At 37.0% G+C, this 144,179-nt stretch overlaps 1 non-coding gene across 1 annotated transcript; it reads right to left on the bottom strand.

Annotated features, from left to right (window-relative positions):
• Window positions 1-119,783: 119,783 nt before the first annotated feature.
• LOC137774309 (small nucleolar RNA SNORA70) lies at window positions 119,784-119,915 on the bottom strand. The gene has a single exon (XR_011075836.1). It is a non-coding gene; the product is annotated as a small nucleolar RNA SNORA70 (small nucleolar RNA).
• Between the last annotated feature and the right edge of the window lie 24,264 nt (window positions 119,916-144,179).

The following is a 144,179-nucleotide window of genomic DNA, read 5'->3' as shown; positions in this document are numbered from 1 at the left end:
TTTAGAAACCCTGACATAATCTTCATTTCTGTCCCACTAATATGTCTCTTCTTTACTCATTAAACACTCCCCTCTCCGTGAGTTGGTGTCCCTCACTCTTCACTACCTGTCACCACCCACATTCCCTCCTGTCTTAAGTATGCACCTCCTGCTCCTCTTTCACCTGCCTTCCCTCTGAGCCTTCCGTTATTCATTTGTCATTTTTAATCAAGGCTCCTCTTAATCGTCTTACCTCTTCTGAATCTTCCTCACAATTTTCACTCTATTCTTTTTCCTCTCAATTATTTGCTTCACTATTTAAATATTCCCTAATGTACCTGTTTATAAGAACTTAGGCAACTTTACAAGTTAACCACTAAAATTCTACTGATATAACTCAGTAGAATTATGGGTATTATACATAGAAATTTTCTGTTAAGCCTTTCAGAGTCCCTTTAACATTCTATGGAAATTATGCCATATAACTAGATAGATCAAGAGATCGATAGACAGAAAGGAGAGAGACAGAGAGAGGCCACATGTCTTCCTAAAGTCACACCATGATTTTAGGCAGTTCTCACTGCCCAATTCCACAAAGGATCTGGTTTGAAACTCAGAGCCTCACAACGGTTGCAGAAATGACACAACGATTGAGAACAAACATTTTTTTCCTATGGCTTCCCTTTATTGAACCACGAAAACTGAGTGTTCACCCTGGCTTCAATGGCAAACAGAAAACCAGAATCCCGCACAACTTGTAAGACTCAGAAATGTATTATAAAATCAAATTTGCTATTCCACTTCTGAGAAGATATAGTAGAAATACTTTTTATATTCCTCCTGCTAGGCACAAGCACAAACTCTGGGCATTATATATAAAACAAATGTAAGAAACTCTGAAAGTTGGAGAGAAGGCAGACTGGCTACAGAACTTAGGACCCAAGTGGGAAAAAAATGATGAATAAAACTAACAAACCTTTAGTAAGACTGAGAAAGAAAAAAAAGAGAGAGAGAGAAGACACAGATTACCAATCACCATGCAAAGTGAGGTTTATTCCAGGGATGTAAAGTTGGTTTAATATTTGAAAATCAATCAATTTAACCCAGCATATTAAAAGGATAAAAAAAAAATGTATATGATCAATCAATACAGGAAAAAGTATCTGATAAAATTCAGCATCCATTCGTGATAAGAACTCTCAAAAAAACTGAAACAGAGAGAAATTTCCTCAACTAATTAAAGATCATTTTTTAAAAACCTAATGGCAACAATATTCTTAATAAAGGAAGGCTGAATGCCTTCCCTCTCCCCCAAACTTGGAATAAGGCAAGGTTGTCCACTCTCAACATTCTTATTCAACAGTGCTGGAAGCTCTAACCAATGCAAGAGGGCAAGAAAAGGAAATAAGAAGAATAGAAATTGGAAAGGAAAAAGTAAAACTAACCCTATCTGCAGATGACATAATTGCCTAGATAGAAAAATCCCAAAGAGTCTACAAAAAAATCCTTTTAGAATCAGTAAGTTCAGCAAGATTACAAGATATGTAAGACACACATACAAAAACATATGTATTTCCATATACTAGCAATGAATACATGGACACAGAAATTAAAAATACAATACTATTTACAATTATTTTAAAAATTAAATACTTAGGAGTAAATCTAACAAAACATGTACAAGACTTATATGTTAAAAATTAAACAACATCGTTGAAAGAAATTAAGGTCTAAATAAACAGAAAGACATACCATATTCATGCATTAGAAGACCCAAAATAGAAAAGATGTCAATTCTCCCCAAATTGACATACAGATTTAATGCACTTTCTATCAAAATAAGATTTTTGTAGATATTGAGAAAATTATTTAAAAGTTGTATGGAAAGGAAGAGAAGCTAGAACAGCTAAAATAATTCTGAAAAAGAAGACTAAAGTGGGAGAAATCAGTCTACCCAACTTAAAGGTTTATTATATAATAGCTATAGTGATTGAAACACTATGTGTACTGTCAGAGGGATAGACACTTAGATCAGTGGAACAGAACAGAGAACCCAGAAGTACATCCACACGAATATTTTTGTGTACAACTTATTTTTGACAAAGACACAAAATCAATTCAAGGGAGGAAAGAAAACTTCCCTTGAGAAAACAAGTGATGCTGTAGCAATTAGATATCCATAAACAAACAACAGAAAAAATTGGACCTCAAACTAAGTCTTATACCTCATGCAAAAATTAATTCTAAATGGATAACAAACTTAAATATAAGGTGTAAACCTCTAAAATTTTTAGAAAAAAACTGCAGGATAAAAATCCTTGGGATCTAGGGCTAAGTAAAGAGTTCTTAGACTCTTGACAGCAAAGACATAATCCATAAGAGGAAAAATTAATAAATTGAAGTTTATTAAAATAAATTTTTTTCTCTGTGAAAGACTCTGTTAAGAGAATGAAAAGACAAGTTATGGATTGGAAGAAAATATTTGCAAACCATACATTTGACAAAGAACTGGTATCTAGAGTACAGAAAGTCTCAGAACTCAATAGCAAAAGACAAAAACAAAAACAAAACAAAAAAAAACCAACATGCAATCCAATTAAAACACCGGCAAAAATCATGAAGTGACCTTTCTCTGAAGAAGATATGCAGATGGCAAATAAGCATATGAAAAGATTTTCAAGATAACCATAAGGGAATGCAAATTAAAACTACAATTTAATACCACTACATACTATCAAAATGGCTAAAAAAAAAAAAAAACAGTAACATCAAATGCTAGCAAGGATATGGAGAACATATCCATTGCTAGCAATATCATACATTGTTGGTGGAATGTAAAATAGTAACATCACTCTGGAAACAGTTTGGCAGTTTTTTACAAAACTAAACAGGTAACTCGGCAGTTATACTCCTGAGCATTTATCCTAGAGAAATGAAGACTTATGTTCACACAAAATCCTGTACATGAATGTTTATAGAAACTTTTTTTTTTAAACATCTTTATTGGAGTATAATTGCTTTACAATGGTGTGTTAGTTTCTGCTTTATAACAAAGTGAATCAGTTATACATATACATATGTCCCCATATCTCTTCCCTCTTGCGTCTCCCTCCCTCCCACCCTCCCTATCCCACCCCTCTAGGTGGTCACAAAGCACCAAGCTGATCTCCCTGTGCTATGCGGCTGCTTCCCACTAGCTATCTATTTTACGTTTGGTAGTGTATATATGTCCATGCCACTCTCTCACTTTGACACAGCTTACCCTTCCCCCTCCCCATATCCTCAAGTCCATTCTCTAGTAGGTCTGTGTCTTTATTCCCGTCTTGCCCCTAGGTTCTTCATGACCTTTTTTTTTTCTTAGATTCCATATATATGTGTTAGCATTCGGTATTTGTTTTTCTCTTTCTGACTTACTTCACTCTGTATGACAGACTCTAGGTCCATCCACCTTACTACAAATAACTCAGTTTCGTTTCTTTTTATGGCTGAGTAATATTCCATTGTATATATGCGCCACATCTTCTTTATCCATTCATCTGTTGATGAACACTTAGGTTGCTTTCATGTCCCGGCTATTGTAAATAAGGTAGAAACTTTATTCTTAATAGCCAAAAACTGGAAACAACAAAGATGTCCTTCAATGGATAAACTGTTAAACTATGGTACACCTATACCATGGAATAATATTTAACAATAAAAAACTATTAGTACATGTAATAACTTGGATTAATCTCCAGAGAATTATGTTGAGTGAAAAAAAGTCAATCCCCAAACATTACATATTATATGATTCTTGAACCATATATAATATTTATAACATTTAATATTATTATTATTTAAATATTAAATATTTAGTATTGTTAATATTTAAATATTTAATATTTGAACCATATATAACATTTTTGAAATTTAAAAAATTACAGAAAAGGAGAACAGATTAGTGGTTGCCAGTGGTTAAGGAGGGGTTAGGGATGGGAAGGAAGTAGATGTGGTTATTATAAAAGGGCAGCATGAGGGATACTTGCAGTGATGGAAATGTTCTGCAATACTGACCTTGATACAATCTTGATTGTATCAAGGTCAATACCCCAGTTGTGATATTATAATATAGTTTTGCTGGATGTGTTCTATTAGGAATCATGGGATAAAGGGTACATGAGATTTCTTTGTATTATTTCTTACAACTGCATGTGAATCTACAATTATCTCAAAAAATTCAATGAAGAAATAAAATTTGTATAACTAAAACAAAATAGTTTCTATTCAAAAGAATAAAAATTTCATGAACTAAGTATAAAAAACTCATATTGCTTCAGATACAGGAGTTCACTTCATTTAAGCCTTCCCCAAATAATTCAAATGTTCAATAACAAAAGTACCAACCTAGAGAAAATGTGCATTTCGGCAGAAAGTCAGGCTCTCGCCATTTCAGTGGTTTGATGGGGAAAAAAATTAACAGGCCTTATGATTTGAAAACGTTTTGAATACTTCTCAAAAACAAAGAGCTGTTTCCTGATGCCCAAACTGAGCAATTCTATAGTGTTTTGTTTGTTTTGTTTCTCCTGAGAAAGGTATGCAGTCTTACCTAGAACAGCAGGTCAATTAAAAGGACCTTAAAACGATGCTTTCCTCTTTTTAGTAACTTTGTGAAATGAAATTTAAAAAATATCTGCAAATCTATTTTTTAATTATTATTTAGAGAGATAGTCCTATTTGATAATGCTTTATGCTTGGATAAAAGACTTCTCAAAGCTACAGAACGCGATGCTATTATGTAACTGTCCCAAAACACCTCTATCATTTTGTTCTTCATTATCTGTTGTTTTTTTCCCTTTTAACACCTCAGTGAGAAACATTTATCTGGGCCATTTGCTTGCTCATATGGAGATTTTAGGAAGAGGGAAAAAGCCAACAATCTAAGTAAATTCAGCATCATATCTTCAATCCCTGAACACCATCTTCTTTAGAAAACTTATTAGCTTATTATTTTTCATGAAAGCTGAAAGCACATTATGGAGCTCTAGTCTGTCAAGCATTTCCACCACATTTGGACTTAGTAGGCCTAAGAGTTACCATAGTTACTAATTAACTCTGTCCTGAATGCATTAGACCCCATAGCAGAGATTGTTACATTATGTAAAAATGCTTTTGCTCTAAATAAATTAAGAGAATATGCTAGATGAATTAAATCTTACTGCAAATAAAATCAACTCACCTCTTATTAAACTATTGAAGTTTTTTAATCTAATAAGCCTCAGAATTTGCAGTATTTTTACCTTTGACTAGCTCAGTCTAAAATATAGCTAAAATGTTGTCTCTCTCCTTCATTTTTGTTTTTAAAATATAATATATTGTTATCCTTATAAACATAATCTGTATTCTTCTGGATCCAAGGTCATGTTCATAGTAAATTTTAATGCCTTGTACTATTAAAATAAGATTTAAATGTAAGTATTTTCCAAGTTATTTTATTGTAACAATTTTTAAAAGTGTATGCAAACCATTACAATGGTACAGTTTTTCCTAGAAAGCAATGTATAGTTTCTAACTATATATGAGACAGTAGGAAAGAATCAATAAAGCTTGTCTTTTTTCTAGTTTCCACACAATATTTTGAATTCTCACATCAATTTATTTGAAATTTAAAAAATTAACTTGTTTTTGAATTCCGTATTTTATATCTATAGACATTTTAAATGCTTATATTTATAGTATAAAAAGTTATTAAAATAAAAATAGAAAAAATTTAAATATACTTAAGCCTTATGATAGTTACACCAATTTAACAGAAGAAAACAATCCTAAATGTCAACAAATAACAAATAACCTGTTTATGAGGAAATTAATTTTACAATGATTTTCATCCATTTGTTATCCATTTAAATTTGGTTAATAAATTATCCAAATAATCATATACTTTTGTAACACTGATGTAATATAAATTAAAAACAAGAATAAATTAATGTTTTCAGTATCTAATATACATCTTGTAAAATAAATTCTACATCCATCTCTGAGGAGTGTAAAGTTCACATGATAATATTGGGACAAACAACAAGAAGAAGTGTTTAACAGAAAAAAACACCTGTGGAGCTCTTCACCTGAATATCTTACAGTGGAAGATGTCAAAGCACCTCAAATCCATATAACCACACCATTATCTTTCCCATTAAACCTGTTACTCTTGTGGTGTTTCCTTATTAATTTATGGACCCTCACCTACCCATTTAAGCCAGAATTTAGAAATGATTTCTTCTATCTAACCACCCTATCTCACACATATAACATACATCCAGTGGGTCACAAATGCCTTAAAGGTTTTCTTCTGTCACTTTCTCTCCATTTCCTGTTCCCATTGTCTTTTTTTTAAAAGATTTTTTTTTGATATGGACCATTTTTAAAGTCTTTATTGAATTTGTTACAATATTGCTTCTGTTTTATGTTTTGTTTTCTTGGCCGAGAGGTATGTGGGATCTTAGCTCCCCAACACAGGGATAGAACCCGCACCCCCTGCATTGGAAGGTGAAGTCTTAACCACTGGACCACCAGGGAAGTCCCCCCCATTGTCTTGATTCAGGTTTTAGTCTCTCTCTCTCAAATAGAATAGTCTCCTAACTGTTCTCCCCACCACCAAATTTGTCCTTTACAAATTCATTCTCCATATTACTCTCCAGTCTCCTTCTAAACTGAAAAAAATATACATATCATATTACTTCTCTGCTAAGATCCTTCTATTCATTGGTGCATTTATTAAATCAATACTTACTGAGACCTATAATACTCTACACCTATAGATGCTGAGTATATAATGAGTATGACACTAGTGTATGTCCTTATAATCCTCAGGCACATTTACAGAGTCCCTCTGTGTTCCCACAAAGCCTCCCTCTGTGCAGCCTCATAAAAGTGAAGAATAGCCAAAAGGAATTCCTTTCCAAAGCCCTGGGTAATTCCAACGCCTGGTGATCTGGGGGAAACCTTAGAAGAAACTCTGATCTACAAGACAAAGACTAAAAACCTTATGATGAAACAAATGGCCTTTTATTCTCTAGTACTGGTCTCTATTGCATCCCTTTCCACTGCCCTCCCTTTACCTAAGAGTCTACATACTCTGATACATACCCCCCAAATTCCATGATTTCTCCAGACCCTACTTTTTTCACATGCCATTTGTTTGCTCAGCCTCAGCACCTTACTCCTTACGTGCCCAGAGATTTCCCTTTCCCTTTCAAGACTCAGCTCAAATGTCATCTCTCTAGGGAAGACTTCCTTGATCAGTTGCCTATCCCCCAAACTCCTTCTGTACTCTCATGTCTTACATATAAAACTGACTTTTCAAATACATAACAGAATTCAGAATTACTGAAGCTATGGGGAGACAGGTACCCTCATGCACTGCTGGTGGGAGTATAAATTGGCATGATCTCACTGGAAGGCAATTTGGAAGTGTCTCATGAAAATGCACATGCTAGTTGATTTCTTTTCCTCTTTCTCTTGAATGCTCCCTCTCTAACTGAAAATATGACCAGTGAGAAGACAAAGATATAAGTAGATAAGTGTTATTTCAGTCTCACTAATAATATTAAAATTGGAAATAACCCAAATAGTCAACTATACAGGAATGCTTGAATAAAATATGATAAAGTGGAAAAAAACAAGCCAATCAAAGAATGCTTAATTGCCTGGGGAAAATATCATTATCATTAAGGAAGTAAATCAGATTTTTCTCCACAGAGCCATTAACCCTGCAAGCAACCCATGAAAGTCAGGTATTGTTGGCATAAGCATTTTTAATTCCTAAGAGAACCATCAGCCTAGAAAACATAACCAAAAATGTAGATTTTGTTTCACTAATAAATAAATAATAAATAAATAAATAAATAAATAATAAATAATAAAAGAATAACTGGTAACATCAGTAATCCTGATGATCAAACACCAGATGGTAGCCTCTTATCGGAGACAGACAAATAATAACAAAACAGCATGCCGCATGTCCTCCAGACCATCTTAAACAAAGCGGAACTAGCGACCACAAGGAAAGAGGCTATGATCAGAGCAGCATCCATTTCTAACATTTCACACGTAGTTCATCTTCATCCACACTTTCTGCTAACAAAGCCATACCATCCATGTTATATGTGATGATGATTGGCAAATTCTGTCTATTCTACTGATCCACCGATTATACACATTTCCTCTAAGTATCACTGTATTTGTAGCTGGGAAATACATAATCATGACGATAAAATGTATTGAGTGCTTATTATGTACTAGCTAACTGCAGACTGTGCACACAGTACTATGTGATGTGCTAAGAGTTCTACATGTATTATCCCATTTAGTCTCAAAAGAACCAGTGATATTAATACAATTACAATCCCCATCTTACAGAGGAGGAAAGTGGCGATTGCAGTGGTGAAGTTACTTGCACAAAATCAAACCCAAGGCTCTCTTATTCCCTTCCATTTGCTCTTAAACCCTGCATTCTGCTTAATTGTATTTGTTAGTCAGGGACTAGTCAGTAACAGATAATTCTATAGTCACAGAGGAGTGGCAAAGAACAAATCCTGCAATCTCGACATCATACAACTCTTGTATCAGACACAGTTAGCAACAGGAAACAATATTGAGCCCAGACAAAGAGACTTGAATGAAGAGATTGTTTGCAGAGGTGTTGGCAAGGTTAATGGAGAGAGAAAGGAGGTAGGTTGATGTTCACAGAGATTAGCAACAAAGGGAAACCAAGGCCAAAAGAAGATGGGAAGAAAACAGTATTAGTGGAGCCAATGAAAATGAAAACCACAGAGGAGTTGTACTGTATAATAAGGTCAAGGCACTAGAGCAAGGTATGAGAAGGGACAAAACACCCTGACACCTCCCCTTCCTTTTTCCAATATTTGCCAGTGCTTCCCATTGGCAGACCCAACTGAGAGCCACTCAGCAAGAGAGCTCAGATGATACAGTCTTTAGAAGCCAAGGAACACAGCACAGACAGTAGAGGATGAATCCAGGGAGCCACACCAACACACTTGTTATAAAGGATCTGGAGACCATGCTGAGACTGACGTCAAGGTTAAAATTCTGAAACTAACCTGATAAATAAGCAAAAGCAGTTATCACTTTTCAGTTTGTGGCCTTTAAAAATTACCATACCCTACTGCCCTACACAATTTCTGCCCCCTTAGGTATGCCCTTATGTTTGCCAAATGCCACAGGTTAGCATTATTTCAGAAAAATCAAAAATCTGCTTACAGCAGAAGGAATCTTCCTCCCTTGAAACTGTCACCCTATAGTCATTGGGCTGTGTTCTTCCTGATACTGGCTGTGCATTGGTTCCACATTTCCCTATGGAACTCACCCATTTTTCATGTTTCAGAATCCCCAAAAATCTAGCTCTATAAAAATATGTGGGATATAGTGATGCAATCATAGCAGAAACATGAAGGCTATGAGGAAATAAAAAGTTGTACAAGGAGGTGTGGGTTGGTAGAAGCTAAGAGGGAGGATTTATGTTATAAGCAGACTAAAGAAAGTGATGCTTATCAATTGTGACTTGATCGAGTGTGAATCCCTTGATACTCTAGAGACAAAGACAAACCAAATGAGAATGACAAAAGAATGTTCTAGGAATTGGTCCACCAAGATTCAAGTCAATTAATATTAAAATAGTGCTCCCATTTTCAAAAGATTTAAAACTAGTTCAAATCGGTATTTAGTTTTTGCTTAGTAGTTCTAACATTTTAAGTTAAAAGAAGCAATAAATCAGTCCCTGGGACAGGTATTCAATTAAGCAGTGTATTTCTAGAATATCCTCAACAGCAATAGATTAAGAAAAAATAATGTCACCTTATTTGATCATATCAGGCTATTCTTTTTTAATCTTGGGAATGGCCCAAAGTTAGTTTTCATTGGTAAACTGAGAAACACAGTGCATGAAGCAACAAAGCTGGGAAAATAAACAAAGCAAAGCAAATTGCTATTTGCAATATTACTTACTTCATTAGGCGAACACCTTTCGGGAAACACTAAGAACCATGCATTGAAGTTACACATGCCAACTAGGATATTTTCTATGATCCATTAGGTTTCCTGCAATAGAAAAATTAATTATGTTGCCATTTCATAATTGTCTCCTGAAACATTTATGCAGGTGTCAAGGATGCATTTCACACAATTCAGCGCGCCCCATGATGCCTTTAACGAAAACATTTAAAATGTGGTGTATAAGTGAAGAATTTCTGTGGATTGAAATGCATAATAGAAGTGAAAGTGGCAACTTTTGAGAAACAAAACATTAAATATACTTGGGGGACTTAGAGCTTTTCCAAGGATGTATTTGTTGTTGCTTTTTTTTCCCTCTGGATTTAGATTTGCCCTAAGATGCTGAGAACTTTTCTGATAGATCTTTGAGAGAAAATTTGAAGACTAATGTGCCAATGTTCTCTTCTACTCTGAGGTCCTATAGAAAATCCACAGCAGTATAATTTGTTACCCCCACAATACATATCCATAGTTATTTTTTATAAACTCCCTCCAAGTAGAAAACATCCATTTTTAATTTCCAAATTATTATTCACAATCCAATGTCTTTCCTTTTGGATTTGTTTCTCTTGATACAAATCCCTATGTAGTTTCCCAAGTCAAGATGGTAAAGGAAAACACTTTATAGGAATTTGTTAACTCCCCTGTAACAACTAATTTTGAAATGTAGTATCATTTTTAGCTGCAATTATTCTAGCATATATGATTGAGAATCACCAGAAAAATGTCCCCTGGTTCCATTGTTACACCCTTCTCAGATCTTCTTTGTATTAACAAATTTGGAGTCTGAAACTTCCATTAAAAATGCATATTTTCAATCTCATGTTATTTTAGAAGGGCTTAAAATAGTATGTCAGGTATAGTGTTTAATGTTTTATGAAGCATCTATTGCCTTACAGGATCCTTCCAGCAACTTTATGGGACAGAAAGGACAGGTGGTATGATCTCATTCCGCAGTTGAAGAACTGAAGCTTAGTGATGTTAATGACTTGTCCATTTATTCAACCAAGTTGTGGAGGAGAGGACAGGAGACACAACATGGGGCACCTAACTCTTTGCTCCTTGATCATATTGATACCACGTGGCTTCCTAGCAGGATGGAGCTCAATTTAGAGGAGTAGACGGCTCCAATCACCCCGGTCTCCTTAAAGCATGGAGAAACTCAGTAGTCAAACTATACCTCTCTAATGCCCTACATGGTGGTCACCTCGATCTCCTAGGCCAAGATAATAAGGAACCCTTTGGGGGACTGTACTTCCCAGGTGCTCAGAAAGCCATGGAGTCTGCTACCAGTTAATTCCTTTTCTTTTTAAATCCACTGTTTTTTATTGTAGACTCTAAATTAGGACTCTAGGTTTTATGTCTGGCTGGGCCACTGACTTGCTATCTTATCCTGAGAAATGAACTTGACCTCTCTGCTTAACTAGCTGCAAAATGACTATAATAAGGGTCATCTCTCAGGAGTGGTGTGCAAATTCTTTTATTATAATTGCTATATTCCATCATGCAGAGGAAAATGCTATGCCAATTACAGATTAGGACTAGGTTAGATGCCAGTAAATCTTAAGCAGGAGAGTAAAGATATTTATCAAGAATGACTTTCTTAAAAAGATGTATAGCATCAAATATTTACAGCATTAGAAAATGCATTTCAAGGACTGTCATCAGTACGATAGCCTTTTCTCTGGAAATGTTAACACCTAACAATGACGGAAAAAATTCAAAGTTGTTTCTGAGCCTACTGATTTCATTCAAAAACAAAAACAAAATGCAAAACTGCAAAGCAATCTAGGGGAAAAAAAAAAGCAGTAGGCAAGATTTCAAAGGATATTCCAATTGCCCAAATCAATGCTTCCTGCTCAGCTTGGCTAACCATGTGGGTTGGTCATTATCATCTCTTCTTATTATCCTCTCCCCACCAACCAGTTATCTACCAGATGAAACAATCTCTATTATACATCAAGTAAAAGCATTTGGATGCCCTGTGCTTTGTTTAATTCTAGGCGGGCAGAGTTATGAAGAAACAATTTAGTATGTGGGGATAAAGTTCATTTCCAATGGGTTATAAAGGTATTGCAGAGCCTTTGCCAATATTAGAGTGTGGATAATTTTGCTGCAGACCATAGGGAATGATTTATGAATGATGCCTGCAGAAAAGACCAGGGCTGGCCTCCCAATTAATCAAATTCTAAAGCACCTTAACAAAGAATGCCGTTCTGGTCACTGGAAGCTCATTAGTCGAAGATGACCCCCTAGTCTTAAAAGAAACCATGTAATGAAAATAATCTATCAGCTAGGAGATGATGAGTACTATCTCTCAATGAGACAAATCCAGTGGTATGTTTAATATAAATAAATAAAGTCTACCCTAAATTTGTATAATTTGTGGAGGAACTTTAATATATGTTTATAAAATAAGAAATGACCTCCCCTAAAGAAACACTAAAACTAAATAATCAGTTTCCTAGTGACTCTCCATGTCATTACCCAATCTAAGAAGCATTTATCCTTACCTTTTGCTATAAAAATTAATTTCACTGTGTGGAGACAATATAGACAGTCTTTTTGGTTTACTGTGTATACCATAAACAAAACCCAATCCAGAGTGCTGATTGGTTAACAGGGTGCTATAATTCATCAATGAAGGTGGCAGAGGCGGTGTTACAAAGAAAGCTGGCAAAAGAGCTACTCACATAGATAACACAGCAATCATGAACTGTAGCACCCACAGCTCATGTGGTTTAACCCTGAACATTTTAACACATACCCACTTTCTTCTTTTGACCTCCAACACAATAAATTGATACATCACCATCATTGTCTCAAATAACTCAAAGAACATCCATGGAGAGCACTGGGTCTCTCTGTGGCCATTACTAAATGGCATCCAAGCCCAGAGGAGATGATCTCCAAAGTTCTTTTTATCAGAGGGAGAAGGTCTGGTACAAATCACCTAAATGAGAAAAAGCTCCAAGGGAAAACAGGAGGGCTGTGAAGTGCAACGAAGTACTGAACAGCAAAGTGAGCATTCGTGAAGACCAACACTATGGCAGACTTCAGGAATTCTGCAGTGAACATCCCCCCCATCCTCCGATACACTTTCTCTTTAACAATGATGTCAGATAAACGAAAACCCTCACTATTCATTCCACAGTGAGTGCCCTTGTGAGTAGAGCAACTAAAAGCAGCTTTGGAAAACTGTGAAATGAATTGAATCTCAAACTGTTCCTGGGCAATAATCATATTTTGTGCTACGTTCTGTTGTAATTAAACAATTCCCCACCAGTGTCACACTGAGCTAATATGCTCTTTTACCAATAGGCTGCTAAAGGCTTATATTAAATATCCAGTAATGAGATAGCTTTGCCCTATTACCATCAGAGTTATTTTTAATATGTCAGATAAGATGAACCTATTATGAAAATATTTCATCTTTGAATCCTTCCAGAAAAATTCATAGTACGTCCAAATATATTATCCCAAGTTCTTCCCACATTCCTTTAGGAAGGATGGGTGGGATTATTGCCATTCCAATTTACATCAAGGTAAAAGGGGGGTCTGGGCTGTTTGGGACTGATCCAACTGTTTTGGCAGTATTGCCTGGTCAGTTCAATGAAGCAAGCAGTTGAACTGTCATGTCGGCCAAATCAAATCTATGTGACGACTGTTAGTAAATCAGTTCTTGGTCCTGGTAAAGACATATAGGGATGTGTTATCATCATTTGTGAGGAGTATTGCAAGAAATTTGTTACTTACAAGAATTAAAATATAAAAGATATAAAATATAAAATGATTTTCTTTTTTCATTAATTAGGGCAGATTCAGATTCTCTTTAACACTGACCCTGTCACTCACTGAATATCTGATGTCTCCCCTTGAGGGAAAAGGGTGGCATTACAGCTGGAATAATAGGAATTTATACAGTATACATACTGAATTATCAACAGCTACTTTCAAATGTGTGAAGGCTAGGGGAAAAAAGTGAAAACTCATGAATTTCAACTAAATTATTAGGCTGTATTTTGTCTTCTTACATGACTAAAGCAACCAGGTGTTCATTTGAAAAACCCCAGACTCTATCACAATTCTTACAGGCTTTGCCACAAGGCAACGTAAAATCCCAGCAGTAGCTGATGATTTGCCCAAGGTCACAGAATGTCAACATGGTGGACCCCAAGTAAAGGAAGACTTTTCTAACAGTGACATGCTCTAAACTAAAGTAGAATGTGCTGTTTAGTAGCTCAGAATCTGGAGTCAAATTTCCTGGTCTTAAATCCCATCACTACCTCTTACTAGCTCTATAACTTTAGGCATGTTACTTAGCCTCTCTGTGCCTCAGTTTCCACATCTGTAAACTGGGCATTATAAGATAATGTTTGTTTCACAGGGTTTTATGGACATTAATCCAGTCAGTATTTGTTAAGTGTTATGCAGTGTCTAGACCATAGTATACACTCAATAAAGCTCAATAAATTCAAGTCATCACTATTATTCCCTAATCTAGTTAGTCACCAGAATCACCAAGGACCTTTGGAAACTTTCTTCCTGCCCCACTCACATTTACTGAATCAGTACATCAGGTGTAACTTAAGAAATCTGTTTAATAAAAGCTCTCTAGTGATCTCCTGATCAACTGAGCTTTAACACTATTTTAGCACTAACAAATCCTAATAATCACCTCAAATGGTTACAAACTTCTCAGAAACAATCCATTTGTTCAAAACTAATTGCTTTCATATGCATTACTTCACTCATTTGCATTTATTTATATGCATATATGTCTGTCCACAACCTCTAATTTATATTAATTATTCACCATGATGGTTTATTATAATTATTTCCATTTTGCTATAAGAAATTATGTTAAATGAACAGACAATATATCTTACTGAAACTTAAGTACAGTTGATGATAACAGACCTAAATTTTCATCTCCCCACTTATGGGATGTTGATTTACTAATGTTCATTATTATCTCTATGATTTGCCTGCCTTCTTGCTAATGAGATTGCGTCCTTCCCTCTAAATGGTAACTGCTAGCTCATTTAACTATATATAGTGTATATATTTTAAATGTGGAAAATTTCATCATCAATGATGTATTCAATAATAGGTCAACTTAGAGAGATATATAAAGAAACGCAGAGAAGTGATCTCCTTATTAAAAATTGGGCTTTAAGATACCAAATCAAGTAACAGGCAATGTTCTCCCTCAACGTAGGACTTTTTGTTACCCACAGGCCCCAGCTATATTTGCACCACGAATTGCTTTCTAAAAGTAGTAACACAGAAGACAAACATTATTCATTTGGACCTAAAATCTATCAGGGACTTTCAGGGATTTAGATGCTGTAGCCTGCAGCAGACAAGATAAGAAATACTTCAATAAAGATGCACTCAAAGGACTGTTTCCCCTTTTACTAGGAGAAAGGATTATACGAAATAGTATCTAAAGTTATCTGAGAACATTCTTTTAATATGCACAGACACATACAGACGATGACCTCTTTTTTTTTTACAAACACTGTAATTAGAGATCTTATCAGAATAGTTACTCCTTTCTGCACATTTTGATGGAAAGAGAATAAGTTTAGTATGAGAGACACCTTCTCCCAATCCCTAGGTCCTTCATGACCCCCCAAGTGACCTCCTGAAAGGTGATTAATCTCTCCTAACTTGAGCTTTTTCACATGCAAAACAGGGAATTATTGCAAGGATTAAATTTGATAATATGAAATTGACTGATTCCTTACCTAATGCAGAGTAGGTATTCAGTAAATACAAGAGTTTTAACATTTTTCTTCTCTCTATTAATATTAACCGTACTTGAGTGTTGGTTGTTACTGCATGTGTATAGCCTGTTCTTCCATTTCAGAAGAGAAAATTGCATCCTTTTTCAATACCTATTGTATTCTGTAATCAGTCCTCAACTAAAATTTTCAAGTTACAGTGTTTATACTACATAAACATGAAATGATCTGAGAGGGCTTATAATTTCTACTGAGCCCAGAGCTCACCCAAAACTTCAAGATTTATTTACTTTTAATCATTAAGACTATTTCTGTTTGAAAATAAAAAGACAAGAAGGGACCCCAGAGAAGGGGAGGAGATGAGAAGTGAGGAAAGGAGGAAGGAGAAGAGAACGGGAGAGGGATTGGTAGAAGGTAAAGAGCAGAGAAAGATAAAAGATGGACCGATATATAGTAAAAAATATTTACATCATCTTTTAGACAAAAAATGGCACATTCAACATTACTGTAGATAAATTCTCTTTTTATATACTAGTTACCAAGCTCTGAAACTAAATGAATATTAACTTCATTTGTTCATCCAAAAAAAATTAGACAATGCATTAGGGTAAGAATTTAGGTTATGGAAACACACAGAGAGACAAATATATGTATATATAAGCTGTACATTGGGAAAAGACCAAACAATATCTAGAAATAAAATGACAATAGAACATACAATGGCAAATGTCTCACTGTGGTTACTTAGTATATAGAAATTTAAAATCATGAACTTATTGTAGAGAGAAAGAATTGAGCTAGAAAATCACTTAATACAGAACCTGGACCCAAATGTAATGCCAAATAACTACATGAATTTAAGCAAGTCATTTAAATTTTCTGGCATTTGATCTATAATTGTAAAATGGGATGATAAAAATACCTCTCCCACCTATAGTGCATTGTATTTAAAAAAAAAGTGAATGAGTATCTCACTACGTTGTTTTGAAATCAACGAATATCAATATTTATTGTAAATTGCTATCAAATATCACATATGTGACATTTCACATGTGATCACTATCAATAACATATATATCCCTTTACAATGGAAATAAATAAAAATTAAACAAATGATGAGCCATTCACGTTCCTACGTACAAAGATTTAATATTGTAAAAATATTATTTTTCAAATGATAAACTGTAATATGATTATCTTTCAATGAAAAATTTTAACATAAGTTCCATAGTTCATATGGAATGATAAATAGGTGAAAGAAACCAGCTATTATTTTTAAAGAAAAGAATACTTAAAATTTATTATGAAACTAGAGTATGAAACTTTATTATAAATACAAACAAGCCAGTTCAGTAGTGACTATCTAAAACTGACCCTCACCACACATGCTCCAAAAAAACCTTACAGATCAACTAGAGGAAGAAGGATCCCAGATCTTCAGCATGACTAAAAAATAGAGAACATCATAAATAAATGATGAACATCATAAACAAACTCATAAATGCCTGTGAGCAGAAAAATAAACAGGAATTATCAGAATATCTATGTTCTGAGACCCCATTCAAACCTTGCAGAGAGCAGGAAGGAATCTAGAGAAACTGTGAAGAGCTATGAGGGGAACAGAAAACATAAGATGAAGCTAAAATCACCCTCAGAAGGAGGAAGTTCATCCTAGGTCTAAAAATACTGAAAAAAAGTCCCAGTAGATCAGCACACTGACTTCAAGGAAGGGACTTAAAAGTGTGCAGGACTCAAGCAGGCAACCTTAAAAAGCAATGTTTCTGGGATTGAAAAGGATAAAAAAGAAGTACTTTTAGGAATCTAGGTGATGAAGGGGAAAAAAGAAAAAGGGGGAAATGTATGAAGCAGGAAAAAAAAGGAACCATAAAATAGGATGAACAATTCTCCCCTCTCCTCCCAAAAAGCACAATCCACTGAAAACACAGAACTTTTTGCCAAACTGAGAAGAGGACAATCTTGAACTACAAGCCCATCCACATATGCAGAAATGTAAGAAAGCATCATTCACTAAACAATGCTGCTAGAAGAGGAAAATGAAAAATCAGGATCAAAACATCACACCTGATAAAAATTTCTCCCAAAAGAACCAACCATGTAGAAAACTGAAATGCAACTCTTCAAGTTAATTATATAAAGTATAAGCATTCTATGATAAAATGAAAACATGTTGCATCAGAAATACAAAAACAAAGACCAAAACAGACAAAAAACTGGGAGAAATGAAATTAGAGCTAATTGAATTCAGGAAAAAATAGGGATGAAAGTGGCACTTTTAATCAAAGGGAAGTATATGGCTATACAATAAATGGCACTGAGATTAATGACTATACATTTAAAACCAAATATGGTTATATCTCTACCTCACTTCTTATACTGAATAAATCCCAGATGGATTATTACTTTAAGTATTTGTAAATATATATTAAAAGGAAAGTTGTAGAAGTTACTTTCTAACTATAAATCCAAATTAAAAGTTTGATACATCTATGCAAAAATGAAAATGTTTACCTAAAAAGCCATAAATGGAATCAAAAGGTAAATTATAAACCAGAAAGATGTTTTGCAAAACATGTATCAGTGTTCCTTTGTATATATATCATTGTGTTGAGAGACCCATAGCTGGTGTATTAAATTAAGAGTATGCAGATTCCTGACCTGTTAAATGAGGAGGCACAAGCCACTCCCATGGGGTTGCAAGGTAGCTGCCTCAGCATCCGAGCTCCCACTTTGGGAAGTGAAAACCCCCCAAGGTCTGGGGTTTACCGGTCCGGAGGTGGGTAATGGATGGTAAACTGAAGAAGGTGATTGAGTTACATTCTTAAACATGAAGAAGAATTAGCTTATCAGAAGTTTATGTACCAATTAGTTCAAATGTCTTTGAGCAAAATGCTTTCATATGGTAGTTACAAAAGGGAATGATGGAGAAGTAGGCAGGGTCATATATATTGTTATTGTTAAAGTGCTTAAACTTTTTCCTCAAGACATATGGAGCTACTAAAAGATTCATAAGCAGTGGTAATATCACATAAATATTTTAGGAAATAAAATCACGCAATATAATATAGAAGATAAATTATCAGGTTGGGGGCATGCAGCAGACTAGAACAGAGAGCTATAAAGAGTCAATGGTAATAATGCAAGTAAGGAATGATGAGGGGCAGAATTAAGTCAACAGTGTTAAAACACAGCATCCTTAGTGATTGTACTGCTGGTTCACATTAATTAAAACTATCATTTAATCCACAAATATTTGGGTCAGTATGAGGATGCATCAAAATATATCTTCTATTTTCATATTGTTAATTAAAAAAAGAAAAGGTAGAATTTTGTCCATGTAGCAGAAAACAGAGGGCTTTATGCAACCAGCCTAGAAAAAAACATGGTATGTGGCTCTCCCTAGTCCTCCATACCACCTCCTTTTGTAATGAATTAATTATTTTGTACAGAAGCAAATTCAGTGCTGCTTGCTGATACCATCAGTTCAAGTAAAAGAAACCAATAATATACGTTTAGCAACACCAACTGTACTTAGAAACAGAAATGGAAATTACTTGTTGTAAAGTTTACATTATAACAGCCCGACCTCAAATTGCATATACATTTTTAAATGAAAATCTTAACACGATTTGATTAACCCTTCTTAAGTTAACCCTTAGATTCTTTTTGCCAATGTTCACAATAGACATTTATTACATTGTATAAACCATACACTTAAAACAGGTAATGGAAAAGAAGAAAAATTAACTTGTCTGTTTTACAAACAAAGTTGGAAGATAAACAGCAGTGGCAGCTACACAATTTTTTGAGAAACACTGTAAACATATCTTCCAAGATGTACTTTCAATTATTTGCTGTTAGGCATTCTGTCATAAATATTTGAAACATCTTCTATTTCCTAGAATAACAATCAGTGTCTATATTTATATTGCCCTCCTTTAAGTAAGCTTAATCTAATAAATCAAGAAATGATTTGCCCACACCTGACTCTATTCAACCCATAACTACATGTGGCACACAGAATAACCTTAGAATTTCCTGTTTTCCTATTCCTTTATTCTCAGACATTGTCAACTGTTCCAAATCTGCTCCCAAAACTCCACCAAATCACCTGTTTATCCAGCAAAGTAAGTTTATTAAACCTGCTGCAGTAAGAGAGAACACCTTTACTCAATAATGTCTCAGAAAGCTCTTGTCAGGAGAAGATTTTTACAGGATTTTTAGATCCGGACTCATTATTTAAGGCAGGTCTTTCAATGTGGGACCTGGCTCTATCTGGGATTGGGATAAACTTATGATGCAATATTTTAGGATTGGTGGACACAGTGAGGTTAGGGTCTTGATGTGTAAATAGTTGTTTGTTAAGTGAGTTATTTGCCCAGGTGAGCAATCTAGTGTCCTGTGCATGGGCTGTTTACCCAGATAAGAAAAGTATTTACTCAGATAAGTTGGTTTTCAGGTAGTTCCCAAAACACATAGTAAATATATTTATTGGTTTCATCCTTTTCTTCCTGGGCAAGAATTTCTTGTAGCACATTCTAAAGTCATGTTGACACTGGAGGCCTCAGTTGTCATAAATATCATGGGCACATTTCTGGAGTTCTTTTTTAGAGGAAAGAGGCGGGTGGCAAACTTCTCGTAGCTCTTAGGACCTAGGGACACAGAGAAGAATTGGCCTTGCTTCCTCCCGGGTCAACTCCATTTGTCACATTCCACATTTCATGCCTCAAACATAACAATTAGATATTATAAGGCTCAGAATGTCAAAAGTTATCTAAATGCATAAAAGTAACTCAGGATTTCCCATCTCCCCAGAATGCCACTGTCTCCATTTTGCCTAACAAAAGTCTACTTACGAATCAAATCCCTCACTCTTAAAACCCTTGTTTTAATTACCTTTTCCTCATTAACGTACCTTTACATATCTTCCACTGAATCTTTACATGTCATTATAATTGTCTGTATCTCTCTATCACTAGACTTTGAACTCCTCAAGGCAGAATTGTGTCTTTTTCATCATTAATTCCCCAGAACCTAACACAACAGTAAATGTCAAATAAATGTTTCTTGACAATAAATGAATGAATGCTGTTCACAGATGGATGGATGGGTAGATGGGTGGATGGATGGACAGATGGACAGATGGTTGGATGGGTTTATGTAGAATTTGTAGAAATAGGTTTTTTTTACTTCTTGGAGGCGCAGAGGTGAGATGTGGTTTCCAGAACTTTATGGCTGATTATACATATAGGTTTTTTTTATAACCTTCTTTTCATTCAACAAATATTTATTAAACACATTCAACAGGCCAAGAACTATGCTAGGTGCTAGTTTTAAAAAGGTAGGCAAGGCCAGGGGTATGTCTGTTGTATTGGAGAAAATGTTTTCTCACTGTAGCTACTTGCCCCACATGACCACTACCAAAACTATCCACACCACCACAACCACCACCACTACAACCATCACCACCATTATATCACAACCACCACAGCATCCACCACCACAACTAGTTAGCTTAAACAGCATCAGTCATTGAGACAAGGACGTTCTCCTAAGATTTCTTTGACCCAGGAAATATTGCCTAAAGCAGTGTTTCTCACACTTGAACATGCAAATGAATCTGATGCATTACTCAGTGTTAAAACTTGAGATTCTTCATTTTCAACCAGCATTCATATGATGCTGCCGATCCAGGAGTCACATTTCAAGTAGGAAAGATTCAGAGTATAGTCCAGAGCCTCAGATCTATTTCAGAGGCCACCATCCTAGAGCAGACCAAAAACTTCAGGAGAGTATAATCATGAATAGGGACAGAACTGGGGAGGAAGGTACGAAGTATAAAATTCAGACTCCTGAGAAAACAAACAAGATTTCTTTTATTGAAAAACCCTATTGCTCAGCCTCTAGTGTGAGATCATCAGGTCATGTAACATGTCCTATTTAGTCACAGTTTCCAGGGATTAGGACATGGACATCTGGGGGGCCATTATTCTGCCTACTCCAATTTACCCTTTGGTTTTCAAGATTCATAAGCAAAATGCATTCACCTTATCCCAGCATCCCCAAAGTCTCAATCTGTTACACAATCAATATAACTACATTAGGTTGTGATAAATGCCTCCTTTATTTTAATTGACATTTAGTTTAAAGTAGCTACTTTCCTCTCTAAAGCAACCAAAAATCAGACTGCTGACTGATGGAAGAGGAGACAGAATGGAAGAGGAGAACAATTTTTTTAGATTTTGAACTTAGGCTTTTTAAAGGATCATGGACTACCACCATCTCTGGATCTCTCCACAATATTGAGATATTTTATTAAGAGTGTTTTCCTCTTAAATTCAAGAGTACGTGGCATCCTGGCAGGTCCTGAGCACCTTCACTCTTACAGAGGGATCAATATGAGTCCTTTTAAACCTGTAGGAGCCATACCAGTTAAAAAACCTGAAATTACCGAATCATCCCCTTCAATAAACACTTCAAAATTCAAAGAAGATAAGCCACTGTCCCTCCGATGTTTAGCTGATTATAATTTTCAGCTAATATTTTAACTTTAGATCAAATTTTGTTGTTAAATTGTGTGTGTGTTGCTTATATTTCCCTCTCCTTTCTTCTTTTAATCTCCTTTTTCCCTCCAATTTCACATCACAGGATCTCTACTTATCTTGTTTTTTAGTTCTAAATCTCCATGGCTCTGTCTCATATTCATTTAATGGCTGTCATATAAACTTTTTGTCAGTAAATAAGCCTACATTTATACTTGGATCTGAGCTAATGACATTTCCAGTCTAGTTATATTAAGAAAAAACACTGGCAAAGGCAGGAATGAAGTTGAGTATAATTTTTCTTTAGAACATATTGGCAGACCGTAAGTTTTTTTAACTTGCCTACAATTACAAATATGCTTGCTACACGTGTGCCATACAAAACTTATCTAGGTTGTTCCAATTTTTTTAAAAAAGATGTATAAAATCCCAAATGAGAAAGATTTATAGCAGCACTGCTAAGTGTCCAAACACATCCAGAAATTAGCATTATAAAATAGCTTACACTTCCTAAAGCATTTTTGCAGCTTACAAAATGGTGAGCACAATTGCAATCTGGCATTAGTTCCCTCTGGACGTGTCAGATGTGCAACTGTTAGCTTTTTCTTTAGTGGGACTCTTTTCTCCCTAGAGTTCCTCCTTGCTGGAGACTCCTGAAAAAAGCACCCCTGAATACTTTGGTGATTCTTCCCATCCAGTGGTTGCTTAAAATCAACTTAGTTACCAGGTTTGGGTGGTCAACCCCAGACCTTTTGTGTTAGGCTAGCTTTTTCCTCTTCAGGTAATCCCCTTGGAAAGGATTCCTTTTAAAATTATCCCAGGCAGTTCCCATTTGGAAGTGCTTTAAACCCATGGGAAAATTCACACACCCCTAACACCATTATCAGTAGAAGCACAGTTCTCTTTTCTTTGCTCTGCTGCTTCAAGCCCAAACTCCAGGAGAAACATATCCAGTCCTCCAAATAGTCCCCTTGAAACTCCTCTCACTTGCATTGGTTAAGAAAATGCTACTTGTTCTGGACGGCGGAATATGAGTGAAAATGTTTGCCTTTTGCATTTCTAGACCTTAAACTATCTTCCACACTCCTTCATAGTCTCTCCTCCCTTTCACCCCTGAATACACAGGCCACATGTTATAGGAGACAGAACTACATGATGGAAGAATCCTGGCTTCCTAAGTCATCCCTTGGAGAGGAATCACCCAGGATAACCAGTCCATTATGAACATGCATGTTAGACTCTATATGGGTGAAACGTACAATTTTAGTATTTGTTAACGAGCAGGTAATCTACCCAAACTAATATAGACCTATACCCAGAAGTAGAAAGATGCTGTAAGAAAAACCTGAGACTCGTGGCTTTCGTTTATTAGGCACTCAGAAGGGAGGGCAAGACTACTGATATAAGGGATATAAAAGTGATCATTTAAGTTATGCAGTGACAAAAAAGTTGGTAAAAAATGTTGCTTAAGATACCTTAAAAGGCACACTATGTGCCTACTGAGCTTGCACCTCTAGGTCAAGAAGATGTACCAAAGAAAATTATAAGGGTTTACTGATTGGTATTGGTTGTTTATAGCAAATATTTCATGAAAAGGGTAATAAGCCCTATAAAACAAATGGGTTCTTTGAAAGGAGAAAGGAAAAACAGTCAAGAAATTTAAATCTTTGCATCATTGAAAAATCTAATTTTAGGGCTCAAACAACAAGGGATGGAATTTTAAAAAGCTTTGAGTGAAAAGGTCTCAGACTTTTTAGTAGAACAGAATGATTCAACCTACCGGTAAACCTCAGATTAAGAGTATGATCTTCCCGGGCGTTATTTTATTTTATTTTATTTTTTAACATCTTTATTGGAGTATAATTGCTTTACAATGGTGTGTTAGTTTCTGCTTTATAACAAAGTGAATCAGCTATACATATACATATATCCCCATATCTCCTCCCTCTTGCATCTCCCTCCCACCCTCTCTATCCCACCCCTCTAGGTGGTCACAGAGCACCGAGCTGATCTCCCTGTGCTATATAGCTGCTTCCCAATAGCTATCGATTTTACATTTGGTAGTATATATATGTCAATGCCATTCTCACACTCCACCCCAGCTTGCCCTTACCCCTCCCTATGTTCTCAAGTCCATTCTCTGCATCTGCGTCTTTACTCCTGTCCTGCCAGTAGGTTCTTCAGAACCGTTTTTTTTTTTTTATTCCATATATATGTGTTAGCATACGGTATTTGTTTTTCTCTTTCTGACCTACTTCACTCTGTATGTCAGACTCTAGGTCCATCCACCTCACTCCAAATAACTCAATTTCATTCCTTTTTATGGCTGAGTAATGCTCCATTGTATATATGTGCCACATATTCTTTATCCATTCATCTGTCGATGGACACTTAGCTTGCTAGCATGTCCTGGCTATTGTAAATGGAGCTGCAATGAACATTGTGGTATATGACTCATTTTGAATTATGGTTTTCTCAGGGTATATGCCCAGTAGTGGGATTGCTGGGTCGCATGGTACTTCCTTTTTTAGTTTTTTAAGGAACGTCCATACTGTTCTCCATAGTGGCTGTATCAATTTACATTCCCACCAACCGTGCAAGAGGGCTCCCTTTTCTCCAGACCCTCTCCAGCATTTACTGTTTGTAGATTTTTTGATGCTGTGACATAGATTTTTTGACGATGGCCATTCTGACTGGTGTGAGGTGATACCTCATTGTAGTTTTGATGTGTATTTCTCTAATGATTAGTGATGCTGAGCATACTTTCATGTGTTTGTTGGCAATCTATATATCTTCCTTGGAGAAATGTCCACTTAGGTCTTTAGCCCATTTTTGGATTGGGTTGTTTGTTTTTTTGATATTGAGCTGCATGAGCTGCCTGTAAATTCTGGAGATTAATCCTTTTTCAGATGCTTCATTTACAAATATTTTCTCTCATTCTGAGGGTTGTCTTTTCGTTTTGTTTATGGTTTCATTTGCTGTGCAAAAGCTTTTAAATTTCATTAGGTCCCATTTGTTTATTCTTGCTTTATTTCCATTTCTCTAGGAGGTGGGTCAAAAAGGATCTTGCTGTGATTTATGTCATACAGTGTTCTGCTTATGTTTTCCTCTAAGAGTTTTAGAGTGTCTGGCCTTACATTTAGGTCTTTAATCCATTTTGAGTTTATTTTTGTGTATGCTATAAGGAGTGTTCTAATTTCATTCTTTTACATGTAGCTGTCCAGTTTTCCCAGCACCACTTATTGAAGAGGCTGTCTTTTCTCCATTGTATATTCTTGCCTCCTTTATCAAAAATATGGTGACCATATGTGTGTGGCTTTATCTCTGGGCTTTCTATCCTGTTCCATTGATCTATATTTCTGTTTTTGTGCCAGTACCATACTGTCTTGATTACTGTAGCTTTGTAGTATAGTCTGAAGTCAGAGAGCCTGATTCCTCCAGCTCCGTTTTTCTTTCTCAAGATTGCTTTGGCTATTCGGTGTCTTTTGTGTTTCCATACAAATTGTGAAATTTTTTGTTCTACTTCTGTGAAAAACGCCATTGGTAGTTTGATAGGGATTGCACTGAATCTGTAGATTGCTTTGGATAGTAGAGTCATTTTCACAATGTTGATTCTTCCAATCCAAGAACATGGTATATCTCTCCAGCTGTTTGTATCATCTTTAATTTCTTTCATCAGTGTCTTATAGTTTTCTGCATATAGGTCTTTTGTCTCCTTAGGTAGGTTTATTCCTAGGTATTTTATTCTTTTTGTTGCAATGTTAAAAGGGACTGTTTCCTTAATTTCTCTTTCAGGTTTTTCATCATTAGTGTATAGGAATGCAAGAGATTTCTGTGCATTAATTTTGTATCCTGCTACTTTACCAAATTCATTGATTAGCTCTAGTAGTTCTCTGGTACCATCTTTAGGATTCTCTAGGTATAGTATCATTTCATCTGCAAACAGGGACAGTTTTACTTCTTCTTTTCCAATTTGTATTCCTTTTATTTCTTTTTCTTCTCTGATTGCTGTGGCTAGGACTTCCATATCTATGTTGAATTATAGTGGCGAAGAGTGGACATCCTTGTCTTGTTCCTGATCTTAGAGGAAATGCTTTCAGTTTTTCACCATTGAGAATGATGTTTGCTGTGGGTTTGTCATATATGCCCTTTATTATGTTGAGGTAGATTCCCTCTATGCCCACTTTCTAGAGAGATTTTATCATAAATGGGTGTTGAATTTTGTCAAAAGCTTTTTGTGCATCTATTGAGATGATCGTATGGTTTTTATTCTTCAATTTGTTAATACGGTGTATCACATTGATTGATTTGTGTATATTGAAGAATCCTTGCATCCCTGGGATAAATCCCACTTGGTCATGGTGTATGATCCTTTTAATGTGTTGCTGGATTCTGTTTGCTTGTATTTTGTTGAGGATTTTTGCATCTATATTCATCAGTGATATTGGTCTGTAATTTTCTTTTTTTGTAGTATCTTTGTCTGGTTTTGGTATCAGGGTGATGGTGGCCTCATACAATGAGTTTGGGAGTGTTCCTTCCTCTGCGATTTTTTGGAAGAGTTTGAGAAGGATGGGTATTAGCTCTTCTCTAAATGTTTGATACAATTCACTTGTGCAGCCATCTGGTCCTGGGCTTTTGTCTGTTGGAAGATTTTTAATCACAGTCTCAATTTCAGTGCTTGTGATTGGCTCAGTCTCTGAAGGTTTTGCTTTTCTAAGAATTTTTCCATTTCTTCCAGGTTGTCCATTTTATTGGCATACGGTTGCTTGTTGTAATCGCTCATGATCCTTTGGACTTCTGCAGTGTCAATTGTTACTTCTCCTTTTTCATTTCTAATTCTATTGATTTGAGTCTTCTCCCTGTTTTTCTTGATGAGTCTGGCTAATGGTTTATCAATTTTGTTTATCTTCTCAAAGAACCAGCTTTTAGTTTTATTGATCTTTGCTAGTTTCCTTCATTTCTTTTCCATTTCATTCTTTTTTTAAAATTTATTTATTTTATTTATTTATTTTTGGCTGCGTTGGGTCTTTGTTAGTGCGCACGGCCTTTCTCTAGTTGCAGTGAGCAAGGGGTACTCTTTATTGTGATGCGCGGCCTTCTCATTGCAGTGGCTTCTCTTGTTGCAGAGCATGGGCTGTAGGCGCATGGGCTTCAGTAGTTGTGGCTCACAGGCTATAGAGCGCAGGCTCAGTAGTTATGGTGCACAGGATTAGCTGCTCTGTGGCACGTGGGATCATCCTGGACCAGGGCTCGAACCCGTGTCCCCTGCATTGGCAGGCAGATTCTTAACCACTGTGCCACCAGGGAAGCCCTTTTTCATTTATTTCTGATTTGATCTTTATGATTTCTTTCCTTCTGCTAACTTTGGGTTTTTTCGTTCTTTCTCTAATTGCTTTAGGTGTAAGGTTAGGTTGTTTATTTGAGATGTTTCTTGTTTCTTGAGGTAGCATTGTATTGCTATAAACCTCTTGGAACGGCTTTTGCTGCATCCCATAGATTTTGGGTCATCGTGTTTCCATTGTCATTTGTTTCTAGGTATTTTTTGATTTCCTCTTTGATTTCTTCAGTGATCTCTTGGTTATTAAGTAGTGTATTGTCTAGCCTCCATGTGTTTGTATTTTTTACAGATTTTTTCCTGTAGTTGATATCTAGTCTCATAGCGTTGCGGTCAGAAAACATACTTGATACGATTTCAATTTTCTTAAATTTACCAAGGCTTGATTTGTGACCCAAGATATGATCTATCCTGGAGAATGATCCACGAGCACTTGAGACGAAAGTGTATTCTGTTGTTTTTGGATGGAATGTCCTATAAATACCAATTAAGTCCATCTTGTTTAATGCATCATTTAAAGCTTGTGTTTCCTTATTTATTTTCATTTTGGATGATCTGTCCATTGGTGAAAGTGGGGTGTTGAAGTCCCCTGCTATGATTGTGTTACTGTTGATTTCCCCTTTTATGGCTGTTAGCATTTGCCTTATGTATTGAGGTGGTCCTATGCTGGGTGCATAAATATTTACAATTGTTATATCTTCTTCTTGGATTAATCCCTTGATCATTATGTAGTGTCCTTCTTTGTCTCTTGTAATGGTCTTTATTTTAAAGTCTATTTTGTCTGATATGAGAATTGCTACTCCAGCTTTCTTTTGATTTCCATTTGCATGGAATATCTTTTTCCATCCCCTCACTCTCAGTCTGTATGTGTCTCTAGGTCTCAAGTGGGTTTCTTGTAGACAGCATATATACGGGTCTTGATTTTGTATACATTCAGCCAGTCTATGTCTTTTGTTGGGAGCATTTAATCGACTTACATTTAAGGTAGTTATCAATATGTATGTTCCTATTACCATTTTCTTAACTGTTTTGGGTTTGTTATTGTAGGTCTTTTCCTTCTCTTGTGTTTCCTGTCTAGAGAAGTTCCTTTAGCATTTCTTGTAAAGTTGGTTTAGTGGTGCTGAATTCTCTTAGCTTTTGCTTGTCTGTAAAGGTTTTCATTTCTCCGTCGAATCTGAATGAGATCCTTGCTGTGTAGAATAATCTTGGTTGTAGGTTTTTCCCTTTCATCACTTTAAATATGTCCTGCCACACCCTTCTGGCTTGCAGAGTTTCTCCTGAAAGATCAGCTGTTAACATTATGGGGATTCCCTTGTATGTTACTTGTTGCTTTTCCCTTGCTGCTTTTAATATTTTTTCTATTTAATTTTTGATAGTTTGAGTAATATGTGTCTTGGCGTGTTTCTCCTTGGATTTATCCTGTATGGGAGTCTGCGCTTCCTGGACTTGATTAACTATTTCCTTCCCCATATTATGGAAGTTTTCAACTATAATCTCTTTAAATATTTTCTCAGTCCCTTTCTTTTTCTCTTCTTCATCTGGGACCCTTGTAATTCAAATGTTGGTGCGTTTAACATTGTCCCAGACGTCTCTGAGACTGTCCTCAATTCTGTTCATTATTTTTCTTTATTCTGCTCTGCAGTAGTTATTTCCACTATTTTATCTTCCAGGTCACTTATCCGTTCTTCTGCCTCAGTTATTCTGCTATTCATTTCCTCTAGAGAATTTTTAATTTCATTTATTGTGTTGTTCATCATTGTTTGTTTGCTCTTTAGTTCTTCTAGGTCCTTGTTAAACGTTTCTTGAATTTCTCTATTCTATTTCCAAGATTTTGGTTCACCTTTACTATCTTTACTCTGAATTCTTTTTCAGGTAGACCACCTACTTCCTCTTCATTTGTTTGGTCTGGTGGGTTTTTACCTTGCTCCTTCACCTGCTGTGTGTTTCTCTGTATTTTCATTTTGCTTAACTTACTGCCACACGTTATTTTACATAGCCTCAAAGTAGCTGCCATTTAGTTGAGAAAGCAACACGAGGAAAAGACAACAAGGAAATCAAGTAGGTTTGCAAACTGTGTCTTTGAAAGAACTTTGAGTGTAGTTATCAGCACATGTAACTGGCTACTTATAAAGAGATCAGAACCAAGTATGTTTTTGAGGAAATTACATTGCCAAGGATACCACATGCTTAGATTTTTAAAAGCTTTTGATTGTTTAAACTTCAGACAACTTCAGCCCTCCAAGGTTTCTCTACCAGCAAGCAGGCAGCAAGAGTGATGCAATACCTAGATAGGTCATACACTCCAACCCCTAAGAAGAATGATAGATGGGCAAGAACAAAGCAAAGGGTAGAGTTAGGGGCTGCAAAGCACAATGAACAAAACAATTCCTCTTAGAGAGTGGTAGCGGAGTCTAATTAAAAGAATTTCCCACCCCCAAATGAGAGGACCTTCATAAGAGCTACCCAGTAGCATTTCAGTATTGCTAAGATCACTGACAGTTACGCGTCTCATTCTTCACCTTCCAAATTAGTGTGTTCATTGGAGTTATTCTGTCCCTACTCCATCCTTATATAGTGAAGATTGAGGATAATGTGACCTGTAATTTTAGTTCTGAGGTCACACCATAAGCACCTACATCCAGATCTAAAGGAGGAGGCTACATGCCACTCAAGAATCCTGGACTTCATTCCTGATGCAGGAAGTGGATGGGATGATGGGATATGGGGTTGTCTTCCTTGGGAAGTGAGTGTGCTCCATGGTGGCAGAAACAGCAAAGCCAAGAATTAGTGAACATATGAACATATTTTGACAAATTTGAGGCTGCATGATCACCAAAATATTTCATTCTCCTTCCAAATAAATAGCCAACATGTCCCAGAATCCACTGTAGTTAGATGGGCTATGCACATTATTGAGTTCTGGCCGATAAAATGTGGGTGAAAGAGATGCAAGCCACTTCTAGGCTGGGCCCTTAAAAAGTCAGTTATAATCTTCTTTCTCTTTCAGAAAGACCTTTGAGGTCATGTGCTAACTATGATGGAACTATGAGCATGGAGTCATCCTGGACCCCTGGCTTGAGAGAGAGCATCTGATTAGACACATCTGCATTGAATTCTTGTGTGAGTGAAAAATAAACTTTCTTATATCAACCCACTGAGATGTGGGGTTTGTCAAAGCAGATTAATACAATGGCTTGAAATAAAAGAGAAAACCTATTTGCCCCAACCATGATGAAGAAGAAGAAGAAACACAGCAGTGCTTTTCAAAGAAATCCTCTCTTTCAACCCCGTTCTTCTGACTACAGCTTGGATTTTAAAAAAGAGGAGAAAATAGTTTCTTGCTATGGAGAGGAGAAGGGAAATGCAGCACTCAAGTAAGTCTGTCCAATTTAATTCTCTTATCTTGACCTCTTAAGTCAACTTTATGTAAAAGACCTTAAAGATTATATATGTTGGAAGTGGATGACTGGCTAACGTTGTCAGAGTCTGTTTTTATAATTTCGTAGCATGTCTTGAATAGGTAGTCCTTACTTTAGGATGTGGAAGTATGTGGCACGTATTGTTATTATTTGTTAAACTCTTAGATGTGTGTGTATGTGTGTGTGTGTGTAAATTACTTAGGATTTTCTGTTTACAGGATCTAATCTAGAATGTGTTATGCTCTAGCTAGAATTTCCAGTATAATTTTTCATAGGACTGGTGAAAGTGGACGTCTTTGTCTTATACCCAATCTTCTGGGCATTCAGTCATTCGCCACTAAGTATGATGTTAGCTGTCTGAGTTTTTTAGTGCAATTTATAAGATTGAGAATATTCTCTTCTATAACTAGTTTTTCACATATTGCTAGATTTGATTTACTAATATTTTGTTGAGACTTCTTGGGTCTGTGTTCACAAGGAACATTGGTCTGTTCGGTCTGTAGCTTTCTTTTACTGTACTATCTTTGTCTAGTTTGAATAGTAGGATGACACTAGCCTCATAATAAAACAAGTTGAGGACAGTGACCGCCTCTTCTACTTTTTCAAAGAGATAATGTAAAATTGGTGTTATTTCCTCTTGAAATGATAGAATTCACCAATAAAACCACTTGTCCATGAAGGTTTCTTTTTCAGAAGTTTTAAAACTATGAACAATTACTGTAATAGTTATAAAACTATACAGTTTATCTACTTTATCCAGGAAGAGTTTTGGTAGTTTAGTATATTACATCAAAGTTTTTGAATTTATATAGGTAGCGTTACTCATCATACTCCAATATTTCTCCCTTTAATATCTTTGGTGTCTATAATGATATCCTCTCATTCCCGCTTTTGGTAATTTGTGTCTTCTCTCAGTTTCTCTGTGTCAGCATTCCTAGAGGTTAATCAATTTTATTGATCTTTTCAAAGAACCAATTTTTCCTTTCGTTGAAATTCTCTCTTGTTTTTAGTTTTCAATTTCATTTATTTCTACTCCTACTTTTATTATTTCCTTCCTTCTGCTTGGGTTTATTTTGCATTTCTTTTTACTTTTTTTTTGATGGAGGCATAAATTATTTATTTTAGGCTTTTCTTTTCTCTAATATAAATATTTATTACTACACATTTCCCTCTGCACACTCTTTTAGCTGCATCCCACATACTTTGGTAAGTTTTATTTTTATTTTTGATCAGTTCAAAATATTTTCTGATTCCCCTTAAGACTTCCTCCTTGACTTCAGGATTATTTTAAGGTTTGTTAATTTCCAAGTGTTTGGAGATTTTCCTGTTATTCTGTTATTAATTTCTAGTTTAATTCCTTTATTGTCTGAAAGCAAATTTTCATTTCAGTTCTTTTAAATTTATGAGGGTTTCTTTTGTGACCCAGGATATTGGTGAATTCCACCTGCACTTGAAAGAATGTTGTTGTTGAGTGACGTGTTCTGTATATTTCAATTAGCTCAAACTGGTTGATGGTGTTGTTCAGTTCTCTCATATCATTCCTGATTTTCTGTCTATTAGGTCTATCTGCTACTTTGAGAGTAGTAAAGTACCAAAACATGATTAAGGATTTGCCCATTTCTCCTTCCAGTGCTGTCAGTCTTTGCTTCATGTATTTTTACTCTATGTTGTTAGATGTATACACATTTAGGATTATGTCTTCTTGATGAAGAAGGATTATGTCTTCTTGATGAAGAAGGATTATGTCTTCTTGATATGTTGCTACCATTTTGTTGTTTGTTTTTTGCTTGTTTCCTCTGCTTTTCATTGTTTTTCTTACATCCTATTGAGTTATTGGAACATTTATCGTAATCCATTTTAATTTAACTATTGTAATTTTAACTATATCTCTGTGCATACTTTTGTTTAGTGGTCCCTCTGGGATGATTTTTTTTTTTAAATAAACTTAGAATCAGTAGTTTAACACTTCATATGAAATGTAGAGACATTACCATTATATATATATATCCTTTTATTCTCCATCTTCTGCTATAGTTATGTTATAGATCACATCTACATATATTCAAAAACCAATCAACCCATGCTTTCAATTTTGCTTTCAGTAATCATATGTATTTTAAAGAACTTAAAAGAAGAAGAATCTATTATATTAACCTAAATATGTGTCATTTCTATTGTTCTTTCTTCATTCCTGATGTTCCAAGTTTCTTTCTGGTATCACAACCCTTCCATCTGAATCTTACTTAGCAATTCTTTAAAGTAGGTCAGCAGGCAACAAACTCTATTAGTTTCTCTTCATCTGAGAATGTCTTTATTTCCTCTCAATCCCTAAAGGATATTTTCACTGAACATAAAATTCTAGGTTAACTGTTCTTTTCTTTCAGCCTTTTAAAAAACTTCTGCAACACTTTCTCTGGCTTCCATGGTTTCCAATAAGAAGTCTGTAATCATTTAAATTGCTGTTCATGCTTACAGATAATGTATCATTATTTCCTCCGGCTGCTTTCAACATTTTTTATTATCTTTGGTTTTTAGAAGTTTGGTTATAATGTGGCTGGGTACGGATTTTTGTAGATTACCCTGATTGGGGTTTATTCAGTTTCTTGAACCTGTAGATGTATGTCTTTCTTCAAATTTGGAATTTTTTCAGCCATTATTTCTTTAAATATATTTTTTCCAGCAATAAAATCTTTCTCCTTTCCTTCTGGGATTCCAATCTCATGAATGTTATACCTGTTGTTATTTTCCCACAGGACCCTGTTGTTCAGATTAGATCATTTTATTGATCTATCTTCAAGGTCACTGACATCTTTCTTTGTCATTTCCATTCTGCTATTGAGCATATCTAATGAGTTTTTATTTGTTATTGTATTTTTTTCAGTTCTAAAATTTTCATTTAATTCTTCTTTGTATTTCTTTGCTAAGCCTTTCTATTCTTTTCAGGTGTTTCAAGAGTGTTTGTTGAAGCATTTATAAAATAGTTACTTTAAAGTCTTTATCAGATAACTTTAACCTCTGTGTTATTTTAGTGTTGATTGTTTTAGACTTTCCTGGTTATACATAAACTGACTATTTTCAATTCATGTTTTTGAGATTCTTCAATTTTGTTGAGCACAACAGTAGTTAATTCTTTTGGGTTTTTTTTTCTTTTCTTTGCTAAGCACCTTTCCTGGCCACCCTCCCATCCCAGGACATCTTATTGCATTACCTTACTTAATGTTCTTTATTACTTGTATCACTAACTGAAATCATCCACTTACTTTTAAATTTTCAAATAGAATTGATTATTCAGAACAGTGTTAGACTTACAGAAAAAAAAAAAAAAGAGAAGATAGTACAGAGAGTTCCCATATACCCATTTTATTGATCAGTGTCTTCCATTGTGTGACTATAACATTATTTGGTAACCCATTCTCCTGATGACCAATATTTGATACCTCATTCCTTTTTATTGCTGATTGTATTCCACTGTATAAATGTACCACAGTTTGTTTTTCCTTTTACATATTGAAGGATATCCTGGTTGCTACAGTTTTTAACAATTATGAATAAAGTTACTATAAACATTCATGTGAAGATTTTTGTGTGGCTATACATTGTCTTGACTGTTCTACATCTTTTTCCTTTTTATATCCACTTTAGAATCAATTTGTTGACATTCACAAAATAGCCTGCCTGGATTTCGTTTAGGATTATATTGAATCAATAAATCAAGTTGGGAATCACTGTCATCTTTACAGTATTGATTCATCCAATCAATAAAGACAATATATCTTTCCATTTATTTAGATCTTTTTGGTTTCTTTCGTTAGTGTCTTGTAGTTTTCTGCAAACAAATCCTATAGGTATTATGTTAAATTTATACCTAAGTATTTCATTTTTTTAGGTATTATTTTAAATAGTATTTTTTATTCAAATATTTTAGTGCTAGAATATTGAAAAGCAATCGACACTTGTATATAGACCTTGTATTCTATGACCTTCCTATAATTATTAGTTCTAGAAGTTTTTAAAAAGATTCTTTGAGATTTTTCTATATAGACAATCAGACATCATGTGCAGATAAAGATGGTTTATTTCCTTATCTTGTTTCTTCCCTTCCAATCTATATTTTACTTCTTTTTCCCCTTCCTCTACCCTTCCTCCTCCTCCTCCTCCTCTTCTTCTTCTTTTCTTTTTTCTTTTTTGTCTTGCTACTCCATCTATGACTTCCAGTACGATGTTGAATGGGAGTAGGGAGACAAAACATACTTGCTTTCTTCCCAATCTTAGGCAGAAAACATTGAATCTATAATCTGTATCAATTTGAGGAAGTGCCCTGCTATTCCTAGTTTGCTAAGATTTTTTTTATCATGAATGTGTTGCATTTTGTCAAATTTTCTGTGTTAACTGAAATGATCATATGACTTTTCTTCTTTAGCCTGTTCATTTGGTGGAGTACACTGATTTTCAAACGTTGATCCAGCCCAGCCATACATACCTGAAATAAATCCCACTTAGTAGCAGCATATAATTCTTTCAATACATTATTGGATATGATTTGCTAATATTTTGCTCAGGATTTTAATGTCCATGTTCATTAGATCTATTTGTTTTTAGTTTCTCTTTCTCATAATATTTTTATCTGGTTTTGGTATTAGAAGAATGCTGGTTTCATGGAAGGAATTGGGAGGTTTTCCTTCTGTTTCTATTTTTTGGATGAGATTATGGAGAACTGGTATTACTTCTTCCTTAAATGTTTGGCAAAATTCATCAGTGATACCATCTGGGCCTTGAGATTTCCTTTTTGGAAATTTAGTAATTATTGATTAAATTTCTTTAATTGATGTAGGGCTATTTAGGTTATCTCTTCCTCCTTTTGTAAGTATTGGCAGTTTGACACTCTCAAGGAATCTGTCTATTTAATCTAAGTTATCAAATTTCTGGGCATAAAGTTGTTTATATTATTTCTTTATTACCCTTTTAATGTCCATGGGATCAGTAGTGATGACTCTCTTTCATTTCTGATGTTTCTAATGTCTATTCTACTTTTTCTTGATTAGTCTGGCTAGAGGATTATCAATTTTTCTGATCTTTTTAAAGAGTCAATTTTGGTTTTGTAGATTTTTTTCTATTATTTTTCTGTTTTCAATTTCATTTATTTCTGCTCTATTATTTATTTTTCATCTGCTTGAGTTAGGCTTGACTTGCTTTTATCTCTCTAGTTTCCTAGTAGGTTACTGACTTTAGATCTTTCTGCTTTTCTAATATACGCATTTAACGCTATAAAATTCTAAGCATTGATTTCACTGCATCCCACAATTTTTGATAAGTTAGATTTTTATTTTCATTTAGTTCACAATATTTTTACATTCTTCTTGAGATTTCTTCTTTGACTCATGGCTTATTTAGCATATGTTGTTTAGTGTCCAAACATGCCTGCCTCTAACATTCTCAAAAGATGTTATCCTTTATCAGAATATAATTCCTCCTTTAAATAAAAGATCAATCTTTCTTTAATGGCCCTGGATATTCCTTATATCGTTCTACCTGCCTCAGTGGCCTTGATACATTCTCTTTTTATCTAATATTTCTGAATGTCTGCAACTCAAAATTCTTTAATCCCCAGGAACCCTTAAGAGACCTTTAAATCAACCTTATTCACCTAATTTCTCAAGAGGTTCTCCATTTTTCAAGTTCATAAGTAACTGAATTCGTATAGCTATTCACCAAACTAACTTTAAGAAGTAGATTACTAAGGTTTCAAAGACTAAATTCCATGCTCCTACCCAGCCCAACTCCCAGAGCAGACTGTAAGACATGGCACTCTGGTCCAGCATATTTCCCCAAGGAATGTAAGATATTTTACAGGTACCCACAGCACCAGAGTTTAGTCCAGAGTATGTTAGATGAGGACAGAGAATGTCAGATGAGGCAGTTCTAATTCTGTTGTTTGTAGAGGGCACCCAGCTATGGCAAAGCAGAGAAGTGAGCGTGGTAGGTTTGTTCTATGGCCAAGACTTGCAATAAACAGATCTAACAAACCTTGTAGCCTCTTTCACTCAGAAGACAAGGAATGATTCATGAGCTAATTTTAGGTTGTGCATATTCCTTTTTGTCTTTCACATTATTAAAAACAATGTACCCTTCTGCAGAGAACAGTACACACTGTCATTTAAGCCCTGTTCCTCTTTCAACGCAGTGGAAGGCTAGTGGATATGGCTTTTCAGGACACTACGTACAAAACTATCAGCTTACAAATGACAAATGAATAGAACAAAGATAAAGACTGAATAAAAGGAGAACCTCTTCAACCAAGAGATTCTGAGATAAAGATTACTATTCCAGAATTTTAATGAATTGGTTTCATCACTGACCCCTGGAAAATGTCAAATTCCACATTTATATGGAAATGTAGGACACACTGAGGCTTGTTAGCAGCAGTTTATCACACTGAGACTGCTGTGTTATTCTGCTTGTTCTCTCTTCCTCCCTCCCTCTCTCTTTGTCTATTTATCTATCTCTCTGTCTATCTATCTATCTATACACATACACACACATACAACCTTTTCCCCTCAGATCTCACTATTTTCTCTGAAGCCTGGCAAATGACAACGGAGTTGAAAAATGTGACCAAGCTGGGCTTTAGAAGAGGCCCTACGCTAAATTAACACAAATATGAACCAGCCAAAGACCCACAGTGAGATATAAATTTGGACACAAGATTTACCATTTACTTTTAAGTGCACCCAGTAAGAACACTTCAATGAGTCCTTCAAGCAGTTATCAAACAGGACCCTGAAATAAGTTAAGCTATCCACTGCCTGTTTTCAAATATCCATTGGAGCCTTATTGTATAAAAATACAAATATTAATAATAATACCAATGTTATTAATAATACAAGCAGAAATTGTCCCAATAGCCAGCTCCTAGGTGCTGGTCAGCTAGCAGTGGCTCACCACACTAATTTTCTCTCTCTGTTTAGACACCTATCTCTTTCTCTAAGTTTTCTTTTTATATCTTGCTTTTCTTCCCCATTCTTTGAAGGCTTCTTAATGAAGATTTTACAAGTGTAATAAGGATGTTATGAAGAGGCAGGATGTTTAAAATGAAAGTTTTAAAGCCTTTTTCCATATGCCTGGGCATTTGCATTTAATCCAGACAAAAATCAGCAGTAGTAATAGCTACATGTAAAAGCAGGGGATCTTTCACTGTCATTTTGCCTTTTAGGGGCTTTTAAGATTCCACGTTGCTAAGGCAATCTCCATCACAATGGCATCACAATGGCAGAAGAAGTTGTAACCAGAGCTTGGTCAGTCTAAACAGTGTATTGTAACCCCAGGTGACATTCTCTATCAGCTGAGGAGTGAAAGAAACCAAAGAGTAAGGTAACACCCCCTTGGCATCTTGGGGACACTGTACAGGCCCTTGAGATAAAGTGCCAAGTGAGATAAACGTGGGTGACTCAGAGACCTCCAAGTGAGATGTGGGCAAAGCTATAAAGCAGCCCACCCAGGTCCATTAACATTAAGATCATTAAGAAAACATTATGGTTGAAGAATAAAAATACACTATCCCCAGCCTAGCTTCACCAGCTGCCACGCTCCCAGGGACAGACATTGTGGCTTGTAAGTGGCCATTCAAATTATTTAAGGGAATTCAGGTCTCCACTTGTTAACAGGAACGTCACTTTAAGAGATATCTGGCAAGAAACAGATCCAGAATTTAAAACAACAGCGACGATAAAAAAAAAACCTATAGGCACCAAAAGGCAATATCCCCCAATCTTGTTCTTGAAATGTTAATCTCAGAATAGCGGAATGGAAAGCCTTTTCAAATTTATCGATCATTTATTTTATGTTCCAATAAAGCTGAAGCATGGAGAACAGAAGTGATTTGCCCAAGGATATAAGGCCAAACCAAGCTTAGAATCTAAGTCTCCTAACTTGAAGGCCAAGTATTTTCATATTTGATGATGAACCATATTTGAAGAATCAGCACGCTGATTCTTCTGGGTTAGAAATAAAAGTATCTTCTGCATGCCTAGAGCCCATGCTCTGCAACAAGAGAAGCCACTGCAAAGAGAAGCCCGCGCACTGCAACGAAGAGTAGCCCCCACTCGCCGCAACTAGAGAAAGCCCGCGCGCAGCAGCAAAGACCCAACTCAACCAAAAAAAAAAAAAAAGTATCTTGACCTCATGCCCACCTACAGACAATCTGGGGATATTTCAGGGACAGGGAAGGACATTACTTCCCCAACAGTATAAATTTTCTCCCTCATATATCTAAAATCTCCAGGACACTGGGATTCAAAGTTATTAAGGGTCATATGGTAACTTCTGGTGGTGGGAAAGGCCCACCATACAAATAATGGCAATACCAAATTTGTATTGCACCCTCCCACTATCCATTCCCAACTGTACAGAAGGTATAGAAAGACTTCTGATATAATGGCGTTTTTAATCACTTTCCAGATCGCATAGCTCCCTTTGGACTCCCGAACAACAAAACCTTCAAAACATTTTTAAAATGCATCAAAGCAACTGTATTCACCACTGTAATTCACCTGAGATTTCCACAAGAGTAGTCTATATGTACTAGATCATTAAACTGCCTATCTTCTCAGGGACTGTACAGGTCCACACATGTCCAATGCCTTCCTCTGTGCTCATACACAAACCTTTCCCAGTCCTCTTATTACTGCAACAATCTAGAGTCTATAATACTCACAGAGCATCACAGCTCAAATGTGTCATAATATGTCTATGAGACATTACCGTGAGCCCAGGAGCCTAGTTATATGCCTCTCAATCTCGTCTCCATGCTCTTTGTATATATTTCAATAGTATATCCCACTATATAACTCCTGCAGTTAATTTCAGCATTTAGAAATAATTTTTTGTTATCATTGGTTCTTTCTTACCTTCTTATTAGTCCAGATCTCTTCTGCTTTGCACTGAGGCTTTGCCTTACTTACATGACCCTTCTCTTCCCCATAAACCAACCCCAAACAAAAGGGGCAATTGTTGGTCTCCTAATGAATCTCTGTATGCCCCGAAGTCGTTAAGTGACTCTGGTTTGGGAAAAACATAAAAATAAAACAAACAAACAAAAAAGACCTTGGGTTTCAGACTAAAAAAGGGAGGAAAAAGAGCTTAGAGAGAAGGAAAACATTGAGAGTGGGAATACTTTGACAATGAAAAGCTGTAGTGTAAACGCTGACAGTTGGTTTCTCTTTTTTGTATTGCAAGTGCTTGACTACAGAGGCATCCACTTAAAGCCTACTGTCTTGAATAAACACGTTGCCAGCCACAGAGCAGATAAAAGCCCGGCCAACCCCTTCCACTCCCACCCCTGGGCTCTTTTGTTTTAGAGATGTTGGTTGATTTCTAAAACTGACCATTTGGGCCACTTGTTTTTTCTCTTCCCACTCTTATGTTTTAAATTCACCAATAAAGAGTGAGACCGTGAAACCTAGGACCCCACCCACTACCCCAGTGAAAGCAAACCCCAGGCCCATGTGCACTCTCTCTTTCTATCCTTGTGTAATGTGTGCCATGTAATTTCCAGGACCTGCAATACACATATATTTTCAACGGTTTCCTGATGGTTATTGCTGAGGGTATCTTGCAATCATAATAAGAAACACAAGGGCCAGTGCAGTGACCACACTGGTTACCAACAGGCTGAGACCAGCATAAAACAAAAGCACAACCAAAGTAGCTCAAATCAAGAGAAACTGATAGCAGATTTCTCAGGAAGCTAAGAAATCATGAACAAAGAATTAGTGGCCTTACAGACTTAAACACAAATATCTAGACTGAGAGATCTCCCAGGAATATACAAACTGAGTTATCTTTCAAATGTAAAAGGCCAACATTCATCTCTGCTCCTGTACCTCTTAGCTACCTACTCATGTAGGTTTCTCACCTGTTTAAATATAATTTATATCTTGATCCAGCCTTACTGGGTCAGAGAATGGGGAAGTTATGACCTACTAGAAAATGGGGCTTAGGAAGGTTATGTGCAAGACACGTTACTGACCTCCACCTACAAAAGGGAGAGCTTAAATCTCTAGAGAATGGAAGAGAAATTAGCTGTCAGGTGGTGCCAAGTTGATCACGTAAACAAAGGCAAAACAAATCTTCTGTTGTCATTGTAGATGTTGGCCAAGCTCATAGCCAAGGCAATGAAGTGGGCAGCCCATTCCAATGAAAAGCTTTATAATATATCCAAACAAAAGGACTGTCTCTACTAATGTCACTGGTTACTAAGAGGCTATGAGTCGGGTTTTTTTAAAATCTTGCTGGAGTGTGAAATGCTGACATATTTTTTAATGTTGATATCTTTACTGCTAAGAGTGCTGTACCCTGCCTGCCATTTGCTGGCTATTTTGAGCCCTACTGAATTAATGGACATTATGCAACAAAGGAGCAGAAAGAGAACATAGAAATTTTCACTATTTCCCCTAGAAGTTTGGTGCAGGAAATCACCATATTACTAAAAGGGAGGGTGGTCATTAGAAAGATGAGATAGGAGATATATAATACCACAAAATAGTTCAAGGCAAAGATAAAAATACCTGAATTTTTTCTAATAATTTCTAAAATCATAATTTGTATACAAAGAGACATAACATCCCCCAAAAGGTATTTTCAGATCTTAAAACCCAAGGGAAAAAAATTTCTCTTTAAACTAAGCCAGCCCTGAAAATGAACACTCAGCCAAAATCTAGGACCCTGGAATCATGACGTTTCTAAAACAAATGCATTGGGGGCAGGGGTAGCAGATCTATTTTAAATACTGTTTTCTGTTTCAATATAAAAAAATTAAATAATTTTCACTGTTGTATGTTTTCCTCTAATTCTCACCCATTGGCACACAAATATTTAATAGTTGTATAGGCCTATTTTTATTTATGCTTTTCCCCCATATTTATTATCAGACATTATTCCACACCCCTGCATTGCTTCCATGAGTACTGTTTTAATGGTACTACAAAATTTCATCATATTGCTATGTCATAATTTATACAACCAGTCTAGAAATGAGGTATCTTTGAGTTTTGAATGGTTATTCAACTCTTGGAAAGAGTAAAAATTGGGGTTCGTTTTAGAAATTTTTCAGCATGGACATAGGGTTGGCAGAGGGGAGGAGGTTTTCTTGGAGGTCGGGGCAAACTTCAGTGAACAATCTATTCTAACAGATCTTAGGGAAGTCCCAGAACTGCAAAGAGTTTGTGTTCCATCTGTGTTTCTATATCTCAGCTTTTCTTAGGGTTGCTGATGTGTGTGGCTCAAATCATTTGTAAGTTTCATTGCGTGTAACCTATTACTAATATTAAAGTCTGAAATTTTGAGAAATCCTTTTTTTTTTTAACTAAATAAGAATAGATTTAAGATTGTCCTAAAACAAGACCTTGAAAACTACATTCCAGTGAGCAGTTTGAATTGGAAAGAAAGGAAGGGTACACTCAGAAAAGTACTGCGCATCTCAATGTCATATCACACATAACACACAACAACAAAGATTTTTAGGGAATGGACAGCACTACCCTAGATTTTTGCCCTAGTGTTGAACTGACTGATGTCTCCTGGGATTGCTGGTTTCCAAGTAAAAGCAGGAGCATCTTTTCCTATGCAAAGCTCTAGAAATTTACTAGGAAATGGTCTGGCTGCCACGATAAAGGACAATGCTGTAAGCATAGAGTGCCTCCAAGTATTCCTCAGAATCTTCATTATTTTCAGTCTAGGAAAAAGAAATTGGAAAGGAGGGTTGGAGATACCATTATAACAAAGGTTCTTTCTGACACTGGCCAGATACATCTCTCTTTCTAATGGCTGTTTGTAGGGGGAAAAAAGCATAAGCATAAGAAAACATTAAAACATAGAAGTGGTTTCCAAACTTGGCGATGCACTGGAATCATTTGGAGAGGCTTCCCCCCCCCCCCCCCCCCCCCCCCCGCCACTGCCTGGATCCCAAAAACAGAGATTCTTAACTGGTCAGACCTGGGCATTCAGATGTTTAGGAGCTCCACAGTGATGCTAATGTGAAGCAAAGTTTGAAAACCACTGAGATACTGGACCCGGGAAGTTAGTAGAAGCATTAACAGGACCAGCTTGCTGACCGCTAATGATTAAGATACTTTCTGCCCTTGAGAACTGTGATCAAACTAATGCTTCTAAATCTGAAGTACGTAACTAAAGCTCATAGAAAACAGAGAAGTACAAAGTTCAACAGCACCTTTTTTGGTGAAGTATCCAAAGGGAGGACTCTGTTTTAGAAAGATTCAGCCCTAAAACTGATGACTTGAGACACCAAAAGGTAATTTTTAATTTAAGTTTCTCCAAATTTTTTCCTTTGATTTTGTAGGGGAGGAAAAAATTATTTTTCCCTCCACCCTCCTAGGTTCTCCAGCTAGGACCCTATAAATTACACTGATGAAAGACAGCTTAACAAGAGAAAAACTACAGAAGTTTTTCTGTAGTTTTAACATAGGCATCACACTCACACATGGGAGAACTCAATGCTGTGCTCAAAGGGGTGTTTAGAACTAGGGCATCTTAACAAAATAACAGTAAATTTTTGAGAGAAGTGACGAGATAAAGGAAAAGGACTTTGAACTTCCAGGGGGCAAATTGTGGGAAGGCAAATGTATAGGGAAAGTAATGGTAGATAAGGGCTAACTAGCAAGGTTTGTTATGTAGATTCCTCTGGTGCTGTACGTGGGCTGATAAGCATCTAGACTTATCTCTGGTGATTAACTTCTGTCCTTCCTGGTAGAGAGGGGTGAGAGGGATACCTTCACAAATTTGTGTCCTGCTTTTAGGCATATAGGGAGGGGGCAGAGAGCTTTTCTTCTATCTACTTCTCAAATACCTTTGGCTCAAATAATCCTTATGCCAAGTGGCATATTTTGGGGTGGCAGATTCTGCTACTCTTAAATTTTTTACCTCTCATTGCTCCTAAATAGAACAAAATCTATGGCTATGTTTTTATTTTTTGCTCTGAATTCCAATAGAGTATATAGCAATGAAATAAGGCCCTAGCTTTAAAGATCATAATGAAGTATCTGTTAAGAAAAAACAAACAAACAAACAAACGCAAATCTTGAAAATAAGGCAAAGGGAGCATTTTATGTTCTTTTAATGTGATACAGGAGCATGAACTAACAGATCTACCCACTGATTCTTTAACTATATCAGGGGATATAGCAGTGTTTGACTTGCCATTTATTATTTATTAGAGCCAATATTCTATGAAGTTACATACTAAGTTATAGATTTTTGTCTGATGGAAATACAAATTATTTATTTCCAGTAGGAAAAAATAAACTCAAAGGTTATGGTTTTCTCTTCCTGTAAGACATTAACCAGTTTAGGCCCCAACTTCGTAAGTTTATCTCAGTATAATTTCCCTGAGGGAATCACTAATACTTTTCTTCTATTTATCTTTTGAATCAGGCTTATCATACTGGTTTCCTTGAAAATGAATTAAATAAATCTTTGACATGTTTACTCTATATTTGTATGAAAGTCAGGATTTAAATATTTCAAAAATTATACTTTGACAGTTAGTGGCATTTTTCTTTAAGTTCTCATCTATCCCTACAACTTTTGCAATTCTGTGTAACTATCAGCCTTACATGAGCCATAGTTGCATAGGGAGTTAAAATACGACAGACAACAGAAAGTTGAAAATGTAACAAAAAATAAATAAAATACTGTACTTCCAGCCACTCTAACATGTGTCCCACTCAGATGTACAGAAATGTTATTTTCTTACTGAACTCAACTTGCTCACAAGCCTCCAGTCCCTCTCAGTAGCTGAAAACACTTCATCTTGCCACTTCAAGTTAACTAAGTATCTTTCCGTTGAAAACAATCTTTGGGGAAATTATTCGGTCTGTTTAGGATTTAAACTCAGCCAACTCAAACTTCAATCACCTTAACAAGGTCATTCTCAAGTCTCAAGCAACTTCCCTTTCCCATTCTCTGAGTTGGTGTGAGATGAAGGAAAAACTTATACCAGGGATGCAAGGAAGGCATTTCTAGTCCAAATCTGTCCTCCGAGACCTTGATGGACTCAGTTCACCACAGATATAAATAGTCCCACCAAAGGGTTTGACCAAATCTCATTATGAGAGATTTGAGGCCTTGACCTCAACTCTTGTGGCTGATATCCTAAATTTTAAGACTTTCAACTAATAAGTTGAAAATCAAATGTAAAAATTGAAAGTAAAGGAGATAATGTGTTGTCATGATGTAGTGATGACATGGGATGTGGTGTTGCCATGATGTACTGGGGAATTGTGTTTCCCAAAAAGATATGTCCACACCCTAATCCCTTAAGCCTGTGTATATGACCTTACTTGGAAAAAGAGTTTTTGCAAGTTTCATTAAATTAAGGTTCTCAAGATGTGGTGATCATTCAGAATTTGGGGTGGACCCTAAATCCAATGGCAGATGTCCTTACAGGAGAAAAGCAGAAGGAGATTTGAGGCACAGAGACAAAGGGAGAGTCCTTCTGAAGACAGAGGCAGAGATTGGAGTCAGGCTGCCACAAAAAAAAACAACACTTGGAGTTACCAGAAGCTGGAAGGAATCTTCCCTAGATCCTTCTGCCCCCTCCCTATATCCTTCACACAAGGAGTATGGCCCTGCTGATACTTTGATTCAGATTTCTGATCTCCAGAACTATGAGAGAATAAATTTCTGCTGTTTTAAGCCACCATATTTGTGGTACTTTGTAATGGCAGACCTAGGAAACTAATATACATGGCATGGTTTTATTTTGTTTCATTTTGATTAGAAGAGCGTGTTGGGAGTGCTATAAGCAGACAGGGAAAAGAATCCTGCAGAAGGCAGTAAATTCCAGAGCTGCTTGCATCACTTTGAACTTGATGCATAAAGAAAGGAGACATGTGCCTCCAGAAGACTGCCCTCTTAATCATATACAGAGAACATCTGAAGGACCATTCAAGCAACCGTGTGGCTGACAGGGTCTTGGTGTTCCAGCCAGGTGTCAGGCCTGAGCCTCTGAGGTGAGAGAGCCAAGTTCAGGACATTGGACCACCAGGCTCCTAGCCCCACATAATATTAATCTGCGAGAGCTCTCCCAGAGATCTCCATCTCAACGCTAAGACCCAGCTCCACTCAATGACCAGCAAGCTCCAGTGCTGGACACGCCATGCCAAACAACTGGCAAGACAAGAACACAACCCCTCCCATTAGCAGAGAGGCTGCTTAAAATCATAATAAAGTCACAGACACCCCAAAACACACCACTGGACGTGGTCTTACCCACCAGAAAGCAAGATCCAACCTCATCCACCAGAACACAGGCATCAGTCTCCTACACCAGGAAGCTTACACAACCCACTGAACCTTACCCACTGGGGGCAGACACCAAAAACGACAGGAACTACAAACCTGCAGCCTGCGAAAAGGAGATCTCAAACACAGTAAGTTAAGCAAAATGAGAAGACAGAGAAATACGCAGCAGATGAAAGAGCAAGGTAAAAACCCACCAGACCAAAAAGATGAAGAGGAAATAGGCAGTCTACCTGAAAAAGAATTCAGAGTAATGATAGTAAAGATGATCCAAAATCTTGGAAAGAGAATGGAGAAAATACAAGAAACGTTTAACAAGGACCTCGAAGAACTAAAAAGCAAACAAACAATGATGAACACCACAATAAATGAAATTTAAAATTCTCTAGAAGGAATCAATAGCAGAATAACTGAGGCAGAAGAACAGATAAGTGACCTGGAAGACAAAATAGGAGAAATAAATACCGCAGAGCAGAAGAAAGAAAAAAGAATGAAAAGAATTGAGGACAGTCTCAAGAGACCTCTGGGACAACATTAAACGCACCAACATTCGACTTACAGGGGTCCCAGAAGAAGAGAAAAAGAAAGAGACTGAGAAAATATTTGAAAAGATTATAGTTGAAAACTTTCCTAATATGGGAAAAGAAATAGTCAATCAAGTCCAGGTAGCGCAGAGTCCCATACAGGATAAATCCAAGGAGAAACACGCCAAGACACATATTAATCAAACTATCAAAAATTAAATAGAGAGAAAAAGTATTAAAAGCAGCAAGGGAAAATCAACAAATAACATACAAGGGAATCCCCATAAGGTTAACAGCTGATCTTTCAGCAGAAACTCTGCAAGCCAGAAGGGAGTGGCAAGACATATTTAAAGTGATGAAAGGGAAAAACCTACAACCAAGATTACTCTACCCAGCAAGGATCTCATTCAGAGTCAACAGAGAAACTAAAACCTTTACAGACAAGCAAAAGCTGAGAGGATTCAGCACCACCAAACCAGCTTTACAACAAATGCTAAAGGGACTTCTCTAGGGAGGAAACACAACAGAAGGAAAAGACCTACCATAACAAACCCAAAACACTTAAGAAAAAGGTAAGAGGAACATACATATCGATATCTACCTTAAAGGTAAATGGATTAAATGCTCCCACCAAAAGACATAGACTGGCTGAATGGATACAAAACAAGACCCATAGATATGCTGTCTACAAGAGACCCACTTCAGACCTAGGGACACATACAGACTGAAAGTGAGGAGATGTAAAAAGATATTCCATGCAAATGGATATCAAAAGAAAGCTGGAGTAGCAATTCTCATATCAGACAAAATAGACTTTAAATAAAGACTATTACAAGAGACAAAGAAGGACACTACATAATGATCAAGGGATCAATCCAAGAAGAAGATATAACGATTGTAAATATTTATGCACCCAACATAGGAGCACCTCAATACATAAGGCAAATGCTAACAGCCATAAAAGGGGAAATCGACAATAACACAATAATAGTAGGGGATGTTAACACCCACTTTCACCAAAGGACAGATCAACCAAAATGAAAATAAGTAAGGAAACACAAGCTTTAAATGATACATTAAACAAGATGGACTTAATTGATATTTATAGGACATTCCATCCCAAAACAAAAGAGTACACTTTCTTCACAAGTGCTCATGGAACATTCTACAGGATAGATCATAACTTGGGTCACAAATCAAGCCGTGGTAAATTTAAGAAAATTGAAATTGTATCAAGTATCTTTTCTAACCATAACACTATGAGACTAGATATCAATTACAGGAAAAAAACTGTAAAAAATACAAACACATGGAAGCTAAACAATACACTACTAAATAACCAAGACATCACTGAAGAAATCAAAGAGGAAATCAAAAAATACCTAGAAACAAATGACAATGGAAACACGATGACCCAAAACCTATGGGATGCAGCAAAGGCAGTTGTAAGAGGGAAGTTTATAGCACTACAATGCTGCCTCAAGAAACAAGAAAAATCTCAAGTAAACAACCTAACCTTACATCTAAAGCAATTAGAGGAAGAAAAACAAAAAGAACCCAAAGTTAGCAGAAGGAAAGAAATCATAAAGATCAGATCAGAAATAAATTAAAAAGAAATGAAGGAAATGATAGCAAAGATCAATAAAACTATAAGCTGGTTCTTTGAGAAGATAGGCAAAATAGAAAAACCATTAGCCAGACTCATAAAGAAAAAAAGGGAGAAGACTCCAATCAACAGAATTAGAAATGAAAAAGAACTAACAACTGACACTGCAGAAACACAAAGGATCATGAGGGATTACTACAAGCAACCATATGCCAATAAAATAGACTAACCTGGAAGAAATGGACAAATTCTTAGAAAAGCACAAACTTCCGAGACTGAACTAGGAAGAAATAGAAAATATAAACAGACCAATCACAAGCACTGAAATTGAAACTGTGATTAAAAATCTTCCAACAAACAAAAGCCCAGGAGCTGATGGCTTCACAGGCGAACTCTATCAAACATTTAGAGAAGAGACAACATCTATCCTTCTCAAACTCTTCCAAAACATAGCAGAAGGAGGAACACTCCCAAACTCATTCTACGAGGCCACCATCACCCTGATATCAAAATCAGACAAAGATGTCACAGAAAAAGAAAACTACAGGCCAATATCACTGATGAACACAGATGCAAAAATCCTCACAAAATACTAGCAAACAGAATCCAACAGCACATTAACAGGATCATACACCATGATCAAGTGGGGTTTATCCCAGGAATGCAAGGATTCTTCAATATACAGAAATCAATCAATGTGATACACCATATTAACAAATTGAAGAATAAAAAACATATGGTCATCTCAATAGATGAAGAAAAAGCTTTCGACAAAATTCAACACCCATTTATGATAAAAGCTCTCCAGAAAGTAGGCATAGAAGGAACTTACCTCAACATGATAAAGGCCATATATGACAAACCCACAGCCAACATCTTTCTCAATGGTGAATAACTGAAACCATTTCCACTAAGATCAGGAACAAGACAAGGCTGCCCACTCTCACCACTATTATTCAACATAGTTGTGGAAGTTTTAGCCACAGCAATCGGAGAAGAAAAAGAAATAAAAGGAATCCAAATCGGAAAAGAAGAAGTAAAACTGTCACTGTTTGTAGCTGACATGATATTATACATAGAGAATCCTAAAGAGGATACCAGAAAACTACTAGAGCTAATCAATGAATTTGGCAAAGTAGCAGAATACAAAATTAATGCACAGAAATCTCTTGCATTCCTATACACTAATGATGAAAAACATGAAAGAGAAATTATGGAAACACTCCCATTTACCACTGCAACAAAAAGAATAAAATACCTGGGAATAAATCTACCTAAGGAGACAAAAGACCTGTATGCAGAAAACTATAAGACACTGATGAAAGAAATTAAATATGACACAAACAGATGGAGAGATATACCATATTCTTGGATTGGAAGAATCAACATTGTGAAAATGACTATACTACCCAAAGCAATCTACAGATTCAATGCAATCCCTATCAAACTACCAATGGCATTTTTCACAGAACTAGAACAAAATATTTCACAATTTGTATGGAAACACAAAAGACCCCGAATAGCCAAAGCAATCTTGAGAAAGAAAAACGGAGCTGGAGGAATCAGGTTCCTGGACTTCAGACTATACTACAAAGCTACAGTAATCAAGACAGTATAGTACTGGCACAAAAACAGAAATATAGATAAATGGAAAAGGATAGAAAGCCCAGAGTTAAACCCACGCACATATGGTCACCTTATCTTTGATAAAGGAGGCAAGAATATACAGTGGAGAAAAGACAGCCTCTTCAATAAGTGGTGCTGGGAAAACTGGACAGCTACATGTAAAAGAATGAAATTAGAACACTCCCTAACACCATACACAAAAATAAACTCAAAATGGATTAAAGACCTAAATGTAAGGCCAGACACTACCAAACTCTTAGAGGAAAACATAGGAAGAACACTCTATGACAAATCACAGCAAAATCCTTTTTGACCCACCTCCTAGAGAAATGGATATAAAAGCAAAAATAAACAAATGGGACCTAATGAAACTTAAAAGCTTTTGCACAGCAAACAAAACCATAAAAAAGACGAAAAGACAACCCTCAGAATGGGAGAAAATAGTTGCAAACGAAGCAACTGACAAAGGATTAATCTTCAAAATATACAAGCAGCTCATGCAGCTCAATATCTAAAAAACAAACAACCCAATCCAAAAATGGGCAGAAGACCTAAATAGACATTTCTCCAAAGAAGATATACAGATTGCCAACAAACACATGAAAGGATGCTCAACATCACTAATCATTAGAGAAATGCAAATCAAAAGTACAATGAGGTATCACCTCATACCAGTCAGAATGGCCATCATCAAAAAATCTACAACCAATAAATGCTGGAGAGGGTGTGGAGAAAAGGGAACCCTCTTGCACTGTTGGTTGGGAATGTAAATTGATACAGCCACTATGGAGAACAGTATGGAGTCCTTAAAAAGCTAAAAATAGAACTACCATACGACCCAGCAATCCCACTAGTGGGCATATACCCTGAGAAAACCATACTTCAAAAAGAGTCATGTACCACAATGTTCATTGCAGCTCTATTTACAAGAGCCAGGACATGGAAGCAACCTAAGTGTCCATTGACAGATGAATGGATACAGAAGATGTGGCACATATATACAATGGAATATTACTCAGCCAGAAAGAGAAACAAAATTGAGTTATTTGTAGTGAGGTGGATGGACCTAGAGTCTGTCATACAGAGTGAAGTAGGTCAGAAAGAGAAAAACAAATACCGTATGCTATCAAAAAATCAAATAAAAAAAAAAAAAACAGGGTTCTGAAGAACCTACTGGCAGGACAGGAATAAAGACGCAGATGCAGAGAATGGACTTGAGGACATGGGGAGGGGTAAGGGTAAGCTGGGATGAAGTGCGAGAATGGCATTGACATATATACACTACCAAATGTAAAATCGATAGCTAGTGGGAAGGAGCTATATAGCACAGGGAGATCAGCTTGTTGCTTTGTGACCACCTAGAGGGGTGGGATAGGGAGGGTGGGAGGGAGGTGCAAGACGGAGGGGATATGGGGATATATGTATACATATAGCTGATTCACTTTGTTATACAGCAGAAACTAACACACCATTGTAAAGCAATTATATTCCAATAAAGATGTTAAAAAATATATATCAGTCATCAAATGAAAGGACAACCACAGATTGGATTGAGAAAAATTCGCGAGTTATACATCTCATAAGGGATTTATGTCTGGAACATGAAAAAAAAACAAAACTTTTGTGTCTCAATAATAAGACAAACAACGCACTTAATACATGAACACAATACTTGAATAGACTTTTCACTAGAGAAGATATATGAAGGGCTAATAAGTACATGAAGAGATGCTCCACATCATTAGTCATTAGGGATATGCAAATTAAAACCACAAGAGATATCACTTCCTATGCAGTCGAATGGCTATAATAAAATGGAGAGAAATGCAAGTGTTGGGGAGAACGTGGAGAAACTGGAACTCACACATTGCTGGTAGAGATGTAAACTGGTGCAACTGCTTCAGAACACAGGTTTTCAATTTCTTAAAAAACTACCATATATCCCAGCAATTCCACACCTATGTATCTACCCAAGAAAAATGAAAATATGTACACAAGAGGACTTTTAAATGAATGTTCATAGCATTTTTATAACACAAAAGCCCCAACCTACATTCAAATATGCATCAATTTATGAGTACATAAACAAAATGTCGTCTATCTATATACTGGAATACTCTTCAGTTTTAAAAATAATTGAAGTACTTACATATGTGACAACATGGATGAACCTCAAAAATACTATGCTAAGTGGAAGAAACAAAAGATTACATATTGTATAATTCTCCATATATGAAACATCCAGAAGAGGCAAGTCTACGGAGATATAAAGCAGATCAATGGTTGCCTGGAGCTCAGATTGGGAGTAGGAATTGACTATAAACAGGCAATGGGAGTGGCGAGGAGGGGGTCCATGGGGACTTACTGGGGTGATGAAAATGTTTTAAAACAAGATTGTGGTAATTTTTGAACATCTCACATTAAACATAAGCAAGACTTTTTGGTGGGGAAAATTCATGATTTAAACCAAAATAAGATTTGAGCATGAAGACTGAAAAGCATATTTCAAAGAGCAAATTTTATTTGAAGCCAGTTACAGCAACAAAAAGTGAAACATAACTGTATGATGGCAGTGGTATCGGATGTCAAGAAGCAATATTCAAAGGAAATCAACAGAGCATGGATAATGGAAACAGAAAATTCTCCATCCTCTTATTCCAGTGGTCAGCAAAGCCTAGCACATTTGCCCTCACGATATTTCTGGTCTTAAGGACTTTCTTCTCGTAGGCTGGTTTATGCAAAAGCAAGTGAAGGATGGCCCCTAGCCAGACCACAGGAGGGTGATGTAGACTCTGACAAGTGAGCAGAAAAGGTTTCTGAGGCCACGAAAAGAAGCTACTAGATAGTGATTTAACCAATCACCTCTTTTCTCAGTGCAGAAAGACACTGGTTAGAGAAATAAAATGAAGATTATCTACCAAAAGAGGAAACATAAAATGGATTCATTGAGTTAAATCTCTATTTCTTTTTTCAATCACAATTAAAGAGATGGGTGGGAGGGGATGATAAGATCTATAAATGAAGGTCTAAGCATGTAGCTTTATTTTGCTTTTCATTAATGAAGGAGAGAGAAATGTCATATGGATGAAAATATAATTTCTTGAGGGGCAAAGTGAAATATTAAAAGATTTTCCCATTGCAAATAAGGCAATTAAAACTATTCAATTCGACAAAGCACCGGACCCAGTTGAACTGCACCATAATTCATGAGGAAAAAAATAGTAGCAAGGGAAACAGAGAAGCCTTTGGCAAAACTGTTTGATAGCTCAATAAGAAAAGAATAAAGGGAACAACTGCACTGAGTCACTAATAAGCATTCTTAGATTTAAGCAAAAGAAAATCATTAAAGAAACTAGTTTTCCCAACTTCAATTATTAAGCACAAGAATAAAGATCCACTTAAATCTATGCATTTGTGATTTACCTAAGAGAACTGGTCTGAATTTAGGAATTTAAAATTTATTTTTATTCAGATTTCAAGAAAGCACTGACAATTTTACTAGCATGTCACCTAGTAATAATAAAAGCTCACTAATAAAGCACCCCAAATCATCCTGGATATGAGAACTAATGACACCGCACTTCAAAACCTGATAAATATAGCCAGCATACATAAATAGTATTGCTTAAAAACATTTTTTATAGAAATATATTTTTTTCCCACAGAAACATAACCATTAATACAACTAATACAATTTTTTTACAGAGTATGATAAAAAATTGTAATCCTACACCCTCACTCTACACATAGATCATTTCTCCTTCACCGTTGCCCGCTGTCCCTGATTGGTGCCCCCTGGAATGTGTGTCACTCCCTATGATTCTGTAGGGACAAAACCCAGCCTCATCCCAGCTATGCCACTGAAATGACTGAATCCAGTCAGGCATGTAGAGCAAAAGGGTCCTTTTATCTAAGTTCTCCCCAGTAGCCCTATCTTTGTTTCTCTTCGTCTGTGTGGTTTTTGTCACCCAGACCTCAAGGGTCTCTCTGCTTCCGAACACAAAAATGTTTAAGCACTTGAAAAGCATGAATGTGTGTAACTGCACCATTCTCGTGGGAATTTTTAGTACACCTTGAGCAAAAAGCATGGGCAGCCACATGTGCCAGGCCTACCATGGTCAGACACTCTGTCTGGTTAAAAGGGAACATAGTATAGAAACCTAAAAGAAAAGCTTTAAAAAAAAAAAGAAAGAAAGAGACAGAGAAAGAGAGAAGGGAAGGAAGGAAGGAAGGGAGGGAGGGAGGGAGGAAAGAAGAAAAGAAAACATAAAAGAAAAGGTTAAGTTAAAGAAACATGGAGCCAGATCTACCAGAAGAAAACATTTAATGGTCCCTCCCTTCAAAGCAGAACTGTCTTAAAAATAGTGCCATCTGCAGTGATCCACCAGGTGAGATGTCCAAGGGTGGATGACCCTTTAGAAGAGAAAAAACATGATTTGGTAGACACCTATAAAACCTCCTCCTGCTCTGAGAGTCAATGGTTCTTCGATTTTCTTATTCAAAGTCAAGGTCGTGTTCAGACACTGTCTATGAACAACTATTACTATGTTATCCACTTCAAGTACTTTTGCCAGTAACCTCACTGGATAGTTGAAGCTCCTCAAAGAAAATTTTAAACTTCTCTTCACCTTTTAGAAATTTTATATAAAAGAGTAGAGGACTGAATTTTGCCTCTAGAAAGGACTGCATGTATAATACCTTAGCACTGATTTATTATCAAGCACCGCAAGCATTCCTAGACAACATATTGCTACATTGTTATTTTATATAACAATTCACCCCTGAATTGTCATTAACAGTGAACTAAGTATTTTTCTTTCAATTTGACTCAAGCAAGAACAGAGGTGTATTAATCCTATTAGATTAAATTATGCCACAATAATCAACAACCCCAAAACCTCAGTAGCTTAAACATAACAAGGATTTATTTCTCATGCACAAGAGGTCTACTGTAGTGCTAGGGGGCTCTCCAGAGCAACAGTCTTTCATGCAGTAACTCAGAGACCTTGGATTAATGGTGGTGTCCCATTCTCTAGCTTTTCTATGTAGAATACATGGCTTCTTCTGTTGCTATGGCAGCAAACAAAAGAGAAATGGAGGACTGAGCAGCAGTTCTTCTATCTTTTGATCCAGGAGTGAAAGACATCACTTCCAGCTCTCACTCATTGGACAAATCTAGCCATGTAGCCCCAACTGCCTGCAAGATAGCTGGGAAATGTGGATGAGTAGATGGAATGTTGGGTGATCACCTACCTCAGTTGCAATAAAATAAGGGAAGTGGAAGATTAAGGAAATTAACCTGAGGTTCAAGAAACAAACAGCCACCTACTTGAGGCAAGCTTACTGGGAGACTGAATTCATGGAGGTTGCCAAGAATTTAGCAATAATAATAGCTAACATTTATTGAATACTTGAAATAAATACTTGAAAAGTGCCATGTATTGTTCTGTTTTGCCTGTATTAACTCATTCACTCTTTACAACAGTTATATGACAAAAGTAATATTATTATCCACATATTACCAATTTCTTATTACCAATAAGAAATGTGAAACAAAGAGGTAGAGTAACTTGACCAAGGTTTACACAGCTAACAAGAGGCAGAGTCAGAATCTGAACCCAAGCAATCTGGTCCCCGAGCCCATTCTCTCAATTGTCCATGATGAGGTAGAAAAGAAATGAACTTTAATTAAATTGAATTCTATTAGGATTTACTTCTAATTTCTTTTTTATGCATGGAGAAAATGAGATCTGGTGGAAAGAAGATGGATTTGGTGCCAGAAGATCTGAGCTCCAGTACCAACTTCACCAGACATAGATGGCATATTGAACAACATACTTAACTTTCCCAAGTCCACTCCTCCAAATGGAAAATGGGGCTTTTATGGAGACAGGCTTCTTGTCCAGAGAAGAAATATAATAAATGTGGAAAACATTTTATAAACTCGAAAGTTCTATCAAGTGATGCCTCAGCTATAGAAGCACTATACAAGATAGATAGAACTTTACGGACACTCTACCTTTAACTTTATTGTTCAGTTATATTTTTTTACCACACCTTTCTAGCAAATTCTAAACCTGGATCAATCCAGCTATTTATTCTTTCCACTTCTGTACCAAACTGCTGAGTGCTGCTAGAGAAAAAACATGTAGAGCCAAGCTCTTCATTGCTTCTACAAATTCAGTTTCCAACTCCAGCTGGGCATCAACGATTCTTGGCAATCTTAGATTTCCTTGGTCAGCTCCCTCTTCTACTCTCCACAGAAGCCATATCTATACCTTCCATGTTTTCACCAAACCTCTTATCCCATAACTCCTGTCTTATACTCCCAGCAGATGACCTAACTTCCAAGTTCATAAAGAAAATAAAAAATAATCAGATAGGAATTCCCTCAAATTCTGACACCAAGCCTTCCTATAAACTCATCCTTTCCTCCCCTCCTCCTGTGACAATGAAAGAAGTGTGCTGTCCCCCCCAAATTCTACCTGTACTAGGCCAATGTCTCCATCTCTCCTCTACTTTCCATTCCTTCTTAGATTCTCATAGAGCTAAGCCCATCAATCTACTCTGTTATTTTTCTACACCATTGACCTCTCCATTTCTAAGTGGTTTCTTACCAAACCATTTCTGGTTTCTTACCAGTTGTGATCAGGTACTTCCCTCTACCCCATTCTCCCTCCAGTTACAACCCCAATCTTATCTCCTTTCTCAAAATTAAGCTTCTTGAAATAATTGTCTCCACTTCTCACTTGCCATTAGTTCCTCAATCTACTACAGTATGGCTTTTACCACATCATCCCACTAGATCACACATCCACCAGATCTCTCTCTCCCTCTGCCTCTCTCTCTCTCATACACACACACAGATGCACACACACACACACACACAACTTCTTGTTGATAAATATAATAAGCGATTTGCAGTTCTTTTTTTATTTATCTGTAGCACTTGACAATTATGAACATTCCATCCTTCCTTAAAAGCTTTCTTCCCATGATTTTCAGGACATTGCGTTCTCTCCATTTCACCCCTTCTTTTTTGGCTTCTCCACTTGGTCAGCTTTGCCAAACTAATTTATTTTGCCCATTCCTTACACCTTCATGTCCCTCAGGATTCCATATTTTCCTTTGACTTTTTCCACCCTAACAATTCTCAGTTGATATTTGCAGGTACACATATGGCTTCAGATACAAACTTTTGCCTGATGATTTCAAAATTAATCTTCTCTTGGGCTCCAACCTACATATCATACTGCCTACTGGATAGCTTCTCTTGGATGTCCCACAGGAACTATATACCCAACATGTCCCAAACATTCATGGAGCCTTGACTACATGCCTTTTCTGTGCTATATATTTAGACTAAGGAGATAAAAGATAAGGAGGCTGAACCTCCAAACAAAATTTCTGTATAGTGTGGCAAGGGCTGTGATGGATGGAGGGTCCAGGTGTGCTATCAGACTATGGATGTTACCCTCCAAAATAAGAATGGATAATATGTTGAACAGATATCTCACTTTGATTATGGGCATATCAAGTAATACATCAAAACTGTTTTGTGTTCAGCCAATTGAAATTTGGAAGCAATGTTTCAGAGTCTTCTCCTTTAGAAGCAACCTTGTGATAACAGACAGCATCATACTTAACAGTGACATGAAAGATTCGATTAGGCACATTCTGGGAAGCACATGACACTAAACACATTTGTAGAAAAGGCAATAGCAAGTAAAGAATACTGGAGATTTCTATTTTTCGATTATGTCATTATTCTGATCTCCAAAAATCTATTCCTTTGGGAAATATACTTTGATCAAAACCAGAAATAATTTATCACCTAAGTTGCCATAATATCTTCTTACATAGGATTTATACAGTATAAGACCTCAGTTGAGCATAAATTATATATCTGCTCCTGAATTTTATATATATTTATATTTTATGTATATTATTATATTATTCAGGAGCATGTATAATATTAAACATATTATCAATTTATAAGTAAATATTCTTCAATGAAAAATTATAGAAATTTTCAGTAGGAATGATTTAATTGTCAGAAAATTCTAAGTAGGTTCAAACGCAGTTTTTGCTTGAATGATGAACTATAATCTTAAAAATTACAGAAGTTATTGAGAAAGTTCAGATATTAACCTTTATTTCCTTTACCAGGATAGAATATTTACAGCTGAAGACTTATCTCCCTTTAGACTGCCACCTCTGCCAACAGTGATTTAATCTGCCCTTTGATAACAGCATTAATATATTGACACTTTAAATCTAGGAGGAAAAGAACTACTGAGTTGATTTACAAAGATGGCACATCAGTAAGAAAAATGAATATCCCTGATCTTCCTCCTCTCCTAGTCTCTCCCTCCTCCTCTTCACATTTTTCTTCAGATGCAGATAAGTATAATGGCCAGATATTCCCTGACCTGGGACTTTTTCTGCAACCCTGCCCTAAGCTAGATCAAACCAAATTTATAGGGGGACAAAGTGTTCTCTACCAGTGACCCTTGCAGTCCACCTCCTTCCCTTAAGGAGTACCCCTTGCCTTAGAGATTTTTCTTTCATTCTCTAACCAAACTTTCATTTTTCTGGCTTTAGAGCACTCTCCTCAACCACCACCATGGAAAAGTTTGACATACTGATATACAAAATGTAATAGTAACTGAGCCAATCCCCTTCAAGAGAGCAGCAGTGGTAACTGTTAATTACCGAGAGCCTAATATGCACTAGGTACACTGAGCTAGGTACTCTATCACAGAATCTCGTTTAATGCTTTAAAAGAGTGTAGGTAGGTACTGCAATGCAGGGACTATTCATTCTTTTCACAGTTGAAGAAGCTGAGCCTCAGAGAGATGAAGAGACCACTCAAGATCCAATGCTACTGCTGAGATTCCAACCCAGGTAAATCTGACCCCAAAATATAAGCTCTTCTTTATTGTATTTTAACAGAAAACAATGGTTTTACTAAATATTCTTGGATTTCTAATCATTGAAATTAGAAGACCATAGAAGACCATTTAAAGAGACTTTTTCTTGCCCTTTTGAGTTTTTTTGTTTTGTTGTGTTTTGTTTGGGGTGTTTTTGGGGGGGTGGTAAGGGAGGGCCTTGAATATCAAGTACACTACCGGAGGTCGTGTACACTACCTGTGGTCAGAGGTCAGGTCTTCCTAAACCCAACAGACCAGATATCAGAACGAAATGCAAAGGCAACAATTTTTTTTTCTCTGAGTTGTAAAAGATTTTTTTTTTCCCAAAAATCACTTACAGAAGTTAAATGATGGCATTCATGAATAAGACATTTATATGTTAGCAGTTAGCAAAAGCAGAACCACAAAACAGTGCACAGGCAACCTGGCTTCACTTCCCCAGGGACTATCTCACACTCATCTCTGCTCTCTAGGTAGTCAATGCACCTGAGTTGTCAGACAGACCCTGGTGTGGGCTGTGACCTCTAATAACCAGATAGGGCTCTATCTTTCACTACAAGGGCTTTCATGTTGAGTATCATTTATTTCAAGAAAGCATCTGAAAAGGAATTCTCAGATCCAAGCAGGTATTTATTATGCAAACATTTTAATACATTTACAATCTCAGTGAAAAATGTTATATCCTATCCTGAGATCACTATGAAGACACAACAACCAACAAAAAGGAGTGTTATAAGACTATTTCCAGCAATATCTTCCTTGTTTTCAGTTACAAGATGGGAAGAAAAAGAATACACATGAAAATGCATGTTTGGGAAATTAGAGATATACTTGAATACCTTCGTCTCAAGGACAATCTGACCTAGAATGAACGGTATGTAAAGATCGGCCTCAGGAAGAACACCAATCAGGAAGGGGTATAATGGCTGTTGTTGCTGAGAAGTCACTATGTCCTGGCCACTGTGACAAATGCCTTACATAATTTACCTCTTTCCAACTTCACAACTACCCTATGAAACAGGTAGTAATAGTCTCATTTGACAGGTGAGGAAACCAAAGCTCAAAGAAGTCCAGTCTCTGGCCTAAGTACACATAAATGATAGAACTCAGATCCAACTTTCTACAATAGTCAAGGCACTCAACTTTGATCAATCATTCATTTACCACTTCCAGGAATTTTCCTGTATCATCACCTGAACAGTATCAACTGTACAATATAGAGAGAGAGATTTCAATATAATTTGATATAAAATATATATTACATGTATTATATATTGTATAATTATAATTAATTATATATGCAATTAATTGTGTACATATGTTAAGTAACATAATTAAGTATATTAATATATAAATATATGATATAAACAAAATAATTATGTTACGACATTTAGCTAACCATTATTGCCTCCAGAAAGCTCTCTTTTTCTTTGTCTTAAAGAGAAAACAAGTACTAGGGAAGTGTTAAAGACCAAATTGAAAAAATCTTTTACACATTCAGAAGAATTGAAAGAGAACAGAAAAGAGAATCGCTTTCTAACTATGTGAATTTTTGTTGTCTAATGTTGTATTCTTGCACCTGAAGTGGTCACTCCAAATACCACTGACAGGTGGGAAACATGGCATTATGATGAGCGCTTAAGAGCAAGTCAGACACACTGAGAATTAATGGCAGGGAAAGGAAAGGGAACAAACTCTTCCCGATCTAAAATAGAATGGTGTGATCCATAATGGAAGCATTCTACGTATTTAGCAGAGACAGAACAACATGATTTGGGATAATCACGGTAGACTCCAAGAAAATTGGTGGAGTTTGAGCTGAAGGTTTTAGGACATAAAAGAAGAAAAGAGGGAGAGTGCCTTCCACACAAGGCAAAGCATGAGTGAAATTAAAGAAAAGAGAGTAGTCACAAGACTCTAAGAGAAAACCTGCCTTACGAGATCAGAAGAGACTGGTGTGGCATATTGGAGAGAAGAAACGGATAGGATCACTAATACACTATTAGATTATAGAGAATATTATGATCAAGATTTAAATGTGACATGGCAGCTTTTAGAAAGCCAATGAGATTTATTAGCACACTGGACTTTAGAAAACTTCTTCCACTTAATCCTCACAATTGCCCTGTGGGGAAGGCATGAATATCAAGATTTTATATACAGGCATATACTGTTTTATTGTGCTTTGCTTTATAGTGCTTCACAGATACTGTGTTTTTTACCAAATGAAGGTTTGTGACAACCCTGCGTTGAGCAAGTTTATCGATGCCATTTTTCCAACAGCATTTGTTCACTTCATGTCTCTGTGCCACATTTTGGTAATTCTCGCAATATTTCAAACTTTTTGTTATTATTATATTTATTATGGTGATCTGTGATTAGTGATCTTTGATGTTACTACTACAATTTGCTGAAGCCTCAGATGATGGCTAGCATGTTTCAGCAATAATATATTTTTTAATTAAGGTATGTATTCAATACATTGCTTTTTTTTTTTTTTTTAAACAATGCTATTGCACACTTAATAGTCCATAGTATAGTGTAAACATAACTTTTACATGCACTGGGACACCAAAGAAATTCATGTGACTTTCTTTATTGCAATATTCACTTTATTGCAGTGGTCTAGAACTGAACCCACAATATCTCAAGGTATGCCTGTACAAAAAATCAGTGTGGCAAATGGAATAGCAGGCTCCAAAGACATCCACATCCTAATCCCTGGAATTTGTGATTATTTTACATTACATGGTAATGTACTTTGTAATTACATTTACCATGCAAATGTAATTAAGGTTATAGACCTCAAAATAGAGAGATTATCCTGGATTATCCAGGGGAGCCCAATCTAATCATCTGAGTCCTTAAAAGCAGGCAATTTTCTCTGACTAGAAGGAGAAAAGTCGTGGCAAAAGAGGAAGTCAAAGAGATTACAAGCCTGAGAAAAATCTGATGTACCACTGCTGGCTTTGAGGTGTAGGGGTTGATATGCAAGGACCACAGAGAGCCCTCTAGGAGTTTAAGGGCACACCCAGCTGACTGCCAACAAGGAAACAGGACCTTAGTCTTACAACCACAAGGAACAAGATTCTGCCAACAACCTGAATGAGCTTGGAACCTGATTCTTCCCAGAACCTGCCGTAAGAGTCCAGCCAGCACTTTGATTTTAAACTTGTTAGACCTGGAGCAGAGAAACCAGAGGAGCTGGAGGAACCAGTCCCTACCTACAAAACTGTGAGATAATAAATCTGTGTTGTTTAAAGCCACTAAATGTTTGCTGTTTGTTACAGCAGCGATAGGAACCTAATACATTTAGGTTACACAACTTGCCCAAGGTCATAGCGCTGATGAAGGACCAAACTGTAACTCAAACTCGGGTACATCAAACTCCAAAATCCATCTCTTTAACTGTTATGCTATCACATTTCTAGCTGAACAAAATCACAAAAGCAATATTTAAGACAACAGAAACCAATTTGCCATTGTGTGTGGAGCTGTTTGGAAAAGGAGGAACCATGTGAGAAGGACTCAAACTGACATATTCCACTCCTCAGAGCAAGAGCCTTGTCTCTTCTCTCTTTTGTGTCTTCCCTTAGTAAGTAATGAAACACCAAAAAAGTGAGCTTCTTCTACCATTCAACTTCTTAGGGGAATTTTGAAAATTATAAACTTAATTTTAGAGTGTTGGAGTTCACCTGAGCTTCTAGAAGGAACGATGATACTTGCTAATTTTCACTTCAACAGCAGGCAGATGTGGAAAAGTTGAGAGCTATTATCCTCAGAATAAAAATGAAATTTATCATGTAGAGTTAACAGTAATAGCAGTGGCTAAATCAAAACTCACAAATGACAATAATTGACTTTAAAAAATTTTAAGCCCATGAATGCTTTATCACTGAGAAATTATTTCAAATATATCTAATGCAATTTACCATCATTCTATGAAATAGAAAGTATTATCCCAGGTTTGCTACTGAGGGAAAAAAAAGAGAGAGAGAGAGACTCAAAACTGTTAAGTGGCTTGTCCAAAGTCACACTTAGCACATAACCAACATGACTTTAGCACATAACCAACATGACTTAAATCAAGGTTCCTAACCTCTAGACCCCATACTATTTCTATGGCGTCAACCTATAGCACTGAGGAAAAGAAAATATGATTGTTAAGTGACTTCACAGAGTTGTCTTCAAAATCAACTGAAACTTTATAAGGCAACAGGTTGTGCAAAGATAAACCTGTCGTCAATATGCAACATGAACTTGGCCCTGGCTGGCCTCATTCATTGTGCACCAACAGTGTGAGACCCTATGGGGGCATCCCTTCATTTTTCAGTGTGACCCAAAAATCCAGGATCACAAAATAATTTTAGTTTTAGTATCCAATTCTCATTTAAAAAATTCCTAAACATATGTGCATCTTAATAGTGAAACATTACGTTAGTGAATAAGAATAGTAGGAAAAGAAGAAGGAGGAATTGGGGGTGGCTTTCTTTTTTAAACTCCTGGTCCTCCTCCAACCTTGCTTTCATCTGAACAGAGCCAGCGCCTCCTCGGGGACCGTGGCTCTGAAGTGGATGGCAGACACACACGTCCAACTAAAATCATTGGGAGCAGCTGTTCTGCCAACTGTGCTTATCCTTTCCTGGGGCTCCTTGCTCAGAGTAAGAAATGGTGTGGACAGATGAAAAATGCTGCCCTGGCGCTACTGAAATGTGCTGAATTGCACTAGATAAAAAGTAGCTAAACTGTTGGAGTCAACTCACCAGAGAAAATACAACTCTCAGCCCTGGAAAATGGAAAGCAATGTGAAAGCCAGGCAAGAGAAACTCTCCTGGCCAAACAGTGACATTTGATACATAGGTTCTGTGGACATTTGCTAAACAGAAATGGAATAATTTTCTATTCATACTGTTGCTATCTCAGCAACTGACATACAGGAAGAGAACTACAGTGATGGAGATTTCTAGAAAACAGAATTGGGTAGGATGCATCGTTAACGGGGCAGCCGAGAGGAGGAAAGGGTAAGTCAAAAAGAATTATTCCAAGCTTGTCAGCCTATCCTGGGCCATCCAACCTTTCCTATTCTTTCCTGTGAATGGCTCCCTACATCAGCTGTGTTCAAACTTTTTGTCTCAGGCTACATTTAACTCTCAAAAATTACTGAGGACCTGCAAAGAGCTTCAGTTTATGTGGGTTATATCAGTTTACATTTAACGTTAGAAATTATAGCATTTTAATATATTTAGTTATTAATTCATTTAAAAATAACAACACTAGGAGAGAAGATGGCGGAAGAGTAAGACGGGGAGATCACCTCCCTTCCCACAGATACAGTAGAAATACATCTACGCGTGGAACTGCTCCTACAGAACACCCACTGAACGCTGGCAGAAAACGTCAGACCCCCCAAAAGGCAAGAAACTCCCCCCGTACTTGGGTAGGGCAAAAGAAAAATGAAATAACAGAGACAAAAGAATAGGGACGGCACCTGCACCAGTGGGAGGGAGCCGTGAAGGAGGAAAGATTTCCACGCACTAGGAAGCCCCTTCGCAGGCAGAGACTGCGGGTGGCAGAGGGGGGAAGCTTCGGAGCCATGGAGGAGAGCGCAGCCACAGGGGTGCGGAGGGCAAAGCGGAGAGATTCCCGCACGGAGGATCGGTGCCGACCAGCACTCACCAGCCCAAGAGGCTTGTCTGCTCAGCCGCCGGGGTGGGCGGGGCTGGGAGCTGAGGCTCGGGCTTCGGTCAGATCGCAGGGAGAGGACTGGGGTTGGCGGCGTGAACACAGCCTGAAGGGGTTGGCGCACCACAGCTGGCTGGGAGGGAGACCGGGAAAAAGTCTGCAGCTGCCGAAGAGGCAAGAGACTTTTTCTTGCCTCTTTGTTTCGCGGCGTGCAAGGAAAGGGGATTCAGAGCACCGCCTAAACGAACTCCAGAGAAGGGCGCGAGCCGCGGCGATCAGCGCGGACCCCAGAGACGGGCGTGATACGCTGGGGTTGCCGCTGCCGCCTCCAAAAATCCTGTGTGCGAGCACAGGTCACTCTCCACACCGCCCCTCCCGGGAGCCTGTGCAGCCCGCCACTGCCAGGGTCCCGTGATCCAGGGACAACTTCCCCGGGAGAACGCACTGCGCGCCTCAGGCTGGTGCAACGTCACGCCGGCCTCTGACGCCGCAGGCTCGCTCCACCTCCTCTGTACCCCTCCCTCCCCACGGCCTGAGTGAGCCAGAGCCCCCGAAGCAGCTGCTCCTTTAACCCCGTTCTGTCTGGGCGGGGAACAGACGCCCTCAGGCGACCTACACGCAGAGGCGGGTCCAAATCCAAAGCTGAACCCCGGGAGCTGTGCGAACAGAGAAGAGAAAGGGAAATCTCTCCCAGCAGCCTCAGAAGCAGCGGATTAAAACTCCACAAACAACTTGATGTGATGCATCTGTTGAATACCTGAATAGACAACGAATCATCCCAAATTCAGGAGGTGGACTTTCGGAGCAGGATATATTAATTTTTCCCCTTTTCCTTTTTTTGTGAGTGTATATGTATATGCTTCTGGGTGAGATTTTGTCTGTATAGCTTTGCTTTATAATAGCTTTATTTTACTTCACTATATTATAGCCTCTTTCTTTCTTTCTTTCTATTTTTTCTCCCTTTTACTCTGAGCCGTGTGGACGAAAGGCTCTTGGTGCTCCAGCCAGGCATCAGGGCCGTACCTCTGAGGTGGGAGAGCCAACTTCAGGACACTGGTCCACAAGAGACCTCCCAGCTCCACGTAATACCAAACGGCAAAAATCTCTCAGAGATCTCCATCTCAACATCAAGACCCAGCATCACTCAATGACCAGCAAGCTACAGTGCTGAACACCCTATGCCAAACAACTAGCAAGACAGGAACACAGCCCCATCCATTAGCAGAGAGGCTGCCTAAAATAATAATAAGGCCACAGACACCCCAAAACACACCACCAGACGTGGACATGCCCACCAGAAAGACAAGATCCAGCCTCATCCCACAGGAAGCTTACACAACCACTGAAAAAACCTTAGCCACTGGGGGCAGACACCAAAAACAACGGGAACTACGAACATGCAGCCTGCAAAAAGGAGACCCCAAACACAGTAAGTTAAGCAAAATGAGAATACAGAGAAACACACAGCGGATGAAGAAGCAAGGTAAAAACCCACCAGACCAAACAAATGAAGAGGAAATAGGCAGTCTACCAGAAAAAGAATTCAGAGTAATGATAGTAAAGATGATCCAAAACCTTCGATATAGAACGGAGAAAATACAAGGAACATTTAACAAGGACCTAGAAGAACTAAAGAGGAAACAAACAATGATGAACAACACAATAAATGAAATTTAAAATTCTCTAGAAGGAATCAATAGCAGAATAACTGAGGCAGAAGAACGGATAAATGACCTGGAAGAAAAAATAGTGGAAATAACTACTGCACAGCAGAAGAAAGAAAAAAGAATGAAAAGAACTGAGGACAGTCTTAGAGACCTCTGGGACAACATTAAACGCACCAACATTCGAATTATAGGGGTCCCAAAACAAGAAGAGAAAAAGAAAGGGACTGCGAAAATATTTAAAGAGATTATAGTTGGAAACTTCCCTAATATGGGAAAGAAAATAATCAATCGAGTCCAGGAAGCACAGGGAGTCCCATACAGGATAAATCCAAGGAGAAACACGCCAAGACACATATTAATCAAACTATCAAAAATTAAATACAAAGAAAAAATATTAAAAGCAGCAAGGGAAAAACAACAAATAACATACAAGGGAATCCCCATAAGGTTAACAGCTGATCTTTCAGCAGAAACTCTGCAAGCCAGAAGGGAGTGGGAGGACATATTTAAGTGATGAAAGGGAAAAAACTACAACCAAGATTACTCTACCCAGCAAGGATCTCATTCAGAGTCGACAGAGAAATTAAAACCTTTAAAGACAAGCAAAAGCTAAGAAAATTCAACACCACCAAACCAGCTTTACAACAAATGCTAAAGGAACTTCTCTAGGCAGGAAACACAAGAGAAGGAAAAGACCTACAACAAACCCAAAGCGATTAAGAAAATGGTCATAGGAACATACATATCAATAGCTACCTTAAATATAAATGGATTAAATGCTCCCACCAAAAGACAAAGACCGGTTGAATGGATACAAAAACAAGACCCATACATATGCGGTCTACAACAGACCCACAGCAGACCTAGGGACACATACAGACTGAAAGTGAGGGGATGGAAAAAGATATTCCATGCAAATGGAAATCAAAAGAAAGCTGGAGTAGCAATTCTCATATCAGACAAAATACACTTTAAAATAAAGACTATTACAAGAGACAAAGAAGGACACTACATAATAATCAAGGAATCAATCCAAGAAGAATATATAACAATCATAAATATTTATGCACCCAACATAGGAGCACCTCAATACATAAGGCAAACGCTAACAGCCATAAAAGGGGAAATCGACAGTAACACAATCATAGTAGGGGACTTTAACACCCACTTTCACTACAGGACAGTCAACCAAAATGAAAATAAATAAGGACACACAACCTTTAAATTACACATTAAACAAGATGGACTTAATTGATATTTATAGGACATCCCATCCAAAAACAACAGAATACACTTTCTTCTCAAGTGCTCATGGAATACTCTCCAGGATAGATCATATCTTGGGTCAAAAATCAAGTCATAGTAAACTTAGGAAAATTGAAATCCTATCAAGTATCTTTACCAACCACAACGCTATGAGACTAGATATCAATTACAAGAAAAGAAGTGTAAAAAAATACAAACACATGGAAGCTAAACAGTACACTACTAAATAACCAAGAGATCACTGAAGAAGTCAAAGAGGAAATCAAAAAATACCTAGAAACAAATGACAATGAAAACACGATGACTCAAAACCTATGGGATGCAGCAAAAGCACTTCTAAGAGGGAAGTTTATAACAATACAATCCTACCTCAAGAAACAAGAAACATTCAAATAAACAACCTAACCTTACACCTAAAGCAATTAGAGGAAGAAGAACAAAAAAACCCCCAAAGTTAGCAGAAGGAAAGAAATCATAAAGATCAGATCAGAAATAAATCAAAAAGAAATGAAGGAAACGATAGGAAAGGTCAATAAAACTAAAAGTTGCTTCTTTGAGAAGATAAACAAAATTGATAAACCATTAGTCACACTCATCAAGACAAAAAGGGAGAAGACTCAAATCAATAGAATTAGAAATGAAAATGTAGAAGTAACAACTGACACTGCAGAAATAAAAGGATCATGAGAGATTACGACAAGCAATTTTATGTCAATAAAATGGACAACCTGGAAGAAATGGACACATACTTAGAAAAGCACAACTTTCTGAGACTGAACCAGGAAGAAATAGAAAATATAAACAGACCTATCACAAGCACTGAAACTGAGACTGTGATTAAAAATGTTGCAACAAACAAAAGCCCAGGACCAGATGGCTTCACAGGCGAATTCTATCAAACATTTAGAGAAGAGATAACACCTATCCTTCTCAAACTCTTCCAAAATATAGCAGAGGGAGGAACACTCCCAAACTCATTCTACGAGGCCACCATCACCCTGATACCAAAACCAGACAAAGATGTCACAAAGAAAGAAAACTACAGGCCAATATAACTGATGAACATAGATGCAAAAATCCTCAACAAAATACTAGCAAACAGAATCCAATACCATATTAACAGGATCATACACCATGATCAAGTGGGGTTTATCCCAGGAATGTAAGGATTCTTCAATATAAGCAAATCAATCAATGTGATAAACCATATTAACAAACTGAAGGAGAGAAACCATATGATCATCTCAATAGATGCAGAAAAAGCTTTTAACAAAATTCAACACCGGTTTATGATAAAAACTCTCCAGAAAGTGGGAATAGAGGGAACTTACCTCAACATAATAAAGGCCATATATGACAAACCCAGAGCCAACATCGTTCTCAAGGGTGAAAAACTGAAACGATTTCCACTAAGATCAGGAACCAGACAAGGTTGTCCACTCTCACCACTATTATTCAATATAGTTTTGGAAGTTTTAGCCACAGCAGTCAGAGAAGAAAAAGAAATAAAAGGAATCCAAATCGGAAAAGAAGAAGTTAAGCTGTCACTGTTTGCAGATGACATGATGCTATACATAGAGAATCCTAAAGAGGCTGCCAGAAAACTACTAGAGCTAATCAATGCATTTGGTAGATTAGCAGGATACAAAATTAATGCACAGAAATCTCTTGCATTCCTATACACTAATGATGAAAAATCTGAAAGAGAAATTAAGGAAACACTCCCATTTACCACTGTAACAAAAAGAATAAAATACCTAGGAATAAATCTACCTAAGGAGACAAAAGACCTGTATGCAGAAAACTATAAGACACTGATGAAAGAAATTAAAGATGATTCAAACAGATATAGCGATATACCATGTTCTTGGATTGGAAGAATCAACATTGTGAAAATGACTCTACTACCCAAAGCAATCCACAGATTCAATGCAATCCCTATCAAACAACCACTGGCATTTTTCACAGAACTAGAACAAAAAATTTCACAATTTGTATGGAAACACAAAAGACCCCGAATAGCCAAAGCAATCTTGAGAAAGAAAAACGGAGCTGGAGGAATCAGGCTCCCTGACTTCAGACTATACTACAAAGCTACAGTAATCAAGACAGTATGGTACTGGCACAAAAAGAGAAATATAGATCAATGGAACAGCATAGAAAGCCCAGAAGTAAACCCACGCACATATGGTCACCTCATCTTTGATAAAGGATGCAAGAATATACAGTGGAGAAAAGACAGCCCTTCAATAAGTGGTGCTGGGAAAACTGGACAGCTACATGTAAAAGAATGAAATTAGAACACTCCCTGACACCATACACAAAAATAAACTCAAAATGGATTAAAGACCTAAATGTAAGGCCAGACACTATCAAACTCTTAGAGGAAAACATAGGAAGAACAACATTCTATGACATTAATCACAGCAAGATCCTTTTTGACCCACCTCCTAGAGAAATGGAAATAAAAACAAAAATAAACAAATGGAACCTAATGAAACTTAAAAGCTTTTTGCACAGCAAATGAAACCATAAACAAGACGAAAAGACGACCCTCAGAATGGGAGAAAATATTTGCAAATGAAGCAACTGACAAAGGACCAACCTACAAAATTTACAAGCAGCACATGCAGCTCAATATCAAAAAAACAAACAACCCAATCCAAAAATGGGCAGAAGACCTAAGTAGACATTTCTCCAAAGAAGATATACAGATTGCCAACAAACACATGAAAGGATGCTCAACATCACTAATCATTAGAGAATTGCAAATCAAAACTACAATGAGGTATCACCTCACACCAGTCAGAATGGCCATCATCAAAAAATCTACAAACAATAAATGCTGGAGAGGGTGTGGAGAAAAGGGAACCCTCTTGCACTGTTGGTGGGAATGTAAATTGATACAGCCACTATGGAGAACAGTATGGAGGTTCCTTAAAACTCTAAAAATAGAACCACCCTATGACCCAGCAATCCCACTGCTGGGCATATACCCTGAGAAAACCATAATTCAAAAAGAGTCATTTACCAGAGTGTTCACTGCAGCTCTATTTACAATAGCCAGGACATGGAAGCAACCTAAGTGTCCATCGACAGATGAATGGATAAAGAAGATGTGGCACATATATACAATGGAATATTACTCAGCCATAAAAAGAAACGAAATTGAGTTATTTGTAGTGAGGTGGATGGACCTAGAGTCTGTCATACAGAGTAAAGTAAGTCAGAAAGAGAGAAACAAATACCGTATGCTAACACATATATATGGAATCTAAGAAAAAAAAAAAAAAAAGGTCATGAAGAACTAGGGGCAAGACGGGAATAAAGACAGAGACTTACTAGAGAATGGACTTGAGCATATGGGGAAGGGGAAGGGTAAGCTGTGACAAAATGAGAGAGTGGCATGGACATATATACACTACCAAGCGTAAAATAGATAGCTAGTGGGAAGCAGCCACATAGCACGGGGAGATCAGCTCGGTGCTTTGTGACCACCTAGAGTGGTGGGATAGGGAGGGTGGGAGGGAGGGAGACGCAAGAGGGAAGAGATATGGGAACATATGTATATGTATAACTGATTCACTTTGTTATAAAGCAGAAACTAACACACCATTGTAAAGCAATTATACTCCAATAAAGATGTTAAAAAAAAATTGTTATCTACTCCCATGGGTTCTAAAATTTAGCTCACTCACTTATTTAGCAAATAATTTTTAGTGTCTGTATGTGCTAGACACCATTTGTGCCACTTGGGGACAGGAGAGGATATATTCACAAGAAAGGAACCACTTGAGTTTCTGTAGCTGCTTGTTTCTGAGATTTCCTTTAACATCAGTATTATGAAATAAAGCAAGCCAACAGAAAAGTGCATGAAACATGAAAGTACCATTTCACAAATAATTATAAAGCCAGCACCCAGGGTGACTGACAGCTTTTAAAATGGCTCCCAGTGATCCCCGTCTCCTGGTATCCACACTCTTGAGTAATCCCCTTAACTTGGGTGTGAGGTGGATCTAGTGACTTGCTTCTAATAAATATATCATAGCAAAAGTGATAGGATGTCAATTCTGAAATTAGGTTATAAATAACTATAACTTCCATCCTGCTAATATTCTGTGTCTCTTTTTGCACGTTTGTTTTGATGGACAGGACCATCTGAGAGTGGCATAGATCAACAGCCACCAAGGAACTGAATTTTCTCAATTACCACTAAATGAACTTGGAAGAAGATCTTACCCTAGTTGAACCTTGAGATAGACGGCTGCAGCCCCAGCCAACACCGTGATTTCAGCCTGTGGAAAACCTGAAGCCGAGGACTTAATTAAGTTGTGCCTGGATTTCTGACCCACACAAGCTGTTAGCTAATAAATTGGTGTTGTTTTAAATCACTAAGTTTTGAAATAATTTGTTATATAGCAATAGACAAGTAATACACCAGAAACTGCAAAAAGTCAAGAAATAGAACATTGGCAGCACCCCCAGAAGCCCCATCTTCACCCCTTTCCAATTACAAATTCCTCCATCCCCACTAGAGATAATCACTATATTTAGAAGACAATCACTTCCTTGCTTTTCTTTATAGTCGTACTACCCATTCATGAATGCATCCTAAATGACACAGTTTGGCTGAGTTTTGGACCTTTATATGAATGAAATATTACTGTATTACTCTTTTAAGTCTTGTTCCTTTTGCTCCACATTATATTTGCAAGATAAATCCAAGTTGTTGTGTGTACCTGAGATTTATTCATTTTCATTGCTCTAGGATACATTTCTGTGAGAATATAACTTTTTACCCATTCTACTGTTGATGGACATTTGGATTGTTTTCAACTTGGGGCCATTACAACAATGATGCTATCAAGACTGACGGACATGTATATGTATTCTGAAACATATGTGCACACATCTAGGTATCTGTGAAATAGCCAAGTTATAGAATGTACTTATCTTCCCAGTATTACAAAATGCCCTAAGGTTTTGTTTGCCAAGGGAGTAGTACCAATGCCATAGTGAATTTAGAGGGAGCAAGAAGAGAAAGAAGAGAAGAAGAATGATAGGAGCTATTCATTTATATTTTCTGGTAATGAAACTCTGCATGGTTAAAAAAAATCCTGGCTTGGTGTTTTGAGTGTGTGTGAATTGCTAGTTTTTTTAACTACTCACTATTACTAGCAATCCAAATGAGAGCAGTTCCTCCTACAACTGGTCCACTCCCATGTGTCCAGGAATTAAAGTCTATTGGAGTCTAAAGAATTTATTTATTAGTTATGGTCTCTTGATATTCAAGCCCAAGACACAAAAGCATATATTCTCTAATCTTTTAAAATTTCTACCTACTCTAACTAAGCTTTTTGCAGGTATCATGTTTTAGGAGCTGTCCCAAATCAGGGAAGACTGCCTTCTCTGTGTTTGTTCATACTTTAATTTCTTTAATTGTAATGAAGTAGAAATTTCAGGACACTGTGAAAGAATCCTACCAAAGGGTTTTAGATGTCCTCTTAGTCCCTATCAAATATGCCCAAATAATACGTTCCTTTCTGCTCATTGCCAATAGTTGGAAAAATGTAGTCCAAGCAATCCAGATCTCTAAATTGGCCCAAGAGAGGGAGATGATGCAAAAAATTTCAATATGAAGGAAGCATAGTCTGCTGCTCCAGGAAAAGTGATGGTGTGCCCTTCACTCCGTTGTATAACCTTTTGCATCGCAGAAATAAACACTATTCATAGCCTCCTCCAGTGTTTGATCCCATTAGACTTCTTGCAGATGAACCTCAATAATGTTGAAACAAAAGGACCTTCTTTTCAGTTGGGGTAAATAGGGTAAGGGCTAAGCCACTTGAACAAAAAGACCCCAAAATGTAGTGGCTTAAGAAATAGAATTTTTTTCTTTACTCATACAAAGATGAAGAGTCTTAGTTGGTAGGGTGGCTCCACTCCCGATGGTCATTCAAGGATATAGATTTCTTCCTTCTCATTTCTTCACTATTCCAGACTGTCCATTTCTGCACGCTCAAAACTGGATTGTAGGCATGTCCATGCTCTAGCTCAGATGGACCGGAAAGGGAAAAAACATCAAAGGCAACAATTCCTTTCAAGCAAGTAAAGCTAAGTTGGAACGCATGTAGTAAGGTTTCCATGCTTTACGTGAAGGGGAGAAAACTGAACGTTTAATGAAAAAATTATAACAATTCTACAATCTCTTCCAGAAAACAGAATAGGAACAACTTTTCCCAACTAATTTTATGAGACTTGCATTACTCTAGTACCAAAGACAGACAAACCCATTATAAGAAAACTCTAGAGCAATATCCCTTGTGAATATAGAGACAATAATCCTCAAGAAAATACTAGCAAATCAAAATCCAGCATTATATAAAAACGGATCACATCACAACCAAGTGCAATCCATCTAAGGAAGGAAAGTCTGATTCAACATTCAAAAATCAGTCAGTGTAACTCACTATATTAGCAGACGCAGACTGAGAAAAACTGTATTAACATCTCAACAGATGCATAAAAAGCATTTGATAAAATTCAACATCCCTTTATGATAAAAACTATCACCAAACTAGAAATAAAAGAGAACTTAAAAAAGGATATACCAAAAAAAAAAAAAAAATACAGCTAACACCATACTTAATGATTTCCACCAAAGATCTGGAAAAAGGCAAGGATGTCGTCTCTCACCACTGCTATTCAACATCATACTGTAAGTCCTAGCCAATACAACAAAATAGTAAAAAGAAATAAAAGGCATACAGATTGGAAAGAAATAAAACCCTGCATTCACAGACATAATTGTGTATGTAAAAGATACAATATAGCTCCCTGATCAAATTAGTGAGTTTAGAAAGATTGCAGGATACCAGGTCAATATACAAAAGTTTACCATATCCTATATATCAGTAATAAATAATTGGAATTTGAATTAAAAAAAAACACTTAAAATAGCAGTCCAAAAATGAAGCTTAGGTATAAATCCAACAAAATATGCACAGGATCTATATGCTGAAAACTATCAAATGCTGATGAAACAAATGAAAGAAGATCTAAATAAAAGGAGGGATCATATTGATAGATTGGAAAATATCATTATTAAAATATTATTAAGATGTCAGTGGCTCCCACTTGGTATATAGATATAATGCAATCTCAATCTAAATCAGCAAATTTTTTGCAGATATTGGCAAAATGACTCCAAAGGAACTCATATACCAAAAACAATTTCAAAAAGATGAACAAATTAGAATACTCATAATATCCTACCCCAAGACTTACTATAAAGCTACAGTAATCAAAACAGTTTAGTTTTGGTGAAAGAAGAGATAGATAAATCAGTGGGATAGAATAGAGAGTCTAGACCAAGAAACTCAAAATGATGGTCAATCGACTTTTGACCCAGGTGCAAAGGCAATTAAATGGAGAGAGAATAGTGTTTTTAACAAATGCCATTAGAATAACTGGACATCCATTTTCAAAACAAGAATCTCAACCTATGCCTCACCTATATTACAAAACTTAATTTAAAAATAGATTATAGTTCTAAATGTAAAGTCTTGAAATCATAAATCTTTTAGAAGAAATTATGAGAGAAAATCTTTGTAACCTTGGGTTAATAAAAGATCTTATATTTGACACTGAAAGCGTGATCTATGAAAGAAAAAATTGATAAATTGACTTCATCAAAATTCGAAACTTTTGTTCTGTGAAAGAATTTTTTGTAAAGTCACAGACTGGGAGGAAATATTTGCAAATTATGTATCTGACAAGGGAATTGTATCAAAGGTTTAAGGGTCAGGGGAGGGTACAACTACAAAAGAGCAACATGAGAGCTTTTTTTAGGCTAATGGAACTAGTATACTTTATCTTGGTTATGGTGGTAGTTACACAACTGTGTGTATTTGTCAAAACTCACAGACTTACATCAAAAGGAATGAATTTCAGTGTATGTAAATTTAAAAAGTAAAGAAGAAAAAGGTGATGTGAGCCGACAATATTTTTAACTACTGGTTCAGCTATTTGGATACACACCAGCTCAACAACAGCTCTGATTAAGACCAATACTCATGAGACAAAAATTTAAATAGTCAAATAAACCATGGTTTTAAGGCTATTGTCTATTTGGGGAAATGCTTGACTTCTTAGCTGTCTTGTCTTATCTCTTTAGGGCTGTGGCACTTCCGGGAGAAATTCTGGAAATGAACTGAGTTCGTCTCCAGAGAAAAACAAAGTACTACCTTAAACATCTCATAGGGTGATAGACCCCTAGGTAGAGACATTGGCATTGACAGAAAACCAAGGTTAAAATTTCTAAAGGGATCACAGAGCCTGTGTTGACTAAAAAAATAAACATCTCTTGTCCCCAGACATCCAGAGACACATAGCATGGCTTTTCACTTCTCAGAGAGAGAAAATGGGAGTTGCTAAGGAGAAATAGAACCTCATCTATCTTTTAATCTTCAGTCCCTGCGTTTCACACTTGCCCCTTGCAGGTCAGAAGCTCTGGAGAAATTTGCTCTCAGTAGGCTGGCTGACCTTGAGTGTGGGTAAATTTTGCAAATGTAGAGGGTTAAATCTCAAGCAACACAGTGCAACCGTGCAGCAGCTTCTAGAGCCTTAGAGTTCCCTGATCAGGAAACCTGCAATTAGGAAAACTACCACATACTACATTCTGCTCCCTCCCACCTCACCCCACTGGCTTTCTTCCCTCTGCACAGCATCCTTCTCCCCTCAACCCTCCCTGACAGCCCTCCACTTTGGAAATTAGTTCTTATATACATCAGTGTTCATTTAAATCAATCTATTACTATCCCAAGGCCCATGCATGTTAAAACCTCATCTAATTAAGAAATGGCAGATATGTGACACCTGTTAAACATCTAAGCTGGTGAGAGAAGTTTAAGAAGTTTGGGAATGTACTGTGGGTGCCAGGGGTGCTTACAAACAACTCCACATAGACAATTTTCCTTAAAAATGAGGACAGCTTCGTTGGTTCACACCGTTAAATACTCCTTATTTAAGTAGCAGAAAGTTTCAAACATCAGAGAATTTCCCAGCCATGCAAAGGCTGTTTGGGAAGCAATTTGCCAGATGTCTGTGAGAGTTAACTCACTTTAGGTCCCTGTGCAATCAGGCCCCTAGGTAACAGCTTCAGAGCCATTAAAATCTTAGTATTAGTTGTCTGGTGCAATATCCTTTATCCAGAAATGGTCCCTGTATGACATTAGACAGGAAAACAATGAGCGCCCTGGCACATGGTGCTAATAAACTCAAATCTTATCTCCAATTGTAAAGCCTCTAAATGGGAGAAATGATTCCCCATCATAAGTGGGCCATTAATATACGTTTACCTCAATTAATAGTCAGAACTTTTCATTAAAAAGAAACACGTCAGAAATCAGTCAGAAAAATGAGTCAAGGCTAAGGATGTTGTGATTTTTTAGAACTTTAAAGAACAGGGTTAGGCTTCTGCAATGTCGCTGAGCCTACTCGGCCCCATCTTTTTCCAAGGAGCGAAATGAATAAATAAAAGCAAAACATTCACCATCTGGGAAAAAAATTACTAGAAAGACATAGGACAAGGATCAGTATTGGAAGGGACTGCATATTTTAATTATGTATACAAATGACTTGGTACTGCGGACAAGATTTGCAGATTACATTAAACAGGGAGGGAGGCACAGCACAGTAAATAATAAGGTACCCAAATGCCAAGCAGCAGCCAAGGATTTACATTATTATGTGTTATATATGTGGGCTTAGAAGATGGAAAATGCAGATAAGTGTAAATAAATGTCAAATAATGTGCCCAGTGGCCAAGAAATACAGAAAGTGAATTTGAGATCAGGAGAACAGTGCAGTAGCATAATGATCAGGAAGTGAACCAAACACAGGCTTGTCACCCCCAAGAAAGCCAGAAATGTTTCTGTGCAAATTAGGATGGAAGGGAAAATCTGCTGCACCTTGTACACAAACATCCACCTAATACCTTCCAAGCACAAAGGCACTGGCTTCTCCATCTAATTCATCAGTCATGTGCAGGTACCATTTATTTGGTACTAAAAAGGAGCATGGGGTTATGGGGCTGGTTTTAGTTCTATTTCTGTCACTGGCCAGTTGGTCAACCTTAGTCAGTCTCTTCATATCTCTAGGCCTCAATTTTCTCATCTCTAAAATGATAAGATAAACTGATTGACTTCCCTCACATTTATTAGAGGACCTCTTAGCCAACCTTTATGACAAATGGTCATGGAGAGCTTTGTCAGGGTTGAGACCCCTCTTTGTTGTGGTGGTCCCAGCATATGCCAGTGCCTGAGCATCTTGGGTACTTAGCACACTAAGGAAACATTTATTATCCATTGAATGCATGCTTGAATGCTGTGACACATTCAGTTCATTCCTTGTTCAAATTCCTTTTGAAAAAGAGTCTTTACAGTTTCAAATATATATTTTCAAACTGAAATCTGGCAGTCAAGGAAATATCTGATTTATGATTTATTCAAGAGGGAAAACTGATTTTAGTTGTCAGCGTGTTTCTTGCCAAAATACCTCAAAGTTCAGGATCATTTAAAAGCCACTTGCTTAGAATCCCTGCTTGGAAGGCAATGTGCTTTGCTGTTGGTTTCTAAGGCATTCTCACATTCATTATTTCAATCTTCACTACAGTCGTTTGAATTAAGAATTGTTAACAAACTACCCATTGTATAGATGAGAAATTCAAGTCTCAGAGAAGTGAAATGACTTATATAGAAGGTCAGATGGCCATTTTCTTAATTGTGCCTTAATTAACATTTCTTAAATATATTTTTATATTTCATATAAAAACAGTAAGAATGAGGAGTCTCTAACACAACTTACATAGACAATGGCCTGAATACTATACAGTCATTGCTTAGAGTAGTTGCTAAGGACCTATGATCTAGATTCAGATATCCTGCGTGTGGATCCTGGCTTCCCCACTTACTAGCTGGGTGGCTTTAGGCAGGTACTTAAGGTTTTTAACACTTAGTTGCCAGGTCTGTAAAATGGCAATAATCATAATACCTACTTCATAACATTATTGTGAATACGAAAGAGATCACACATTTAAAGTAACTGGCAGGTAGAAAGTACTCAGTGAATCCAAGCCATTGAGTATGAAGAAAAACATCTAAAAAATGGACTAAAAGAGACCTGAAATATACATTTTAACATACGCACAATGAGGCTCCAAGAAGAAATATTTTTGAAAAATTTTAATAACATAATCCAAAGATGAGATACATAAATCTACATAATAAGAGGAGACACATAAATCTACAATGAGTATTATTTTGTTTATAAACAACATAAATGATGAAAAGATTAGAAAGATAACTTCTAAGTATTTGCAATACTCATTCCCTTTCTGGAGAAATTACTGATGATATATTGATGAATACTGATTTCCTATTTCAAGGACCTTGCCAGAAAAGATGAGCCCTTCTGGCAATTCATCTCATTTACTTAACCACGGAAATACTGTAAATTACCTCAAGTTCGTTTGCCTCACACTTTAAGAACGAGCTGACCTAGCCTGGGCACCGTGACGGGATGACTGTGCTTAATGAGTGAACTCTGCAAACTGCTCAGCATTACAAGAACACCATGCCACTCAAAAGGTTCTTTATTAGCTTGTGTCCTATAGCACTTCTATGATCACTGGATATGTAAAACAAGAAATCAAGACTTGAGAACTGAAACACAACTTTAAAAGCACCTTATAGGACTTCTTCAATGTATGATTGAGAGAACAGAAGTCCAGAGCAGTTATGTGACTGGACATGGTCCAGCAGCTGGCTAAGTCACAGCCTGGTCAAGAGTCCAAATCTTGCAATTTGCAGGCCCCTGAACTTCCCCAAGCATCCTGATGTCCAAGTGGAAGTACACTGATGTATTCAGCCAAAATCACCTTAACCATAAATTAATGGGGAAAAGGATACAGGTTTCAGCATAGGGACCAAAAACAAGGTATTTAAATCCAGAATAGTTTTGCAATAAATCATCAAAGTTGCTTTGCCTTTCTATTCAAATGAAAACAATATTTAAAACAAACCAAAAAAAAACCCCAAACAACCAAAAAAGCCAAATCCCTTATAAAGCAGTTTATGCATAGGTAACAATTACATTCTTATCTTTGAAGGTCACAAATATCCATAGTGCCATTCAGTCATCAAAAAATAGAATGGAAAGAGGATAAATATTGTTTCACATAACAATTGCATTTTTCTGAAGGCCAAAGTAATAAAACTTGCATAACCCTCAGAGATTTTTTTTTAATTACAAAGGTAAGAACTCCAAATCCCCTTTTCATAACTTTTCAAATAATAAAAGATAGGCTCATAGGCAGATAGACAAGCCAATGTGGGCAGAATAATTAAGATTCATGAGTATAAAGAGCTAGGAAGGACCCGGTCTTCTGGCAGTAAGGACTAATACAGTAATTGTGAAAAAACAGGGACAGTGCCCTGGAAGGGAAGGGAAAGGATTGAGGTCTAATGGCTTCGGTCTCTGAAGAGCAAAACAATTCTGCCTATAGCTTTGATGTGCAGAGCCCACTCCTCCACTACAGACTGCCATGCTGCTGACAGGAAAGGTGCACTCTGCATTTAAGGAATAACCCCAGTTCTGAAATTCAAGCAGCAATTAAGATTTAATAGCTTCTAGGAAGGTCACTTCGGCATCTTGCTGGTCTTCCCAAGAAGAACTTGCCTTCACAGCTCCCAAATTCTCTACCCAAGGCTGTTGTTCAATCTTAGAAACAGAGATCTGAGCATCTGAGAGTCACATCAAGTATATTAAAAGTGAGCGAGTCCCTTTTCCACCTTGATAGCAAGTCACGTAAGTACAGATGATGTGGTCACCCAATAATTCACCTCTTCATCAGAGAGAATGAAAATCTTAAAGAATGAAGGCCATAGCTTAGAAGATTACAAGGAATAATAACTGCAAGCTATACAGGTTTTATAAACGGTCAACATAAATACAAGTTGAAAGAAACAGACCCAAGAAAGTATTTTACACATTAAAAAAAAAATCCCTAACTGCCTTCCATGCAAGATTGTTAAAGGCAAAAGCCAGGACCATTCACAAAGCAATTAGGTATTATCCTAGGGAAAATATAACATTAAAAAGAATATTACACTCAACTGTTCAAAGCCTTTTCTTGTGCCCTGTAAGGTCCTGTTCTTTAAATGTGCAGTTGAGGAGTTGACCTACTAGGGATGTCTGATGAGATTCCACAAGCCAAACCACTGATGGCAGAGGACAGCTTCATTACAGAATGATAACAGCTGAACTCTGCTGCTTATTGCAGACCTGAAGTGCCCCCAAATATAATTGGATAGTTTTCCCCATCTGAATTCCAACATTATTGCCCATCACTGACAAGTGACACACAGAGGACAAACTCAACGTTGTACAGAAATTCCAAGGACACATAAATAAGTTGAGGAGAGTTGATTCTAAAATATGAAGAATGAGGGAAGGTAAGGAAAAAAAGAGAGGTGAATGGCAGAGACATTGCCTGACTCTATTAACCTTCCAATCATCTGTTTTCCTTAGGGCACTCTTCGCTATCAGCTGAAGCCTCTCACTCCATAGTTTTTTCACATTTGAGCCATTAAATAAAAACCAGGGTCTAGCGGTCAGAATGCTTACTGATACGTCTCACTTGGGGCTTTACAACTGGAAACTCCGGTCATGAATGCCACCATTCTAACAAGGATGCTGTGTTTGGTATTCTTATTCCCTGGAGTATGTATTGGCATTATTTGCTCTCTTATCTGCCCCTATTTCCAAGCTCCCAGGCTTCCCTGAATCACTGTTTTCTCCTCTCTGTTTTATCTTCTACTAATCTGCTAAGTCAACACGTGCTACTGTTCTCCAAGAAGTAAAATATCTGTATTCCATGCACATTTGTTTTGAGCATGGAGCCAAAGCAAAATTCCATTAGTCGGTACATTTTTAAGGTTATTACCAGCTCCAACTTTTGCAGGCATGTCAATTTGAATTACTACTGCTAGTACAAATGGAAACTAAAACGAATGCAGTTCCAGAATGTCATCGTTCATTTTAGATTATGGTTGGACAGATCAAGTGTAAGGGGGAATCTAATAGATTTATCAGCACAGGTTTTCTTAGTAGCTTTAGCTATGCTATAATAATTCAATAACGAAGAGCATTTTTTTTAAATTTTATACAGCAGGTTTTTATTAGTCATGCATTTTACAGACATCAGTGTATATATGTCAATCCCAATCTCCCAATTCATCACACCACCACCCCCCCACCTGCCACTGCTTTCCCCCCCTTGGTGTCCATATGTTTGTTCTCTGCATCTGTGTCTCAATTTCTGCCCTGCAAACTGGTTCATCTGTACCATTTTTCTAGGTTCCACATATATGTGTTAATATACGATATTTGTTTTTCTCTTTCTGACTTACTTCACTCTGTATGACACTGTCTAGATTCATCCACGTCTCTACAAATGACCCAATTTCGTTCCTTTATATGGCTGAGTAATATTCCATTGTATATATGTACCACATCTTCTTGATACATTCATCTGTAGATGGGCATATAGGTTGCTTCCATGACCTGGCTATTGTAAATAGTGCTGCAATACACATTGTGGTACATGACTCTTTTTGAATTATGGTTTTCTCTGGATATATGCCCAGGAGTGGGATTGCTGGGTCATACGTTAATTCTATCTTTAGTTTTTTAAGGAACCTCCATACTGTTCTCCAGAGTGGCTGTATCAATTTACATTCCCACCAACAGTGCAAGAGGGTTCCCTTTTCTCCACACTCTCTCCAGCATTTGTTGTAGATTTTCTGCTGATGCCCGTTCTAACTGGTGTAAGGTGATACCTCATTGTAGTTTTGATTTGCATTTCTCTAATAATTAGGGATGTTGAGCAGCTTTTCATGTGTTTTTTCACCATCTGTATGTCCTCCTTAGAGAAATGTCTATTTAGGTCTTCTACCCATTTTTTGATTGGGTTGTTTGTTTTTTGAATATTGAGCAGCATGAGCTGTTTACATATTTTGGAGATTAATCCTTTGTCCGCTGATTCGTTTGCAAATATTTTCTCCCATTCTGAGGGTTGTCTTTACGTCTTGTTTGTAGTTTCCTTTGCTATGCAAAAGCGTTTAAGTTTCATTAGGTCCCATTTTTTTATTTTTGTTTTTATTTCCATTACTCTAGGAGGTGGATCAAAAAAGATCTTGCTGTGATTTATGTCTTAGAGTGTTCTGCCTCTGTTTCCTCTAAGAGTTTTATAGTGTCAAGTCTAAAATTTAGGTCTCTAATCCATTTTGAGTTTATTTTTGTGTATGGTGTTAGGGAGTATTCTAATTGCATTCTTTTACATGTAGCTGTCCAGTTTTCCCAGCACCACTTATTGAAGAGACTGTCTTTTCTCCATTGTATATCCTTGCCTCCTTTGTCACTGATTAGTTGACCATAGGTACATGGGTTTATCTCTGGGCTTTCTATCCTGTTCCATTGATCTATACTTCTGTTTTTGTGCCAGTACCATATTCTCTTGATTACTGTAGCTTTGTAGTATAGTCTGAAGTCAGGGAGTCTGATTCCTCCAGCTCCGTTTTTTTCCCTCAAGACTGCTTTGGCTATTCAGGGGCTTTGGCGTCTCCATACAAATTTTAAGATTTTTTTGTTCTAGTTCTGTAAAAAATGCCATTGGTAATTTGATAGGGATTGCATTGACTGTAGATTGCTTTGGGTAGTATAGTCATTTTCACAATATTGATTCTTCCAATCCAAGAACACGGTACATGTCTCCATCTGTTGGTATCATCTTTAATTTCTTTCAACATTGTCTTCTAGTTTTCTGCATACAGGTCTTTTGTCTCCTTAGGTAGGTTTATTCCTAGGTATTTTATTAACTTTTTGTTGCAATGGTAAATGGGAGTGTTTCCTTAATTTCTCTTTCACATGTTTCATCATTAGTGTATAGGAATGAAAGAGATTTCTGTGCATTAATTTTGCATCTTGCAACTTTACCAAATTCATTGATTAGCTCTAGTAGATTTCTGGTGGCATCTTTAGGATTCTCTATGTATAGTATCATGTCATCTGCAAACAGGGACAGTTTTACTTCTTCTTTTCCGATTTGTATTCCTTTTATTGCTTTTTCTTCTCTGATTGCCATGGCTAGGACTTCCAAAACTATGTTGAATAATAGTGGTGCAAGTGGACATCCTTGTCTTGTTGTTCCTGATCTTAGAGTAAATGCTTTCAGTTTTTCACTATTGAGAATGTTTGCTGTGGGGTTGTCGTATATGGCCTTTATTATGTTGAGGTAGGTTCCCTCTATGCCCACTTTCTGGAGAGTTTTTATCATAAATGGGTGTTGTGTTGAATTTTGTCAAAAGCTTTTTCTGCATCTATTGAGATGATCATATGGTTTTTATTCTTCAATTTGTTAATATGGTGTATCACACTGATTGATTTGCGTATATTGAAGAATCCTTGAATCCCTGAGATAAATCCCACTTGGTCATGGTGTATGATCCTTTTAATGTGTTGTCGGATTCTGTTTGCTAGTATTTTGTTGAGGATTTTTGCATCTATATTCATCAGTGATATTGGTCTGTAATTTTCTTTTGTAGTGTCTTTGTCTGGTTTTTTTATCAGGGTGATGGTGGCCTCATAGAATGCGTTTGCGAGTGTTCCCTCCTCTGCAATTTTTTGGAAGAGTGAGAAGGATGGGTGTTATCTCTTCTCTAAATGTCTGACAGAATTCACCTGTGAAGCCATCTGGTCCTGGGCTTTCGTTTGTTGGAAGATTTTTAATCACAATTTCAATTTCATTACTTGTGATTGGTCTGTTCGTATTTTCTATTTCTTCCTGGTTCAGTCTTGGAAGGTTATACCTTTCTAAGAATTTGTCCATTTCTTCCAGGTTGTCCATTTTATTGGCAGAATCGCTTGTAGTAGTCTCTTAGCAAAATGCTAAGCAAAAATGCTTTGTATTTCTGCGGTGTCTGCTGTAACTTCTCCTTTTTCATTTCTAATTTTATTGATTTGAGACCTCTCCCTCTTTTTCTTGATGAGTCTGGCTAATGGTTGATCAGTTTTGTTTATCTTCTCAAAGAACCAGCTTTTACTTTTATTGATTTTTGCTGTTGTTTTCTTTGTTTCTATTCCATTTATTTCTGCTCTGATCTTTATGATTTCTGTCCTTCTGCTAACTTTGGGTTTTGTTTTTTCTTCTTTCTCTAGTTCCTTTAGGTGTAAGGTTAGACTGTTTGTGATTTTTCTTGTTTCTTGAGATAGGCTTGTATAGCTATAAACTTCCCTCTTAGAACTGCTTTTGCTGCATCCCATAGGTTTTGGATCGACATGTTTTCATTATCATTTGTCTCTAGGTATTTTTTGATTTCCTCTTTGATTTCTTCAGTGATCTCTTGGTTATTTAGTAACGTATTGTTTAGCCTCCATGTGTTTGTGTCTTTTACATTTTTTTCCCTGTGATTGACTTCCAATCTCATAGCATTGTGGTCAGAAAAGATGCTTGATTTGATTTCAACTTTCTTAAATTTACTGAGGCTTGATTTGTGACCCAAGATGTGATCTATCCTGGAGAATGTTCCGTGCGCACTAGAGAAGAAAGTGTAATCTGCTGTTTTTGGATGGAATGTCCTAGAAATATCAATTAAATCTATCTGGTCTATTGTGTCATTTAAAGCTTCTGTTTCCTTATTTATTTTCATTTTGGATGATCTGTCCATTGGTGTAAGTGAGGTGTTAAAGTCCCCCACTATTATTGTGTTACTGTCAATTTCCTCTTTTATAGCTGTTAGCATTTGCCTTATGTATTGAGGTGCTCCTACGTTGGGTGCATATATATTTATAATTGTTATATCTTCTTCTTGGATTGATCCCCTGATCATTATGTAGTGTCTTTCCTTGTCTCTTGTAACATTCTTTATTTTAAAGTCTATTTTATCTGATATGAGTATTGCTACGCCAGCTTTCTTTTGATTTCCATTTGCATGGAATATCTTTTTGCATCCCCTCACTTTCAGTCTGAATGTGTCCCTAGGTCTGAAGTGGGTGTCTTGTAGACAGCATATATATGGGTCTTGTTTTTGTATCCATTCAGCAAGGCTGTGTCTTTTGGTTGGAGCATTTAATCCATTCACGTTTAAGGTAATTATCGATATGTATGTTCCTCTGACCATTTTCTTAATTGTTTTGGGTTTGTTTTTGTAGGTCCTTTTCTTCTCTTGTGTTTCCCACTTAGAGAAGTTCCTTTAGCATTTGTTGTAGAGCTGGTTTGGTGGTGCTGAATTCTCTTAGCTTTTGCTTGTCTGTAAAGCTTTTGATTTCTCCATCGAATCTGATTGAGATCCTTGCCGGGTAGAGTAATCTTGATTGTAGGCTCTTCCCTTTCATCACTTTAAGTATATCATGCCACTCCCTTCTGGCTTGTAGAGTTTCTGCTGAGAAATCAGCTGTTAACCTTAAGGGAGTTCCCTTGTATATTATTTGTCATTTTTCCCTTGCTGTTTTCAATAATTTTTTTTTGTCTTTAATTTTTGCCAATTTGATTACTATGTGTCTTGGCGTGTTTCTCCTTGGGTTTATCCTGTATGGGACTCTATGCACTTCCTGGACTTGGGTGGCTATTTCCTTTCCCATGTTAGGGAAGTTTTCGACTATAATCTCTTCAAACATTTTCTCGGGTTTTTTCTCTCTTTCTTCTCCTTCTGGGACCCTTATAATGCAAATATTGTTGCATTTAATGTTCTCCCAGAGGTCTCTTAGGCTGTCTTCATTTCTTTTCATTCTTTTTTCTTTATTCTGTTCCACAGCAGTGAATTCCACCCTTCTGTCTTCCAGGTCACTTATCCGTTCTTCTGCCTCAGTTATTCTGCTATTGATTCCTTCTAGTGTATTTTTCACTTCAGTTATTGTGTTGTTCATCTCTGTTTGTTTGTTCTTTAATTCTTCTAGATCTTTGTTAAACATTTCTTGCATCTTCTCGATCTTTGCCTCCATTCTTTTTCCGACGTCCTGGATCATCTTCACTATCATTATTCTGAATTCTTTTTCTGGAAGGTTGCCTATCTCCACTTCATTTAGTTGTTTTTCTGGGGTTTTATCTTGTTCCTGCATCTGGTATATAGCCCTCTGCCTTTTCATCTTGTCTGTCTGTGAATGTGGTTTTTGTTTCACAGGTTGCAGGACTGCAGTTCTTCTTGCTTCTGCTGTCTGCCCTCTAGGGGATGAGGCTATCTAAGAGGCTTGTGCAAGTTTCATGATGGGAGAGACTGGTGGTGGGTAGAGCTGGCTGTTGCTTTGGTGGGCAGAGCTCAGTAAAACTTTAATCCACTTGTCTGCTGATGGGTGGGGCTGGTTTCCCTCCCTGTTGGTTGTTTGCCCTGAGGCGAAGCAACACTGGAGGCTACCCGGGCTCTTTGGTGTGGCTAATGGCGGACTCTGGGAGGGCTCACGCCAAGGAGTACTTCCCAGAACTTCTGCTGCCAGTGTCCTTGTGCTCACGGTGAGACACAGCCACCCCCCGCCTCTGCAGGAGACCCTTCAACACCAGCAGGTAGGTCTGGTTCAGTTTCCTATGGGGTCACTGCTCCTTCCCCCGTGTCCTGATGTGCACACTACTTTGTGTGTGCCCTCCAAGAGTGGAGTCTGTTTCCCCCAGTCCTGTTGAAGTCCTGCAATCAAATCCCGCTAGCCTTCAAAGTCTGATTCTCTAGGAATTCCTTCTCCCATTGCCGGACCCCCCAGGTTGGGAAGCCTGACATGGGGCTCAGAACCTTCACTCCAGTGGGTGGACTTCTGTGGTATAAGTGTTCTCCAGTTTGTGAGTCACCCACCCAGCAGTTACGGGATTTGATTTTATTGTGATTGCGCCCCTCCTACTGTCTCATTGTGGCTTCTCCTCTGTCTTTGGATGTGGGGTATATTTTTTTGTGAGTTCCAGTGTCTTCCTGTCGATGATCGTTCAGCAGTTAGTTGTAATTCTGGTGTTCTCGCAATAGGCAGTGAGAGCACGTCCTTCTACTCCACCATCTTGAACCAATCACCTCCAATAACGAAGAGCTTTATAGAGCAATGATGAAGTTCAACTATCAGTCAACTTAGATTTCAATCCCAGCATCCTTTACCACCTACGTGACCTATCAGCAACCTATTTAACTTCTAAAAGTCCGTTTTCCCATCTCTAAAATGACCATAATAGTAGTATATTGTGTAATGATTAAATGAGATAATCTCTTAAAAGGCAGGCACAATGCAGATACATTGTTAAGAACTCAGCAAATGTTAGCTGTGTTAGTAAAGTGTTAAAGAGAAAATAAGCAGAATTAAGGTTCATTTTTCTTAATAGATATCCTAGAAAATTACTGAAAGCTCAATACATTTAAATTCCTAGAGCAGATATTCTCAAACTTTAGCATGCATCAGAATTTTCTGGAAGGCTTGTTAAAACTTGGATTGCTGGACCCCAGCTCCAGAGTACCTAATTTAGTAAATCTAGGGTGGGGTCTGAGACTTTGCATTTCTAACAAGTTCCCAGATGATGCTTATGCTGCTGGTCTGGGGACTACATATTGAGAGCTACAGCTATAGCAAAAGTAGCAAGAGCTGATTACCTATTAGGCAACCGCCATGTGTCAGCCATTGTGTACACCTACGATAGTTAGTTCATTGAAAAGCACTGATCTTGCTCTCCAGATACAAAAGCCATATTTCTAAGTCAGTCATAAATATTGCCATTCGGTTCTAAAAGGTTGGCTACTATGGACATAATCTCCTGGGCAAGAAAATGATTTGCAGTTACATATATTTTTTTTTAATCAATCCTAGTCAATTTTGAGTCAGTCACTGTACTTAATAAACAGATTTTTTTTATCTATTAGTATGCTTTGGGGGTTAAATAATACTCTACCCTACCCTCCAAGATTTATGTGCCAAAGGATTTGTCATACCTAAATAAAAAAGGAACACAAGGGAGGGAGATAAGTAATAGGTCGGGAAATTAAGCTCATAATAAAAGTATCATTTTTTCAACATTCTCTATTTTGGTGTTAATCCAAATTTAGATATCAGTAACAGTAGTTATTAGGAAAATTTTCATAAGAATTTTATAATTACGTTAACTACTCTCTGATCATTATCAGCACTTCTAAAAAATACAATTTGCATAATAAAATAACACCATGAAATAACTGAAAGAATTTACATTTAAAACTGTTCATGAGATATGTATAGCTGATTCACTTTGTGATACAGCAGAAACTAACACACCACTGTAAAGCAATTATGCTCCAATAAAGATGTTAAAAAATTTCAAAAATAAATAAATTAAAAATTTTTTCATGAGTACTTGATTACGTTAAATAAAGAGAAAAGTTGTCTAAAATAGAAATGTGATAGAGGGCTTTTTAAACCCTTGAAACTCCGTGTTCAAGATGACGAATGAGGACATTTCTTATCACTTCTACCTTTCATTTAAAATATTATACAGAGTATAATTTCTAAAGTCAATCAAATCAATAAATGCCATGGAAAAGCCTGGTATAAACCAGGTAACCTCATTAAAGCCAGTTTCACAGTTTAGTGACATTCTATCATACTGAATGTTAAGAAGTAAAGCACAAATTAAAAATGGCAACAGGAGCGTGCAATTCCATTTTATCTTGTTAGAATGCATTTCTTCACCATAGTTAATCTGACCTTCATAGCAATGACCAAGTGAAACAAGTTTTAAAATAAATGTGTAACAACGCTTTACTTGGTGAATTTTAATACCTTCTGCTTTCAGATCACTAGGGACTAGCTTTTAGAGCAAACTTTCTTACAAAATGCTTCAGTCTCACTACTACTGAAATAAAAAAAATCAATTGCATGTTCCTACTTACTACTGGTACCTAAACCTACTGGATTTTCCCCCATTCTTCTTAAATCTTTAAATCATCAAGAACATGTTCAAAGAACTGCAAACTCACAAATAAAATGCAATGCATGACTTAAAAGGAAAGCATCTGAATCAGCGTGGTGAAAATGGCTATATTATCCAAAGCAATCTACATATTCAATGAAATCCCTATCAAACTACCAATGACATTTTTTACAGAACTACAAAAAAAATTTCATAATTTGTATGGAAACACAAAAGGCCCCAAATAGCCAAAGAAATCTTAAGAAAGAAAAACGGAGCTGGAGGAATCAGGCTCCTAGACTTCAGACTATACTACAAAGCTACAGAAATCAAGACAGTATGATACTGGCACAAAAACAGAAATATAGATCAATGGAACAGCATAGAAATCCCAGAGATAAACCAACACACATATGGTCACCTTATTTTTGATAAAGGAGGCAAGAATATACAATGAAGAAAAGACAACCTCTTCAATAAGTGGTGCTGGGAAAACTGGACAGCTACATGTAAAAGAATGCAATTAGAACACTCCCTAACACCATACACAAAAATAAACTCAAAATGGATTAAAGACCTATATGTAAGGCCAGACACTATAAAACTCTTAGAGGAAAACATAGGAAGAACACTTTATGACATAAATCACAGCAAGATCCTTTTTGACCCACCTCCTAGAGAAATGGAAATAAAAGCAAAAATAAATGGGACCTAATGAAACTTAAACGCTTTTGCAAGGCAATGGAAAACATAAACAAGACGAAAAGACAACCCTCAGAATGGGAGAAAATATTTGCAAATGAAGCAACTGACAAAGGATTAATGTCCAAAATTTACAAGCAGCTCATGCAGCTCAATATCAAAAAAACAAACAAACCAATCCAAAAATGGGCAGAAGACCTAAATAGACATTTCTCCAAAGAAGATACACAGATTGCCAACAAACACATGAAAGCATGCTCAACATCACTAATCATTAGAGAAATGCAAATCAAAACTACAATGAGGTATCACCTCACACCAGTCAGAATGGCCATCATCAAAAAATCTACAAACAATAAATGCTGGAGAGGGTGTGGAGAAAAGGGAACCTTCCCGCACTGTTGGTGGGAATGTAAATTGATACAGACATTATGGAGAACAGTATGGAGGTTCCTCAAAAAACTAAAAATAGAACTACCATACGACCCAGCAATCCCACTACTGGGCATATACCCTGAGAAAACCATAATTCAAAAAGAGTCATGTACCACAATGTGTATTGCAGCACTATTTACAACAGCCAGGACATGGAAGCAACCTAAGTGTCCATCGACATATGAATGTATAAAGATGTGGCACATATGTACAATGGAATATTACTCAGCCATAAAAAGAAACGAAATTGAGTTATTTGTAATGAGGTGTATGGACCTAGAGTCTGTCATACAGAGTGAAGTAAGTCAGAAAGAAACGAACAAATACCATATGCTAACACATGTATATGGAATCTAAAAAAGAAAAAAAAAATGGTTCTGATGAACCTAGGGGCAGGACAGGAGTAAAGATGCAGACGTAGAGAATGGACTTGAGGACACAGAATGGGGAAGGGTAAGCTGGGACAAAGTGAGAGAGTGGCATGGACTTATATATGCTACCAAATGTAAAATAGATAGCTAGTGGGAAGCAGCCTCATAGCACAGGGAGATCAACTCCGTGCTTTGTGACCACCTAGAGGGGTGGGATAGGGAGGGTAGGAGGGCGATGCAAGAGGGAGGGGATATGGGGATATACATATACATATAGCTGATTCACTTTGTTATACAGCAGAAACTAACACAACATTGTAAAGCAATTATACTCCAATAAAGATGTTAAAAAAAAAATAGAATGAGGAATTGTCCCACGTTAGAGGAGAATGACAATTAAGTGCTTTATGGGATCCTGGTTTACATCCCAGTAATATATATAGTCTGTCTTTTTCCTTTGTTGTCTGTCTTCTGCTGGTGCCCTGAATGCCATCACATTGGGCTTCTTTTAGGTCGCTGAATGCATCATGCTACTGCCTATCCCAGGGCTTGAGCACATGCTCCTCCCTCTCACTTGAAAAGTGCTCTCTGCCTTTACTATGGTACACATTACTCATTCTTCAGGTGTCAGAATAAACATTGCTTTCTCAGGGAAGCCATCCCTAATTCTCTGTTATGTGTCCTCAAAGCTCTGAGATTTTTGCTTTAAAGCATGTAGCACAGTTGATAACCATGTATTAGTAGAAATATTTGATCCATATCCCATATTCTCTACTTGTCAACAACATCACATGTTCTTGATTGCTTACCATGTGCCATGTACTGTGTTGGGAATATAATAGGAAACAAGATAGAGTCCCTATCCTCATGGAACTGTATGCCAATTGAGAGGCACATTCATCAAACAAAGATCATAGTAAAATATCATGAAAAATAAGGAAGATTTTGTAATTGACAAAAGCCTGTTTGATATAATGGAGTTAGGGAAGCTGATGCTTCAAGGATGAGATAGTGCCAAGAGAAAATGTATTCCAGGCACAGGGAAAGACCAGGGCAAACGGCCTTATGGATGGAAGAGCTTTCTCTGGTGGAAAATGAAAGAAGGCAGCAGGGCTGGGACTTAAGTGAGCAATGGGGAGAGAACTATGAGACAAGGGTGGAGCGGTAAATTAGGCAATAGATCCTGTAAGTCTTCACAGTCCAGGAAAGAATACTTTTTCACTCTAAATTAAAGAGTGAAATTTTAGTACAATCAGGTAAGTAGCAGCACAAAAAGATAGCAAGTAGTTCTACTGAAAGAGAAGAGTAGTATGGTACAAAAAGCATCCAAAGTAATATTTGAGCCAGGCCTCAAAGGAATTGCCAAGAGAAAAAAAAGATTATTAAGTCTACACATGTGGTCTCTGCAACTGGAGATTTCACAGAAAACTGTATTGAGGAGCTAAGGTCCTTTTACACACAAACAAATCCTCTCCACAGCCCAGTTAAACAACTCTAATGCTATCAAAGACTGCTATGATCAGAAATAAATATTTACTGTCAACCCAAGTCAAAGGTGTGTTCAGTTGTGTAGATCAAGGAATTGCTAGCCAAGTGCTCAAGATACTGGACTGCCACCTGCCTGGCTACATAGTCAGACCAAGGATGAAATCAAAAGGTGGGAATCCCTGGGGCAGGAGAGGGAGATGAGCTACACAAGTCACTGAATGCTTGCTTCTGGAGTCCTCAACCCAAAAACATCAGGAAGTTCCTACTTTCCCTCACCAGAAGAGTGGGGTGTCCCAATAGACATCACGAAAAACACACAATTGTCCTCAGGTGATGTAGCTATGTAAAAGACCACCCAACGAATGGGACCACAAGGAAAAAGCTGCCATTTTTGACCTGCCCCCTTCCCCACTCTAGACTGTACCAAAGAAATTTGCATTACCTTTTGAGTAGGTTATTGCTAACAGGTGAGATTAACATTAGCACAATCTGTCCAGAAGTAAATTAAGCCACTAAACTGAAAACTCTATGAGAACAGGGATCACATGGTTTGTTCATCAAGATTAGCACAGTGTTTGGCTCATAGTAGGTGCTCAATTAATAGCTGTTGAATGAAATACTGTGCACATGATAAAAATACCCAACAACACTAACCCAAATAAGCACAAACAATACATACCATAGTAGTTGAAGTAGAGAAATATTATTTCCCACTAGGGTGTTTAGAAAGGCTAGCCAGAGTAGAAGGGATCTGAGCTAGATACTGAAGGATCATCATGATGATGATGATGACACATATCAGGCATTATCCGAAGCACTTTCATACATTAACTCATTAATCCTTATAATAAGACTGTGAAGTAAGACCTATTATTACCCTAATTTTTCAGATGATGAAACTAAGAAACATATTAGATGTGCTTTTGATAAACAGAAAAGCACATTAAAAACAAGAGAATCAGTAAACTCAATAAATTTGAAATTAAAATGCACATTACCCAACTCTTCATGGTGTACAGTCACCTCCCTTATGACAGCCAGAGACAGGGTAAACAATGATGTCCTTCCAAAGAACATCAATAGAACCTATTTATTAAATGACCTGAACTCAAATAGTTTTACTTTTACCTCATCCCAGCCTTCAAAAATGTTTGGTTTTTGAAGGCAACTTGACAGCTCCCACAGTTTTCTGCTCACTCAAATAAATAATTTCTTTCTAAATCAAACAAAATCCAGTCAAATCCAGTTCACAGCTCTTCTGCTGGATGGGGTGGAGCAGTTGGGCAGTAGGGTTTACTCTGATGATTCCATGGTGAACCGGGAATTGAGGAAGCACATCTGTGTTCATCAAGGAGAGGAAGCCGAAGCTTCTGCGTCTTCCTGGAAAAGAGGACTGGCTGTCTCAACAACAAGAATCCCACAAATTATTAGTTATACCTATTCTGCGACTTTATCCCTGACACTGAGCCTGATACAATGCAAGTGTGTGGCAGCCTTCCTTCTCCTTCCTCATGAAGTTATTAGGACTTTTATTTCATTTCAGTGAATTAAGAAGCTAGTTCCATATCCAGTATTAGCTGTTTTTTTAAAAAGCCATTAAAAAAAAAGTCACAGAGGTCACTGATGCTGACATCAGCATCCGATCATGACCAGCCATCCTAGGTAAGTGCATGAAGTCGGTGGTTTATGATATACCAACAGCTAAGCAATGTGAGGCACACTTTGATGACACTGAAGCTTACGTTATTACACCTTACTAACCACACAGGGACAGTCAGTGGACAGCTACAAGTATTGGGGTGGCAACTATACTTATTGGGTTGGCCAAAAAGTTTGTTTGGGTTTTTCCATAACATCTTAGAGAAAAACCCGAACGAACTTTTTGGCCAAACCAATAATTATTCTGAGAAGTTTAAGAATTTGTTTCATTTTTAAATTATTACTTAGTATCCATGAAAAAAATGGTGGTCTGGATTCAGGATATCTGAGTTCTGATACTGACCCTGCCGCAAGTTACTTAACCCTCACCAAGCCTCAGTTTCCTCACTGGCATACTAAAGGAGCTGAACTGGGCCATCATTCAAACACGCAAGTGGCACTCTACCAGGCACCAGGGAAACAAGAATGAATACCAGTCCCTGACATCATGTAGTTCTCTGTGTAATGGGAGCAAAAGGTGACTAACTGAACAAAATTGATCACAGGCAAACTCATACTCAACTCTCTTTTCAAACCCACAAGAGCTGTCTTTGGAGATACTATTCCTTGAATTGCTGGAATCATGTGCTACACTTGCTTTCTCCATTCATTATTCATCATCCAAAGTCCTCCTTCCCTTCAAAGACACAGAAAGAAGAAAATAAATATTGCTCAGAGATTGTCTGACATGTTTCTTCCTTGATCACATATTCAGATTCCTTAAGAAGCTCTCTTTGGATTCCTAGTTCATTCAGTGACCGGGTGCTGAGCATCAGCAATGTGTAGAGCAACCCAGGAAGATACAGATATAGAAGATAGAGTCCCCATCTTCAGAAACTCACAGGTTATTTAGAGACCAACACAAAACAGTATGCTGGGTGTAATAACAGAGGACCACAAAGTGCAATGGAAGCCTTTGCATAGGAATTGTACTTTCCCTGGAGTGGAGAAAGCAAGGAATGAAGGAAGACTTCAGGGAGCAAGTAAAACTCTTACCACGTTATCTTATTTTATCTTCTTCGTAGAATATATAGAAGCTAAAATAATCCTATTTCATTTATTATCTATCGATCTATTTATTTATATGTTTATTTTCTTTCTTCCCTATAGTACTTCTCTATTACAAATTGCTTACCTTACAGTTCTAATAATAAAAAGTCAAAAATGGTTCAACCTGCTAAAATCAAGATATTGGAAGAACTGTGTTCCTTTTGGGAGACTGTAGGTCTGTTTCCTTGCCTTTTCCAGCTTCTAGGGGCCACCCACATTCCTTGCCTGATAGCCCCTTCCTCCATCTTAATACTAAAAACAGCACATCTTTCTGTGCCTTCCTTCTGTAGTCATCTTCCTCTGATTGATTCTTCTCTTCTGCTTCCCTCCTCCACTTTTAAGGAACACACTGGGCCCACCTAGATAATACAGGCCAATCGACAATAGCAACACCAACACCAAAAATAAAAGTTATTTACTGAGTGCTTACTATATTCCATGTATTTCTTTAATCTCACTCTCTTTTCATCTGTGTGTGCGTGTGCACACGCGCACGCAATACAGCCATTACCCAATTTTAAAGATGTATGACACTGGAAAGAGCTTTCTCAATGCAAAGTCCAGGCGGTATAACTTTGAGCTGTCGGGATCCTATGGCACTAGATGGTTGATGTACCCATCTTTCCACTACCCTCTTAAATTTGGTGGCTATAGCTTTAAAGAATTAAAGCTAAAATAAAGATTTTTTCTATATTGTGATATTCTAGCCTTGTATATCCTAGAACACTTAAATACTACAGCCAAAAAAAAAAAGGGGGAAGGAGGAAGGTCAAGACATTTCCTTAGAAGAGCATGCCTGGATGTAGGATGTTGTACTTTTTCTCTAGGGCTGCCATATCAAATTGCCACAGACTGGGTGATTTTAAACAAGACAAGATTTATTCTCACATTTCAGGAGACCAGAGGCCCCAAATCAAGGGATTGGTTCCTTCTGGAGGCTCTGAGGGAGAAACTGCCCTATGCCTCTCTTTCTTAGCTTCTGACGGCTGCCAGGGATCCTTGGCATTCCTAGGCTTGAAGATGCATCATTCTTATCTCTGCCTCCATCTCCACATTGCCTTCTCTGTGTCTCCCTGTGTCTTCTTTCCTTCTTATAAAGACATCAGTGTTCTCATAAGGACTCTAAATTCAGGATGATTTCATCTTGAGATCCTTAACATCTGCCAAAGACTCTATTTCTAAATATGGTCACATTCTGAGCTTCCGTGTAGACATGAATTTTGGGAGGACACTATTCAACCCCCTCCAGATGCTACTCTTGCTGCATGACTTACACAGCTTCTCTAGGCTGTAAATGGCAACAGAGGGGGGGTGTCTTTGGGCCTAGAATGGTAACAGAACACTTTCTACTATGAAGTAAACAGAGACTTTGCAGACATTTCTCTCTTTTGTCTCCTGCATAATGACTTTTGACATGCTTCTTTGGAAAAAATATTCTGCACTAATATAGCTCTTCATATAGTTTATCCTTATCAATAAAAACTCAGGAAAATTAAACCATAAAGAAATTTCCAAAAAGCACTATCAGTTTGAATGAAGTCCACAAAGGTTCCAAAGCAAGAATAAAGACTGGGGTTTGTGCCCTCTGCATTCATGAGGCTTTTCAGTCTTTTGAAAAAGTATGCCAGGCACCAGTGGACTGCTGGCCCAGATTTGGATGTGCATGATTATAAATTACTGTTGGCTTATAGTAGTAGAAACCACAAATGCTTATTGTTGCTTTCATTCAGGTGGGATTTTTTTATGTGGCTCAGTTTTTACTATAGATGATGATGGGAGAAGCATCTTTTGTTTAGCTTAGCACAGTAAGAAGAGCCCCGGTCTCTCATCAGAATCGGGAGTGAATGAATGGAGCCCCAGGTGGCACAGACCTGAAGGTCCTTTCCTAATATAAAACTTAGGGCTTTACTGTTACAAAATATCAGAGAAGGCTAACTGTTACCTTTAAAAAAAGAAAAACCAAAGTCAAATTCTGAAGTTCTTTCTTAGGCAACAATCCCCGATACTCCATTACTCTCTTTGTTCCTTCCAGCGGGATGGAGGGCTTCATTTACAAAGCATTACAGGAGAATGAAATGGTAAATGATACTAAAAGTCCCTGGATTACACTTAGAAATTTGATGGGACTCTGTAAACCTTCTTCTTGTATAATTCTATGGCTTTCCACACAAGGAAGTTTGGGGAAGATTCCCATAAAATAGATATTAAGGAAGCAAATGCTACCTTTTTTCTTTTGCTACCATATTTTTTGGTACCATTTCCTTAAGTTGGATTAATGGGTATATTCTCTACTGAAGAGTCAAGACTTTGAAGTCTTGTTGGTTTACTACTTTCTGTTCATTAACAACATCCTCAGAACTAATCTTTTATAATTTTTATTTCTGCAATGCAGAAGATGAGAGTTCTTACCTCCATATCAATGGAAAATGCTTTGCACCTGCTAGGCAAACTATAAAAACTGGTTGGAATAAAATGAGACAGAGACAGGAATCACACTTCAGAAATTCACTGATCAGATATTGAAATAAAACTGATGAAAAGAAGTTTTATTCAGGATTGGGAGAGTTCTAGCTCTTGATGGAGAAATAGTCCTTTCTCTCCTGAAACCCTGATTGCCACACAGGTGTATCCTTTGGAGTGAGAAAAGTAGAATTGTTCAGACTCTGGAATTTTATAAAATACAGACCAGAAAAAAAAAAAAACCAACACTGGTCTATTTCACTTCAAAGCTGCACACTTCCAAGCCACTTCATACGTGTTAAATTTCTTAGTGTTATGATATGTCATTCTTTGGCCTCAGAGGAAATTTGAACCCACCACATTGAGCAATCAATAATAATCCTTTTCCTTTTCACAACACCCAAGCAATATTCCCTAACTTTGTTTTGAATCACTCAAGGAAAGCTTTTTATAGTTCCTTTGATATGTACTTCCATAAAGAAACAATTCTGTGTTTCTTTTTCAAAAATCTAATGCCTTTTTGAAATATATTTCTAAAATTATGTTCTGGTAATCCTGGATCATAAGATAAAGCATGCTGAGGTACGTGCAAGCTTGGAAAGAGACGGCATTTGAAAGGTAACTGGAGCCATATTCCAGTTAGGATAACAGGAGACTGATTTGGGGAACCAGTCAAGGAGTGTTGAATGTGTAAATCTAACAACTGTTTCTCAATTACTAAAAACTGCAGTCCTGGCTTTAAAAGACCTAGATGCTAACATACACGAAAACTGGGTGGGAAGTAAAGTAGTGGAAGATGATATATATTTTTTTGATATATTTTTTTAAAGGCTCAACCAGCTGTGTAATCGTGCTATGTGAATGTCTCTTCTTTGTAATTCTTTTTTGAAAATTTTTTCCAGAATATTAGCAAAGCTAATACAAGTATATGTGTACCCATCACTCAGAGTTAATCCAGATCTTTGTTTTTATAAAAGATCAAAAACACTGCTGTTATAATACTCTTCCCTGAACACCTCCTCAATCCTATACTTCTCCCTCTACCCCCAGCCTCAATCACTATCCTATATTTGTTGAGTATGCATTTTATATTTTTATGTATTTGTAATTAATATGCATTTGAAAATAATATATACATACATTATAGTGTTGCATCTTTAATTTACCTAAAGGTTATATTTTGTGCAACTTTATACAATTTGCTCTTGTTTTTACTCGACCTTAGGTGTTGTGAAATCCATCCATATACATTCATATATTTCATTCACTTTGCTGTATTATATCCTGAATAAACAATTTATTTTTCCATGTCCCTATGGATGAGAATTTGAAGATTTTTTTTCTTCTTACAAATAATGCTGTCATTTGTACAGTTTGTACCCTAGAATATTCTAGGACATATAACCAGAAATGGAATTGTCAGGTCATAGTGTATATGCATTTTCAACTATAAAAGACATTGTCATGAGGCTTTACAAAGTACTCATTCCAGTTTACACTATCACTAGCATTGTTCGAGACTTCCTGTTTCCTACACATTCCCCAACACTTGATTTTTTGTACTTCTGTAATGTGTTGCTCTGACTGGGTTTAAGATAAAATCTCATTGGTTCTTTGCTTTCATAGATTATTAGTGAAGTCAACAATCTTTTCATTTGTTTGTTGTCTCTTTCAATTTCCTCTTCTACGGTTACCTGTTCATATATTTTGTCCACTTTTCTATTGAGTTGTTTATATTTTTCTTTCAAATTTGTAGCACATAATTATATTTTTGGGGCTCGTGATTACTGATCTGTTGTGTATGTTGCAAATATCTTCTGTTGCTCATCTTTTAACAATGTGGTATATATTTTGAGCTGAAGTTTTTAATCTGTATAAAATGTATCAAAGTTTATCTTTCTTTGTAGCTTCTTGAGGTATCTGGTTTAAGAAATCCTTTCCTATCTTGTGACCGTAAATATATTTGTGATATTTTATTCTAACATTTTGAATGTTTAGAACTTTAACATATATTAAAGTTTTTAATGTATATTTAGGACTTCCACAAATTTTGTAAAGTATCAACTTATACAAATTAAAGTTTACATATATTTAAATAACATTAAATATTATATATTAATGTATTTTACATTAAAATATCAAGATAGTTTTAATGTTTGGGATTTTAATGTATTTATTTAATGTATAGTTAGAACAAATAAATTTCATAAATTTTTTTTCTTTCTTTATCACTTCTTAAGGTATCTGGTTAAAGAAATCCTTTCCTATCTTGTAGTCATAATATTTTATTGTATTTTATTCTAATATTTTTAAAATGTTATTTTATTTTTTATTATGGAAAGTCAAGCACCTCAAAACCATTGGTTGAAATGACTATGGTCCTATTGCAGGCTTGGGTCTATTTGAGGGCTCTCTATCTGTTCTATTTATTCTGAGACTAAAATGTTAATGTAGATTTATTAATACTTTGCTCTAGCAAAATATTATGGCAGAAATATTTACAGTGCTCCTGGAATGCTTCTAAAGTTTTTCCATTAAATACTTTGCCATAGTTTTCTGAATATCCCCTTGTAAGTGTAATATGCAAAAATTTTTAACATAAATACATGCTAAATTTCATTGATCACTGCTTATTCTATAACCACAGAAAATTACTGTATTTTTTTTCTTTAATCTGTAAATCGGGTGCATTAAATTAGTAAATTTTTGTGAATGTGAACTAGACTTCCATTTTTAGTATAAATCCTATTTTACTTTTTGTTCATTTCTTTTAAACTTCTATATTTTGTAGCTAATATTTTATTTAAGATTTCTGCATATATGTTTATAAGTAATATTGCAGTATAATTTTATTTTCATGCATTGTCTTTAATCACTTTTGTTATCAAATTTATACTAACCTAATAAAATAAATTAGGTATATCTTCACCCTCTTCCCTTTTTCAAAACAGGAAATATCTATTTCTTAAAACTCTAGCAAAATTCACCTATAAAACTTCCTGGACCAGAACTCTTTTTTTTATGGGGGAGAGTTTTGACTAGCAAACTAATTTCTTTGCTGTGGATTTTTTCAATCATATTTTTCTATTTCTTCTTGAGCTTGTTTTGGTAAGTATATATTGCATTTAAAAATGCCCATTTATCCAAGCTTCCAAATGTGTTTATATGTTATGTATCACAGTGCTCACTTATGATTTGTAGACTCTCTTTTCTAACCTAATTGGTCTCTTTTCAACTAAGAGAGACAGACGCAGGCTAGATTTCTTACGTGGTCAGCATTTCCATTCAATCATTAATTCATCAAATATGGATTAACACTGAAGGGTCCAGAGAAAACAACTAATCAACCCCCTAAGCCTAGGAACCGAAATCAGAGTTAAAGTAGAGCTTAAGTTTTTTAATGAAAAGCATTTACCTTTTGTAGTTGTTGATCTGTAGTTATATCATAATCTATGTATTATCTATTTGCATAATACCTACATTAATGTAAGTTTTATAAGCAAACATATTTCAATAAAGTATCCTTATTTATAGGAAAAACAATCATTGGGTAAAAATATGTGATACTTTCTTTTCTCTCCTAATAACAACATCAATCATGAATAAATAATCAAGGCACCACCTCCATCTGGAGGAAACTTAGGATAATTCCAGAATATAGGAAGCAATAGCCTTTGAAAAAAACAATACATAAAATGTAAGCCTGTAGCACAGTGCATGAAAAGTCACCAATAATTTTTTTTCAAATGCTAAGAAAACAAGCTATTTTTTCTACAAAATTAAACAGAGCACCCAAATGGATTTATTCAGCTGACTTTTGTTTTACGGCAACATTTTCTGAAGAGGTGACTCACAAACAATGACTCTTGAAGAAATTCTGTTAGGAGAACAAAGGACAGATTTCTTAGGTCAAAAAGGCTGCACATAATGCCCTCTTTTGGAGACTTAAACTGCAAATAAACAAATACATTTTGAGTAATTTCACAGTAAAGAAATCTGTTCAACTTTAACCCAATTTTTCGATGGTATTTGATCACAGACCCCTTTTTCCCATGCAGCATCTAGCTGGGGTCATGGAATATGCTTTGGGAAACACTACTGAGGTGCCATTTAATAAGAGTGGAACTTTAGAAGGGAAAATAGAAAGCACACATACAAATCAATGTGATAACTCACAGATAGGTTTGCCCTTCATATATAAAATACAACCGAAGTCCAAAGCACTAGCCCTTGATAGTAGCCAAATTAGCAGGACTCACTTTCAGAGAACATGGAGTTAAAAGTCTTAACCATGTGCATTTCCAAAATGCTGCTTCTCACAAACACTGGGCTAATGCCCTATCCGTGGATAAGAAGAATCATACAAGTTTTTTTCTCTGTCTTTACACACACACGCGCACACACACACACACATACACACTCTGGGTTGGGGTACAAGGGATGTAACATTATTCCTCTTTTAGAATACAAAAAGGCAATAGTATTGAGTCATCCCAACACTGGTCACCTTTAGATACCCATTAATACAACCAAATTCCTGTATTAGGCTCTGTTGATGTGACTCGCCTCTTTTTTATTGAATTTAGAGTACTAGCTAAATAGACTTTTATTTATTTAAGTACTGCTGGAGATATGAGGAAAAAAAGAAAAAAAAAAAAAAACACCCTTGCCAGGATCTAAGGAATGCTGACCTGTCTGAATGCCTCTCTCCTTTCTCTTGATCATCTATCTTTACACTCTGGAGGACCAAAAGTAACTGAATAAACATTATCTTGCCCTTGACTTGACCTTCACCAAGCAAAATTGTTTGTATCTGAGACCATTTCCCTTTAGAGTCTGAGATCATTATTTTAAAGTAAATCGTCAAATGCTCCACAGTTGATCTCAGTACAGTTCTGCCATTTGCTGCTCTATGAACCAAGTCCAGGGCATGACGTTAAGCCTGTGACTACAAAATACAAGAAAAATGTTTTAAGACAGAATAGAACATCACGTACAGTTCCTGGCAGTGAATCTTAACAACTGAAATATCCCTGTCAAAGCAAACACTTCAAGATACTGTTTCATAAAATGACAATCATGCCTACCTCACATACGGTTGTAAGAATCTAATGAGATAATGGATGTGAAAGAACACAATACTCAAACACATACAGCCGATTTTCAATAAACCTTAGTTGAATCAGAATTTACTGAAATGTATTATTATCCCTGTGATGGACGAGGGTGAAATTTAAAACAAATTAAGTGGTATCCATTGCAGGAAATGCTTTGGCCAACTGCCCGCTCGTTCTGTCAACCACGCATTGCCTGATGTATAGCCAAGAATTTTTCTCTCTCCCCATTCTTATACGCTATCCTACAACCTGGATCAGTCTTACATATAGTGAGAAAAGGAAGCTGCCTGTGTAATGTTGCCTGATGCATACAAAATGAATTCCCTAATTCTGAAACCTCTCCTTTATAATGGTGATGCAAAATTAAAATGTTAGCATCCACATCTTAGGTTGACAGAACATTATTATATATAAAGCAGGCTCCACTTCTTACCTTATCTCTTCAATCATGTTAGGTAGGTCAAGTTTTTTTGTACCCATTGTTCAGCTAAGTGAAATGACATCTGAGGTTGTATCCAGGCTGAATGGCTCCTTTAACCACCAAACCAACCTCCAAAATATCAGAACGGCAGCACAAAAAAGGTTGGTCTAGTAAACTCTCCATTCGGTCTTTGGTTTTGAATTGCTCTCCCCCGTTTCTCTCACCTGACTCCAACCTCTTTCTGGCACTTCGACTGCCGATGGACTCCTCACTTTTTCATTTTATCGCCTTCAGAATCTCCATTTTAATGTACAGCACTATTTCTGGATCTCCACTCAAGTTATGTAGACTTATTTACTCTTCTCATTTCCTCCAGAATGCTCTGCATTTGGCCTCCCTGCCCTGAAGCTCATCTTCCTCAGGAGACAGATCTTCCACTAGGCTTTTCAGGAGTTGAAGAGGGAACAAGTACGTGGCATACTGAGTGTCTTGCCCAAAGTTACATGTCATTTGCAGCAAAGCTGGGATTTAGAACCAAAATCAACATAGTTCTGTGCTAACCAATTCTAAGACAAAGCAGACTCTCCTGTCCCTGTGTGAAACCATTCTGGGACCAAACATTCTTTCCAATTTCCTAAAGGTCCTAATTTCTTAAATAATTTCCTATTTCCAATTTCCTAAACAATAACTGGTCCAGGGAAAAATAACAGTTATTTGTTCTAGGAAATACTCATTCCTGAGTGGTAAGACTGTCAACCAACTAACTTGTCAAAACTAGCATCCCACATATTAATGCTGACTTCAAGATCATTACCTCACTGTGCCCACCAATCCAAAGTCTTATGTCATAAATTCTGTCCAATCCCAACTGGTAAAAGTACCCAGCCCATGCCCCCAAATCCCTATAAATATCCTTCCCTGATTTGCTCCTAGTGAGACATAACTAAGAAACAATCTTGCGTAGCATCCCACTTTAGACTTGAAATAAGTCTAATAAACTTAGCTTTGCTTGGTAAACAGCTTTTTCTGATGGCTTTTCCACAACCAACAGACACAAAGTGACCCCAAATTCGGTGTTTGTTTTTTTATTTACTCAACCACCCTGATTCTTCATCATATGGTTTTTTGTATTCAAGAATAAAAGTTTCCCTTTAAAACGTGAACTTGATTCGTTGCCATTGACATCTAGCCTAAGTCTATTTATATATATAATATACTTCTCTGAATGGCACATGGCACAGATTTTATTAATAATAGCACTAACAATAGTACAAACCACCTTTTATGCACCTTCCAAGTTCCAGACACTTTACACACGTTATCTCATTTATTCCTAACTCCATGTCAGCAAGGTAAGTTTTTTTCCCCACTTCACATGAGCAAATTGAGGTTCAAAGAGGTGAAATAACTATCCTAAGCTCACACAGATAGAAAGTACTGGAGTTGGGATTCAAATCCATGCAACTTGCCTTGAGAGCCCAGATTTTTAAATGTTATGTACTGTTTAGAACTTTTAAGTGGCTCTGATTTTGAAAACCCCTACTTTTCTACTGTGTAAAAATATCCTAAAGGGGCAAAAATATAGGCAAAGGCATAGGACTTCTAGAGGGAAGACTTGGGTAAGATCGGCTGTCTGGGGGTTAAGTGGGGGCCGGCTAGTAAGGGAACAACAAAGGTAGAATGATATGCTGGCCAGCCGAAGGGTAATATAAATTTGGTAAGGGTGCTATTGTAAATTGGTACACGCTTTGGAGAGTGCTTTGGCAATGTCTAACAAAATTATACACATCAACACACAAATATTCTTATATACATATAAAACATAGCTGAAAAAATACAAGAAAGAGAACATGGGAGACTGGGGAAAGGGGTTAGGAGGGAAATGTTTTTACTGAATAACTTTTACAATTTTTGAATATTAAACCATGTAAATGTTTCCTTATTCAAAATGTAAATGTAATTTTAAAATAAATAAACAAAAGAGACACTGCACTGACTGTTTAAAAAGGCCTCTACGCTAGCCAGTTTAGACTCAAAAGTAATTGCTGGTATTATACCCACTTCCCAACTGCTCAGTCCTATTCCTTCCCAACTGCTCACCAAGCATTGCCTGGTGCATATTAAATGGGCTAAATTTCTTATAAATATAAAAATAATAAAATTTCATTAATCTGTAAATGTCAAACCCCATTGGATTTGTATGTTATACCTACACAGCCTATTCAATTTTTATTTTGGTTTCAGTATTTTTTAAGAAATATTTTAATCCATTGCCTTCCCAGATGCCCTCAACATTTCTAAAGAACAGGAACTGGTGAAAGAATGTGTTCTTCTGTCAGTGGTAGCATTCCCTTACTTGAGAGGTAAATTTTTAACGTATCTGAAATTCAAACTGTTTTTGAAGTGAAGGGAAATAATTTGCAAAGCTTGCAGAGGCTCTAAATTTGTGTGTGTGAATAAATGTAAGAGGATGACTCAACTTCAGTGAAAGGCGGGACAGCATCTCCTCCATCAGCTCTGAGCTGCATGTGTGGGAGGCAGCCACCCGTGGAGCAGCCACATATGACAACTTAACTTCTTCGTTCATGTGGGAGATGCCTCATAGAAGTTAGATGAGTGAGAGGACATTTTTATATTTCCTCCCATACGTGGGCACATGCCCTCTAAACAGCTGAACCAGAACTTAAGTGTAGAAGGAGACAGGAAGGTTCCTGTGAGCAACTCCTGAATGCCCACCACAGTTCTGCTATTCAGAATCCACACGCACGCCATGTGCCACAGATGAGAAAGTGCATGGTGGGGCTCTGATACTGAGGGACCTCTAACTTACAGGACCTGAGATTCTCCGTGAGAGAGCACATGTCACTAGTTCAAAGTCTGCAGCCCTAGAAAAACAGACCATCATCAACAGCCCTGCATGACCCTCTTGATGGCATTATTATCATCATCTTCATTGTTGTTATTTTCTAACAGATGTTGTGTGCTTCTTTGTGCCATCCACACCAGTGGGCATTTTGCACACAGTTTTTTCTAACCATCACAATGACCTTAGAAGACAAATGTAATCTCTACTTTTTAAATGAAGAGAAATTGAGGCTCAGAAAGATTAAGCAACCTATTAAGATTACCTGGTAGAGCCAGAAGGGAACTCAGGTCATTCTGACTCCTCGTCCTACAAGATCTCCTTGTAAGTACTTAGAATGGAATTATTTACCAAAAAAGTCAACAAATCAAAGTAGCATCAGACATAACTGAGGTCTATAAATGGTGTTGGTGGGTCATACAATCACTCACTTCCCACACGTAACATCATCCTACCTCACTGAGTCATCTGGCAAAGAGCAAGGGTTCTCTGTGTCTCACCCATCACCCCCACCCTCCTTGTGTCTTAAAACGTTCACTACTCTCCCATCTAAAAGAAGGATGAGGAGCTATCTTCTAGCCAGTTGCCTTTCTGTTTCAGCCACAGTACCTCAGCTCCTCTGAAGCCCAACCTCCTTTGAAGGAATTCAGGTATGTCTCCAGAGCATGGACTCTTCCTGGAGAATGACTATTTTAGAAAAGCAGGAGGGGAAAAGAGTCTAATCTCAAGCAGACCTGCTCTGCACAGCATTTCAAGTTTGTATGTCTCCGGTATCTGACTTCCTCTCTTTTCATACGCACCTTCTGAACATCAGTCAGGCTTTCTAAAAGGAAGATTGCAAGTTTTCTAGATTTCTCTCACAACTCATTAGGAATTCCCCCTTTTCACCAATATGTCTTATACTGGTTTAGCAAGAACTGGTAGGAAGAACGTGAATGTATCAATGAGGGACCTGGCCTCCTCCCTCACGTTCAGGGATGAACAATAGGGCAGCCACCAGAACTGTGGCGTGGAGCAGTTCGGCTCCCTCAAGATCCAGAAAGACACAGGGCTAGTGCCTAAAAGGAAGATTCACCCTTATACACACACACACACACACACACACACACACACACACATATCAAATCTTACCTTTTTTTTTTTTAAACTTTCTCGGTGGCTGCCTCTCCCCCTCGAGGCGCCGGCGCGGCGGTGCTCCGCCCGGTTCTCCGCAGCGCGCGTGCGTGCCCCCGTGCTTGTTGGCGCTTAACGCACCCAACATGATTTTCGTGCAAACAATTACTAAATTCTTAAACTACATTATAAGTTCCTTGGGAACAGGAGCTAAATTTTGTCCCACGACACACAAGACCGTGCTTTGCCCAGAACAGACATAGGTGAAGAAGTTTAAGCGTAAAACAGTATTTTTTTAACAGACATTTTAAAACATAAACTTTGTCATGAATATTGTATCCCTTTAGGGTGGTAAACTTGAGTGTTACACACGTAATTAAAGATATTTCTATTATTTAATACATGCATAATAATCCTCTCATTTCATTACCCTCATATTATTTTAAACTTGTTTATTTGTTTTGAATTTGTCAAAGATCTTTACAATAGAACAGTCGATAAACTCTTGATAAAACCATTGGAGCGTAAGTGTGGGTCACGAACTTGCTCTTGGGGAGTGTCTAAGATAGAATTTACAGATTTGAAAAATAGCAATGCAAATAATTAGAGTATAAAGCTCTCTTCAATACATATATTTTGGTGTGTTTAAAAATTAATCTTAACTTCTTTCAATCCAAGCTCCTTATTTATTGTTCAACTAAAGAATTAGTGATTTTTCAAAAGTAGAAGTTAACAAAATCCTGACTTCAAATTACTATGAAGAGATAAATCCGTGGTGTTAGGTTGAACAGTGGAAACATTTAGAAATAGGAGCACATCTTTCCTTTGATCTCAAACTATTAACTACAGCTTACAGGCAAAGAAATAAAATATTTCCAACTTTTTTTAGAATTATTTGTAAGGTTTTATCTCATGCTATACTTTTAGAGATTTTACTAGATCTTCTCAAAAAAATAAGCAAATTATTGTCAAAAGCTTGTCAAAAAGGCAAAGTTTGATTATCAGATAACTAGTCTTTTGATTATCAGATAACTAAATGTTTTAGTCTTTTGATTATCGGGTAACTAAATGTTTATGGTAGAAGGTGTGGAAAACACTGGAAAGCCCAAAGAAAAAGAATAAAAAGTACCCATGACTCTTACTGCAGTCATTTTTTTGATAAGTGTTTTCTCCTTATTTTTCTATTCATTTGCATTTTTTTCAAAATTGTAATCATTACATAGATGTTTTGTGTCTTAATTATTTTGCTTAATAATATACTATGACTATTGACCACCAGAAATTTTAATTTAGCTTTTTCCAAATCGGAAGGCAAAAGAAAAAAGTGGTCAGCTTGGCACAGAGTATCATTTTTTTTCTATACTGAGCAATAACCAACATGCTTCATTAACCATGATGTCCTTCTTGGCAAGACTCTTTGTGGGGACAGCTTATTTGGCAAAAGACTCATTGCAGATTAAAGATAAGTAACTCCAAATGGATCCTTTGTTTTACTCCATAAAGACAAAAGCTTTCTACTTTTAATAGCATGTGGATTTAATTTCTTCCATGCTGCCTTTCTCTGGAATACCATCCAGGAAAATGGGCAAAATGATCACCAGCTCACATTTGGCCTTTGTTCAGGTAAGTCCTCTTTTGTTGCTGAAAGGTAAATTTCCCTGTAAATTCTGTTTTATGTCATTGGAATGAAAAAATAGCAAACAAATATTAAAGCATTATTGGAAAAAAATAATTTTATGGAATTAGCCAACATTTGAAGAATTTTCAAGAGAGGAAAAAAATCAGGAATAAAGTTTAAACTCACTGAACAGAGAAAGAAAATTAATTGACACACTGAATGAAGTGCACTGATTGTCAAATAACTGTTTACGTTAGAAGGTGTGTATGATACCTGAAAGCCCAAAGAGAAGGAATAAAAAAATCAACCATGACTTTGTAGCCATTATTTTGGTAAATACCCTTGCAATCATACAGGCAAGAATCCATCTTTCATTACTAGTTTAGTGCAGTGTTTTTCACACTGCCTATCATGACCTTTCAGTAGATAGTAAAATAGATTTAGTGTATCACAACTGGTGTTTTAAAATTTGAAATAGAATTGAATGGAAAATATTAGAAGGCATTACATAATGTAAGAGTAAATATAATTTCTAAAACATTTGTTTCATGCACGTGTGCTGGTGGGTAAGTAGGTCCTGAGTAGATCTGTGGGTCATGATTTTAAATGTTCAAAAGTCCCTGCTCAGAGCAGAGCTTTCCAAGTACTGTTTTACTGATGAGCTGAGAATGCGTTAGAATTAAATGAGACATACTGCTTTCATCAGCTCTCAGGGCAGCCTGCCAGGGCCTGGGTTTGTGGGAGCCCCCAGACCAGTCCCCTGTGGCTGTGGGAAGCCTTGTCTGGGATTCTGAGACGACATCCTGAATGCAAAAGGACTGATGGTCAGACGACAGTCCTTGCAGGCAACACATACAACGAGAGCCATCCCAGACATGCTACTCACCCCACAATGTTCTGGCTCTGGACAAGATGACCATATGGATATCTAGCTCTGTAGCCAGCTGAGATCGCACCACTACCTTGTGGACAAGGAACACTGAAGGAGTTAAACCTTCAGTTAACGTAAAACCTGATATGAAGTGGTAATGTTCAGAGAAGCAAGCTCAAATTTATCATTAAAATTTTTGAGCAGAAATTATTTGGAAGTTTTACACAATTTCAATAATTAGCATTTTTAGTTTTGTTTTATACCGTAATAATATACAATATAAATGAAATGCACTATGCTTTTTAAGGAAAACCCCATCAAGCATCAAATCCCTTCCAGTTTATCTGAATATGCAGTACTAATGATATATATATCCATTCCCACATGCTCTGCAAAGTAGGCTACCCACCATTTTACTTAACAACTGGGAATGGTTTCCCTCTAATTTTATTTTTACATACTTGTTCTTTGTCGTCAAGCATATTCAGATCATAAGCTCCAAGAGAAGGGACTGTTTCATCTAGCTTACCAGGCAGCCCAACAGCTAATAGATGCACAATAAACATGTATGAATAATCTAATTAAAGGGAAGATATATTTCATCCACTTTAGTAAAAAGAATAACTCCCTAACTGGCATCCAAGCTAGAAATTAATTCTCACCCAGCAAAAATATTTGGCAGAAACATGAAAAGTTTGACAACTCCTGTGTAACACCAAGAAACATCAATCTGCCACAGCCATAGAGGTGTTACTGATTAATCCGTTCACACGTTACTTTGTAGGAACTACAACAATAATCATTATTTTCATAGACTCAACCAGAACTTATGGTAGCAGATGACAGAAAGTGAAGAGATAGGTTCTGTCCTTTATTCCACCTTGACTGCAAACTCTGGACTCCCAATTTGCCTTTTCTCTTCCACCCACTATCGTTCTGGGTAAACAACTATGCAGCAGGTAAGGAAAAAATCCAGTATAATTTGAAGACACTGGGCCTCAGTGTCTCTTAACTAAGAGAACCACATTATAAGTTTCTGGAGGACAGTGACCATGGTTTTTTTAATTTCTCCCCCCATCCCATTAGCACCTAATACAATATAGATAAAGAAAGGACACTCAAAAATGTATCACGGAGTCAGACTATACAACTAAAAACAGTACAGGAACCAAATATCAGTTCAATCACTAGCGAATTCCAGAAGACTGTCCTAGCAGTTATGATAAGACGGGGCTGCCTTCTCGGGAGGCCTACAGACTGGAGATGCTTCAAAGCAAAGTCCCAAAACTTTGTCTTATATGGTATAATACTCTTTAAAGGAGATAAAAGTCACCCCTCTCTTCCTGCTCTTTATGCCTTTTTACAGTATTTTGGAAACAGCACAGGAAGTGACTCGCAATTGAAAAGCCATTTGTAGCATCACTGAGCCACTAATGGCAGTCCACTCCCAGCAGGCTTATTTGTAAAAATATGACTTTAAAGTTTAACCTAGCAAGCTGGATGCTCCTAATAACATCCAGCAGTCCACAGCTGATTTTGAATATTCCCCGGGTTCCGAGTGGATCACGGAACTAAATCATCTCTTATTTCAGCCCGCTCATTTTGAACCAACTCATTTTACAGTATGGTTAGCATAGCCTTTCCAGTTAAGGATGATTGCTCAAAGCACTTAGGGCAATGTTGTCTTAGCACAGCATCTAGAGTGAGGCAGTTGACACAAATTGCATCGTACGCTGCTTGAGATTTAACGTTGTTACTGCCAGGAGACTATTTTTGCAAAGGTTACCGATGTATAGCAAAATAAAACATGCACCGAAACCAAACCCTCCATCAGCATTCCTCTTTAGTCCAAGATTCCAATTATATCTCTTTTCTTAAATGTAGGCTATTAACAAAGAAGACAATAAACAAAATCTTCATTTCTTAATACCAAAAGTCTTTGGTATAATAACAATATGAAAAGAGAAATACTGTCCACTGTGCAAATCCTTTGGTTCCAAAATAAATACAATTGACACTTCTAAGATTTCATACCAAAAATGCATTCGTTCATTGTGTCCTCTTTATAATAAACCTAACTGTTAATTGTAGAGTTCAAAAAACAATGGCAATGATTAATTTATTCTTTCTATATTCTGTATTAAAGGAAAAGAAGGCTAATGTAAGAAGGAAAGTTACTATAAATATATGGAGGATATACCAGGTATCCTATAAAATGACTCTGAGTAACAGAACATTCCACTTTCATTTCCTAGAAGCATATTGTGCTGAAGGTCATAAACTTTAAAACTGCCCAATTAGATTTTATATCAAGCAATACAATTTAGCCTTCTGTGGATCCATGAACTCTGGCTCACCATGCATTAAACAGTCCCGCAGATCACTACATACAAGATGACTTGCATAGTCTGCACATATTCCTATTAATTACTTCTTTAATGCTAATGTAATTAAGAACTGGTCCTAATATGCTGGGTCCTTATTTTAATTACAGTTCTACATCCTGTAATAAGCTCAAAGAAAGCCCCATTTGAGCTTACCTGGCTTTAAGATCAGAAATTTCCTTTCTATTTCCGTGATTTCCATTTAACTGGCCTGCTCTTCACAGCTCTAATTTTAGATTTAGCTGTGATTAGGTGTGGCTAAAGAGCCTTGATTCTCTTCTAGAAAGTTCTACCTATTCACTATTTGTCTCAGGTATGTACCTGGGAAGAACACAGATAAAAGTGGATGCAACTACAAATAAATAGATTGCATTTGTTCTCATAAACTATCAGCATTAGTATGTTGGTTATTTGCTATCTAGTCATTTAATCGCACTGTTGAAAATGACATAACAGTCTTCCAAAAGTAAGTGTACCAATACACCCAAACAATTTAGGTCTTTCTTCAAGGTCTGAGGTCATCAAAATTATCAAGTCCTTTGTGCGCCACAGCCATCCTCCAGGTGAGGGATGAAGTCAAGGAATCCACAAAAAGAGATATGCCACTAGAAGAGGAAATTATTCTTAGCTCCAAACTATGCTTTTGGCATATCTTTCTTTCTTTGAAAAGAGAGCCCCCCAAAACTTTCAAATGAATAGGTTTTAAATGGTTCCAGGAGTCTGCTCTGCTAAGGTAACCTATCCAAATTTGGAAAACTATTCAATTTTACCTAAACCAATGATGCTTCTAAAGTAACCAAAGCATATAAACACTCCTCTGGGAAGTTAAGTGTTTCTAATTCAAATTTTAACCTTAAAAAGAATATATAGATGTGCAAGGGGGAAAAATGACAATGGGGGAATAAATCCACAAAAATTTTTTTAATTATTATTTTCATATTGAATATCTAAGGGTAACTCTGGGAGCAGTATGATTTTTTTTTTAATCTTGCTTTCAAAATTTTCAAGATAAATAATGTTTTCAAGCATTTTTAAAAAGAGCTAAAAAATCTTGAAGGCTAGTATAGACAGGATTATTTATATGAGATTGTATGGAACTAAAAATTTAATGTGAATATTTAAGATGATCCAGTGAAAATTAAGTAAAAGGTATAAATACATGCTACAAAATAGGTGAGCCTTGAAAACATTATACCATGTGAAAAAAGTCACAAAAGATCACATCCTATATGATTCCATTTATTACAGATGTCCAGAATAGGCAAATCCATAGAGATAGAAAGCAGATCAGTGTTGCCAGGGGCTGGGGTGGTGGTAGAATGGGGCAAATGAAGAGTAACTGCTAATGGACACAGGGTTACTTTTCAGGGTGAAGAAAACATTCTAAAATCTATGGTGGTGATGGTTCCACAACTCTGCAAATATACTAAAAGCAACTAAATTGTACACTTAAAGTGGGTGAATTGTATAGTATTTAAAATATATATCAATAAAGCTGTTATATTAAAAAAGAAACCTCACAAAATTCAGTGTTAATCTCTGCTATGAATAGGGAAACAATCACCTTGTATCAGGACCCTTGACAGGAATGGTCAATGAATTCCCTTTTTAAACCTCTTTAGATTAGTCACACGGATTTGAGTTACTAACATTTAGAATTTATTTTTTAAAGAGGAGGTGACCATCTTACGCACTGTCCCAGGAAAGGTGAAGTTGAATAGTGGAAATAATTACCTAAATCCTAAACAATTACCTTTGCATCCTGCTGTTGCAAAGGCAAGACAGCTGCTTAGCATCTACATTAAACAGATTATCCCCTTGATCAGATTGTCCATTTCGGATTGATCATAACGACTCAACTATTGCTCACCTCTCTGGCTAGCTCTCTGTGATCCTAAACATCAATTTGTTTCTAGGTCCTCAGACACATGGCAATAAACTAACAACACATTCTGGCATGTGCTGTGTGGATACTCTCCCTGCCCATCTCATTGCATTTATAAAAACAGAGATTTACAATTCAACACACAACTGAAATAAAACTAAAGAACTCAAAAGGACAGATCTTTCACTCATATCAGAGAATTGTGTCTAGAAAATACAAAACAAAGTTAAATGAAACATCTATGAACAGAGACGGGAGCTGGTTTTACCAGCTGGTCCCCAATCCAACGTAGGCCACAGGTGACAGGGAACAACTCACAGAAGTCAGTTTTATTCCTCTTGATAAATTCTTCAGGCATCATCTGTTTCATTTATGAGTCAGGGGAGCCAGGTCACAGAGGGCCTGAGCGAAGAATTTACTGTTTTGTGAAACTAGAAATTAACGTTCCTGCCTCAACTTCTTTTAATAAGAAAACAATTTTTAAAAGCACTCAGATCAAGCCTACTTGTTTACTATACTTTAATTTTGGGGGTGGATTTATATAAATCCAGTAGTGCATTTAAAAATAGATGGAGAAATAGATAAATAACTAAGACTTGAAAAAAACATATTAAAGGTGAAATGCAAGGTCAGTTGAAAGTCAACCATCCAAAGCCAGGGCTGCTCATGTCACTGACTCTTGGGGAGGAGAGATGTGTGTCAAAGACAGTATATGTCAAATGTACTGGGACCCATCAATCCTTTCTTAACAATAAGGGAATATTCACCATTGACTTAGACTAAGTCACTCGTCTGGTGATCCTGGCAGCGAATGTCAGAAAATGTTGCCCTCCACTTTATCTGTCACTGACACTTGACCACAGTGTTTTTCTTTCTTCACCAAAGAGAAAGTCAACTCAGTAGAGGAGGTGGGGCTGTCAGGGGAATGATGGGAAAAGATACACATTTTAAAGGTGATGGATTGCCCCCACTGAGTCCATACACTCACTGTTCAGAACATTTGGGACAGGTTATTATTATCCTAGCGTGATTCAGAGAGGACTCACTCCTTCCCCTAACTTGGAAACAACTCGAAAGCCTATGACATCCCATCCAGGGGAGACGTATCTGGCTGTGCCCACCCAGGGGTCTCTCTGATATTTGGATGAGCATTTCTTCATTTCTGCAGCCTGAAAGATGCAACCAGAGAGCTATTTATAGAGGAAGGGGAGTTTTGATTGTCACTGAGTTGGGTTAAATTTTGCAGGCGGCCCTATGATACTGAGTAGGAAGAGAATAAAGTAGAGATTCCTCACCACTGCAAAGCAGTCTTTGGGAATTTAGGAAGGTGGGGAAAATATGCACAGGACCTATGATGTTCCACGGAGAAGGGACAGGTATAAGAGTAATGCCCACATATCCTAAGCTTCATTTCCCCCAGTAAAAATCAGGGCCAAACACAGAGATAGCAATTGACACCGGAGCTCGGAAAGAGCACCCCCTATGTGCGGCATGAGCAAGAAGGGTTTCACATAGTCTTGAAGGCTGTAAATGATTCCATTAGATAAACAAGGGTACTGCAGTTTGGAGGCACAAGCTGAGCAAAAGGTACATTTGGAGAAGAGTGAGCCAATCAGTCTGGCCCCATCAGAGAGTCTGTGTTCTCAGACTGTACTTTCTCCCTTTCGTCGGAAGGAAGAGACGTAGGCAGAGGAAAAGTGAGGGAACACATAAGACACTGGTGTTCTGGCATTAACAATAAAGTGTGCTCACTCAGAGGCAGCGAGCAGTAATGAGCTACAGTCCCTGGAGTGCACTTAAGCTACAAGCATCCTTTCTATGAGAGATCCCTTCATGTTATATATCACCAAGAGTCCCACCTATGACCACAAGTTCTGCTTGCCATGTCTCTAGGCATTCTGAAAAGGACAAAAAAAAGACCCAGCTGAAAGAAGTTACAATTATTCTTGACATTTTAGAATGCACCTCTGCTGAGTTCGGAATGTTCCGTCATAGGCTTTAAAATGTGAACTAGTATATAGGAGAGAGTCTGGCCTGAGGTCTTCTTTTGAAACAAGAGCTCACCTGTATCCATCTTTGCCCCAAATTCAAACAGATTTTAGCAACTAATTGAAAGGTCTTCATCTTACCCCAGCAAAAAAACATCAGTTACTCTTTTTACCTTTATACTGGTTAATTTATGGTTAAGAAGTGAAATGGGGAAATAAGGATTTTTTTATTTTGTTTTGTTAAGAGGCTGTAATGAAACGTGTCACTCAGGCTAGCTCTGGGTGCAAGCTTAATAATGATCCATGTTCTTCTTTATAGTTGCCTTCATTCTCCAATTTTTCTTTAAAGGGCATATATTACTTTTCAAAAAAAGTGGTCAAGTAAAGAGAAAGAAAGAAAAATATTACCATTAGTCTTGACCTTGAAAAAGGAATGAGATTAAAACAGAAAGGCAAAATACCAGTGTTAACAGTGATTGGCTTCAACAAGAAAGTAAGTGATGACTTTTTCTTTTTTCTTTCAACTCTTCTGGTATTTTTCAAATTTTATACAAAGAATAAGTATTTTTAATTAAAAAGTAATTTGAGGAACAAAGAAAATCCGGAAAGAAAATGTTGCCTTATTCAATTTTAGTTACCTGGAAATCAAGGGAAAGACTAATTATTTAACTGGAAGAAAGCTGGGTAGACAGGTCCCGCAAAGCTTACTGGAGACAAACGGCAACAACTAAGAAGCATCTACATGTGGCCAGCCTTCGTTGTTAGGCAGATCTCAGCATCACCAAACAGTGTGGGTTTGAAGGCATCCAAAAGACTGGTCTCCAAATTATCTGTTCTTTCCTAAACGAGCACCCACACCAGCCTGCTACTGTCTCTCGTGCTCTTACCATTAGAGTCATTTCTTCAGCTTCTTGCACCGTGTTCTCCGGAATTGCCATTTTAATCAAAATGACCTTGGGACTGGGACTAGCAGCCACTGGTAAATCAGAAAGGCTGAAGCTGCCACGCAAAGACCCCAGCCCTGGACCCCCACTACCACGCCAGGACTTTCTCTAAGTCGTAGTGAAATCTTGTGCGCAATCTTTGACTACATTTGGAACCAATTCCCACTTCTGTAAAATGAAGGGGTGAGCTTAGAATTCCTTATGAGATGTCATAGATCTAAATTCTGTCAGCATAATTTCTCAGTTCAGATGGCTGTCACCTTGAAAAAACAAAGAACAGTGCTGAGGGAATAGATAATAAGATGGACACGTGTTCAAGAGGGGGAATAGAGGGAAAAGGAAAGATTCAGGAGCCTGGGATATTTCTGAGGATCCTGGTTAGCACAAGAAAACTAGACCTGGGACTTCTCTGGTGGTCCAGTGGCTAAGATCCACACTCCCAATGCAGGGGGCCCAGGTCCAATCCCTGGTCAGGGAACTAGATCCCACATGCCACAACTAAGAGTTTGCATGCCACAACTAAAGATCCCTCATGCAGCATCAAAGTCCTGCGTGCCGCAACTAAGACCTGGCACAGCCAAATAAATAAATAAATATTTTTTAAAAAGAAAGAAAACTAGACCCTACCACATGCCCCCAAAGGAGATCATCTCCCCAAAGAAAAACTCTACCCACTTAAATTTTTTTTCTGATTCAGTCTTGATACTGAGTCACAAGCCTCAGTTTAATATCTGATCTCAAGAGACCACTGTATGATATGAGGGGGGCTTTTTTAAGTGACTTATTTTCTCGAGAACCTACTGAGAGTGATCATCCTATTAATATTCCTATAAAATGCAGATATTAAAAATATGTGGCCATTCTGCTGCATGTTTACATGAGTGAACTCCCAGCTCCCCTTCAGTTGATTGACAGAACAGGGCAATGTGGGGTTCTTTCTAATCACAAATTCATCACAAATGAGAGTGAGTAGAAAACATACACATAAATAGCAGGCTTTTCTGTGAGGAGATAGGAAGGATTTATGTATTCTCCTCTGTAGGAAACAAAGAGATTTATTAATGCGGAAGGAGAAAGGCAGTACCAGTTTAAAGAGGAATGAACCAAGGACAGGAGGAAAAGAAACAAGTGTTTCCCTACCAGATGACCTTATTATTTCAGAAAGTAATATGTTCATGTTTTGAATGTATTTTATGCCGCTACACAGTTATCTTTCTAGAGAACTAATTCTGATAACCTGAAATGATCAACATGGCATAAAATAAATCCTGCAGCTTTTAACTAGCTTTGGACCACTCTCTCGGACTTACATCCAGCCTCTCACTGTGTGAATGGCAGCATGTTTTGCCCAAACGTTTAAAGTTTGATAGTACCAAGTCCTCCTTTTCATTATCAAGCTTCCGGCCCTGATTTGTCACAGTCCCGCGGGTTAGGCTTCTCCCCAGCTAGATGAATTGAATTGTAAAATTACTCAGTGGAAACTGAAAGCCTAAAATGAATTGAGATGATTCATTCTGGAGCCCCTTGCTATTTTCGGACTTTTGGACAGAATTGCTGGCATTCAGAAGTAATATAAGCCAGCCTGACCTGACACCTTGATTTGTTAACTCAGAAAAGTCCAGTCAGTCCCACTCTGGATTCATGTGGAATTCAATGATGCAAAGGTGATCAAGAGGGAAAAAAGTTGCCACATCACTTTTAAAGTTTTATAAGCCAATTTATCATCTGTGCTTTGACACAGCTAGCCCAGCAATATTCTTAAAGGACTCGCAAAGCAGATTACTAAGAATAATAGAATCAGTAACTCATATAGCCAGAATTTCTTTTAATTTATTACACATTTTAAAAATAGGCAAGCCAACCATTCCTCTGAAAGTAAAGTCTGAATAATAGATCAGTGAGCACCTGACCAAACAACTGAGCTATAAGGTCAAAATCATAGTCAATCCTTAAAGGGAAAAAACTGATCAACCACTTACAGGATATAGTTTGAGTAGTACTTCCAGGAGTACTGGTGACTTCAGACTGTTTGTCCATACTGTCAACAGTGTCTTCCCTTGACCAACCTGAATATTTATAAGATGGTAAAACAAGACCCAGTATAAGGTGTTGGCCACCATGAATTGATTGACAGAAGCACTAATCCACAGACCACAGGTGTGATTATAAGCCCTCAACAATTCCTCAGTGTGCCACCAAACCTGTAAGCCCAAACCTCCAAGTTCGCAGCACCATTTAAATGCCCTCTGAAGATAGCAGTGCTGGAAATTTTATTTGTTTGAATAAAACATTATTTATTTATTTATTTAACAGCAGAGTAGGATTTATTGGTGGACATGAGTAAGGAGGGGACATCACCAAAGCTCTCATGAGTGCAGGGCCCAACATCTGTCCAGGGGGCCACAATTAGGAATGTATTTGACCCCATAGCCATCTGGGATGAGCCACCTTTCTGCCACCATGTTTTCAAATTCATCCACATTACATTCAGTAAATCCCCATTTCTTAGAGATGTGGATCTTCCTGTGGCCAGGGAACTTGAACTTAGCCCTTGTGTAGGGCCTCAATCACATGCTCCTTGTTCTGTAGCTTGGTGCAGATGGACATTACACCTTGGCCAATATGGACCCTGGCCACTGTGCCCTGGAGCTTTCCAAATGCATCATGCACACCTGGGGACAGCGTGAGGCCATACATGAATGTCCACTGGAAAGGGCTGTCTCCAAGGTCCCTAAGGGCAACCCATAAAGGCAACAGGCTGCATACACTACTGAGGACGTTGCTGTTTGTAGCCATTGCACACCAGACCCCCAACAGGGTAGAATTTTTTTTTTTAATTTTTTCTTTTTTCAAGTGATCTGTTTTTTTTGAAGTGTACCCAAAACATACCAAGAGCCAAAACTTGGGTTGGTTTTCCCAGCACTCATAACAGTATAGATAGCTAACACCTATAGAGTGTCTACATGTGCCAGGTACTCTTCTCAGTGGTTTGTGTATGTTTAACTCATGCCAACTACATCTGTCTTATTTCAACCACATTCTGGCACTGGGTTGATTGTTAAGACAAGTAGGTAAAAGAGTCCCTGCTCTCTGGTCTTTGGCCTTTAAAGGGCTTTACTCTGTCCCTCTTCCAGCAGGGTCCCTCCCCATTTAGGCCACAGAGTCCAAAGAGCCAAGAGAATATGCCCACCTGGAGCCCACATTCCCCCTCTAGACAACACTCCTTGTGTTGAGACTTTAGACTCTCAGCCTAGACAGCATGGAGCCTCCTTCCCAGACCTGAGCTTCCTCTTGCCTGGGAACGGGTCGTCACTGAATGGATGTGTTGAAATGGATGTGAAGAAATTCATGATTTAATTGATCAATTAACACAGAAACCTTAATGCATGGGTTTTTGGAGATCTCTTCTGATTGCCAAGAGAATTCTTTTAACCTCCTGATTTCATATTCGTTTCCTGGAAAGGTGAAGCTGTCAGTTAAATTCCAGTTAGGTAAGGTGTCTGATAAATTACACTACAGAAAATTGCAGTCAATGGACACAGGTTTGTGACAGTGGCATTTTCTTTGAGAAAAAAAAAAAAGGATTTTAAATTCTTAAACACTTGGTTTCTTTCAGGAAAAAGATCCTCTTCCAATAACGTTTAATTTTGCTTTTCAAAAAATATACCCAGGGCTTCCCTGGTGACACGGATTCGAGCCCTGGTCTGGGAAGATCCCACATGCCGCGGAGCAACTAGGCCCGTGAGCCACAATTACTGAGCCTGTGCGTCTGGAGCCTGTGCTCCGCAACAAGAGAGGCCGCGATAGTGAGAGGCCTGCACACCGCGATGAAGAGTGGCCCCCACTTGCCACAACTAGAGAAAGCCCTCGCACAGAAACGAAGACCCAACACAGCCATAAATAAATAAATAAATAAATAAATAAATAAATAAATAAATAAATAAATAAATAAAATTAAAAAATATATATATACCCAGCATTTTCAGGTGGCAGACAGAATAATTAACCAAATCTCCAAATACCTTTCTGCTCTCTGGCCTCCTGTGGCAGATGTAGTATTTCATCTCTTAGTTATTTCAGCCAGGGTCCTTCCTGATTGTTTTATGGAACAATGATTACATCATGTTTATAGACTATGCCAGCCCAGCACAGTGCAAACTTTTTCTATCACATCCTGCACATACGAAGAATCAATGGGTATGCTTGTTGGATACAAAACCAGCTAATGGGCTGCAACTGTGAAGCAGGAAGCTTTTTCAAGAAAACATATAAATAACATCATTAGTAGAGGAGACTGTATCTCGTACAGCAAGGCTGGGTGTCTGCTTTTCAATCCATAGACTTTAAATAGACCCAACGGTTCCCTTAGTCTTCAACTAAGAAAAGCTCAGGGTGCAGAGGCCAGCATCCCTTGTTTGTTCTATCACTGTGAGAGGCAGCAGCAATCCAGTGGGGGGAAAATGCCAGCAGACTATCATGTAACTAGCTGTACTCAAATATTAAAAATGGGACTTTTTTTTTGCTTTCTTGAATTTGTTTCAAACCTTGGAAGCTACCAGCTAGTTTATATAAGCACCAGCCTAGGCCAGATTCAAGCACAACCCCCATCTCAAGTTGCTGGGATGACTACCCAAGCACATTTGAGAGGAGAGCTTCTCACCTGGGCAATTTTGCACCCTAGATGATATCTGGCAATGTCTGGAGACATTGTTGCTTGTCACAACTCAGGGAAGGAGGGGAAGGTGATACTGGTATCTAGTAAATAGTCTACAATGCACAGGACAGCTCCTAACAGCAAAGAATTACTCATCCCCAAATGTCAATAATGCCAAAGCTAGAAACCCTGTTCTAGTGGGACAAGGGCATGACAGAAATGGTATCTAATGCTTCAAACTTTGAAATTTAAATGGCTTCCTCTCTCAGGTGTTATTACCTACACACACCAAGAAACACTTAGCTTGCTTATCAGCCAGGCTGGGACCACACACACTGAACTTGTGGGTGGTACAGAATCAAATATAATTCTGTGCTGCTGTATGACACCTTTCCCTATGGAGATCAAAATGTTTTTCAGAAAGAGTTATTCTATCGGGAGAGGGAACTGGGTGTCAGAGGGAATCCTCATTTCACAGATGAGAAAACAGGAGGGTAGGAGAGGTCGTCATTTGCTCAAAGTTATTCAATGAATCAGGTTCAGAGCTCAGGAAACTAAGAGAGACTTGACATTGGAGAGAATTCTGAAAGAATGTAAAAGGACAGAAAAGTACTCTCCGCTGGAGACCGTCTTGGTGGCACAAATTTTTTCCACATCCTGAGCCCCTGGTGTCAAGAAAGGCAGGGTCTCCTGTGATGGGTAGCTAGTGGTTCTCCCCAGAATCAGCAGCCCCAGAAGAATCCCACAACCCCTCCCTGCCAGCCAAAGAGCCCTCACCTGACAAACCCAATTCCCAGGGCTGTTCTCCAGATGTTTATACTGTCAAATGATTTAATAGACTGCAGAAATGAGTTGGTCTGTTCGTTAAAATAGTCATCATAATGAAAAAGATGGACGGCTTCTGCCCTTATCCTCTGTCAGTCTGTCACGTCTATAGACCTCTTTCCTATCAATCACCGTAGTATACATTATGTAAATTCCAAAGATGAAATGTCAGCCTATGTATTTAATTGTTCTTGTGTGCCATATGGGAAAATGACTGGTGGGCCCTGCTGTTCCCCTTTACAACCAACATTAATTGGCATCTTTGTTATCTAGCCATGGAGCTCCTGATTGGAAGGATTTTAAGGCTCTAGTAATCCTTTCAACAAGAAACGTGATTCAGGCTGATTCTTACTGCATGAAAAGAAACACAGAGAAATCTCAGAAACTTTATGACCCTAGTAACATTTGATCAAGAACTTTCACGAACACAGAGTCATGTATTACATTTGTTGACCAGGTAAGAGAGGAATCCAAAAGGCTTGGAAATGAACATTTCTGTATTACCCTGCCCCCCCCCGCCCCGCCAAAACAGAGGAGCCCTATAGAAAGAGGTGAAGCGTATTCCCAGATAACTGTAGAAAATGAAGTGCAGGGGTCATTTTTTCCCACTAATTACTGGGCTACTTTGGGGAACATACATTTTGTCCATCTTCAGAGACAAGATCATGAAATATCAGTGTAAGAATGGATTTTAGAAGTCATCAAATTGAGCATTCTACTGGGGCATGATTCCCACTTAAGATGTCTCCAACAGTAAGCTTTATGTCTCTGCTTTGATATTTTCTATGAACAGGCATCCACTGCCTTACAAGGTTCCATTTAGATGAGACTAACTTAAAAGCATAAAAGATGCAAACACTGAAGTATCCCAGTGCACCCACCATGGTATAGACAATAGTATCAAAAATTCCCAATTCCTAAATACAAACTCTCTGTCCCACTTCTTAAAGTGAAAATGATATTGAAGCTACCTTCAAGTCCCTATAGAAGTAATCAATCTTCTTATCTCATTTTCAAATATACACAGTATATAAATTAACTTACTTTCATCCCAGAGGACAAGGAATTTTTAACATATCCTGTTCTGGGAGAAAAAATCTCCCCTACCTCAAATTATGTTCCATCCTATCCTACATACAAAAAGCTGTAAGTGCAAAGCCAACTACCAACATAAAACTCAGTCCCGAAAATTTCAAAGTTCTAGTTGATTCCATGTTCAAAATGGCCCATGTAGTTATTGGAGGAAAATGGCTACATATAAAGTCACCACAACTAATGAAGTGAGATAAACAGCAAATGAGACTACCTATGATATCTGAAATAAAAGTTTATTTTCTCATGCAAGATAAACTGGAATCATTGTATGTACAGCTGGAGGATCTCGTGCTCCATTTAAACATGACTTCAGATATGAAAAGAGTTGTCTCTCTCTATCCTATATTTACTCTAAAGATGGATAACAAGAAGCTACCATATTGCCCCTAGGTTTTCCCTCCTTGTTTATTTAAAAAAGTGCAAGCAACCCATTGAGGTTAAAGAGATAACATTAAGGAATGCAGCTGCAGTGGTTGTACAGTAGATGACTCTGGTTTGTGCTTAATCTAGGGCCCCGTTTAAAAAGAGCTTTTCAATTTTAATTACAATAAAATGGGCCCTGGAAGAAAATGCATCTCCTCCAGCGAGGATTGTATTCAGCTTGTTCTCTGTAATTTTGCCCATCACACTGCTGGCTGTTGCTTTTTCCGCAGCTCTTTAATGGTGTCTAAATTGACCAGCTCTGTTGCCAAGGAAACGGACAGGACAATGCTAATAGAAGCTACTTAGGACACAGTGTAAAAAGCTTAGAAATAAAATTGTTTGACATGAAAGGCACCGTGTCAGCAGCCAGGCAACTCTGTTAAAGGCTGCATAAGCAGAAGATGGTTATATGTCTCCCCCTACTCTTTCCCCTCAAAATCTCTCCTAGAAAATGGATTCTGCCCTGGGAGCTTGGACAGCTTTTTCTATCAGAATCACTTTGTCTTTCTCACTCAAAGCGGAGAAAAATCTTCATGTTGTGGTTTCGAAGCACCCAGAATAGACTTCAATTTGTACCCATGGAAATGAGCCGCTTTTTTTTTTCTTCTTTCTAGCAACCAAGTCCTCTCCCCTCATGAATAAATTGCAAATATTCTTCTGAATTTTCTAAGATTGTTAATTAAAATCCACTTGATTTAAGCTGCTTCTCCCATTTTACACTCACAAACCATAAATTATGGAAGAGGTCAAAGAATGAATGGCAATTTGACATGAAGAAGTTGATTTATTGCTTCAGAAGGAGTTTTTTACCAGATGTGGCAGGAGTCATAAATTAAATGCTAAATGTTATGTATTATTATGCTTTCAGGAATATAAATGTGTCTAAAATGCTATGCAGGTGGAATGATAAAAATATGAATCTACTCTCCTGGCAATTTTAAAAGGCCGTTTAAAGCTGTCAAAAGGAAAATAAGCTGAAAAACTATCTAGATGAGGCCCTCAAATGCCTTTTACAGCACTCCCCTGGTTTAAAAAAGTAACTCTTTCCTGTGATATACTGGACATTGGCTTGTGGTGGCTTGGGTGGGAAAAGAGATAAAGAATTCTTTCATCTGGAAAAAAGAGAGAGAGAGAGAGAAAGAAAGAAGAAAAAAAAATGATCCAGAGAGCTCTGTGCTGCTGTGACATTATGACATGAATCCAAATCATTATTTCTCATCCACTCCTCTATAGATGACCATAATTTAATTTATCAAACCTCATTTCAAAGCCAATCTGGACACAGATAGAAAATTTGCCTAATTTCACGTAGCAGCTGTAGTGGTTATAGTCATTGAGCTTAAAATATAAAAACGGGAGAGGATTCAGGTATATGAAAGCTTGGAGCGGAAAGAACAGCAGGAGAAAATTTCACTAGGGAGCAGAAGTCTTAAAGGTAAAAAGACTCAACTTTGGGTGGCAGTCCTTTCTGACTTGGAGCTGAACAGTAGAACTAAAGGCAATGGCTCATTATCAGCTAATGCCTGGGCTTACAGTCCTTTTGGACACAAATGCGAAAAAGGTGGTTGGTCTGACTCCTGCTTCCCTATCTTAGCACTCCATCCCCTTCTCCCAATTCCCCACCCATCCAAGGGCAAGACAAGCATAGTCTCCATTCATTCAGGACTTCAGCTGAGACATTCCATTCAGGCATGCTTTTTCCAAATTTGAAAATCACCTCCCTGTCTAATATGCATTCCAGCCCCACGGAGAATATACAGGCAATTGCATCCTTGACTTGCCAGTGTTATCCACCATGGTTCATCACTAGATACACTTGCCGTCTGTATCCCTGCAGGGCACTGGTGTGAGAGACAGGAGCCAGCTGCATCACGCATGGAACAAAGCCACACAGACAGGCAGTGCATTCACTGAACAATGTCCTGAAGAAAAGAAAGGGTCTCACAAGCATTTGGTGTTCTGAGGAAGGCTGCCAGATTTTTAACAAATAAAAACACAGAATGCATAGTTAAATGTGAATTTCAGACAAACAATGAATAATTTTTTAGTATAAGTGTGTCTCTTGCAATACTTGGGACATACTCATACTAAAAAAAGTATTCATTGTTTATCTAAATATAAATATTTTTAAAATCCTGTATTTTATCTGGCAACTCTAATTCTAAGGTAATACCAACTAACTTAAGTTGATCGCTCAATTATGTCAGCTATAGTTGACAGCATCTTGATAAAGAAGGTCTCCATTCCATGGCCATCATGCAGCCATCACATTTCTGTTCCAAAGAGAATAGTAATTATAGCTGTTCCCACCACCAAATCAACAGAATCATGGCTCAGAAATAGTGTGGAAAAAACTGAGTCAGAAAATTAAGATAATGCTCAAAGAGTGCAGGAATAAAAAAAGATCTACTTATACCACAAGATTTCCAGATGGCGAGCACATTCTTCTGCTCCTGAACAACATGGCAGTAAATGACCAGGCACAAAAGGCAATACCAGGTGGGACCAGGAAATACAATGGCAGCCCCTCTCAGCCTGTGTCCTGGTATCTTTTCTCACCATCTTAAATAAAGGTCATTATGACAGACCTTGCTCAGCTGAGACCTTCTTGTCAATTCCAATTATATTCTATATAAATAATGCCATTTCACCAAAACCTAACAATAGCCATGTGTTCAAAAAGAAACTTTTTGAAAGCTGAGGAATGCCTGCCAAGACAACTTCACAAAATCTCATCGTTTTAGTGTCCCAATAAGAAAAAGATAAACTTCATTCTCAAAAGCTCTTCTCTGTTTCTCAAAACAGAGAATTTCCAGATGACCCAGCCATTTTGTTCCCAGGTTTATACTCAAAAAATTTGAAAGCAGGAACTCAGATAGATATTTGTACCCCAATTTTTATAGCAGCATTATTAACAACAGTCAAGAGGTGGAAACAACCCAGGTGTTCATCAACAGATGAATGGATAAACAAAATGTGGTATATCTATACAATGGAATAGTATTCATCTATAAAAAAGGAATAAAGTTCTGATACATGCTACAACACAGAAAAACCTTAAAAACGTTATGCTAAGTGAAAGAAGCCAGACATGAAAGGACAAATATTGTATGACTCCACTTATATAAGGTATCTAGAACAGACAAATTCATAGAGGCAGAAAGAAGTTACCAGGGATTGGGGGAAGGACAATATGGGAGGGTTATTGCCGAATGGGTACAGAGTGTCTCTGGGGGATGATGAAAAGGTTCTGGAAATAGATAGAGGTGATGGCAAAACGTTGTTGCTTTAAAAAAAGTGCCTCTGCTTTTGGCCTCCTCAGCATCTTCAAACCCCTCCTCCTTTCTATACCCCTATCTTACACTCAAGGGCTCTGGCCACATCTCACCAGTGCCACAGCAACTGTGGCCTCCCTGTCAGTAAATACAGAACAAGACTGAGTATTTAATTGAACTAAAACAGTTACATCACAGGGCTCCCTTTCCCACAATCAGAACCAATAGAAAAAGACAAAAGATAGGTCCCCAGGTCCCTGTTAAGGGAACTTGAGAATATAGTGGGAGCAAAGTGTCCATGAGCTCTCCTATCTATGCCTACTTGTACCCCTGACTGTGACAGCACCTCATGCTCTCAACTGGCTGGGACTCTGTCCCATGTATCTCTTCCCTTGGCTGACTATATTCTGTATCCTTTCACTGTAATAAACCGTAACTGTGAGTATAATAGCTTTCAGTGAGTTCTGTGAGTCCTTCTAGCAAAGTATCAAACCTGAGGCTGGCCTTGTGAACACTCAAATTTGAAGCTGCTATCAAAAGTGAGGTAGGTCTGGGAAATCCCTGGTGGTCCAGTGGTTAGGGCTCTGTGCTTCCAGTGCAGGGGGCATGAGTTTGATCCCTGGTTGGAGAACTAAGATCCTGCATGCTGCACAGTGCGGCCAAAAAAGAAAAATAAATAAAATCTAAAAAAAAAAAAAGTGAGGTAGGTCTTGTGTTAAGTACTTAACCTTACACAGGAAAAATACATGTTTTTTAAAACCCTCTTATTAATCCCTCAGAGAGATAAAGAAGATATTGTATCCATGAAAGAGTAAAAAGATCCATAAAAGGGGTATTCAAAGAACATATAATATGATTTTTGAAATTAAAATTAATGACATAAAAATAGAAAATCCCAATAAAAGAAAATTCCAGTAGAAGAGATTGCTTTGAGGAAAATTCCCAGAAAGTAAAGCAAAAAGACAAAGACTGAAAAAGATAGGAGAGGAAAAATAAGAAAAGTAAAGGATTAAACATCTAAATAATAAAAGTACTACAAGGAGAGACAGAGAAGACGGGGGGGAAATCGTCACCAAAGTGAAAAGGAAGGCATACATTTTCAGACTGAAAGAGCTAACTAAGGAAACAAGCAGTTGAGGAATATGGATGAAAACAGTTACGTCATATGAAATTTCAGAACACTGGGAACAAGAAAAAAATGATTCTACAAACTTTCAGAGTGAAAAGAAGTAGTTTTCATTAAAATTATGTATAAATCAGCAGTTTTAAGAAGCCTTTCAGTTTCTTAGGGAAAGGGTCTTCTACTAGTCATTAAGGCCATTTAAGCATCATACACATAATGACAGCAATTGCTAAACAATTAGCTATAAAAATTTCATTATTTCATAATGATACTCAAATAAAAGGAGAGAGATAACATTTGATAATAGAAGAGGTTTCCAAGGCACCACTCATAACTATGAAAACTACAGATGGTTCTCAGCTAAAGATGGTTCGATTTACAATTTCTTGACTTTACACTGGTGTGAAAGCAGTAAGCATTCAGTAGAAACCATACTTCAAATTTTTTATTTTGACCTTGTCCTGGGCTGGCAATATGTGGTACAATACTCTCTCACGAGGCTGGTCAGCAGGAGTCAGCCCAAAGTCAACCACATGATCATGAGGGTAAATAACCAATACACTTACAACCATTCTGTTTTTCACTTTCAGTACAGTATTCAATGATTTACATGAGATATTCAATACTTTATTATAAAAATAGGCCTTGCCCAACTGTAGGTTAATGTAAGTCTTTTGAGCATCTTTCAGGTAGGCTGTGCTATGCTATGATCTTTAGTACCTTAGTTGTAGTTAAGTACATTTAGACATATGATGTTTTCAAAGTACAATGGGTTTATCAGGATATAACCCCATTGTACATTGAGAAAAATCTGTAGTAATTAAGTGGAAACGATTATCTTATTCTTCTGGTATGAACTGTATAGCCCTCCTAAATGAGGAAGAGTTCACCAATCAGATTTTCAACTAATACAGGAGTAGGAACGATAGAATTAGAAAAATCACCATCTTACAACTTCTATAATGAGAATACTGATTTAGACAATCATCACTAATGGATATTAAAACCTCTAGGTGAAAAATTATGGAGAACTTTACAAAGAAGAGAGGGTACTTTCACTACTTCAGTCACTGCTCCGCCTTAGAATAACTAAAAGTGGCAAACTCTTATCACTTTTGGAACAATGTTGGAAAAACAATTGATCCAGAATCTAATCAAGGATTTAAACCTAACTTCTGGTCTATAAGAAATATGAGAAATAGAGAAACCTACTACAAGAAGGCAATCAACCAAATCCAGAACATGGGACATTATTGTTAGTTTAATAAAAGTCAATAGTATGGGAGGGTGGGAGGAACAGGGAGGGATATGGGAGAAGAGGAGACTTTGGGGATCAAAAGAGACTTCAAAAATATAACCACCAAATAGAGTAGAAATATTTTGGATCTTGATTCAAACAAAGCATCTATAAAAGGTATTTATAGACAACAAGAAAACACTGATTATAGATTGTTTTAGTGTGATATAAAGGAATTACTGGTAAATTTGTTAAGTGTGATAATGACATTGTAAGGAAATGCCCTTTATTTTATTTTGAAGATTCATTTTGAATCAGTTAGAGGTGAAATGAGATAATGTCTGGGGCTTGTTTTAAAATACTCCAGCAAAACAAACAAAAAAGTAGGTGGAGCGATGAATGGAACAAGTAGGCAACATGATGACAACTGCTGAAGCTGTTAGTTTTTTGATGAGTACATGGTATTTCCCTGAACTCTGCTTTTTCATATGTTCAGAAATTTTCATAATAAATTTCTGTCTAAAATTCTGAAGGAAGTTATATCCAACTGAGAATTCTAACCTGGCCAATTTTTTTTATTAAGTGCAACAATAAAATAAAGACATTTTCAGTCATGCAAGATATAAAATAAATCATCTTTCATACAGTTTTCTACTTTTTTCAGGAAGCTACTGGAGGCTATACCCAGTCAAAATGAGGGAATAAATCTATAAAGAGGAAGATCTTGGATCCAGGGAACAGGGAATTCAATACATGAGAAAGTCAAAGGTGAAAATGAGGGAGGTAAAGTAAAATCTCTGGATGACACTAGAAATAGTAATTAATCCAGATGAGTAGGTACCCGAGGGCTCTAGGAGATGTTTGTTTCAGAGACAAACTGAAAAATACCAGATGTGAAAAAACATATACAGCATAGATTTACATACTGGTGTGGCAGAGTTTGGGATGGAATTAGTGTGGAGTCCAAAGAAAATCTGCAAATGTATTTTTAAAAGATAATCTAAAACTATTTTTTAAATGTTATGCAGGATAGCAAAAATAATCAAAGTATGTTACATGTCTCAGGCATGAATAGTTTTAATACAGTCATGATAATGTAAATACAGAATATTGATCTATCCAAAGTTATGATTAAACTATATTGGGAGGATGGAAAATAGGAAGGATCCATGTACAGAATAGGACTAGAATTTAGAAAACTAAATTCTCATCTTCCAGAGTGCAAAGTCAATAGATCATTTTCAAAGCTAAAAGTCAAGAAGTAGTAATAATATCACGTTAAATAGAATTATGATAGTAAATGCAAAAAGTGATGTCCTCTAGGAAGGTGAGAAACAGAAGGTGTGCCATGGATATGCTGGTTTTACTAACAGGCAATGTAGAAATAGTTGACTCTTTCAACTGTATACATGTATGCAACTTTGATTTAAAAAACTTGAACTTATTTTAAAAGAGTAATATAAACCTATTATTAGAGATACGGTGATAAGTACCAAAACAATCAACTAAGAGTTGAAAGTGATTATCTCAGGGGAATAAGAAATGTGCAAGTCTAGCTTTGATTTTAAAAATTAAAATTTAATAATAAAAATACTAATGAGTCCTTCTGGAGACACCTTGGTCTGATGAAGTAAAAATGGATCTGATCAGGAGGGAAAGGGTTTTATCCTCTTTCAGTGTAACAGCACAAGCTAATTATTCCTACAACCAAAGTAATGTTTTCCCCTTCAAGGAGAGCCTTTTTATTTCAATTACACATATATTCACTAACAGGTCCATAAATATTTCTAATTAGCCTGTTTGCTTCCATTTTATGAGACTGCTTTCAAATTAGCACCCACATTCTACAGAAATGGAAAGAGAGTCTTGGAAGATTGTAATTTCCCTCTCAAGGAAGGAAGAAGGAAAACAGATTGCATGTCCAAAAAGAACTACTTATTAGATTCAAGCCACTTATAATGCATGTTACATGGAGCAACATACTTGTCAAATGTGGATAGAAAGCTAAAAGTGAGTAGCAGTTTCAACCAATTATTTTCAGGTCTTCAAGCAAACGTGATAGAAAGGTATAGGAAAAGCATTAGGAGAGAAATAACATGGTGTTCACAGCCCTCCTTCCTCAGGCTGTGATCTCATCTGGCCTTTCCTATTGAAGAAACACCACAGGGAGCTCTGCCATGACCCAAGAATGGTCCTAGAAATCAAGGATTCAAAAGTGCATTAGAGTCTCGAAAGTCAGATGAAGTTAGCATTAACCATATTAGACCACACAGGAAATATGCTTCATCTAGAGATGCCTATAACCTAAAAACTGTTCTATAAGTTACTATCATCATCATCTTCATCAACATCAATATCTTCATTACAATTTTGGAACACTGCTGAGTGGATATGGCTTAAAAACTGTAAAAAAACCACAAAAAAACCCCAGAATTTTGACACTACAGGAGGTGAATGGAGGTAAATAATCTGAGGCATGTGTCAAAGTAAAGATGAATAGAAGCTTTGACATGGCATGTGATTGTTCAAAAAATAATAACTGCATTTTTTACTAAATGCTAACTATGGACCAGGCACTGTGCTTGACAGTTTACACACATTATCTTTAACAATTACAATTCTGAAGAGGTGGTGTTATTAGCCCCAAAGAAGCTCTGAGACTCAAAGAGAAGCAATGAATTCTGCAAGGCCCCATAAATGATAATCGTGGAAGCTGGGTTAAGTCCTTTCCGTCTGGGTACAAAGCCCTACCACCTTGCAATTCTTCTTCACTTCCACTTGGATAACACTTGACAAATAATTTTCCCCGTGAACTTTTACAAACATCATTGTGTTATACTCACATAGCCCTTATTATATAGGAAGGACCTATTACTCTCACTTTTCAAGGAAAGAAATCTTGACTTGGAGAAAATGGACAATTAGCCCAAGACCACATGGCTAATAAGGAGCAAAGGCAGGATTCCACTCCAGATGGTGGTGTTCTCAACCCATCACACCATCTACAAAAGATTAGGACCAATGCCTATCCTTATGTGGAAGTTCTAAAATGAACCCATTTTTAGGTTTAAAATAAGACGACCATATATAACTTATCCCAATAGGGAAACTTGTGAGGATGAAAGGGGTGCTATTAGTTATAATGTTGAGCAACAGATATAAAGCAGCCTATCCCAGGTAAGCCAGGGACCTATGTTCACTCTCTCTAGAAAAAGTGCCCTAGTCATTATTCCCATGGAATCATTCTTCCTTGACAGAGTGGGGAAAATAATTGCTATATGCCTCAATTTAATCATCAGGTGAGGAAGACCTTTTGGAAGAAGCAATGCATGTCTCATGCTCTATTTGCCTTCAAAGTTTAGTGGTTCACCATTTTCTAGAATAAGGGTCAGCAAATAATAGCCCATTGCCCAAATTCTGCTCACTTGCCACCTGTTTTTGTAAATAAAGTTTTATTGGAACACAGCCATGCCCACATTTACGTATTGTCTGTGGCTGCTTTTGTGCTACTGCAGCAAAGCTGAGAAGTTGCAACGAAGACCAAGTGGCCAACAAAGCCAAAAACATTTACCATCTGGATCTTTACAAAAAGCATTTGTCTATCCCTGTTTTAGAAGATAAAATCCAAACTCTGCAGCAGGCATATGAGGCCCTCCATGATCTGGTCCTGCTTCTGTTTCAGCCTCATCCCTCCTCCACTTTGAACATTATTCTCATTCTCATCACCTGCCTACTTGTTTAAAAGCTCTTTTCACACTCCTCTCCCTGTGTTTGGAGTGCCCCAGTTCTCACCTATTGCTTCTGATGAACACTTACAGGTTGTGGTGAGGATTAAGTATTGTGAGGATTAAGGGCTTAGAAGAACATCTAACACACAAGGAAGCACTCAGTTAATGTACTTTATTACTGTTATTATTATTGTCTTATTTTTTGCAACATAATTTTTAAAAAGTCATCTGACTTCTCCAATTTTTCATTTTGCCATCCATAAAAAAAATAAATAAATCTATTACTGTGTCCTACAGAAAGACTGGCACTCAAAAGTGTTAGCAAACTGTAAAGGGCAGAACATACAGGTTTTAATATTAAAAGATTTAGTTGTTCAGGATTTTCCCTCATGGTTTGTTCACACAACCCAAACACTGACTACCCATACAAAAAAAAGGAGGTAAATCAAAAAGCTAAAACCAGAGGCTGAAGAGCTATTTAGGGTTACTTTTGACACTGGTATTAACAGTCTCAAACAGAACATCAGTAAGCCCAGTAGTAGCTCAAAAGATGGTACCTGGAAACAGCAGAGTAACCTCCGTTACAAACTACTGCAGCAGCTTCATTATTTATAGAATCTCTGGATTTATGAATGGTTTTTTTACCATCTTGTTTTACACTAATTCCAACTTTTCTCTCTATATTTGTGCAACTGGACACACTACTAGTCATCGAGTTTACTGATAGCAGGGGGAAAAGAACCACATGTTAAAAACACACACCACGCACACCAAATGGATCTTTAATTTTAGGCTGCCATTCCTTTCATTGAGCTCTTCTCAGGGTTTCCTGCAGTGTGAATAATAACAGTGTCTGGGCTGCTTTTTTCTTATAGATGCATGAACTGGCACTGGAAGCATTCATCAGAAGCAAAAGGTTTTCTCAAAAGAGCTCACTGAGAAAAGGGCTACAGAAGTCTGCACAGGAAGCCATATCACACAAATGTTTATGCCAAACTGGTCTTAGGCACCAAGCACTTAACACTTAATTTTGTAGTTAATAACACTGAAACCTAAAAATGTATAGCGATGTAGCGATGTGTTCAAAACCAGAATCTAATTTTATGCTAAGCTCAGTTGTCTAACTGCAAATCCATGTAGTGACCATGAGATTAACATTGTTATGGGCAGCAGTAGTGCCTAAAATTATTTTCTTTCTACAGATAACAATACAGAGATTCAGAGAAATTAGGTAATTTATTCAAATACAAAGTTGGCCAGTTTTTAAACCCAGGTCGTTTGTAAAAGAGATATGTTCTGGGATGTGAGCAGGGGCCCACTCAGAGATATAAGACCGCCTTGCGAACCCAAAGCAGCCAACTCTTACCTTGCTTAACTTCAAAAATGTAACATAAACTTGTCATTTATCACTTTAAAGTTTTTTTTTACACCAACATGATTGATTTTTGACCAAATTAACATAAAGCCAATTAACATTAAAACCAAAAGAGGTTACATTCCACGTCTAAAGGTCACACAGTCAAATCAGATTTTTCCAACTCAAAGCCCAGTATTCCAGTCAGAACACACACACCTATGTTACACAGATTTCCTATTGTTTTTGACATTCAAAGACAGACTTAGGTAAATGTCTCATCTGTTTAACTGTCCTGGGTTCATCTTTTGTTTTGTTTTCCAGCTAGGTATTTTATAAATAAATCTCTTTCAAGATTTAGAGTCACTGAAATTATATAAATCTTACCAGTGAAAGTAGGGTCATCTTGCTGATTCGTGGTTATGAAGTTATGATCCTCCCCTCCTTTTTTTTATAATGTGACTTCTGATCTTTCAGAAAAGCCACAGCTTGAATCACATTTATAAAAAGTATCACTAAATTATACCATTTCGGCAAGAAAATCAGTTTAGTAACTTATGATCTCAGTCTCTCCAACTTTTCAGTGCCCATTAATTCTATAATTTCATAATTTTTCCCTGCATTGGGAGAGATAAGGAAAGGAAAAGGAGAGAGAGAGAACACAAACCATACCATGATTTTCTGAGTAAACTGAACAAAATAATGTCACGAAACTGGGTTACATCCCATTAAAGAGACTATCCAGAGCAATAAAACAGTCTATGAAGAAGCTAAAAAGCTCCTCCATGGTGGTCAAAGGGGAAAGTAGGTTTGAACCTAATGGGATTTTATCTCTGAAGTGAATGCACAGTTACAAGCAGCCAAAGTGTTGGAACACTGTTAAGTGCCAAATCTGCAGTGCAGGCAACATAAGAGCAGCCTTCAATTTCTGAGTGGCAAACATTATCCTTATAGCCCAGATATACATCTCTTGCCTCTTTCTCTCTCCTTCCCTCTTTCTCTCTCTCTCTCTCTCTCTCTCACACACACATACACACACACACAAATGGAATGCTGCATCACCAACAACCAGAGTTATTTGGTGACTATTTTGTTGATTGCTTCATAATATTTTAAATTATGTAAAATTCATCGGGAATATCGTTTTTGTCATCCTTTATGAATAACTGAAAAGGGAATTTGGAAGGAAACAACACAACCCCTATATCTTTTTTGTGCCCTAGGTTTCCCTCATCCCCCCCAATCAATCTGCTTTAGTCAAGAATTGAAGTGACGATTTGTACTATCTGATCTTAAGTAGTAAAGAACACAATGAATTTTTACTGAACATCACCAGGCTACATCCTACTTCTCTACCTTAGGAAGGGGGACCAGGAGTGGGGGTGGGAAAGGGATAGATAGAGGAGTTACGGGCCTCTCCCAATCAACAACTAAATGCAGTACACATATTGGGGGTTTTTTCTCAGCGTGTAGCCCGGCAATGGTGCTTTTACAGCACTAAGAAAGTTGCTGGCCATGGACTACCACCACTACCAATTCCCTCCACAATTTACTCACGTGTGCTCTGATGTTCAGGCCACAGTTCTGAATTCTACGTCTATCAGCTATGGGTAACATCCCTTCACAGAGCTACTCTGCTTCCAGACACACACAGTTAACTAGACAAAATTCCATATGGTCCAATATTTAAAAATCACATATCATCCTACTTTGGAGAGATTGAACTTTGCATTTTCAGGAATAGTGTTAACATCTACTAAAATTGAAACAAGGGGTATTTGTATGGACTAAGTTTGGAAAAATACGTCAAACACCAAGTTAATTATTGCCTTCTTCTTAGTATGGCCTGACTTGTTCTGTTTCAAATATAAACCCCAAGTTTCATGTTTATGGGTAGCTAGTAAGCATCAAAACTATTTCTTAACCCTCTTTGAATAAGGTCATCATTTAACTCTGGGTATCCTGACAAAATTAACAAACTTTCCCTTATTTCTAACTTTCTTCCCAGAGTATACTCTAGAAAGAATTGAGCACAGGACTTTTATCTTTTTAAATTGTTTTTGAGGTTATTTCAGAGCTTGAACAAGGGGCATTATTTTAACCATGCCCAATATGGACAAATGCTAAGAAAAACGCACAGATGTCCGTCCTTGGATCCTTTTGGCCTCCCTCTTCAGTGCCCTTGTGGAATGAAATGCCCCATCCTTGAGGTAGAGGATCTGAAGGTAGCCTTTGGCACCTATGACATGCCCCATTTTGTTATTATCTAGCTACTAATTATCTCTAATTTTTATTGGTTGATAAGGCTTCACAGCTCTCAGGAGTGTTTACATTTTAGTTGGAGGTAGAGGAATGTTGCCTCACTGAAGTAAACCACCTATGGTATGTTCTTAACTATGAACACTGGAAAGATCTTAAGCAAAAATCTCCATGTGACAGCCATGGATTGAACAATCAACTTATCTTGCTCTACCAAGAGAAGGTCTTCCTTCTTTTCTTTCTTTCTCTTTTTTCTCTCTTTTTTTCAACACATGTTTATCATTCTTTTAGTGTCTACATCATGCTAGGCGTTGAAACAAAGTTGAAGAGGTCAACACTGGAGAACGTGCAGAACCATTCACTGGAGGATTGTTGTTTAAATGAGAAAGCTCCTCTACTCAGGTGTCTGGTCATTCCAATATCCTTAAACCAATATTTAAAATAAATTCTTGAACTTTATCAACCAGCTTTTGAAAACAATGAACTAACAGCCACTGACTATAAAAACTGTCTACTTAGTTCCGAAAATAAACTTATTTGATACAGTTTTGGTTTTCCCCTGAAAAACAGTTTGCGTTACAGGTGACTAATGTATCTTCCTAACAATCGATCAGCTTTACCAGCAGGTGTTTAATTTTCTTCATTTTTCTTAGTAAAAAAGGCAATCTGGATCATACTGTTCTTTGTGAATGAGTGACGTGGCAGGCAAGCAAAGCCTTTCAAATTTGACTCCAGCCACTGTCCCAGCCCCATCTCACATCACTTCTTTCCCCCAGACCCACACCTTGCCACCACACTCTCAACCACATGTGTTAAAGCCACTTAAGATTACCTGTGCAAACAGCTCAGGCGTTTAATACCTTCATGATTTTGATCAAGTGAAACTTCTGCTTTAAAGGGCTTTTCCTCTCCCTTTCCTGTTTACTTTGAAAAAATCCAGCTTACTTTTTAAGTTTGATGTCAAATGTCACCTTCTCTATGAGACTTTCACCGATCCCCACACATCCTAGCAGAGTCTGTCACACAGTCAGGGTGAGGTACATGTTCTATACTGCATGGGGCCCAGCATCAGCCTAAACTAGCACTCCAGAGGTATCTGAGTATTTCTGAACTTGTTGGTGAGATTGGCATGTGGGTTTTGAACTGGAGGGGTTTCTTTAATTGTTGTTGTCTGCTTTGTTGTGCTGTGCTTGTATATACTGGTGTAGTGTTTTGTCTGAAGCTTACAAAGGAAGCAAATTTGTACATATCCCTGAAAGGAGATGATGGGGAAAGCAAATACAACTTGGCATCTGAGTAATTTCTCCAGTTTCATAAACAGAGCTCAAAAAAATTATTTCAGAGCCATCAAAAGAGAAACTGCAGGCAAAATCCAAAGGGACAATATTAATGAGGGACACAGTGGTTAAGAGTGCTGGTTCTGGAAGTCAAGGTAATCACAGCTACCTAAACATGAATCCTACCACACATCCTCTAAGAAAACTACACATATCAACAAACACAAATAAATCCGTACAATTATCACACTTTCAGCATATGTAAAAGATAAAAATCACTATAAATTTAAATTGTCTGTATTTAGAAAAATAAATACCAATTTCCAGCAAAGTTTTCTCTAAAACTCCCACCTATTCAGAAACCTGGGAGTTCGGGGGCAGCAGAAGGAGAGAGAGAATAATATTGAGAAAAAGTATGCAGAGCACAGAAGAGGTGATTAATTAAGCTAAAATCATCCTAAGTGATAAAATACTGATAAAGACTACTGGAAGATCACAGCCCTAACTACAGGGAAAGGACTTAAAATTGGATGCAGTGCTTAAGGAGACAATCTTGAAAAGAAACATTCTAGAAGAAAACAGAATAAAAGGGAAGGAAAGACATGCCCATTGGAGACTGACAGGGGAAAAAAAAAAAATGAAGACGGTTACTTTAGGATCCTTCCAGACAATATTTTAAAAGAAGAAATCTTACACACAACTCTTCACCCTACAGCCCCTCCCAGCCATGCCCCCAAGCCACCAATTAAAGAAACTGCAATCTTCTACTCTGACAGAAGATGGCAAACTTGGACAAGAAATCTGGGGAAAAAACTAAATATACTCTGTCAAGTCAATCAAACAAATATATAGATATGTGCGGTTTTCTTCTATACAAAGCTACTATAAAAAGAAAACAGCAATTTAAATTTAAAATTTCAGCTGATAAAATTCTCCCAAATAAATGATCATGAATTTGAAGAAAAGTGTAACATAACAAGCAAAACTGAATTATTTATCCTCAAACTACTGGATGTACAAAAAGACACATAAAATTAAAAATCCAAAATCTAAGAACCAAAATGGAGACTAAAACAAGAAGAAATGAAACAAGAGTTAGTTGATTTCAGGAAAGCAATAGAAGGTAATACCACATCATAAAGTAAGTTCAATTATATGGTGCCTATGTCACACTCAAAACGGATTTGAATGAAAATTTAATGAGAAGCATTAAAGAAAACTAGGAAAACAACAAAGAGAATTTGAAAGTTTTAAAAAAAGAAGTAAAAGGAGTCAGTGAGAAACTGGCTAAAGTTTAAAAATTGGCAATGAAAAGTCAACATAGGTATAAGTGGAGATCCTAAAGAAGGAAAACCATACAGTAAAACAGAACTATTATTTTTTACTATAATTCAAGAAAACCTTCCAAAAATAAAAGAAGACCTGAATCTACATATTATAAGAGCTAACTAAGTTCTGAGAAATTTGACCTAGAAAGATTAATTCTAAAATTTATCCTAGTAAAACTATTCAAATTTAGAAATTAAAAAATCCTCAGGGCCTCCAGAAAAAAATAATTTACAAGGGCAAGAGAATTTGACTAGCATCATATTTCTCAAAATCAATATGCAAAGCAAGGACAGAATAAAGTAACCTTTATAAGAAGATCAAGAAAAGAAAGTTTGAACCAATAATTTTGTATTCGACCATGCAATCTTTTAAGTATCAAGACTACAGAATTAGAGTTTACATTTGAAAGAACTCAGAAAATGCAATATCCATGAGCCTTTCTTACAGATGAGTCTCATCCAACCAAAAAATGCCTGAAGAAACCTAGTCCAAAGTCTCCAAATTTTTAAAGAATGAGAATAATGAATATTCTATATATCAGACTCTGATTACATTTAAAGCAATGATCAGAGGGAAATTCATAGCCTAAAACACTTCTACAAATAAAACAATGTATATAAATTAATTTACATTGGTAAAAAGACCATAGAGATTTAATAGTAGATATAATAATAAAGATAGAAACAAGAGTGATAGAGTAATATTATATGTTCTGACAAAATAGAATTTTACAATTATTATTTTTATAAAGGGTTAAATGAAACAGGGAAAAAGGGATTTTTTTTGATATTTAAAAGAAGTACAAGTACAAAGATAACTAGAAATACAAAGTTTTCTAGATTTCAAATGAAACTGGAGTTAAATGTCTGTTAAGTACATCTGGGAAATGTGTAGTTTAAGTCCAATGTTTCCTTATTGATTTTCTATCTGGATGATCTATCCATGGTTTAGAGTGGAGTTTTGAAGTCACCTACTATTATGTTGCTGTCCATTTCTCCCTTCAGATCTGTTAACATTTGCTTTATATATTTAGATGTGCCTATGCTGGGTGCAAATTTTTACAAATGTTGTCTTCTCTTGATGAATTGACCTCTTTATCATTATATAATGACCTTCTTTACTGCTTTGTACAGTCTTTGATAAAAGTCTGCTTTGTCTGACATAAGTATGGCTACACCTGCTTTCTTTTGCCTTCCATTTGCCTGGTATATCTTTTTCCATCCCTGTACTTTCAGTCTATCCATTTCCTTAAAGCTGAAGCTGAAGTGAGTCTCTTGTATGCAACAAGCAGTTGGGTCTTGTTTTTTGTTTTGTTTTGTTTTTTATCCATTCAGCCACTTTGATCACAGAATTTCGTACATTTACATTCAAAGGAATTATCGATAGATATGGACATACTATTCCCATTTTATAAACTGTTTTCTGGCAGATATGTAATTCATTTTTTCCTTTCTTCCTCTCTTGCTCTCTAACTTTGTGATTTGATGATTTTCTGTAATGGCATGTGTAGATTTCTTTCTCTTTGTCTTTTGTGTATCTACTATAGGTTTTTGCTTTGTAGTTACCATGCAGCTTATGTAAATCAACTTATTTATAATAGTCTATTTTAAGCTAATAACTTTAACTTTGAACGTATACAAAAGCTTTACATTTATATACTCCCATCCCTGCATATTATGTTTTTGATGTCACAATTTACATCTTTTATTCACTGTATCCATTAACAAATTATTGTGGTTATTTAAAAAATATATATGTATATATGTCTTAGAAATAGCTTAAAATAGTCTGGTGAGATTGGTTAATATTCTAACTTTTACAAGATGATTATGAATTATGTTTTCATAACCTGGGAGAACTTTCAATGCTCACTAGTGATAGAGAAATCCACCTTATAAATGAACTACTGAAGCAGTTACAAACAGAATACTAAAACAGAATATCACCCCAAAAGGTCTGGAAGGAAAGAATAAATTAATAGTATTTTAAATCAAAACAATCCAAATTTTCAGATAAATTTAAGCTACTTAGCCTAAATTCTACCCATAGTCCTAATGATATACAATTTATATAAAATAAATTCTCATAAATTCTCATATGAGTTCTTATAAATTTGTTGCAAGGAAACCTCTGAATCTTGAATATATTTATCCACTGACAGACTATACATTGTCACATTATATCACATATTGTTGAAATTAATGTCATATACACAGACATATGCTTGGAAAGTACAAGTTACATTTCAACAAAAAAGACCCCATTAGACATACACATAAATGATATACTTCCAGGAGATTGAATGTATTGGAAAGACACCAATAAAGGGCAGACTTAGCATCACTTAGGGAAGGACCATATTGAATATTTATAAACACAAATGCGGCTCTTGAATTCCAAGGTATACACCCTGGGTAAATGTGCTAAGGATCCTGCAACTGGAAATACAAGTATACTTAAGATCTAACACTTCAGCTTACTAAAAAGCCAACAGAAGCAAAAGGCTTCTGGAGGTAGACATCTAACTCAAGAATTTGGAGATCATAAAGATGATATCAGCTGTATATTACTTCTTTCTAAGACTTTTGCAGCAAGATCTATAATAAGTCAATGGACTTATATCCAGTCTTACATTTTGTCTCTTTTTCTGACACTGATTGCCATGTTCTCTCCGTTGGGTTTGTTTGAGTTACTGGATTATTAAAATGGCTAATCCTTTTTGCCCTTCTCTAGATAGACTTCCTTTCTGTCTTTTAAAACTCTTTAATTTGCCATTATCAAACAACTGAATGGATGACAATCTTTCCAACTGTTGAGTGTGCCATTTGACCCTAAGTCCCACTATTAGAATGAAACTTAATACATCAACATGCCTTAATTGGACCTAAGTCTCAATAATTAGCTGCTTCTATTTATTTGTCATAGAATCTCAAAGAAACTCAAAGAATGTCAGGGGTAGAAAGGGACATAGGACTAATAATACAAACTATGATCCAATTATTTTCTCATAAAATCTATATATTCAGAAACCATTACATTATGTTTATGTTTAATTATACCAAGGGTGAAACCAATTAAAATGTAATAGTGATTCCTAACAACCTCTCAGTCTGCTCAATGTGCACCCTTATGATTATTCTTCTTGTGTGATCACAGAGCCTTCCCATTCTTACCCAAAGTGTGTCCTAGACTTTGACACGGTTATCCAGCCTTTTCAAGTATTCAAAATGAGTTATTAAAATTCTGATATAGTTACTCACCACAAGGGATCCAAGACACCAAATTTCATCAGTTCCTGTAAAGATTCCAACTCTACATTAAGATATATGATCTGCAATTAATCTCTCACTATGCCCCAAGTAACAAACAAAACAGTTCAAATTTTAGAGACCAAAAAAAAAAAAAAAAATCAACATAAATTCATGAGCTAGAATATTCCTAGACAATAAAATTGCCTTTAATTATGTAGTCATTAAGCAAAATGGAGTTTGGAAGGTAACTCATACCTGGGGAAGCACTTCAGGAAAAATGCGATAATCAGTTAGTCAACTGAGCTCTTTGGTTGACCAAACTAAACTATGAGGTTTATTCTCTTGGTTAGGTATATGGGAACTAAAGATCTGAATGTAGAGTGGATTTCAAATGTTACTTATGATCCTTGTAATTGTGGTCTTCTTCCTGTCTTATATCTGGGTGCTTATATATTACTACACTGCCATTATCCTAAGCCAGGAGTAAAATTTCTGAGTCATAGGGCATATTTATGTTCAACATGTATGATACCAAAGACTCATCCAAAGTAATTTCACAATTTTATTTCACCTACAGTGATGAGCCTTCCAATTACTCTACATTCTTGTCAATATTTAGAAGTGACAGTCTTAAATTGTAACCATTATAGTGGATAAATGATGGTATTGTGCCAGCTTTAATTCACATTTAATTCACGTTCACATTTGTGGTTGAGCACAAAGGTTTGTTTGGCCTTTGGATAGCCTCTTTGTAAAGTGCTGGTTCAAGTCTCTAAACAATTTTTTCTTCAATTACCTTTCCTTATGGATTTGTAGGAGTTTTTTATGTATTCTGATATAAACCTTTTGCACCTGTTTGTATCATAAATCTCTTCTCCCAGTCTGTGACTTGCCTTTTCACTCCCTTAATGGTGTCTTTTGGTGAACAGAAGTTCTTAATTTTAATGTATCTTTCTCTTTAGTGATTTTGCTTCCTGTTTAAGAAAACTTTGTCTATCCCGAAGTAATAAAAATAATCTCTTATTCTTTTTCTAAATTCTTTATTATCTTACATCTCACATTTAGATATGCCTTCCACATGGTATTAGATTTTGCCATGATGTCATTAAGGATAAAGTTTCATTTTTTTTCCATGTGAATTTCAAATTGGCCTGGCACTATCCAATGGAAAGATCATCCTCTACCCATTCCTCTGAAGGGCCACTTTTATAGTAAATCAAGTGTCCATTACATATAGATCTCTCTTTATACCAATATACAATAATAATTACTCTAGCTTT

Source organism: Eschrichtius robustus, chromosome 12, assembly GCF_028021215.1.
Source record: "Eschrichtius robustus isolate mEscRob2 chromosome 12, mEscRob2.pri, whole genome shotgun sequence".
Classification (NCBI taxonomy): Eukaryota; Metazoa; Chordata; class Mammalia; order Artiodactyla; family Eschrichtiidae; genus Eschrichtius; species Eschrichtius robustus.
Note: the sequence above shows the minus strand (reverse complement) of the source record. Positions and strands in the feature narration are given on the sequence as shown.